The sequence below is a fragment of the Liolophura sinensis genome, chromosome 1, assembly GCF_032854445.1.
Source record: "Liolophura sinensis isolate JHLJ2023 chromosome 1, CUHK_Ljap_v2, whole genome shotgun sequence".
Lineage (NCBI taxonomy): Eukaryota > Metazoa > Mollusca > Polyplacophora > Chitonida > Chitonidae > Liolophura > Liolophura sinensis.
This window is the reverse complement of record NC_088295.1, coordinates 43,801,094-43,920,792: the sequence shown is the minus strand read 5'-3', so window position 1 is coordinate 43,920,792 and position 119,699 is coordinate 43,801,094. Positions and strand designations below refer to the sequence as shown.

The 119,699-nt window shown below is 37.4% G+C and overlaps 7 protein-coding genes across 17 annotated transcripts; 3 read left to right on the top strand and 4 right to left on the bottom strand.

Moving 5' to 3' along the window:
• Window positions 1-4,146: 4,146 nt before the first annotated feature.
• On the bottom strand, window positions 4,147-23,624 carry LOC135471269 (uncharacterized). Its single transcript, XM_064750435.1, has 14 exons — window positions 23,452-23,624; window positions 21,492-21,596; window positions 19,322-19,369; window positions 17,175-17,258; window positions 16,795-16,857; window positions 15,880-15,966; window positions 14,487-14,543; window positions 14,037-14,123; window positions 12,616-12,675; window positions 12,114-12,203; window positions 9,904-9,960; window positions 9,315-9,395; window positions 8,321-8,377; window positions 4,147-7,664 (listed from the first exon to the last, which is right to left on the bottom strand). The coding sequence occupies exons 1-14, from the start codon at window positions 23,516-23,518 to the stop codon at window positions 7,444-7,446; spliced, it is 1,164 nt and encodes a 387-aa protein (XP_064606505.1). The 5' UTR covers window positions 23,519-23,624; the 3' UTR covers window positions 4,147-7,443.
• Window positions 23,625-25,436: 1,812 nt separating this feature from the next.
• LOC135478061 (sodium-coupled monocarboxylate transporter 1-like) lies at window positions 25,437-39,962 on the top strand. 3 transcript variants are annotated; one of them, XM_064758328.1, is made up of 15 exons: window positions 25,437-25,856; window positions 28,615-28,683; window positions 28,960-29,011; window positions 29,620-29,687; window positions 30,396-30,476; window positions 30,774-30,847; window positions 31,325-31,465; window positions 33,046-33,175; window positions 33,648-33,736; window positions 34,690-34,802; window positions 35,697-35,767; window positions 36,809-36,895; window positions 38,307-38,518; window positions 39,197-39,297; window positions 39,719-39,962. In XM_064758328.1, exons 1-15 carry the CDS (start codon window positions 25,506-25,508, stop codon window positions 39,841-39,843), a joined length of 1,764 nt encoding a protein of 587 aa, XP_064614398.1. In that variant the 5' UTR covers window positions 25,437-25,505; the 3' UTR covers window positions 39,844-39,962. The 3 variants fall into 3 exon arrangements, with proteins under 3 accessions (XP_064614398.1, XP_064614404.1, XP_064614413.1); XM_064758343.1 differs by lacking the exon at window positions 25,437-25,856 and adding an exon at window positions 26,832-27,737; XM_064758334.1 differs by lacking the exon at window positions 28,615-28,683.
• Window positions 39,963-42,322: 2,360 nt separating this feature from the next.
• Window positions 42,323-46,847, bottom strand: LOC135462075 (GPI mannosyltransferase 4-like). The gene is made up of 3 exons (XM_064739426.1): window positions 46,768-46,847; window positions 44,777-45,002; window positions 42,323-44,082 (listed from the first exon to the last, which is right to left on the bottom strand). Exons 2-3 carry the CDS (start codon window positions 44,913-44,915, stop codon window positions 42,362-42,364), a joined length of 1,860 nt encoding a protein of 619 aa, XP_064595496.1. The 5' UTR covers window positions 44,916-45,002; window positions 46,768-46,847; the 3' UTR covers window positions 42,323-42,361.
• A 38-nt stretch (window positions 46,848-46,885) lies between these two features.
• Window positions 46,886-74,402, top strand: LOC135462074 (polyphosphoinositide phosphatase-like). 4 transcript variants are annotated; one of them, XR_010443430.1, is made up of 25 exons: window positions 46,886-47,234; window positions 48,188-48,286; window positions 48,781-48,904; window positions 49,374-49,530; window positions 50,340-50,390; window positions 51,169-51,476; window positions 52,278-52,412; window positions 53,075-53,175; window positions 53,766-53,928; window positions 55,027-55,124; window positions 55,872-56,005; window positions 56,855-56,971; window positions 57,796-57,931; window positions 58,239-58,297; window positions 59,049-59,215; window positions 59,695-59,836; window positions 61,775-61,833; window positions 62,350-62,494; window positions 63,198-63,278; window positions 67,527-67,580; window positions 68,837-69,023; window positions 69,692-69,768; window positions 70,581-70,643; window positions 72,080-72,803; window positions 72,884-74,402. XR_010443430.1 is itself a non-coding variant. In XM_064739422.1 (24 exons), exons 1-24 carry the CDS (start codon window positions 47,178-47,180, stop codon window positions 72,255-72,257), a joined length of 2,892 nt encoding a protein of 963 aa, XP_064595492.1. In that variant the 5' UTR covers window positions 46,886-47,177; the 3' UTR covers window positions 72,258-74,402. The 4 variants fall into 4 exon arrangements, 3 of the variants coding, with proteins under 3 accessions (XP_064595492.1, XP_064595494.1, XP_064595495.1); XM_064739422.1 differs by having other exon boundaries at window positions 72,080-74,402; XM_064739424.1 differs by lacking the exon at window positions 67,527-67,580 and having other exon boundaries at window positions 46,887-47,234; window positions 72,080-74,402.
• Window positions 74,403-74,608: 206 nt separating this feature from the next.
• Window positions 74,609-79,491, bottom strand: LOC135482417 (protein FAM228B-like). The gene is made up of 7 exons (XM_064762387.1): window positions 79,233-79,491; window positions 78,646-78,816; window positions 78,276-78,353; window positions 77,505-77,702; window positions 76,759-76,839; window positions 75,697-75,929; window positions 74,609-75,155 (listed from the first exon to the last, which is right to left on the bottom strand). Exons 1-7 carry the CDS (start codon window positions 79,323-79,325, stop codon window positions 74,942-74,944), a joined length of 1,068 nt encoding a protein of 355 aa, XP_064618457.1. The 5' UTR covers window positions 79,326-79,491; the 3' UTR covers window positions 74,609-74,941.
• Window positions 79,492-79,557: 66 nt separating this feature from the next.
• Window positions 79,558-86,382, top strand: LOC135481197 (profilin-4-like). Of its 6 annotated transcripts, none has more exons than XM_064761065.1 (6): window positions 79,569-79,636; window positions 81,105-81,186; window positions 82,220-82,348; window positions 82,976-83,110; window positions 83,778-83,883; window positions 85,698-86,382. In XM_064761065.1, exons 2-6 carry the CDS (start codon window positions 81,133-81,135, stop codon window positions 85,724-85,726), a joined length of 453 nt encoding a protein of 150 aa, XP_064617135.1. In that variant the 5' UTR covers window positions 79,569-79,636; window positions 81,105-81,132; the 3' UTR covers window positions 85,727-86,382. The 6 variants fall into 6 exon arrangements, with proteins under 6 accessions (XP_064617143.1, XP_064617135.1, XP_064617126.1 ...); XM_064761056.1 differs by having other exon boundaries at window positions 81,039-81,186; XM_064761051.1 differs by having other exon boundaries at window positions 79,572-79,826.
• A 1,434-nt stretch (window positions 86,383-87,816) lies between these two features.
• LOC135462025 (neurofilament heavy polypeptide-like) lies at window positions 87,817-113,446 on the bottom strand. Its single transcript, XM_064739359.1, has 4 exons — window positions 113,313-113,446; window positions 109,497-109,826; window positions 92,379-92,558; window positions 87,817-91,170 (listed from the first exon to the last, which is right to left on the bottom strand). The coding sequence occupies exons 1-4, from the start codon at window positions 113,349-113,351 to the stop codon at window positions 89,995-89,997; spliced, it is 1,725 nt and encodes a 574-aa protein (XP_064595429.1). The 5' UTR covers window positions 113,352-113,446; the 3' UTR covers window positions 87,817-89,994.
• Between the last annotated feature and the right edge of the window lie 6,253 nt (window positions 113,447-119,699).

Genomic DNA, 119,699 nt, shown 5'->3' with positions numbered 1-119,699 from the left:
TTGATGCAGTCAGACATATTCTAATGCCTCATACACGACTCACGAGGCCTCATGACCCTATAATTAATTTATGCGTACATGCGCATGAAGTATCTCGGCGACAGATGAAAACGGCGGGAAATTTGTCACACCTGAATGGAGTGTGCATGAAGATACTTTCCTCAACCGATGCTTAGGAAGAAAATGAAACCTAGAGATATTATAGGCGCATTATAAGAGAGTGACAGCACCTAAAACGTTGAAGTTATGTGGGCAAATTATGAAATAGTTCGTTACCTGAAAATTCATCAGTGCTTATTGAGCGCTTGAAGTGGAAACACAAGAAATATTATAACCTTTGTTTTCAATAAGGAGGTGAGGATATAAAATTAAATGGCCACAGCCAAATCAGCCTTTATCAAGGGGGGGGGGGGGGGATTAAAGTGCGAGGCTGGCATACAAAGGCCCACCACTGCACGAGCCAACCCTCCCCTCCCCATGCCAAATTTTTTAACGTTCTGCCGCTCCTGTACATCATTTAGACCCAAAACTCAAAACAGTTTCTGTGTGACAGTATTGGAAACTAGAGCATTTTCAGTTTATAGAAATAACTTGGACAAAATTTCTTGAAATTTATAATATGGAGGTGCTTTTGTTTTTTGTCTATGTGTATGATTTTGCTTAATTATAACTGCGATAATGCTGTTATGCCACATGTATATCAGGAAAAGGAAAAGTTTTTATTACTTTACTGATGAATATATACATGTCTGGTGTAGCCTTTTCTGTGAAATAGTTTTTCCTAAAAATGCATTATGTTTGACTTAATTTTCCTATGCCTGTAACATAATGATTATTTGATTGGTGTTTTATGCCATACTCAAGAACATTTCACTTATGTGACGGCAGCCAGCATTATGGTGAGAGCAAACGACGCAAAGCTCCAGAAACCATAACCTGTAACATTATAAGAGTTCACTTTAATGAATCACTAAATGGTAAACCATAATCGTTCATTTCTTATGTCATTATATTGGATACTATACTATTTACAACTGTTTATTTGAACAGAGCTTTATGCCGTACTCAAGAACACCAGTAGGCCTACTTCGCTTAAACAGTGGCGGTTAGCATGATGACATGGGGAAACCAGGCAGAGCTCAGAGGAAACTGATGATCATCTGAAGGTTGCTATCAGACCTTCCCATGTACGAGAGGAGCGAGTGCTTGAGTGCTTGGGGTTTAACGTTGTTCGCGACAATTTTTCAGTCATATGACGACGAAGGAATTCTTAGAGTGCATGTAATGTGCCTCCTTGTTGCAGGACGGATTTCCACCACTCTTTTATCTAGTGCTGCTTCACTGAGATGACTTAGGCAAGTAAGCCGCCCCCCCTGAGCCATTATACTGATACGGGTCAACCAGTCGTTGGACTATCCCCTTCATGCTGAACACCACTTCCTCTACCTAGGATTGATCCTGGATCTATTGTTACCGAAGTGGACCGTACGAGAGGAAGTCACCATGAGCTCCTAGGTCATTGTTTCGAGTTAACCACGTACTAGGCTACGGAGCCCCCTTCCTACCCGTGCATAACATTCAATGTGATTTTGAATCTCACTCCTGTAATTAGGTGACACTGCATTCTTTTTTTTCATTTTTTCTCCATAAAATACAACAAACCAAGATTTTTTTTTTCAAATAATATACCTTTACTTTGCATGAATAAATAGAGTATATACTGAAACAGTCCTAAAATGATTGCCAACAGACATCACAAGGTTTACAATAAAAAGAGCTTAAGGAAATAAGTTAAACATTTTTCCTCAATAACAAACCCCATTTTCTCAGGTAAAGCATCTAAATGGAAACCGATGATCATGCACTTGTACCACATAAAATGTCATTTGAGAAAGAAAAGACTCAGATCAAGTATGAAATTCCATCCTCAAGGAAATGGTGGCCATTAGCGTTCCACAGAACAGCCATAGACTAAATTAATTATAACTACTATGACTACGTTTGCATATTTAACGTGTTGCCATGGTAGTTGCAATTACCTTTGCATATGATCATTTTGTGGAACATGGACCAACTGACCAGATCTGTAACCAGTGTTCCTCAAGGTCACTTTATGTAATGAACTATTGGGTTCAAAATCCAGACTTGCATAAAATGTATAAAACCGTTACATCCTGTATTGTTTGAGGTTAGATGAACTTCAAGTTTTGTGAAAGGAAAAACTCAATCAGTTACAGTTTTTGTTATTTTGTTTCTTTACTTATTTTGCCAAGACATCCTATCTGATATTTGAAACCAGAAATTCTAGTTATTTTCTAGTTCAGGTAGTATCTGACCATAAACAAGGAACTACAAGAAAAATGTGTGGAGAATGGTAAAGTATTCAGAAGTGAAAGCCATAAAATACATAATACAAAAGATCTGGCACCTTAGCTAAAGACCTTCACAATTTGATTGTACAAATGCATATATGAAGAGACAGAGGTAACAAAAGAAAACAAAGTTTTAAGGATACTGTTAAATTGCCATTTCATTTGAAGTTAATACACTCAATCTTCTGTTGAAGATAAGTTCTAACACTACTAAGCTTCTGCTCTACTATTGAGTGTATAAATTAGACGCTCAATACTCATTTTAAATTCACTCCATGTACATGTAAGCGTAGCGTTAGTTTTACTCAAAAGTGTTATTTGAGCTACACTACAAATGTCGTAAGACTAACATAAATCGGTTTTCCATCAACTTTTAAATTCAGAAAACCTGTGGTGTAGTTTTCTTTACCCCGCTATGAATGGCACGCTACTTTAAGTGATTTACACCCAAGTTCATGCCCTCCTATCTTCGGTAAGTCTTCCACAACAAAATCAAACCACGTTGCTTCTGAAATGACCAGCAACATGAAACTCATCACTTTTATGTTGATTTCCTCCAGTCTTCAAAGAGCCATCCACAACAAAATCAGTCTAACCATAGAATTTAAACTTTTAACAATGGAATGGTAACGTATAAAAAAATATAGTGCAATTTTCTCACGTCAAGATTGTGTGAAACTTGTCCAGAGAGGTTTGCAAGACATTAAATGCTGATGTGTTGAGTTTTAAAGGTTGAGATATCACACTCCCTGAACAAGAACTGTTGCACACACATGTACATTTTCGACTACACTAAATGACCTTAAAGTTTCGCACGTGAGTTACTGTCGTGTACTTGTGCACAGTCTGAGTTGGCGGCAAGATGACAGAAGAGAATGATTATCCCCCTGTCCGTTTTGTTGTGCTGCACAGCACTTGGCAGCTCTGGCTGCTAATCCTCACCGCATGGGGTCAAGTCACTGACAGTGAGGTGTGCAGGTCATCGGACTCGTTGGCCTACATGTACATCTCTAAATATACCCATGAATGAAACTGAAGAAAGTATTAAGACAGGCGATGTGTATTACAAACTTTTAAATTCTAACACTGTTCCAAAGCATGACCAAACCAACAAGGAATGTACATGCAAAATGTACACTTTAGACGAACCCATTATTCGGGTTGGGCCTACATGGAAGTCACCTCACACTATCTGTTGTCTGGTGAACGGTTGTCTGGTGAACGTTTGCCTGCTGAGAGTCAGAGGCCTCATTATGGAACGAATTTGTGTACAAATGTATTTATATTTACGAAATATGGGTGGAAGTTGAGTCTTTCAAATTATGTCAGAATGAACAAGAAATGTTTAGCTGCAGTGGTATAAACGCACGAGTGTAGGTGTCACTTTGATCACAATTTCACGTCTTCATCTTGTCTGCTGGTAAGCCTAGTTTGAATATATTAATTCTACGAATGCTAAATTCTGCTACAGCTCTGTATACGGAAAGCCCTGCAGTTTAAAAACGGATACTTGACATGACACCCCATATGTGTGAGGTAGTCATGCTTAATCTCAACACTAAGAGTTTTCTCCCAAATTCCCATTTATCACAAAATAATGGTAACAAAACTTGACAATCATAATCAAACTGTTGTGAAGTGCATGTACTAAAATCTCTTATGATTAAAATTGAGGAAAACAAACTGTAGGTGGTAAGAGCAAAGACTAACTGCTCAGTGATGCGTGCCCTTGTTTATTACATTCTTGAACTGTCCATATAATCCCCTGACCCCCCCCCCCCCACTGATGCTCTCCTGCTGAACTCAGTCAGTAACAGCCACAACTAACACAATGAATCCTGGGATACACTTTCCCAGTCCCAGGGCGAAACTTTAGGTCATTTACCGTACTGAAACCAGGAATAAAGCGTACATTTACTGGTAATATAAAACTAAATATCACGGGAAGACCTTTCAAAGCACTTCTGATTAACATAGGAATGATAAGTAAAGTTAAAAGAAAAAAAAAAATAGCAATTTACAGTACCTAATATGAAAAAAACAAAACAAAACAAAAAACCCCACAATATACTCCCCAAAAGGTAATTGGACCGCTATAAACTGGCTGAACTACAAAATACTACATGTACTTTCTCAAAACATACTCACTGCATGTAACTATTAAATGCCATTGTCTCTGGCTTGGTAAAAAACAATGCTAACATGTTTGCTGTGGCTCAGCACTTGTACATCTTCATCATATAAACACAATTTAATCAACAAGCAGTCAACATTATAAAACAACGAGAAAGAACTCAACTTGGAAAACCCATAACCACTAAGATCCAGCCACCAATATCAATGCTAAACACTGTACAATTTTTTTTTTCCATCTTAAGATGGGTTTGATCTCCTTCTGGTGATAAAACATCACAGCACAAAAACAAGATGATGATCAACATACATATGTACAATACTGACTAATATACACGAGACTGAAAATAGGTACCCGTCATTTTTGAAAACATCCATCAGGAGAAAGTAGCAAGACCCATAGTGTGCATGTTATATAATCCAGTGGGACCAGGGTCAGTTCACCGAGGAGTCCAGTGTTATATAACATATAAATATGGTCTTGCTACTTTCTCCACTGGTGTGTTCTTAAACATTTCAGGCACCTAGTTTCAGCTTACATATGCAGATATATATATAATCTCTTTTCTTTCCATTGTTCTTGAAGGACCTTCCTGTGGCACGGCATTCATTTTTTTCTCTCCATTTACAAACAAAGAATACATATATATATATTATATGTACACATAACGGTCTTCAAATAATCAGAAAGAGCTTAAAAATGTGAAGACGCCACAACACTATTTCCATGGAAACTCACTTTCTGGGCACATATAATCACACATATAATGAAAGTAATGTTTTTACTTCTTGCTAAAAGTCCAAGCCCAAATAATTTTTTTTTCAACATTTATAAAGTCCTCCAATTCTTTAAGACTTCATGTCATGCTGTTTACCATACACTCAAAACAAAACAAAAAAAATTTTTTTTTTGTCAACAACAATTTGAACATATATTGGGATTATTCACACGTATTGAAAAAAAAAAAATGGAAGACAAATTCTCAGATGTACTAGAACAAAAAGGCGGTTAAAAAGTTTCCAAATGTTAAATGTGGAGATATGAGGTGGGCCCTGTTCCACAAAACGATCATAGGCTAAGCAGATTGTAACTACTATGGAAAAGTACATCCTCTATATTATGTACTCACGGTCTTTACAATCAAACAATACAAAGCGCATGATAATAATAGCTCCATAAATGTCATCTCCTAAAACCAAACCTGATTATTCCCTGCTTCAAAATTTTCATTCTGCCAAGCTCTAAAACACAGATTAAAACATTTTTTTGTTACACATGAAACTCGGAGTAATAGGTGTCATTGTTCAGTGAATTATTTATTTTATTGTTGTTTTACGCCATACTCAAGAATATTTCACTTATTCGATGGGGGCCATCGTTGAGTGAATTATCCTGTTTGAAACAGGAGACAATATCAACAAGTTGTGGAAAAAACTTGAGTATACCTAATATTTGATCAGTAAATGTTCCAACATTATCAAAGTGTTTATGCTGAAAAACAGCTTATTTTCTAATCTATTACAAAAGCCTGTATTCAAATTGCATTCCTTAAAATATCAGCAATCTTAACATGCAAAACATTGTTATTAAAATACACTCGCTAGCAAAAAAAATATACCACTTTGTAAGACTTTTTTTCTGGAGCGGCATAAAAGCAGGTGGTATTTAAGTTGAACTCTTGCAAAAATCATTCTCAATTGAAATGTCGCACAAAAATCTGTACGTATACTTCATACAGATGTTACAGACGGGTATTTCCTTTACCGCTCTTTACACATTAACGCCTTTTTCTCAGCAACAGCCATATCATGCACCCTACTGAACACTGATAGGAAAATGACAAACCGTACTAACACTACTGAGCTACCGCTGATCATGAGCGGCGTATCAGACATGTAAGGCAAAATCCCACTATTGGACAGACTCGTGCTCATGCGTCAGTCCGATCGTTTTGAATTAAATTCACGTTGAGAAGCGAGATGTTGCATTACATGAAATATACTTCTCGTAAGCTCTGTGAGCTGTACCCAACAGACTTGCGCAACCACAAATTCCACCTGATTAAAGGCATCGTTAAGGCCATGACAAAAATTTACATCACACCTGCTAAAAGTAAACTTCCAACAGTTTTGACACAATACAATTCATGTAAACGGGTAAAATTGTAGAAAACCATTTTACCGGCAGTTAACACGATAACACTATGACAAATCTTTGTCATAAAACTTACTACTTGGACAGATTGACAAATGGTTTCATTTGTTCTGAGGAAACTCCCCCCTTGCGTGCAGAATTTTGTATCACCTCAAGAGGTCTAGAGGCCTACTAAAGTTGTCCTTTAAGGATAAACTCAAACGTCTTTAAAGGATGGTGGAGAAAAAAACTTCGTAAAACGTCTGTGCTTGCCACTACATGTCTTGATGTAGGATGGCTTAGGCCAAATATGCTTGGGCTAAGAATGGCCTGTGCAGAATATAGCAAGATTTAGAAATAGTCAGCCAATGCAGCCTGGCCAGTACATGTGTACCAACTGCTGTAGTATTTAAATGACAAAGCTTTGACTTTTATGCAGACAAATGATTTAGGTATGTATGATCAACTGCATATATATTTAATGTCAATAGATAAAGGTATACTTAACTTTTATCCATACAACATTAATATCTACCACAAAATATAAAGACGTTTCTTGCAAAGGCATTTCAGAAACTGTAACAATTTCACACTTGTAGGCCTATACTGGGTAGTATTATACAAGACACACATCTGTTTGTGTTAATATTACTTGAAGACCCTTTAACAACTTAAATTAAAAGGTTTTTGGTCTCTGTTCTATGGATTACTAAGTGGTTATGATAGGCCAAGTTGAATACTGGTAACCTCTATTAGGATAGTATGATTAGCTGAATGCTAGATTTAGTTTCAGTTTAGGTCTGTCTACAAGGTGTGGTAATTCGCATCTTTTTTCGCTGAATAATACTTGTATCCAAAGACAGCAATACCGAAAATGCCAACAGTGAGAGCAATTCCTCCGATGAACGAAGCTGCATCAAAGTGCTGCCCTACTGGTGCTGCAGTGGGTGCTGCTGTTGTTGTTGTTGTTGCGGCTGTTGTTGTTGCGGCTGTTGTTGTTGTTGTTGGTGCTGGCGTCGTGGTAACTGTAGGAAGTTGAAAAATGATATTCAAACACAGGGTCTTCATAAAATCGAATACAGAGCTGCTTTGTTACGTTAGCCGCTTAATTCAATGATTCTTTTTCCATTACATATTATGATCACCTATGATCTCGTGAAATTTTTCATGAACTACCGGTGATAAAACTGCTGAACTCACAGTACACCTGGGTAAATAGTTGATGAGAACATCCATGAAATTAGTGTGGTTTATTTAATTAGTATGTTATTTTGATTCAGAGACTACTTAAGTACAACTGCCACCAAGCCATGCCTTAGGAGCAGGGCTGGAGGAACACATCATCTCAAGGGTCAAAGTGGATATCAGTGAACAAATAAACACAGGTCTTCATCAACAGTTTGATTGTTGATAAGTATGTTGTTTTGAATTAGCTAAGACACAGTAATTGTCATTTACTGCACCAGACTGATTGTCGTTCGCTGCACCACAATTATAGCAGTTCACTGCATGACAATTCAGTTTCTCAAAAACACAAGAACGGTCTAGATGTTGGCCATTAGCTGTCACACAAATGTTTACATGAAGAAATGCACACAATGTATCACAACTAATACAGAAATTATCACTGCATATACACTTTAACTTCAACAGATATACTGCTAAATTTGCATGTACTTACGACAAAGATTTTTTGCCCCTTCCTTAGTACACTCTGTCCCTGTTCTGTTATAGCAGTCTGGCAACATAATACATGACATATTGTTATATTCATTTAGTTATTTCACTGGCGTTTCATGCCATACTCAAGAATACTATATTTATACAACGGCAGCATTATGGTGTGATGAAACCCACTACCACCCACGGGTTGCCAACAGATCTTCCCATGTGCCACCACTGCGACTGAATTGGTGAGACGTTTCATTTTTCTTTGCTAGTATAAAGCAAGGGCAGCAAACCACTGTCAAACAGTTATTACCTTTTTCATAAAACAGCAGAGAAGTTATTGTTAGCTGTGACAACTAGCTCTATAAGTGGCTTGGTATGCCAGCTGACAGGTCAATCAGTGAGTTGGTCAAATTTTTTGACATTCTACCCCTTAACATGGCCCATTCATTTAACAAGAGGCCTAATTGCCAAACACGGGCTGCGAAACATCACAGTTACAGTTAATTTTCAGTACTGAGTGCATCTTGATCTCTGAGAAACTGCATCTTCATGGATTGGAAAACACACTGTTACCTTTACTTTAATAACAACTTACTTTGATATTTCACCAATTAACTGGACCTAAATAGAGAATATCTTTGACAAAAACAAATTCCAGTAGCTGTCACTGAAGGCCTTCTTCATGATCTATCTCTGAGCTAACAGCTATTTTGCAAAGCCAGCCATGTTTAGTCATCACAAGGGCCAGTCAAAGGCCAAGGCTTAAGAACAGGTACAGATATTGTAAAAATTAAGCTTTTTGACTGTATTTAATTTAAGTCACTTTAAAACCTCCAATCACACGCAACAAACTTTTTCTTTTCCAATTAACCATAGTTGGACAATAGCATGGATGAACAAGGAAACAGCTTGCAAACAAAAAATACGACCTTATTTTCTACCAGTACTTAGGAAATTATTGACAAGTGCACTGCCTGCATTAGGTCCATATATCACACACTTACTTTGTTCAGTTTCCCCACACCATCCACATATATCTGAATGCCTACAGCACTGGACTTCAGTCATATTTTCACATGTACTGACTAAAAAGAAGCAGAAGAAGAGACAAATTTACTAAATATCTTTCCATGTATATTTATTTCCAAGCTTTTCTGCTTATCAGCGATAGGCCTTACACTTTCACTTTCAACATTACTACAACAACAGCCAGATGGTGTCTGATGTTGTGGTAAACGTTTCCTATTTTTAAACTCCTGCGTCAAATTGTAGCAACATTTCCCCATATTTATACTTCAGCCTAATATTGTAGCAAATCTTTTCCATACCTCATTCCTGCCTCTAACTGTAACATTGATATGATACACACATGTGGCAGAGCCTTTGTTTGGATACGCGCAGTTGTAATGAAATGACAACACAAAGTATCAAGCATCTCAGTACCTATTGGAAAAATAAAAACCTTACAGTCCTAACTACATGTCAACATAAACAACAGTTGATTTCCTTCTTGACAACTATAAACATTCAAAAACAAAGCTTGTGTGAAATGTGACAGTTTTTTTTTAAAACTGTACTTCTCATTCTACTTACCACACGAGTTTACAATTCCTTCACCGGTACAATTTGTACTGGTCGCATTGAAACAACCTGAAACAAAAAAATAGCTTCATAGAACTTCAATCATACAACTTCAACAAACCTTTGCAAATTTTAACGTTAATCTGTAAGATAAAGTACTGGCTAACAAATACTGACAACACATACTAATATAAATGTATAACCTACTTTTTACATAAAAATGCGTCTCATGCTAGTTTAATTCTTTGCTTGAACAAAATCAACTTTAGAAAAGTAAATGTATATACTGAAGATGTTGTCTTTTCCACACAATGCGCAACCCTCTACAACACAGCAGGACAATGTTGTATTGAATTGAACCAACACAGTATGAGTAGGCAAAGCAAACTCCCTATCCCGTTGTTTGTCGCTCATAAGAGGCATGACATTCTTATATAAATAGAGCACACCCCAAAATTGAAGGGGAAATCACTCAATAAATCTCACCTTAAACTAGCCAAATGAATAAGCCGATAATTTTCTTCCACTGCTCAGTAAGGTAAATTACTATCCTACTCGTGTGTCAAAAAACCAGTAATAACATGATTGGACCATATTCGTTGACCTTTTTGACCAGCAGGCTTCAAGCCCCAGATGAGTGCCAGACCATGAGTTGGACCGATTATGGTGGGTCAATCAGACTACATGCAACAGATAACTAATCATCCTCACGTGTTATTAAAGACCGAGGTCTGAGAAGAAATTTAGTGTCTCAGTAACCTGCATGTGTGTTGTTGGTTAGCTTTACAAACTTTTACAGATGAACTTATATAATAACTTAAGTTGTGTAATTAAACAGATTCACATCCTGTAGCGAACAAATGATAATATGCAAAAGACAATGTGGCTCGGGAAATCACCTGAGCAAAAGGCCTACATTTTTGCCTTGCATGTGACTCTAACTGACCGCTCAAAGCCTACACCGCCCTTTCACTGGCGAGAGTGTATCCACGCACATCTCTGATCAGTTAACACGTGCCGACTTTCTATATTGTCTGTAGTCATATGGGTGAGAACCATCAGATTCTTGTACAGCCCGACCCTGTTTTGTTCACTTTCCGTCGAGCATTCCGGCCACGAGTTCTGCTCAGCTGGTCGAAAAGGTTAATAAACTACGGTAGCATGTTAAATGTATGCATCAAAATTTATGCATTTGTAATGTAACCTCCTTTGATGATGTCAGTACAAAATCTGAGATTAATTCCACCTTCACATCAAAAAATATTAATGCCCATTATCATAATTCAATAAAATTCCTTGCTAAGTTAACAGATATGCACTAAAACTGTTGAATTCACAATATCAGTTCGACAAAGGTTAGGCCAGTAGACTGTGGTATAACAGCACTATAAGAAAAAAGTTTAACCAGGCATATGAAAAAACAGAAATGCTACATCTCCTCCATCAACTATGTTGGGTAAGGAATAAAACATGATAGAGCATGCCTTATTAGGATCAATATGCTGCAAATACAGTTTAAACGTATCATAATGGTTAAAATCACAAGGGCAACACAAGGGATTTAGTTATGGGGGTGCTGGAAAAAGGGCACTATTCAGATGAGTTCAGAACCAAGTGGAAGTAACTACCTTTTGCCAAAAGAGGCTACTTAAACAAAACTTCATAAATCCTTGGTCAATTGCAAGATGCAAGACAATAGGGAAGAAAAGTTATGAAGCACTGATTTGCAATGATTTGTAAAAGTGGAGCCAGGTCTAAGCCAAGCGATTAGTACATGTAAAGCCACATTCACATTGTTCAATTTGTCATATGGACTCAATAAATTTGAGTAGTCAGACAAAAACACGAAAAAACTGATCTCATATTAAAGCCCTATCTCATTCTATACAAATTATATGAAATAATATTTGTGTTTAATACTGTTTTTTGTCCTGAATTCTACTGCCCTAATTCTTCAACCTTTTCAACAATCTCTGCAACCAATATTTTGAAACAACTATGGGGTGTAAAGAAATAGTTTACACAGTTTTATGGAACTTAAATTTTCAATGACAAAAAACAAATCATTTTCAGCATCATTTTCATAATAATTATATGCATAAATCCCTCCGGAAGAAATGGATTTAGTGGTTGAAAAAGTTGAAGATTTACAGTAATCAAATCTGATCAGTTGATACGACCAATCACTCTTTGTGAAAGTGGCTTTAAGATGCTGGTCCTACCGATAGTGTCACCACTGCCACACCAGCCGCAGCCCTTTTGTTCACAGCACACGGACGAGTTATCTGCCTTACACGTGTCAGTTGTGTTACCTGAAATGGAAGCAAGGTGGCAATGGGGAAACACTAATAAGGTTCAAGAGATTAAACAATAGGTTGGGGAAGGGGGAGGTGGGGGGGGGGGGCATTTGTTGGGGAGGGTGGAACTTTTGGTGTAGCTAGCAGGCCCTAATGTTGGGCACTGTTAGGCCTGTCCAACTGGTTTGGATGGCCAGAAATTTGGGATCCCAAATGATACAATTTTCACTATCCAGTTAATCATGACAATAAAGAAAACCAAAGGATATGACCATGTACGGTTACATTAAGCATATTTAATCAAAAATGCATAACAAATGTCAGCTTGAAAGAAAGTTATGGTTTTTTAACCGAAACAGTTCCCAACCAAAATGTCAGTCTCAATAGACATATTATATATTGATGCTATATTGACAGATACACTCACCAGCAGTACAATGGTTTGCATCCACAGCTTTGCAGGTCTCATCAAACAAAGTATGGCAATCTGAAAAAAATGTATACAAATTCATTAAAAACCAGCCAAATAAAAATAAATTATTATTCACAGGATGGCATACCTCACAGCATGGCATACCACACACCTCGCGCGCATGATACCTCATAGCAGGGCATACCTCACAGCAGGGCATATTTCACAGCAGGGTATACCACACACCTCGCGCGCATGATACCTCACAGCAGGGCATGCCTCACAGCATGGCATACCACACACCTTGCACGCATGATACCTCATAGCAGGACATACTTCACAGCATGGCATACCACACACCTTGCGCGCATGATACCTCACAGCAGGGCAAACCTTCAGGCTCGTAACCTGAACGTAGACAAAATTTTAATTATAACTGGCATTGTTACAAATGGCTGTTTCCATTCAATATAATTCAAACTTAATTTATTTTTGCTGCCGATACTTTTTTAAAACATAAAAGATTAACTTGATTGTTACTTCCACCAGTGTTTGAGCGACAGATTGTTCTCGTCTATGCAACTCACAATCAGCTGGCCCGAATGCATGGAGTGTCGCAGCTGGTAGGACCACCACTCGACTCGTAAAAAATTATAATCTGTGGACTGCAAAACCGCACCAAATTCATGGATGTCCAATTCATGTCAGACAAACCAGAGGAGAGCACGTTTGCGTCATCTACTGTGGCCAGTACGTGAGCAAACATCGGCCTTTATATCGTCCAGTAGCTACGCTTTTCCAGGATTTAATACAACTCCGGTATCTTTCAAAATATTTGTTACAAAGCTATTTTACTTACATGAATATGATATTCAGCGTGCTAATTAAATATAGATTTAGTCCTACAATAACTGAAGGAAAACACACAGTTTGTAGGCCTAATGCATGGATTCGGATTCGGCACAAAAAATATTGTGCCTAGAAAAGATTTAGTGTGAAAATAAAGGTGTTAGGGTTCTCCTTTAATCCAATCACATAGTTTAAACTCACTTTCTCACCCTGTCTAAAGCCAGTGAAGCTAAAATATAGCCAACAGACATTCTTCGTATTTGCAATTTCGTTCTACAAGACCAGACATTCTGCAGGGTCAAAGCGTCAGCAGCTTTGCATCACAATTCATATCTGAGGACGCCACACTCTTTTAAGACGTCACATTTTGCTGAAATTGCCACATGAAGTGTTTTTTATGGAAACAAACATGTATATTCCTAGTTTTTAAAATATTGTTGCATTGTCTTCCAGATTAAACTGCGTGCACATGGAGCGCACACCCAACATAATTGTCACAAGTACCATCATTTGCACAAAGCTGTTTCGGAAATTTTGCAGCCTGTTTATAATAAAACATACACATCCATATGTATTGTGTAACTTACTAAATTTGCCATCCTTGCTACACCATCCACAATCTAGGCCACAGCACTGATTAATGTTATCAGCTTTACTACAGGTGCTTTCAGTCGCTGTAACACAAGGCATGAAAAGATAGTTTCCAACCAAACACCATTTCCAGGAAATGTCCAACATTTCCAAGAAACAAATTTTCCCAATGTCTACCGACAACACTAGTCAACAATTTTACGTGTAAATTTACCAGTTTAACTTTTGCAAGAAATGTATCATAATATTTATGGCCAAAATTGATAAACATTATAGATCTCAAGATGATTTATCCTACAATCTAACAGTATCTGCACCACTTACAAGTGTACATCTAAAAGACCTGATGAATATATATTTAATCCAACTTTATATTAAGTTAACTTAATGATGAAATCTTAAGTTGTACATGTATGAAATTATGATTAACAAATATTTATACTTACGACACTGGTTTTCATCACCAGGGCTTGGACAAGAAGCATTTGTCGAAAAATGGCAACCTTAAACAAAAACAGATACAGCACGATAACTTACATATATTTTTTTATTTCATCGGTGTTTTAAGCCGTACTCAAGAATATTTCACTTATATGAGGCGGTAATAACTTACTTGTGTTAGAAACTAAATTAATCTACTGTAAATTTTCAACCTTTCAACCACTCCACTTTTCTTATCCATACAATTGTTATGAAAATGATGGTAAAGTTGATTTGTGTGTGTCCTTTAAGATGCAAGCTTCATATTAAGCAAATTAATTCCTTACACTCCACAGTTCTCTCAGAATGTTTCAAAATATTGGTTGCAGAGGTGGTTGAATATGTTGAAGAATTAGGGTAGCTCCTTAACTTGAGCGCATTTTGTGCTTCCAATGTCTGAGATAAAATCAAGAATGTCTTGATACACTTTGCCCCAAAAATACAATGCTTATTAACTGGTCAGCAATATAATACATTTTCAACATAAAATTAGTTAAAATAAATATATATTTTTATCCTTTCAGTTGAATAGTAAATATAAATCATGTTGGCATTTAAAGGAATCTCGCAAGTTCACATAGGGAGAGATGAGACAGGGTAGCTAACGTGGCTAAAAGGCTTGATTTTACAGCTGCTTGCCTATGGAGCCGTTTACGGTGCCGCTGGGCTGACAGACCCTGCTATCATAAAATCTCTCCTTTCAGCCACATAAGTGAGAGCAACCACCATGTCTCGTTGATGTCTTCATGAAATTGCAGGATTCCTTGGAATCTCTGCTTGTATGATTTATTTATTTATTTATTTGATTGGTGCTTTATGCCGTACTCAAGAATATTTCGCTTATATGGCGGCAGCCAGGATTATGGTGGGTGGAAACCAGGCACAGCCCGGGGAAAACCCAGAACCATCCGCTGGCAGACCTTCCCACGTACGCCTGGAGAGGAAGCCAGCATGAGCTGGACTTGAATTCACAGCGATCGCATTGGTGAGAGGCTCCTGGGTTATTTCGCTGTGCTAGCACGCTAACCGACTGAGCCACAGAGGCCCCTGCTTGTTTGAACTGAACCGTGCCATCAACCCTTCTTTTCACTCATTTTAGGTGTAATTCATCAGGTTCTCAGGTAGAACATCATGCTAGAACAATGAACCCCCAAGAGTTATAATATACAGTAAATGACATAAAATTTCCATGACTGCAGACTTTGTACATTTTGCCAAATCACATCCTACAGGAAAAATGCAAATTTCAGCAATTTAATACTTCATGACATTTATTTTCTTCCAAAAATGCACTTGTTTGGACAAAACTTGTAGGTCATTCTAGGTCATGTAGTGTGGAGCTGCATGGGTGTAACTTACTAAATTTGCCATCCTTGCCACACCATCCACAACCAAGGCCACAGCACTGAGTAACGTTATCAGCTTTACTACAGGTGCTTTCAGTCGCTGTAACACAAGGCATGAAAAGATAAATTCCAACAACACACAATTTCCTAAAAATACAACCCAAAAATTTTATATTTTCATGCACCTATATGTCTTACATCTACCAGAGCTTAATAGTAGTCTTCAATTTTATGAAACACCACACTAGCCAAAACCAATTATAATGAATAATCAAGGATAATGAGTGAGTGAGTGCTTGGGGTTTAACGCAGTACTTAACAATTTTGCAGTCATATGATGACGAAGGAGTCCTTAGAGTGCATGTAATGTGCCTCTGTTGCAGGATGGATTTCCACCACTGTTTTATCTAGTGCTGAATCACTGAGACGACTTGCTAAAGGCAAGTAATTAGCCCCACCTGAGCCATTATACTGACAAGGGTCAACCAGTCGTTGCACTATCCCCTTAATACTGAACGCCAAGCAAAGAAGCTACAACTTCCTCTTTTCAGGTCTTAGGTGTGGCACAACCCACGATTGACCCTGGATCTCAGCTATCGGAGCTGGTCAAGAATAATGAAGCATAGTTTCTGGTGATTTACATTAGGTACGACACTATATTATACGGCATTTCGTCAGCACCTTAACTAAGCCAATGTTTCTGTCTGACAAATCTCCACTGAATACAGTTTGAAAAAAAAAACATGACAAACTCAACTGACAGTGACTGACTTGATTTACCTGACTCGATTCACCATATCTGGACAAGTATAATGCATTTTAATCAATACTTGTAGTTTCAAAATGTTTCATCCACCTTTATCAAATATTTGACCGAGTTAAGAGAAATATAGCAAGATATTTATGAACAACACATGTTTATACTTACGACACTCATTTGCAACATCAAGAGGACAAGAGCCATTTGTCAAGGTGGAACAACTGGACACATCTACAGACACAACATACACATGTCAAAAAAAAAATACAGCTTCGATTTAGCTCAAAAAAATCTGATTAAACTTAAGAAGGTTTTGAAATATTAGACCAAATAATCAACTTACTAAACAAGAAACTGATTTAGTTTTATTTCATCATACACTTTCAAAATTACTTTTTCTTGACAAGCCTAGGCCATTTGTAGCCCTCATCTTCATTTTATCAAAAATTTCCTAAATATCTTGGAAGTGGTAATGACACTGTTGTATGTATCATGAAAAAGTCTTTGGACAAATGCTCAAATCCAAAATTCAAACAGGGGTTTTTTACTCGTTGTTGCATTGCCACACCATCCACAGGTGTCTGTGCCACAGCAATCCACCAGGTTCAGTCCATCACAGGTCACTGTGCTCTCTGTAAAATAGGTCATGGAAACAGAAAATAAACTCTTTCAACCTGTGACATGAGTTGCCCTGAGATAAAGCAGGTTCAAGTTAAAGGACAAGACCAATGAATTTTGAATTGGTTTCAGTTGTTTCTAGATCTTCTTTCATAAACATAAAACCCTCGCACATTTAAATCAGTTTTAATATAACGGATTAATAAACTAACTTAAAAATCGGAAGTGATGCACATGGGGCATGTAGGCAGTGCAACAACAACGTAATACTATGTCAGCATAAACTGTCTGGCGATGAGGCTGAGGTGTGCTGTAGCTATCTGCAAAATACATGTGTATCCCTCATATCAGAGGCTTTTTCACAACACTTAAGCGCATCACGTGGTGTATATATGTAGTTGATTACTGTTTATAAACCTGTATATTCAGGTCACATCCTGCTCACCACAGACGTGGTACACATGCACTTTGGCCTGTAACCTAGACCTGTATACATGTATGCCTTCTATATTTTGTTTGAGAAAATATTTCATCTAGATGGCCCACTGTTCCCATGTCTTGGTTTTGGTTGAAGGAAATAGGGATCAAGCCCATGAACTCACAAATACATGATATATGCATGGATCTGTTCTGATGGCACATTTATTTACTACCCTTACAAATTTCCCATTTGGTTGAGCTTACTGGTATAGTGTGTGGGCATATTTTATGTCTGCTGACAATATATTTGGTGTACACTATTACCTGATTATCTCAATAAAATAATATTTTTGTTGCTTTTATTCCTTATTATTTGGAAAATACAGATCCATAAAAGGCGGGGCTGAGAATGGATTCGGCATCCACTTTTGTACTTATAGCCATATTTAGGCCACTGTAACATATGATAAATAGGATGTAATGTTTACCTATCCAAGCCAAGTAGGTCTAGCACAGGCCTTTTTTATTTGCATGTATGTGCCAAATTTATAAGAATCCAGTGCAAGAACAAATTTAGAACACTCTTAAGAATAAGTTTGTCACCTCAGTTAATAAGATGACCAACAAATGCAGGGGGCGCTTGATACATGAAGGTTTAGCTGAGAAAAATTCAGGTCTCTACAACCCGATCAGGTCAGGTCTCCTAGAAGGCTACGGAATCAGACTCGCTGTGCTATAATTCTCTGTAAGGGTTGTAAACAGACAACAAGTTAAATGATGTTAATCCAAGTGTTTTCAACCTGAATGTCCAGTAGAACTCTGATGAGTCATGATCACTGGCTAAAAATATGCCAGTCAAAACACTACCAATACACAGCATACAGTATGGGCTACGTTAGCTGCGGTGTTTGTTGTGTCCAATGAAGATGCTATTTGTGTCATAGTGTAGGTCTATAAACAACGATCAATGAGCCCACGTACGGACTAAGTTGCTTTAATGTCTTTGATATGCTGGATGTATATACATTTTGCCATATAGATAGAGCACATCTCTGCTTCATAGCCAGACAGTGTATGCTGACAGTAGTATTGTGTCGTTGTTGCACTGCCTATGTGCACCACATGCTTCACTTCTGTTTTATAATTTATTCAAGTAATCTCTTATATTAAATCTGACTTAAATGTGACCTTGTCGTGTCTTCACGAAACAAGATCTAGAAGCAACTGAAACCAAGTCCAAAATCTTTTAAAGCAGACAGGACAGACAAAACTTTGTAAACATATTTGCAAAATCCTCCATCAATATATCTTCACGAACAATAACTAAGGATCTATAAACATTACTGACAGTTTTGGAAGAAAAAATATTTTACCTTATCTGCAACAAACAGCTGCTGTAAATATTTTTTTAAAAATCACATCAATGGCATGCTTTGTTGTTTTTTATTAACTTGGAGTGTGTTTCACGTCAAGCATGTCTATTTGTATGAAAAAAGAATGAAAAATCTTATTTTGGTCTAAAAACTGCCAAAAGTAATTATTGCTTGTAGCATCTTTGAATTTTGATAAAAGAAAAGGTCACGAGAAACAATCAATTACATATAACACTGGCTTTAATAACAAACTGCACACTGTGCAATTTGTCCCATGTACTCACTGCATGTGTTTTCATTTGTGCAATTCTTCTCTGTCAGATTATAACATCCTGAAAGAAGAGGTAACATGACTTCATATTAACAGGCCAACATGTAGGTTATATAACCACCTGCATCAACATGTCAGTGAAGGTTCTGGATACTATCTATTCTGTACAGTTACACACAATATTATATATATATATACATATATATACATTTACATATATACACAATATATATATATATATATTTTGACATGTAAGAAGAATTTGAATGCCTGACCCACATAGTCACAATGAACATACATATATATACTTCAAAGAGGAGCTCAAATCTATTGCATTAGCACTATTGCCTTCATATTAGACGTGATGCGTACATGTGGCTGTGGGAATAATAGTTACATGTATGTCTTAAGTTCAAAGCAGAAAAATAAATGTCAAAAATAGGAATATGGCCTGAAACTTAAATGTATGGTTGCCCATAAGGCCATGCCCATTATGTGTTTTTTTTCATAGGCATGTACATGTATGTATCAAAATGGCAACTGTTTTATTTTCATTTGAGTACAGCTGTAACAACATTTGAAATCAAATGTTGTCTATTTGCTTGTTTACTTGAGGCGTAACACTGATCTCAATATATACATGTAACTGAGCATAAATGTGATTGCCACTTTAACTCATAGGTAGTTATTACTGGGTCTTTGACAAGCAGAATTTCTACTTTACTTTCCATTTTATACAGAAACCATTCATCACAAAATGCAGTCAATTATAGGATATTTCACAATTCCACAAATAGAAAAAAAAAATAAAAACAGATTTGATAGCAATAGCTTGCCAGAGACACATGGCACATCTGTACAGGTGAACTCATAATTGCTAATGGCCATAAATCAAACCATGAGAGATGAATAAACCAACCGTGCTTTGCGTTCCCTCTTACAGGCAAGCTAACAAAACCATATAAGACGCTATCAAAATTTACCATCCTCAAATACATTAACCTCCTATTTACATGTTTGTTGTGGTATGCTCAAATAAATTCAAATTGCTCCTTCTTTTGTTCACCTACATCACATATTTGTGAAGGATTTTTTTTTTTACTTCTCTTAGTTGATTGGGGTTTAACACCACACCCAAGTACATGTATGTATTACTCATACAATAGCAGCTAAGTTTGGATGAGGAAGAAACACGAGTGATAAACGCCCGTGCCAATGTCAACTTACTTCCCTTTGACAGGTGCCCGACAATTACACTTCCTGACTGAAACCTTTAGTAAAACCACGAGGAGCTTCTGTCACGTTAGTTAAATAAGCACCCCACCAACCCTGTCACACACTTGTGCAATTTGAAACTCGTAATCACAGGTTATACATATAATAGAGGAGTTTTGAGGTGGAAATCTTTTATCAATAAAGGTAGAAAAAGTCTACCTGTATCATGTGACCTGTCAAAAATGTTCTGCAACTATTTTTCATCACATTTACTATAACATGGGCGTAAGTTTCACAAAACCAATTTTGAGCTGACAAACAACGGAGAAAATTGAGGCCGTAACATTTTTAAACTTGAAAAGTTCCTAAATAGGTGAAATAGGTGAAATAGGTGTAATTTGTGCCTCTGGAACAGGGTGATAACGGTAATCAGTAAATAATGTCAACAAAGGTAGCCTTACATTTTTCACATGATACAGTTGGACCATTTTCACCTTCAATGACAAAAGACTTCCAACTCAAAACTCCCCTAGTGGGTACATGACATGTGCCAGACTGGAAAATATAGTAAACGTCAAATATTTCGTAATAATATATTCTTTTTCTCCACTTATCAAGATCAATTTCCATTCTTGTATATACCAGCTGCACAGATTCCCAAAATTTTGTGATATAAAAATGTGATAAACCCCTTCACTCTGTTAACATTGCAATATCAGGAATTTAATGTACTGTAATTCTTCAACCTTTTTGCATGTTTGCAAGGTGTTTGCATTAATGTGTAGACAGAATATACTGTGAAGCTCTGAAATTGACCATTCCAATGTAGTTTTGTCTCCCAAACCAAATGAAAAATGTACAAAATTGCACTGAAAGTTGCTCTTTCATACACAAAAAGGTTGAGGAAGTAGCATATCTGTTAAAGGCCATTAATCAAACCATAACAAGTGAAGAAAAAGCAACCATACCATCAACTTGTACTCCCTCTACCTTGCACCAGCCACATTCCTGTGACATCGTTTCATTGCAGCAATCCTCCTGCTGTAGCTGATCACATGTTCCATTGTTTATATCTGTTAGATTGCAGAGAAGAGAACAATTTACTGGGTCTTTAATACATACGTACAATGCAAGATGTGCCGTGACATGAGCATTTCAGGTGATCAATAGGACTGCCAGAGTTGGTTTCCTTCACTAGTTTTGACATCAGCCCAAACTGATGATACAGAATCATCTTTAAAGTGTCGAGAGGGGGGCTGGGTAAGCTGCTTTGTATGTATTCGTTACACCTTGGAAGATAATATGATGAAAGATCTTTCAGGGTACAACTGACTAGATAAAGATCAAATAAACTTCCAAGCTACTTAAAAGTCATTAAATTATTTATGTGATGCAAATTTAATATGTCATGAAATATTTTATAAACATTTTGTGAACAGCCCCAATGCTCAACCTTCTAGATGAGTGGACTGACAGACAAAATCATGCCACCATTTTTATAATATGATTAAGAGGTATGGCAAGACAGTCCAAAATAATATGATAACAAGAGTACATAGATCAGAGGTCACCGAGGTGATGAAACTGGAGTGAACAAGGCTGCAAAAGAGAGACATCAGTACACACTTTACTCAAGAGGTACTCTGACTTTTGGAAGAGTCTCCTAGTGTGGAAATTGTGACAGGCACAAAGTATATGACATCTGTCTACAGAACTGATAGAGAGCTGGGCTACAGATCAGAGTTTGAGTGTCTCTCTTTCCAATCTGGGCCAGCCTTCAGTTAAACGGAACCATGGGGTCGTAGTGATAACATTAGGAAGCAACAGCATATCATAACTTTGCTACAGTGGGAGACATCCTGTTGTTGTTGCCCTCTTATCAGATGTTTTGCCTCATGAATTCAATACTATACCAGCAGTCATACTGTATAAGATAAGTGTGACAGCTGTGTTAGGAAGCATTAAACAGACTGAAAAGCTCAATGAAACTCAACTGGTTGTTTCAGTTCTTCAGATTTTACCAACAGGATGAGGGTGGGATCTCAGTTTTCACTATCCATTACTATTCAAGACCCTAGACACACGGGCATTTGTTGTGTTACTTTACTAGCTTTTACTCGCTTTAGTCATGCAAAAACAGGGCTGAAAATATACTACCACACGTGCGTAGTGCCCGCGTGTGTATTCTGGAATCTATGCATTAATCTGGAGGTACCATCATTATGCATATCTACAAATGGAATAACATCCCCTACATAATTAACAAATTCTTTTCCTTTACACAGTTTGCCAAGACTGTACTAAGTGTGGACAGGCAGTAAACTGCAAAGTAAACTACAGTTTTGTGAATAAAAGTGTAATCTGCACGCACAAGAAAGGGTATGTAATTTTTTAAAAAATGGAAAAAAAGAAATTATGCTGGTTATCATGTGATTCGAATAAAGGTCAGCATGTTTTTACAAAAATTTCCCTATCACTTTCACTTATAATTACAAGCATTATTTTCTACCCACATGCATCCATTCAGATTCATTTAATTTTTCACAAGATTAATTTCAAGACAACTGCTTTGCCTTTTAGGTATTTAACTGCCAGTTTACTTTTCCAACGTTTTCAGTGATTGCTCCGCTAATTATGGCTAAGCTAGACACTTAATTTGTTGAACTACAACGACGATAATGGCGCAATAATTAAACCGTACGTGTGAAACCTGCGGATGGTCGTAATAGTCTCCTCCCCCACCATAATGCTGGCCTTCATCGTAAAGGTAAAATATTTTCGTGTTTGGCTAAAACACCAGTCAAACAAAAAAAAATTAAATCATATATTATCACAATAATACATGTAACTATTATACAACAACAACATCATACATGCATCAGGAAATTTGATAACGTGACACGCACAGGCAGAACAAATTAATCTTACCCAGTGCAGCAGCACAGCATACTAATGTAAATGCCACACAAGAGAAAAGAAACGCCTTTGACGCCATTATAAGGAGACTGTGAGCGATATTCCAAACTGTCAATGTCACTTTCTGCGAAAAAACCTCTCACAGCAGTTGGCACACTTGTCTTCCTGCTTCTGACACGAGTCTGACTGACGTCACCGGCACGTCTGGCGCATGCGTATGGCCGTGAAGCAGAGGACAGGTAAACAAGCACGTGCCTTGCCGTAATCTCATCCAGCCAGCTGGCGCGGTACATCAATGTTCAGATTTCACAATGCGTTGACCACAAGGTTACATGTGACCACTTGTGTATATGTGAGATTATATATAAACAAAGAGAATCCGCTCCAGCTGTTGCAACACTATATATTACCAGAAGTTCACTAATGGACTTCTGATATTGCTTTCTGGGAGTGTAATTAGTACAATTACTGTGTCGCGCACGTACCGGTACAGTAATAGGCCTTGACCTAAATAATCCTAATCTGAACAAAAGCCAACCACGCTTTCAATTCACAGAGACAAATAACATAGAGCTAAATGGGCCAGATGCTGATTTTTGCAGATTTCTTAAGTTTGAAGAACCACAGGACATATTTGAAGGTTAGGCACAACCTGATTATTTTTGGAACTGAGATAAAATATCTGTCATTCCTTTTTTTTTTTTGATCGGGAAAATAAAGCCGGCAGAGCAAGCCGAAAATATTACGAAGGCTCACAAACAGTTAAACCTAGATCAGCTGTCTTTTCTAACATGCATTTGTAGCCCTGAACGTTAATTATGGATGACACCTGGTAAACGAATGTCTTGCTTAGACGCCTAGAGTAGTAACCACATATCATCAAAAAACGCATCTTCGGCTATCTTAAAGGCTAGAACTTGCGTGATGGAGATCCTATTTGACTGGAATAATATACAGTTTCGCTGCCTCTGGGATTAAGAGACATCTATCTTAATCCTAGACTGCCTCATGACTCCAAAATATATATGACGCGCCACACACGTGTCAGGCCTGCTTATCTTGCCTTCGTATGGTGATTTTTATTATACCAAAAAAACATTTAAACTCGCGCCTTTAATTTAAACTGAAAAAAACTGAAAAAAAAATTTCCTCGGTAACATGTTACACGTCTCTGATGTGTAACATCTATGTCTCTGCATCAATAAGACCTCAGGCTGAGTGAACAACGAGTTCATCTTGACAAATATCACATGATCTCAAATCTCAAATATCACAAAGAACCGGTTCTCGTAACATTTGGTGTGACCAGTGAGGAAATAGTCTATATGGTCTCGATATTTTCTATATGAACTTTGAGCACAGAGGGTTTCATGACATTCTCCGAGACCTCTAAACAACATTGCTGTTATATAATGTTTCATGTGACCTCTGAACAACGATGCTTTCCTGACATTGACTCTAACCTCTTGTCAGTAGCAATGTTCTTATGACAATTCATGTGACCGTATGTGGGAACGTCTTCCAGCAACCTGCGGATGGTCGTGGGCTTCCCCCTGGCTGTGGCCGTCGTATAAGTGAAATATTCTTGAGTACGGCGTAAAACACCAATCAAATAAAAAAAATAAATAAATCAATCAATCAATCAATTCATGTGAAGAATTAAGTATCAATATACCTTTTCTCTGAACAACGAAAATGTCGGTTCTCATGACATTTCCTGTGGCCTGCATGTGAACAAAGTCGGCCACAAACGATACCCAAGAAACTTATTTTTAAACGTAACATCCACCTGACCCCATTACAAGGTAGATATCTTTATCAAAAGGATAATACATTGTGTATGTGTACTCTGGGTAGGTCGGTCAGTTACCATGACCCAGTTTTGATAATCTGTGTATAGGATGTGTAATGCAAGTATGCCCACATACGGTCTGAATACACAAAAACGCAAAGCGAGTAGGGGTGAAACAAAGGTAGCAGTGACGACATGACACTTCCAAAACGACTACACATATAGCGTCGTTGGTAGCCAGATAATCCCGTTGGCTGAAGTTTCCAAGAAAGCGATGGCGACTGCTAGAGGCGCTCGAGAGTTTCAGGCGGCCGACTATGCGGTTATGTCTGCCATGTTAGCGGTCTCTGTTGGAATCGGAGTTTATTATTCTATTGCTGGCAAGGGCCAAAGGAGTTCGGATGATTTCTTGCTGGCTGGACGCAGCATGAGATTTTTGCCCATCGCCATCTCGGTCCTGGCCAGTTTTTTCTCAGCCTCCACGCTTCTTGGAACCCCTGCGGAAATTTACCAATATGGCACCCAATATTGGATTTCGGTTTTCGGTGCGATATTAGCCCCACTGACAGGGGCATTGCTCTTCGGACCGTTGTTTTTCAAGTTGAAAATAGTCAGTGTGTTTCAGGTAAGTGATTACAATTTCATGTCTTTAATAAACTCCATATATGTTACATGTCACTCTACCCTTGAAAGGTTTTTGGCGTTACTTACGGTTTTGCTCCAATCACGAACATGTGCTTTTCCAATCTGGCACATTTCATAATGCGCTTCACGCAAATTTTGTCGTAAGTTATAGCCAAGCGCTAAGTAAAGAAAGTTCTTTTGATGTCATTGACGCCCAGCATTACAAGATGCAGAAAGCCCAGGTATAGAATTCAGACATTTAAAATACATGTAATTGTAATAAAACGTAAGTATTTTTTGTTTACTGAGTTTTCAGTGGTGTTTTTGATGATGTTTTTTGCCTCGAACGCAGTTCCATGTAAATTCTCCAATTGAAACATGGAAAATGACAACACTGTATCAAAATCCACCGTTTAAGCGTCAACCAAGGCCTGCTGCTTTCACTTCGGCTTCTTATTCTTCAAGCGTTAATCATTTCCAAAAGTTTTTTCTGAAGGTCAATGTACCATTTAATTTGTTGGTTGTTTCATAATGCGGTTGTTAGGTACGTTGATTGTAACTATCACGTCAAGACATTTTGAAAGATAAATGGTGCAACGGTATTACAATGAACTTGGCTTACGTTAGATTTGTGGAACCAGGCCCCAGGATCACAAAGCGATCTTAGACTCATAAGTCAAAATTTTAAATAACTTTAAAATTGTTATTTCCAATGTAACAAGATCAAAATATTGCTTGACGACGTATTTTGGGTATGTTATTGCACCACAAAAAATAACGGAATGGAACATACCGAATTTAATGATCAAAATTTTGACCGAAGTCTGAGATCGCTTCGTGATCCTAGGCCCGTGTGTTGTATATATCAGAATGCTATCGACGCACTCTATATAAAAAAAGACGCAGCAGTCCATGCACTGAAGCTTTATTTTATTAATTGATTAACACCGGAAGGCTCTACTCCAAACTTATTTTTAATGGCTCCAAACAATTCATAATAATAGTTATTTTTGTAACTCCAGGAAAACACCACATTATTTATTTCCAATTATGACCTTAATGCAATGATCAGACTTTAATATTTGTATGTTGTCCTATTATAATCAAGACTCCAGACTGATTATCTTAATGGCTTCAGACTTCCAGACTTTTGCTTTATTGGCAACACAAACATTACTATATTCATGATTCTACGTAAGACCCAGTCATGCAAGAATTTTTATTTTCATGGATCCAAACAAGACACCAGATTTATTAATTAAATGGCTACGAACAAGATTCCAAGCCTGCTATTTTATGACCTAGACAATAATCAAACTTTACTAATTACAGAATTCTAAGAAAGTCTCCAGACTTACTATTCCATTGCTCCAGGCAAAACACTGTAGCTTTATTATGTTTATGACCTAGACATTATTCCAGCTTTACTATATTGTTATGCTTTTAAGCAAGACTCCACACTTATCATTTTAATGGTTCCATGCAGGTATACTTCAAGACTTCTTACTTTGATGGCTCCAGGCAAGACTCCACACTTCCCAGACTTAGTTTTAAGGCTCTAGACTATACCCCAACCTCGTTAGTTTTCATGTCCTAAGCGAAACTATACAGCGTTATTATTTTTATGACACCGTATTATTTTTGTGCCTGTCGCATTGATTTCTTGAAGTTGTATGTAATTTACACCTGTGGTGTAGTTAAAAGAGAGGCACCTGGGATTTAGTTAAGAACAAATTCATACTCACGAAATAGAACATAAAATACCCAAGATGAAGTCTTCTGGTAAACCGCATTTTTTTGTCGCTATAGGCCCAGTTTCAAATGAATGGAAAAAACATGTAAATTTGATATAACAGCACGACATTCGTTTTGGCATATAGTGGTAAGTAACTCTTTGAAGTGGGTGAAATGTTTGCACAATTTCAATAATCACAAAGAGCTTTATTTACAAGCTGTGGGGAAGACTATCTACAAAAGATTTCAAGACAGGTGTGCTGGGAAAGCATATATGATCTGTATATAGTATGTGACTTGTCGGTTCAGAGGTCTAGAGTGAGCGGTGTACTTAGGTTTTGACCCTCTTAGTGCTGTGAATATATAAGTAAACACTATTATATAAGGCTGCTCTTTCTTAGATGGCGTATATTACGGCAAAGAAACACTTTAAAATTGACCCGAAAGTTAGGTAGAGGCCAATTCAGAAATTTGTGAACTGAACTCGAATGGTATGGGTACTGTGCAGTCTGTATAGTTGGTCTCCCCCATAGTAATGATGGAGAAAACCTTCGACCTTCACAATAGGTACCTGACAAATCTTCTGATTAAATGCTCTGCTAAAAATAGAGAGAGAGCTGGATTCGAGAGAGCTGGGCTTGATGGTCGCAGCATGCCATTGCTCCAACTGTGTGAGCCACAAATTTCTTGGAGCTTGAATGCATGATTATGTATCATTTCACATTTACAATTTAAATGCAGAAACAATTATGCAGTAAATGACAATGTTGTGTATTCAAATCCAGTTGTCGTTGGTTCCATTACAACTGTAATTTATGTTGATCATCAGTCTTTATATGACTTACATATATGTAAGACGAAGGGCAGTGATTTCCACCAACTGTTGCCTGTTTTTTTTATAACTGACCGCCAAATAGGCCTATATAGTATATGTCAACAACATATTTTTAATATGACGTAAATTCACAATAACCCAAATAAATAGGTTAAAAACAATAATGTATCTTTGGCTGCTTTCTTTTTAGTACCTGGAGATGCGGTTTTCATCAAAAGCAGTACGGTTGTTTGGAGCAGTTCTGTTCGTTATCAGAGCTGTGAGTATTTTCATTCAAATGTCATTGTGTGTATATCTTACCAAAGATCAAAAGTGTGAACATTAAATTGCATTATAGGCCTATTTGAAAAATATTTCTGTTTTTATGTGTAATGGTCTAAGATGACTGATATACCAAGTTTAAAATATTTTTTTTTGCAAGTAAAAGTATATATTGACGCATCGTGTTGCCAGATAGCATATAATAAATTCTTTACAAAGTGTTGTATGAACTATATAATCTGTATATATAGATTCCTTGCATTGGCTTCAACAGGTTCTTGGAATGGGAATTGTCCTCTACGGACCGTGCACAGCTTTAAGTGCAGGTGATATGCTTGCTTTTAATGACATTTGTATTATATATTTATTTATTTATTTGATTGGTGTTTTACGCCGTACTCAAGAATATTTCACTTATACGACGGCGGCCAGCATTATGGTGGGTGGAAACCGGGCACAGCCCGGGGGAAACCCACGACCATCCGCAGGTTGCTGGCAGACCTTCCCACATACGGTCGGAGAGGAAGCCAGCATGAGCTGGACTTGAACTCACAGCGACCGCATTGGTGAGAGGCTCCTAGGTCATTTGTATTATATAAAATATATATATATAAATATATAAATATATAAATATATAAATATATAAATATATATATATATATATATATATATATATATATATATATATTCATTTAGATGAATGGGTGCAAAATATAATATAAATGTATATCGTGGCCGTGTTATAACTATGTCGCATTAAATTTCCATATCTTGAAGTAAAAACTAATTTGGTCAATGTGTAAGCCGTATGTTAAAGTGTAATGCATATCTGAGTAAACACTTTTCCTACCTTTCGGGTAGGCTTTATTGCATGCTTTCCATGAGTGTTTTGACCGTCTCTCTACATATACGCCTTAAACTGTTTTCATTCCAGCTACACCGGTACCCACGTGGAGTTCAATTATTGTTGTCGGCGTTGTCTGTACCCTATACACATTCCTGGTAAGACAAGCCTGGAAATAAACAGCAAGACAAGGGCAGTACTCTGCACCAAATAGTATTGGTATTATAGCATTCTGCACCAATTGGTATTGGTATTATACATGTAGTATTCTGCTCCAAATAGTATTGTTATTATAGTATTCTGCACCAAATAGTATTGGTATTATAGTATTCTGTACCAAATCGCATTGGTATTATAGTATTCTGCACCACATAGTATTCTGCACCAAATAGTATTGGTATTATAGTATTCTGTACCAAATAGTATTGGTATTATAGTATTCTGCACCACATAGTATTCTGCACCAAATAGTATTGGTATTATAGTATTCTGTACCACATAGTATTGGTATTATAGTATTCTGCACCACATAGTATTGGTATTATAGTATTCTGCACCAAATAGTATTCTGCACCAAATAGTATTGGTATTATAGTATTCTGCACCAAATAGTATTCTGCACCAAATAGTATTCTGCAGGTATGAAACAGGTATGAAGTGACAGATATGATTAATCTGGCTTGAACCCAAGTCGCCATTGCATGGGCATGAAGTGGTACACCTTAACCCAATATAGATATATCCACCGACCATCCACCATTAAAGACACACTGTTTTCCTCAACAACTGAGCCTTTTATACATTATGGAAGCTTTATATATATTTATATTTATGCCTTTCGACTGTTGTTTTTTTTTCTTTCTCAGGGAGGTCTGAAGGCTGTAATCTGGACAGATGTATTCCAGACTTTAGTCATGGTGGCAGGCATGTTAGCAGTCCTGATACAGGTATAGTTTGTTAACTGAAGAGGTGTACATTAAAGTTCAACCTTTCTTGCCCTTTTTAGGCATAACTGTATTAAACATTGTTTGACTTCCGTTTAACCATTCGTGTATTAATAGAGTATCTTTTTCGTACCTCAGAATATATTCTCTGTTACAAGTATGATATTAGTAATTGCCCGGTTTCCTCCTGGCCACCGTCGTGTAAGGGAAACGTTTTTGAGTACGGCGTAAAACGCAAATCAAAAAAAAATTAAAGAAATACAATTTTAAGTGGCTTACACTTGCATGTGTCTTCTACAGGCTATCATAGAAGTCGGAGGTATGGGTAGAATGTGGCACTTAGCTGAAGAAAAGGGAAGAATTGAATTTTTCAAGTAAGAACGCAGTTAAGAAAGAATTCAGGATCTACCTGCTGTGTGATCTAAATTATACACAAGTTCTTGCATGTTTCTTGAATGTGTTGTACAGAATTTCCGTCTTTTGCGGCATGTATACACATAAGTTTTAAAATGTAAATAATCCATCAAAACGTCTGCATACGCTGCTATTCATTACACATACGTAATTCTCAGGTATCAAATATAGGCTGCAACATTGTAATACGGTATACCAGTTTTGCGACAAAACATCACCACTTAAGAAAAAGTATAGAAATGGCTACTCATGAACTGCAAATTGTGTCGACGTGAAAGGTTTCGCAGTGGTTATAACATCTTAACATTCGTATGCAGTGGTTGTTGAATTTCATTATCATTTGTCTCGACAATTCCGCTGAGATTGACATTTGTACACCTAAATCGCCGTAACCTGTAATATCGTGTAACTTTTGCTTGTCTTTGACATGTTCGCAGTTTTGATCCCGATCCACGGGTGCGGCACACCTTCTGGACCCTCGTCGTGGGGATCTATTTTGTCTGGTTACCTCCATACACAGTGGACCAGCAGATGGTTCAGCGTTTCTCCTCGGCCAGGTCATTGCGGGACGCCAAAATGTTAGTTTTTGTAATCAAGACCCAATTAGCACTTCAAGAGGGAATGTATATTTTAGAGTAATTTCGATGCACAGGTGCATGGTTGGTATGAAAATAATGGATATTGTCTAAACTATGGGCAGGTATGAGTTTTATTGCTGATTGTTTGAAATTCATGGCGGGAGGGTGTAATGTGTGAGGATATGGTGAGGCTCGGAGTGAAGTACCCCTGACATTCCTGCATGGGCACCCATCACAGCTGCTAACATAGGAAGGTCCAGATCTTGAGGGTCAACCTGTTTCAACATTTTTATAATGAAGTTTGTTCATTGACCATCGAACGTTTGGGGCTGTTACATCGCTAGGCGTTCATTTTCTGTTTCTTCCCAACTAATATCTGTAGACTGCGTGCAGACATAATTGATGCAATGTTTCATCTTCATCTGGGGTTTCATTCTACGAGTTTTTTGTGAGCATCAGAGTTGTACATGTAGAATTTATTGGTAGCAGTTATACAAATATTGTATAATCAAAAGACAGTAGATACCAGAGAGTTGTATGATCTACTGGTGGCGGATACCAGAGAGTTGTATAATCTACTGGTGGCGGATACCAGAGAGTTATATAATCAAGTGGTGGTGGATACCAAAGAGTTGTATAAAATGGTGGTGGATACCAGAAAGTTATATAATCAAGTGGTGGTGGATACCAGAGAGTTATATAATATAGTGGTGGTGATACCAGAGAGTTATATAATCTAGTGGTGGTGGATACCAGAGAGTTATATAATCTACTAGTAGGTGATACCAGATAGTTAACAGCTACACGAGACTATCGACGAATACCAAAGTGGTGTTTAACTAACTGGAATAGTACATACCAAGTAGAGGTGTTCAACTTTTTTATTGCGCATATCTCATAGTACCATAACCTGTCGGTGACACATTCCTGAGAGTTGCTTATCACTTCTTGGGGGATACAAGAAAGTAGTTCACTGTATTGACAGCATGGCATATACATTTAGGTGTTTAACCTGTTGGTATAGCGGAGCATTTACCATGCAAAGAGACATTTAACGTCTTGGTGAGCGATGTCATAGAGATCATTAATCTTTTGGTGACAAATACATGAGTGATGTTTAACCACTTGGTGAGTGATTGCAGGGAGATATGTTTGATCTCTTCGTGAGCGATATCAAAGAGATGTTTAACCTCTTGGTGAAAGATACCAGGGACATGTTTAATCTTTTGGTGAGAAATACCAAGGACATGGTTAACGTCTTGGTGACCAGTACAAGGGGACATGTTTAAACTCTTGGTGAGCGATAGCATCTGCATCTTTAACTTCTTCCTGACAAATACCATGCAGAGAGATGCTTAACGTGTCGATGGTGTATCAAAGAACTAAACCGTTTAATAACAGGAAAAATACCTGGAAAATTCATGATACATGATTTACGGGGCGGGGGGTGGGGGGGGGGGGGGTAGTGTGATTCAGGCGTTAAGTTACACAGATTTTGAATTCGGTAGTATTTAGATACTGCATGTATTCCTATAAAGAAGTGCATCCTCTCACAGCCGATTAGCGTTGTCCTGTTTCAGGGCCTTGCTGTTTAACATTCCTGGGATGTTTATCCTTATCACGCTATGTTCTCTTGTGGGAGTGGCTCTGTTTGCTACATACGCCGACTGTGATCCACTAAGTGCGGATGTCATCTCAAATCCAAACCAGGTAATAGAATGATACTAGTATACAGTGCAATAATTCGGTCGTTGAACTGACAAATGTGTCCAACGGCATTGAAATGCAACAATGCATCTGACAATCATTATATAGAGGGAACATTGCACTTAATACTTAAACATTACAGAATAAAACCGTAAATGTAGTCGATGTAATTGTTGCAAATACAATCATACAATGGCGATGAAAAAGAGGCGTCGAAAGTCCGCGAGACGAGGAACAGAGTTTAAACTTTACACTACGGTAAAGAGGTCAAAAGAATATGTATAAGTACAGATGCAGGCCTTTTCGATGTTAATGCCATCAACTGATGTGACTTTTAGCATTATGCATATACTCAGAACCGTGTGTCGTAAAGTTATGTGCCAAGAAATGTCGTGTTAAACAAGAAAAAGAAATTAAAATATAAAAAACATCCTATTAAAGCGTACGTTTACTCACTGGCTCACTTTATTTTCAGTTATTGCCTTTGTTTGTCGTCCAGATGCTATCGTTCGCTCCCGGATTACCGGGATTACTGTTCGCTTCTCTCTTCAGCGGGGCTCTCAGGTAGGCTGTCTCAAAAACTTGGACACTATACTGGAATGTACATGCTGACACTTGAATATACTAAAAAACACAACAAGCAATTTTGAATGACATTTGAATTAAATCTATAGGATAGAGTAACTTAAAATTCTCCTATCATCAGATAATGTCTACTTAGAATAATGTACACAGATAAACAAGGCAGATTGGATATGAAATCACCATTTTATAGGCATTTTACTCTCACAATAGGCAATGGTAACCAAAATCCATTTGAGCGCTTCCCCCACAGAATAGCATGGATTTATTTATTTATTTTATTTGATTGGTCTTTTACACCGTACTCAAGGATGTTTCACTTGTAGGACGGCGGTCAGCATTATGGTGGGAGGAAACCCGGCACAGCCCGGGGGAAACCCACGGCCATTCGCAAGTTGCTAACATGGGTTCAGAATTGTGGTTTGATAGTGAACTTATGGATCAAACTTGTCGTAATACTGATTTGTTAAGAATAGTAGCCTATATACTAACAAGAATAAGTAAGGTGTTTGCTTTCAAAGAAAATCCTAGTAAGTTTTAGTACATGTAATTTGCTTAGCTCAACATCATTTAATGATCTTCACGTGGCGTGATTCAGTGGAAATGGAAAGACGCGAAAATAACTAGGAAGCGTATGTAAATTAATAAATAACAATGATATGTATGGATGGATGGATGGGTGGATGGATGGATGGATGGGTTTCCCATCTATGTCTGTTATAACAAAGTACCCTTTTGCCTCACAGTGGCCTCTGTTGTCCATGCTGAATTGTCCAGTGTTCTCATACAATGGATACGTTGCAAGTTGGCCCACAAAACAGCGCCTGAAAGGCATGTAGGAATTAGCAAAATGCTACACAGCTTATACTTTAGGCGTTCCCATTAGATGACTTTCCATTTACTATGTTTTAGACACGTCTGTTCTTCCGTTACAGTTCCATTTCTTCAATGTTGAATTCTCTCGCGGCTGTTACATGGGAAGATTTCCTCAAGTTGAAATTTGGACATTTGCCAGATGAGAAAGTTACTTGGGTGACTCGTGGCTTGGGTAAGTGGTAAAATGTATTTATGTGTGGGTGGTATATGTGCTTACAGGTCTTTGGTTGTGAAAGAGTGTAAAACCCTAACTGACGTAAATTGACCTGGTTTCACTCACTATGCTTTGATTATTACATTGATTACATGTCATGTGGACGCTCAAAATAACGGACATTCAAATTAAGATCTCAGAGGCTTGCTCAATGAATAGAATTGCTCTAAATTGGGTGAGAGATGGGGTCAGCTAAATAAAAAACCAGGACTCATAATTTAAAGACGGGTTTGTACTAATATTGGTTTGTAAGGGAATCGGGTGTTCGTCACATCGGGATTCATCACTATATCTCATCTATATATATATATATATATATATATATATATATATATATATATATATATATATATATATATATATATATATATATATATATATATATATATATATATATATATATATATATATATATATATATATATATATATATATATATATATATATATATATATATATATATATATATATATATATATATTTCATCATTCTGTCAATATATGACGGTACTGGGAGCACACTGCTGCTAAAATAACCAGTTTTGGACCTGTCATCTTTGGCAAATACACACTGTCCAGCATTCACACATCGGACCCTACAACCAAAATATTGATGAAAGAATGACCCCGATTTTCAGATCATTAAGGAAACGAAAACTGTCATGATTCTTGTGATGGCATGATAAAGTTATACGCTCGAAGTATCCATACACGGCAATTCAATCTCTGTATAAGTATTTTATTCATACATTTTAAATATCTGAGATTGCCTTTACACCATGCTGTGTGACTTGTGTGACTATATTATTCAGATAATGTTGTATAATGTAATATGACATATCAACATTTACAGTTGTGCTGTATGGTGTGATTGGTGTTGGCGTGGCCTTTCTGGTGGAGCAGCTGGGTGGAACTGTTCTGCAGGTATTGAACATTATATGTGTGGAGACACCAGTAAGAAAAAACAGTCTGACAGAAACTCTACTGATAAATACTTAACTCATTTAAGGTTCGGTTGACGAAATATCTTTACTGTTGGTTGTTGGCAGATCTACTGTTTTGATTATCTTAATCGGACAAGATTGCAGGCCATTATGTAAGCTACTTTCCAGAGGAATAATTAATGGAGATTTAAGTAATTTTCAGATTTATATACATTTGCCTTAAAAAGCAAGAAGCGAAACGAAAGAATACTACTTCAGTTTGTTAAAGGAGAGGAAAACATAAAAATGATGCCAAAATCAGATGAAAGAGCCTCAAAACTTATTTGCAAATATGATCTTTAATATTTTTTTTTATGTTTTATTTTTGAAGAGAAAAAGGTATTTGAAAATATTTTTGTTTGGTGGGTATTTGGGACCAACTTTTGGTATTTATTGTTGTTGCTTAATAATGTTCTAAATAAGAATGTGATGCTTGTCTAATAAATTTATTTAAATGTGAAGTTGTTGTTTATATCGAAACACATGCATTTAATCTAAATTATGACGATATTTATGAACATACTGAAAATATAAATATGATCTAAATTGAGGTTAAATACATTTGTTAGCTGAAAAGAACAAATTCTAGTGCAAAAAATCTTTATTAAACCTGTGTTACATCCTCATTTATGACATTATAAAACGAAGACTATAAATACCAACAGGCGTTCACAAATACCCACCATACAATAATTATTTTAAAGTGTCTTGTTCTACTTAAGGAAAAATCGGAAAAAATATTGAAGACCACATTTAGGGATAACTTTTCGCACTCTTTCATCTGAACTTTATGTCATTTTTATTTTTCTCTACCTTTAAAGTACTTTATTCATCCTGGCATCCTCGTAAGCTATTATGTGTAAATTTATTACATGTTGAGGGAATCATTGGCCATCGACGGTGCGGCCGGTGCACTTTTGGGGCGGATATTGGTCGTAGAAAACATGACGTGCACGTAAACTGTATATGTTACTTTTTTAAGGCATCGCTGACCATTAACGGGGCCGCTGGTGCTCCTTTAGTGGGGATATTTATCCTGGGAGCGTTTTTTCCTTGCATCAACTGGATTGTAAGTAGACATGATTTCAACTCAAACCATGGTGCCTTGGGGTCAGAATTAGAATTAGAATTGGTGTTTATAGAATACACGCTGCAAGTATATTTCACCCGTTACAAGTGTCCATTTGCCAACCATATCACACTGTCGTTGCTGCTCTGGTTTTACTCTCCATGCTGCAGTCTTTTGTAATCATTCCATACTACGAATAATCATGTTAAAATGTGATGTATTTCTGTCCAGCAAGCTCGATAAAGAAAGTGAAATTCACTTAGCCTATATATTTCTAACAACGGGTTACCTTTCCTGCGCAACGGTGACTTGGATCTATGCCTTGAAACGGTCATTCGCGTACCACCTGTCAACTAAACTGGACGTTCTATGCATGCCATAAATCACATAACGACATTTAACGCATATCCAGAGAACTAAGAAATTATATGAAGTTCGAAGTTAGGAGGAAGTCATGCAAAGAGAGTCCAAGCGGAAATGACCTGTGCTGTCTTGCAATGCATCTGCAACACTTTATACCAGTTTGCTCAGTTGAAAACATCACCGCACAGGCAGAAATGAACAGTGAACTACAGAGCTTATATAGGCATACAGACCCGAATTATACTCTAGCCAGAAACTGCCTCGTTAGGTCTATATAATATGACAGCGTGCAATTGATTCAGTTGTTTACATTTGGTGAATGGTTATCGATTTGCTGTATTCAGCCGTCTCCAGCTTGGTACACGTACATACCTCTGAGATGGGTTGGGTGATTGGTTAACGATTTGCTGTATTCTGCCGTCTCCAGCTTGGTAAACGTATATACTTCCCAGATACGTTGGTTGATTGCTGAACGATTTGCTAGTTTCAGTCGTCTTCAGCAAGGTACATGTACATACCTCTGGAATCGGTTGGGTGATAGGTTAACGATTTGCTGTCTCCAGCTTGGTACAGCTGAGATCGGTTGGCCATGTTTCTAGATTCCACGATAACCCTGTGTTCTGAAACCTATGTTGGGGAGAAGAAACAAATCGCAGGTATATACCTGATTGGCGATAAACGCACTGTCGTTTTCTCTCAGTCTATATTTCCATCTATAACCTACACTTAATCTACCCGGTATTACTTGGACAAGAATGAAACGTTGAGATATATAGATTTTAGTGCTCTTTAATTTTAGCCTGCGCACACCAAGGATTAAATGGATACGGGACATAATGTCTTTAAGGCTTTTGCGTTGTCAGTATAAACATGTGTAGGACGTATATGTATGTAAGAAAGAATTAAATTGTATGTTTATGTGAATAATGTGGAACACTGGTGAGAATATAAAATTCAGTAAAATATGTAAAATGTGAAGTTCAGTATTCATGCATGGGGAACTATATATAGTAGGTCTATGATAATTTATTTTGATTTATTTTGACAGGGTGCTATCATTGGTGGTGTTTTGGGGTTCTCATTTTCAATGTGGCTTATTATCGGGAAATATTTAACAAAACCCGTGGATTTTAAACTCCCCACATCCGTGGAGGGATGCTACTTCAACGTGTCCAACTCGAACACTTCAGTTTCTGTGTGGGCAAATTCCTCACAGCATCTGCAGGGTACATCATTAAAATCTGACATACATCATGATATGTGAGTTTTTTCTTCACAGTTTTTGCCTATCATCCCAAAAATCGGTCTATCTACTGTAGATGAACAATGTCGCTTGATACAAATCTGAATTTATCTGAAATTCATTTGGAAAATTGTGTACAATTTATTCTACATGTTTGTAAAATCACTCAGGATTGAAGTTACATTTGAAGACTTTGTTCATTAAATTCCAATACACTTTTCATCTACATCATTAAGTGTCCCGTTGGACATCAACTGAATCCCGGAAACATAAACCATAGCTTTAAACAAAAAAGGAAAATTTTTTTTTTCTGAATTTACATTAATTGTATTTTTACTCATGTATTATATTCTTCAGACTGGAATGTACATGTTGGATAGTGCCTTAGTGAAAGTATAGTATCATAGTTATATATAGTGCATTCTTCAAAGTACTATAATTTTAATGCCTTGTTAAACTTAGTGACTCTATACGGTGTATAGTGCCGCCTCGAGAGTAGAACTACAACTTCATGTTGGCTATAAGAGCGAAAATACAGAAGGTTAAGTTTGAATTGCTTAACACATTCGACAATTTTCAGTGTATTGTCTTAATTTTAATGTAGAATGTATGATGTCGTAATCTGTATGTATGCCTTGTTGGTACAACTTAATACTGCAGAGATATCTATTAGCCTTTGTCACATTCTTTGACAGAATTGGACTGGAGCAGCTTTACAGCATTTCCTATCTGTGGTTCAGCGCCATCGGTATTCTCTCCACCATTCTCGTTGGTTTCCTTGTCAGTGTTATTACAGGTAAATATATCTGCATATGAATATCAGCCTTGATTCCACGGCTCTCATTGCATGTGGTGCCGTGCTGGTCATATAATTACACCTCTCTTAACTGAGGCCACTTTCGCTGTCATGCGTTCATATTTCTTTAACCAACTTATCGTGCAAGTTTGTACGTGACGGGTGATAAAATACGTAAGTGACTTATCAAAGACCGCCGGTTTATCTCTGACACTCCAGTTAAACTTTAAAAAAGTAAACAAATAAATCGTACATCAGACCGAACAAATTTTAAAATCAACAAAATGTTATATTTTTCGCTGATATTTCTGTTTTGTTGTAATCAAGGAATAATATTATAAAATTGCATCTTTATTCTGAAAACATGTTTCATTTCATCTGATCAGCAGTTTACACACACACACATATATCTTTGTTACAGGTTTATCAAAGAGAGAAGACATTGATGACAATTTACTATTAAGTTTTCCGAGAAACTCAGGGTGCTATTGTTGTAAAAGAAAGATGAAGGCGTATCACTGCCAAACGAAAGACCACAAGACATAAAGATGAAACCAGAGTTCTTAAATATATGTTGGATATTTTGAAATTTATATTAAGTACAATGGAAGGCCCACTTATTACATCAGTTATAAGAATAATAAAAATAAGTAAATAAAAAAAAACTCAAACAATCTTTCTATTCTGTTCTCAATTACTTATCAATGAAATGTCTAAGGCGGTAGGATAGATTTATCTTCACTAGAATACTATTCCAGACTCGGATTTTTTAAATGTAAAAGAACTTGGAAAACACTTCCACAAATCTGCCTTGGTTTAAAATAATCTTAACTATTATATAGTGTGATCTGCAAGTCAACAGTTTAAACTCCACTACAATGTATGCAAGACAATCTCTGTTAAGAAAGGGAAGGATGTTCAACGCGACATCAGACTAAAACAAATACGCAGAAGTATGGTATGTACACACTGACGGATATGAAGCACGACCCTGAAGTCTCGTGTGACTGATTATTTGCTTTATTGATTGATTAACTCGTTTTTCCATTATTATATGGCTGCAGCCAAGTTTGTGGGTGGAGGAAACCGTAGTGCCCGGGGTACTGCTGAGGTTTTGGTAATTGAGTCACACATGAAGCACAGAATTGCCTTCATGCCTACATGTGCCTTCTTGGTCTCATTCCCTGCTGAGGTTTTGGTAATTGAGTCACACATGAAGCACAGCTTTGCCTTCATGCCTACATGTGGCTTCTTGGTCTCATTCCCTGAATTATTTTTCCTGCTGCCGTCGTTTGAAGATATGTCTGGACACAACCTGAGCCCATAAAGCACAGCGATAGTTTGTTTTAAAGCAACTCATCTCTTCAGCTTTTCAAGAATTTTGCCGCTGTGTTGATTTATTTATTTATTTGATGGGTGTTTTACGCCGTAATCAAGAATATTTCACTTATACGACGGCGGCCAGCATTATTGTGGAAAGAAACCCGTATCATTCCGTCAAGTTATCTTCCACCATAGGGTAGCATTCCTTGGAATATTTCCTAGTGATTGTAATTTGAAGATGGAATTTGGACTTTTACGGAAAATGCAGCTTGTCATAAGAATTCTTCTTGCGGCTTTCAACATGTCACATATGTCATATGGTAATCATCTCAAGGTACTCCGTGGCTCAGTTGGTTAGCGCGCTAGGGCAGCGTAATGTCCCAAGAACCTCTCACCAGTGTGGTCGCTGTTAGTTCATGTCCAGCTCATGCTGGCTTCCTCTCTGGGTGTACGTGGGAAGGTAGCATTCCCCAGGCTCTGCCCGGTTTCCTTCCACCATAATGCTGGCTGCCGTCTTATAAGTGAAATATTCTTGAGTACGACGTAAGACACCAATCAAATAAATAAATCAATCAATCAAGATGTTCATGTGATTTCTGACTTGCAGTAGCATACCAAATACCAGTTAATCATGTCATCAAACAAAAATACTTGTGGAAAGTTAATCTTTATTTACAGAACCCATTGGGTCAATAAAACATTAAGTAACAATGAGTCAAAGAAACTACATGCATTCATTTATATTCAAAAATACAACATTTATTTTTGTTCTATATTAAACAGGAAAGTGCATAAAAGCAACAATAACAACAAACATACATAACAGTTTTCAATGATTAAGCTCCAATTATGATTCACAACATCAGTGGATGAACTACTCAAGGTATTTGCACATTTAAAACAGCATGTACATTAAATTCTACATGCCTCTGTACCAGTAACACTTTTTTCTTGCTTAAATAGTGAATTACTACACTTACATGTAGTTTGAATATTTTTTATTTTACTGGTCTTTAACGCTGTACTCAAGAATATTTCATTTAACTGTGGCCAGCATTGCAATGGGAGGAAACCAAGGGGTAACCTACAACTACCCGCAGGTTGCAGAACATCTATCTTTAGTGTTCAGACTGAAATTGTGAGCCTTGTTAATTTGATAAGTGTTACACCATAATCATGAATGTTCCACCTACACAATGAATTAGGCTTGTAGGTTTGTTGCAGGAGGAAATGTATCAGTGTCTACATAGTAGAAACCAGACAACATACTGATGTCGAGATACCGGTGAACCAGCTGAAAATTGTTTATCTGACTGTCAACTGATCAAGCTCTTTGGGTAAGAAACAAGATAAGGATCAAATGGAAATATGTTCCAATTTCTATTTCAGCATGGGCTTCAACAACAAAATGCATATTCATATAACACAGTTCAAAACTTTACTGCTAAAGGTCAAAGAACACACGTTTTGCTGCTATCAAGTATTTCAGATTGCATACAGATGGAGTATTTATCTGTGCCCAATAGATGAGTAGAATGTTTTAGTAGGTACATGTATAACTGTCCATACCAGTCCACAGCTCATTTGTCATTTGCACCTCTGATGAACAATCTTACACTGGAACACAGAGCAAAATATCTTCTCTGAGATTATTAACATATGGTAAGCCAACCTTAATACAAAACGGAGGCTTGTACCTATAACTCTGGTATGCTGTTCAAGGAATGTGTATTAAAAATGCTTACTGAACCTTAAGCAGAATGAGAGAGAACATGTTTCTTAGCCTGTAAAGCAATACAAACTTGTCTCCCGGTGGCAAGCAATGTGACACATTGGTCCAACCTGCATGGGTAATTAATCTGAACAAATCTGGTGGATCTTCTAGTGTGAGATGTGGGGTGAAAGATTGAACCCATTTCATGTCGAATTTATGACAGTTGCTGAATACCCATGTAAATGGGGCAATAACATATATGTCAAGGTGATCTGTTTGTTGAGCTTGCTCCTTCAAGTTTGAAATAAGTTCTTCTAACACAAAGTCCTCACCACCTTTGAGATCATGAATGCGTACAGTGGCACTTGTTTTACTCCTTCCTCTGTCGTTGAATGGCATCTTCCTGTATTTCAGGAGCAGGTGCTCTGGAGGCATGTATGTGTGAAAGTAGATCATATGACTCACTGCAGTGGGTGGCATAACCTTCTGACCACCCAACAGTGATGCACCAGTTGAAAGAGTTGACTCATTAGATTGCAGGTGCATTAAACTTGGCACAACACCTCCTTGGTGGAAAAATCCGAAAAGAACAACACCGGCAGCATTGAAAATTATCCACACAAATGTAAAAAGATGGAACAAGCCAGACTTTGGTTTGTACATGTGGGCTGCTAACAACACCATTGGTGTCAGAAGCGGGATGATGAAACGTGGCTCCTGGTGAGGAAACACAGACAGTAAAAGACTTGGCAAATAAAATATCCAAACTAAGGGCCAGAGTTTCTTCTGTCTCCAGTCTAGGCAGTATCTTGCTTCGCAACAGCATGCTTTAATAAGTGCACAAACTCCTAAAATACTCAATGGTCCAAACAGAATGAGAGCATTTGCAGTGAGATGTAAGTACCATGGGTGAGCTCCATGGGATGCAAGATTGTCTTTATTTGTGTTGTATATTATAAAATTCCATGGGGTAAAAACAAAATGGTCACTAGCTGCTTGACATAAACAAGTCACAACATTCTCTGATTTCTCCAGGCAAAACTTGATGTCCACATGCAAATCTACTAAATCTGTTCTAAAGTACACTGTGTCCAGACAGACCAATAAGGATGACATGAGGCTAAATCCAGTTGCTAAATACAAAAGTCTAGCCAATAATGTGAACAAAGAATAACTATTCTGCATCCAAAGTACCACAGGTACCAATGCGAAAATAACAAATGTTGGCCGGTTAAAAATTCCACAAGCTAGTAAAACACCCATAAAGATACTGCACATAACAGTTTGGTACCAGATGTTTCCAAATGTTTCATCAATATTTTCATCATCTGCTGATGTTTTCTGGTCTATGGTCTCTTTTGGAGAACTTTTCACATCAGACAATGCAAAAAGTAGCAGAATGTTAAAGAGGAAACTTTCTGTTGTATTTGAAAGTGTTCTTGTATAAAACACAAGCGTGACAAAGGAACTGGCATAGAGCAGTAGACTTGTTTTGGGGCAAACAGAAAATTTTTGGCTCAAATTCCACACACAAAAATCACCCATAAAGCTCAATAAGACCAGAAACAATCTTGGAGTAATCAGAACAGAATATGATGTCATGACAGAAATGCTGCTCAACAACTGGTCCAAAATCTTTAACAGGTATAGAGGGAACCCAGCAGTGGCTTGAATGATTGATCCACTTCTGATTGGGACATTGGAATTGAATTCCCAAGTTCTCTTTCCCTCGACATCAAGAATGTCACCTGAAAAAAAAAGAGAAGTAATAATAGGATGAAATGCTTTGCACAAATTCAAGCTCATCCTAATTCTAATAAATTCACTAACCTGACTGTAATTACTGCGTAACACCACAATGTACTCAAGAAATTTTTATGTACAAAATGGAAACAGTTTTTAAGGATGTTGGAAACCACAGTGCCCAGATATTTAAAACCATCGACAGATATTTAAAACCATCGCAAATTTCCAACATGTGATCAATGTGAACTTGTATTCGTCCCAGCTATGAAGTACAGATATGTTAGCCATAATGGTGGAAGGCAAGTGGGCTTAATGAATCTAAGACTGCATAAACTACCCTTTGAAAGCCGTCAATCGTCACCAATGTCCCAAAAGTAATGAAAGCAGGGGATGATTCAGTTAAATACAAGTTTTGTTCTTTCCTATATTATACATGTATAAAAAAGGAAGATTTAGCATGTCGAAAAGTACTCATCATAAGCATTCTGCACAAAGCAAATACACATGACTACACATCACTGTTAGCTTGTGGAGATTTATTTATTTATTTGACTGGTGTTTTATGCTGCATTCAAGAATATTTCACTTATACCACACTGCCAGCATTATGGTGAGAGGAAACCCACGATCATCAACAGGCTGCTGGCAAACCTTCCCACCTACGTAATTAGTGGGGAGGGGTTACAAATAATTTACCTGCAGCTACTTCAACAGACTGGAAGAATTCATCCGGATGAATGTATCCTGTTTGAGGCCAGCAAACCAGGATGATACGCAGTAACCATAGGGAGAGAATAAGTGTTTGTTTCAATACACAGGTACCCTTGGCTGTCATGGTGATTGGATAAAGACCATCAAGGCCTTTCGTTGACCTTTTTGTAGATTCACAGGGTCAGATGGTAGAAGAACATTAGTTCATTTTCTGGAACAAAAACAATCAGATATCACAACTGTCAAAAGGCAAACGTCATTGTATGACCTCAATAAATAATTAAATGAAATGTTACGACAAGTACATTTAACACTGAAATACTGGCTGTGTCATTAGAAAAGCACGTGGAAACTATATAGTTATATACTTTCTCCATAAAGGTTAATGACATCATCAAATCTCCTCTCCTGGATCAACTAATGTTGTTCAGAAATTTAATTCTCAGACGAGACAAGTATGCGAGCCACATACCACACATTATATTTTGTTCAATTGTGCATTATGTTGGGTAACTTAAGAAAAACTTCTGGACATCTCCACATTCACATTTTTACGTCATATCTCAAATTAGTTACACACACACAAAAAAAGAAAAAACATGAGATCTTTGCTCCCGGTAGTAATGTAAACCACATTAGTTACTACACTGTTGGTAGAGTATATTTACCTGCATCCCATATCCCAAAAGCAATTTTATCTCACTATCCCTGGCTGTAAAGAAACCAAAAAATGCCTGAAACACATTTTACCTGACACCTTAAGCTTATAAACTCATGGCATGAGGAATAATTAGTAGAAGAAATTATTTAGAAAATGTATGATAGAGTGATTGGTATGGGCTAATGTGTTGGACTTTTCACATTATACCTGAGACAAAATATCTGTTGTGTTAGTCCCAGATTATACCTAAAAATATCAACTGCAAAGGTTACTGATCAGAAAATGAAAGTTGTCAGGCTGAATACATTTGGATAATTGTGTTATATTCTTGTATTATTATGTAGATGAGTATGAATTTTTATACAGTATGTTTTGATAGAAAAAAACTAAATAAATCTGGACAATCATTTTGTTCTGACGTCATGGTCTGTTTCCCTAAAATGTAAAGTACGACTTCAGAGTGGCCATCGTTCATTCACCTGATTGTACATGACTTAACAAAAACTACTACACTTTTAAAGCATGAATGACAGGTATCACTAACCAATGATATTACAGCCTTCTAAAAACAAAGAAAGATAAGGAAGTACATTTTTCGTACAATACACATCACATTACATAATCGTAAATATTTTCTATTAAATAAAAAAGAACTTAAATAAAATAACAGGAGAATCCATCTGACAAAGGAATTTTACTAAAATTTTAAGTGTTGCAGTTCACCTTTAACTGGGACGAATATACCAGAAATAGTTTGTCCCAGCCCTTAATTAAGTTGCATGTAATAATTATAAAATTAATACCTAGAAGCACTAACATCTCACAACCTTAAATACAGATTTAGGTTTAAGCAGAAATAAATGGCATGCACAATGGTAATTATTAATCTTTGCTAGCTAGGTTAACATGCTAGATTCATTTGGGACTAATATTAGTCACAGGTTTTGTGAACCACAGGGTGATTCTGATGAGAGATGACTGTTCAGTCAGTGTGGAACCACTTACCACGTTGTGAATGCAAACTGATTAAACTTCTCGGTATCGTAGGTCTGAAGTGATTTAAAATTGTTTTTCCTTTCATTTATAAACAATTTTACATTGGTGCATACCACAGAGTTAAAATAGTTATGTGCAAAATGACACAAGCTGCTCTTAAAACATGGGCACTAAAAGGTACCAATTGTCAGTCGGATGGTCTCCTCAACGTCTCCGTCAACAAAACAAGCCGTCCCAATCGCATACTAGGAGTGGGATACAGTGCTGAGTATTAATATCAACTGTGGATAAAGTCAACGTTTAGATTTTCTTGGGATACCTTTGTTTTGGCTGATAATATGCGTTTCGTCTGCTTCTTCGAAGAAATCTCCTGTCACTACCGAACGCGTTCCATCCTTCCCTCACTAGGGAGTTATCTCCCGTTTCAATCACTCTTTCGTGTCACATTCACACTCGAAGAAGTCCAAAGACACCTGTCAAATACTATGAAAGTATTCTTACATTTGCAAGGGTTTGGTTACTGTATTTTTCTTTTGGAAGACAATGCTTAGTGGTATGTAAGTCCAGCAGTCGGAGGTTAAGATGATAAGATTTAATGGATCATGAGAACAAGGAGATGATCGAACAGTTCCTGTACGCCCACATTACATCTGATTTTCTGACCGAAACGGACGATTTAACTGATTTCTAATTCTGTGTCACAATGTAAAACACTTGTAAACTCACAAGATGGAAGTCCCTCTTATATCTTCAACGCAGAAGATTGTGTTGTATGAAACGAAAGCGGTAAGTAAATTGGCTAGAGCAACTTGTTGGCAAGTCTGTGTACGACAACAACAACATGCACCATCAGTACCAATGGCAAGCAGAATTTATATAGCATAACTCTTAAGCAAGATTTAACCACAGGTGGCTACTTGAACTCCTCTCTTCATATTGGGCTGGGGGAGTATTGTAGCCACATGGCCAACCAATAGTAAACCATACACTGATTCACTCCATGTCCAGTAAATCTTTTCTAAACAATGGCTGCAGTCCAAATGTGGTGTCACCATTAAGTCTTACCTCTCAGCTCGCCTGCACATGCAACATCTCAGGTAAAGTCCATTCGGTAATGGTACACCAGCCCCGTATTCACAACACGGCAAACTATTTCTAAACAAGGCGGCAATGATGCTCGGCTTGTCGGGTTCACCGTACATGCACCATCTAGGAACAATAACTTTTTCAAGACCCATAACCGTGGTGAAGGCAACATGGCTGCTGCTTTTGCGATGACTATGAGGTGAGTTTTGGTCTCGTGTGCCTTTACCAAGTAGAATATACATGTGCGTGTGCGGGTGAGCTGAGAGGTAAGAGCCAACATTAACACTAGTTTTGGACTGTAGCGATTGTCCAGAAAGGACTTATCGGACATGGTGTGAATCGGTGTATGGTTTACCATTGGTTCAAGCAAGATTAAATTGCTAAATCTTAAAAGTCTGTTTTTGCGCAGTGCTGAAAGGTTTTTAGTCAATTTTGTTCTCCCTGGCCCGGTAAAGATATAGGGCCAGAGACAGAGACTCTAGAAACCTGCTCCACATCTCTGCAAAGATTAGGCTGTCTTTTTGCGAAAATATTTTTACTATGCACCTCTTTCTTTTATAGTTATTGAAAGTTTCTCATATGTCTTATATGCCTGTCTTAAAGTAATTGTGTACTGAATATATATATTTTCCTTTCTTGTGTTATTTTACTAGAGGTTTTATCTAGTGGGCTCCAACAACAATGAGACCAAGTTCAGAGTGTTAAAGATTGATAGAACCGAGCCTAGAGAATTGGCAATTCATGATGACAAGGTTTGTTATTTTTCTTGGTTTTATTTTTTAAGCGATTAACTTATTAATCTAAATGTGTTTTTTTTATTTATGCTGAAATGTCTGTCACAGATATCATCCTTGGATTCATCTTTTAACTCCTTGATGATTATTGATTGTTCAACTTTTTGCAAAAATAGATCTCTTTTCAATATAAACGACCGCTTCGGTGGTTAGAGTGTCTGTTTGTTTCACTTGTAACATATGACAGTTTTGTGTAATTCCAAATAGCAAGTCATTATACTTTGATATTGGTTAGTCCCTACATTAAAAAAATGTAGTCCTTACAAAAAAACTATATTTTTAGCCATCAAAGACCAGTCAGCATGATTTTTGTTTATAATTTTAACTCCTTTGCTGGATTAAAGAGACTGTCAAAAAAACAATCCAGAAATGTTTCAGTCAGTTCCAGTATTTCAGTTTATATTCTATAGTATTCCTATCTTTTTCTGTTTTTTTTTTTTTTTGCTATCCAGGTGGAATATACGCAGGGTGAGATTAAAAATCTCTTGACGATGATCTATCATGGCAACAAAACACGCATGTCCCAGCGCAGTAACAATGGCATGAGTCGGTCTGTGTCAGCCTATGGAATTGTGGGTAAGATAGGTTTGAATGGTTTTGTCAGCATTTGTTTTATTCGTTGTATAAACTTTGGAATTATGGACTGGTGATTTGTTTAATGCCTCATGGTGAAGAAGACATTTAAAAAACTAATTTAGCGAGACTGTTCAAATGTGGTACACACTTTCTTACCATTTTTAATATTTTTACGTTTTTGGGAGATTTTTCAAATTTTGGACAGAATTTTCCTCAGCTATGAATGTTACACTGTAAGCAATTTTGAGGGAAATGTACCCAGTTTACATATATGTGGGTGTGTTTCTTGATATTGCCACACTACAAATTGTTTATGCCAGGATCTGCATCTAGCTCATAACATTTAGTTCATCTAGTTCTGAACATCTAGCTCAGGAGCTGCAACGAAATGTTCATAACATGTTAAGTTTATTTTCATTGACATTGGCATATAATACCATTGGCCTTTTTTCTAAAATTTCCTTCTTAGGTTTTGTCCGCTTTTTGGAAGGTTATTATATCATTCTCATCACGAAAAGGAGGAAAATTGCTCTGATTGGATCCCACACTGTATACAAAGTGGAAGACACGAGTATGATCTACATCCCTAATGAGACAGTACGAGTTATCCATCCAGACGAAAGCAGGTAACTGTAACACTGATATATCCAATCCTTACACAATATTTTCAGTTGTCCTGTATGGAACTGTTCCCATGAAAAGGAAATAAGACTCAAGCTGCATAGTCTGTTGTTCACACCGGCCTGTGTGATGTTGATTTGTGGACCAACTGGTAACATAGTAATGTCCCCCTTTACTGTATTACAAGAGGGCAAGGGTCAACTTTTGATTGACACCTGATATATGGGCTATTTGTTGTAAAAATAATGAAAGTACATGTAAGGAAACATGCACAGCAAATGATGGCCTCAATAATGCTTCTGTCTTTGAGAAGCTGATGCTTTCAAAGTTGGTTTGTTATGTGAATTGAACATATATATTTTTGTGCCTGCCAAATACTCTTGCTTCCTCGCCTCTTTGGCAGTGATATCTTGGTTCATTGAGTTTTCATGCAGGCTAGAACCAGAAGTTAAGGATGATTGCAGGGTTGCCACTGTCATGAATAATCCTGAATAATCCTGAATAAATGTCCCAGTCAGGAGTTAGACGTGGTCCTGAGCAGTATTGAAAAGTCCTGAATTTTTTTTTTAAAACATCTGTAGTAACGCCCTGATTGGTTAATGCAGCTTGAGGCCATATTTTCTGAGTAAAAACTACATGTTGCTGTTAAGGGATATTTCAGAAGTACAAGCAGTGGTTGACCTATTTTCTGAAAAGCAAAGATATTGATTATATTTCATGTTGAACTTTCCTTTCATGCACATTGTCACTTCACATATGTTTGGGTACTATGATTCTAGATGATGTTTGTCATTTTGATTCTATTTTGTTACAGATATGAGAAGCTCTTTCAGAATGTTGACTTGTCAAGCAATTTCTACTTCAGGTAATTTAATTTAACTATACTGAACAAAAATATAAATGCAACACCCAATATTTTGATAAAATAAACTTTGTATCAAATTCCTTTCAATACCGTTTTTCATGGAGACATAAAATAGACTCTGAGCAATACATTGCCATAATTGATGGAAGCAGACAATTCATAGTGACACTTAGGCAGGTTAGGAAACAGGGGTGAGGTCAGTGGAGGAAATATTTGGGTTGGTTTGGAAATACAATGATTATTAGGGAATTTGTTTTTTTTTTTTTTCATTCTGGCTAATAAATTTAAGATGTACTGAATCCTTTTTACATGGCAATAGTTGGCTTTGCTGCCTCTGTTAATCTACTTGTAGTATGTAATATCTAATGTAAGATATGTGTTGCTGCTTAAACAGATTTTAACTGTTTACATATATGTGGCTCAGTCGGTTAGCGGGCTAGCGCAGCGTAATGACCCAGGAGCCTCTCACCAATGCGGTCGCTGTGAGTTCAAGTCCAGCTCATGCTGGCTTCCTCTCCGGCCGTAAGTGGGAAGGTCTGTCAGCAACCTGCGGATGGTCGTGGGTTTCCCCCGGGCTCTGCCCGGTTTCCACCCACCATAATGCTGGCCGCCGTCGTATAAGTGAAATATTCTTGAGTACGGCGTAAAACACCAATCAAATAAATAAATAAATATATGTGGAATTCATGATGGCTAGCACACAGGTCACTGTAATACCTGAGGCCGCCTTTATTACATAACATAAAGGTTATTTGTGTTTCTTTATCCATTTGTACAGTTACAGCTATGACCTGACACACACCTTACAGTACAACATGATGCCCAGTCAAATCTCCATAGTTCCTGAGTCTGCAGAAAAGAAAGACAACACCCGACTATATTTCTTTGATGATTCCACTGATGGTGAGCTTTTCGAAAACCGACAAGCAGGAATGCCAGCTAAAATCGAGGCAGAGTCAAGTGGACCAATCGAGGACCCTGGACAGACATTCCAAGACTTTATATCTTTGGAGAACGCAGATGACTCCTACCTTCCTTTCCAAAATGTCATGGCGAATCAGCCACTAGATGAAAGTATAGAACAGGGTAAGTTTTCAGGGTACTAAGGAGCTACCAATGATGTGGTATACTTTTACCTGCTGTGTCTGACCTAACGTTAAGACCATGACTAAGTTTATACTCATTGGGCCTGATTCTTCTTGTTAGAAAGATGATTTTTAAAGGTTTTCTTGGAAGCCAGGACCTCCGTGCTAGAAAAATAATCTTTCAGTACCAAAAGTAATATTTTATTGACTTTATTTGCCTCTAAAATGCATTTTTTGGGGGGCAGATTTTCAGGGCAAAATACAGTATTTATTTTTGGCTTACTTGGCTTTGGATTAAGCTTCAAATAAGTTTGTCAGGTACAAATACTTGCACTGAAATGACCTTAACTTTAATCCATGGCTATGTTGTTCATGTCGCTTGATGCTGATGAGAGTTCTGTTGATCTTAGAAAGGTGTTTCGAATGTAGGAAGATGTCCAACTGGAAAAATTTAAATTTCAGACCAGAGGTGTTTAAGTGTCTCTGATATGGTTTTATTGAGCTGAAATTTTAGCTCATTTCCAATGCTTAAAAAACTTTCTTAAACACAATACAAACTTTTGCCCAACAAAATTGAAATGCTTTGTTGCTGTGGCGTTCTTTTTCCTTTGCTATAAATTTTTACATAGTCACATGATTCGTAAATTTACCAAGTGGGACATTCTTTGTCTGTGTGGTGGGTGAATATTTAAAGGTTCTGTAAAAACATGTCTTGAGAAAGACTGCCAGCCTGCTGAGAACATAAACAAAGCTGGGTGTATCTGGGTGTAGTACCATGTATGCTTGAAATGTTGTGTTTCAGATACGCCTGTGTATGGTGTGAAGAATGAGCCTTATGTCAAGTTCACCTGGAACATGCATCTGCTGGACAAGTTCTCAGACGTCGTCCATTCTGATTGGGTGTTACATCTCATCCATGGCTTCATTGGCCAATCATGTATCCTTTTCTAGGACAGGAGAATGTCTTTTACCTACATGCAAATGACAAATATAGCATTTTGGTTGCTGTTTCTTGTTCTGGAGAGCAAGTTTGTGAACCAGGATATACTATACATATATTTGAAAAGTTGAATGTTTTGATGTGGAGAAGTGGAATAAGAAAAAACAAGGAAACCTTCTCAAATTTCTACATTTTTTTATTCCGAATTGCAGTTTCAAACTTTCATTCTAATCAGGGACACTCTTTTCATGTACCCACACAGACCTGTTTTTCATACATATCAACCCCATCAACTCCAATGTAGGCAGCTATTCTTGATGATGATGTAATGTTTACCAATCTGGTAGGACTAATATTTAAGTTGTCCGAAAAAAACCTTGTTCCTTTGAAGGTATAAAGCTGCTGATTATTCATGTCAATGCATTTGCATAGGCCTCCATTGATTTATTTATTTATTTATTTGATTGGTGTTTTACGCCGTACTCAAGAATATCTCACTTATACGACGGCGGCCAACATTATGTTGGGAGGAAGCCGGGCAGAGCCTGGGGGAAACCCACAACCACCCACAGGTTGCTGGCAGACCTTCCCACTTATGGGCCTCCATTGACATCTTCTTTCTACTTCTCAACAAAGAAATTGTTTTCCTATACGTGAAGGTGTGTCTATCTTTGGCAAACCAATCTATGTGACACTGATTGCCAGAAGGTCAAACAAGTTTGCCGGTACTCGTTTTCTAAAGAGGGGAGCCAATTGTGAGGTAAGAACCTTCAGGGGATAAAGGTCTCTTTTGGGGCAGTGTAATCACCATTGTAGTTAATAGTCATTGTGGCATTATTCTTGATATTTGAAGAAGGACACAGTGAACAAGGCCTGGCTCATGCTGGCTCTTACATATCATAATTTTGATGGGCTAATTGTATTTTTTTATTTATTTGATTGGTGTTTTACGCCATACTCAAGAATATTTCACTTATACGACGACGTCCAGCATTATGGTAGGAGGAAACCGGGCAGAGCCCGGGGAAACCCATGACCATCCGCAGGTTGCGGCAGACCTTGATGGGCTAATTTGAGAGAAACATGTACACTTATTATTGTAACAGATTGCCACAAAATAAAAAAAGAAAAAAAAAACACGTCTGTCAGAATTTAGTCCATATTATTATTTGTATAAAATGTATTTGTCTCAGTGTGATTGGTGAAGATTGGGAAAGATTTTCTTAATGCCATATATTTAGGAAATGAAGTGCTTCAGGTCTAAATGTTTCAAATTTCACAGTGCAGAGGATCAGAACAGTGCATGTTTTGGTAAATAAAATTAACCTGTGATGTTTCGTCTTATTGCAGGGTGCTGTAGCCAATGAGGTTGAGACAGAGCAAATTGTGCTGGATGCCTCAGAGACCTTTCTGTCGACAGGTCGTGTGACATCTTTTGTTCAGCTCCGAGGCTCCATACCACTCTTCTGGTCGCAGGATATCTCCAGCATGATGCCAAAACCTCCAATAATGTGTAAGCAATATCAGGTTTCTGTAATAATGGTGTTTTGGAACAGCCAGAATAAATTGATTGTTCTGGTTAAAAGTGTTCTATATAATATCATCTGGGTTTCAGCCAGGTTTATTCTAATGTAATTTTGGCTGCTGTCATGCAAGTGAAATATTCTTGAGTGGTGCGTAAAACACTAATAAAATAAATAAATATTTTGTTATTATTGGATTTCCTCCGCTCATAAACCTCATAAAAATTCTTGAACACATCATTAAACGCTACGATGAATGACCTAAAGTTTCACCCAGGGACTCGGAAAACGTATTCCAGGGTTCATTTTGTTGGTTGTGGTTGTTACCGACTGAGCACCACGGGAGAGCGTCAGGGGTGGTCAGGGGATTATACTAACAGTTCAGGAATGTAATAAACCACCTCACGCTTCACTCAGCAGTTAGTGTACTAAACCCTGCTCACCAGATAACAGTGTGATGTGACTTCCATGTAAGCCTAACCGGAATGATCGGTTCATCTGCAGCGTACATTGTGCATGGACATTCCTTGTTTGGCCTGGTCATGTTTTCAAACAGTGTTTGAAATTTAAAGGTTTGTAAAAGACATTGCCCTTCTTTATAACACTTCCTTCGATTTCATTCATGGGTATATTTAGAGATGTACATGCAGGTCTATGAGTTAGGAGACCTGCACACCTCACTGTCAGTGACTTGACCCCATGTGGGGAGGATTAGCAGCCAGAGCTGCCAAGCGCCCTACAGGGTAATGAAACGGGTTGGGGGCTAATCGCTCTCTTCTGTCATCTTGTCGCCAACTCAGATTGTGCGAAAGTAAACGTCAATAACTCACGTGCGAAACTTTAGGTCATTTACCGTAGTAAACCAACCAACCACAAAGCTGTTGAAGCTATTGGCTACCACTAAACTATAATCTGAGTATAGGAGATTCAGATTCTAGTCTGCGAGAAAGTTTCCTGCAAGCTTAAATAGGGCCCGTTAGTATTTGAGAATTTAGGTTTGGGTTAAACAGTGGCTCATGTTAGGTCATTAGAAACATAACAGGATTACTTGAGAATTTATTATGCAATTTGTTGTTGAATTATTTCAGTGGATCAGGCTGACCCATTTGCCTATGTGGCAGGGCTACATTTTAATGACTGCACAAGGAGATATGGAGCTCCTATTATTGTCCTCAACCTAGTCAAGGTATAGTTGAAAGTTCCTGTGTTATTTAACTTGTGATATGTATTAATTATAGATTTCAGTACTTTAGACATCCTTGATCTGTATCTAAATGTATATTTCATAACTCCCATTTATATGCATTATACAGTGTTTCACAAAGAGATGTTCATCTGAGATAAAATGCCAGTATATCTTAACACAGTGTATGTTGAGACTGTCAGTAAAGGGATTCCTCAACCAGTTCACATATGAAACAGCAACATTGAGTGTAATTTATGCACATTTTTTATCTGATTTTGAAGACAAAACTGCATTCTATGGCTGCAGAAAATGTATAATTTTATCAGTCAACACAGAATAATGCCTTCAGAATATGCTTGAATAAACACCTTGCAACCATGTGAAAAGGTTGAAGAATTACAATATAAAGATAACTTGAGGGGCCACCATGGCTGAGAGGGATAGCACCCCAGCACTGCACAATGACACAGGACTCCGACCAATGCAGTTGCTGTGAGTCTAGGATGGTCATGGGTTTCCCCCATGCTTTGCCCAGTTTCCTCCCACCATAATGCTGGCTTCTGTCAGCTTATAAATGAAATATTCTTGAATATGTGGTAAAACACCAACCAAATGAATAAATAAATAAATAAAGATAACTTGAGAACTGAATGAACGTTGTGGGGTGAACCCTACTTATAGGTTGCCATGATTGAAATACATTCACTGTTATTAAGCTCTGATGTCAGTTGATTGTTGTTGTTGTAGACCCGTGAGAAGAAGCGCCATGAGAGTATACTGAGTGGAGAGTACCGTGAAGCCATAGAATACCTGAACCAGTTCCTGCCTCCTGAACACAACATACAGTATATAGGATTTGACATGGCCAGGATTAACAAGAGGTCTGACAGTAAACAGTTCTCTGCACACTATACAGCAGTATATCTTCTCAGAGATTCCGGCCTGTTAATGGGTCTTGAATTGCATTTCTTGTTCTGCCCCCTACTAAAGGTCTCTTTAGTAGACTTAAGACAGAGTATTTATAGTTCCTGACAGAGTATTTATAGTTCCTTGACTATTTATTTATTTGATTGGTGTTTTACGCAGCGCTCAAGAATGGTTCACTTATACGACGGCGGCCAGCGTTATGGTGGGAGGAAACCAGGCACAGTCCGGGGGAAACCCAAGACCAAAACCCACGGTTTTCCTGAGCTAAGATTTTAACTTTGATGCTAATTTTCAGTTTTGTGATGGTACTCAAAAACTAATCTTAGTATTAAAATAAAAATCCTTAAAGTGGGTCACAATTATAGCACAGTAAATTGTTCTGAATTTAAGATTAAGTCTGACTTACATGTAAGTCTGAGACACCTACCAGGTCCTAGGGCCTGTTAAGTTAATTGCTTCTTAATGCATTATTAATACACTGTTCAAAATGTTGATGTTAAGCCATTTTTCTTTTAGATATTGACATTCTTCACTCTTGTTGAACCCAGTTTGAATGTAATGTGGTTTAACTAAATAGTATTAAATTAAATACAGTACACCATTGCAGCTTTAAGGGGAATTGTTGAATTTAGATGTTCAGGATATTTCAGAGTTAGTGGGACTTCATAAACTAATATTATGGTGCACCTGTTGATTTCATTTGGAGAGTAATTATGTTTTCTTAGTGTTTCAGTTTCACTTACCCTGTCCACATTGAAACAAGAACAGTAATATAACAACACTGAACTATTACTTATGTACAGGAAGGACTCTAATGTTCTGGTACGGCTGGGAAAGATTGCAAAGTACTCCCTGAAGCGGACAGGGTTTTATTTCCATGGGGTAAATCATACAGACACAGAGATGTGGAACGATGAACAGTAAGTGTTTCTATTATTTTTGCCCAGATTTTCTCTCCTCTAGACCAGATATTTTCCATATCAATGGCTTTGTTTGTCTTTCAGTTACTAGGAGAAAGGAGATGTGGGTTCATTTCCACACTTGTACAGGGAATATCTAGATTTCCAAGCTCTCATTGTTTGTGGGGGCCTCGGGTGACAGTAAAAGGTTGACGCTTATGTGGCTGTTGGCATAGTATAATGTACGTAGAAGACGACTTGCCAAACAGTTTGGTGCTTTATGCCAGGCACTCCAGTTCCTCTGCCCATAAACCTTTCAACGAGTTTAAAATTCTTAAGCTTAATATTAAAACTTGAAATGGGACCCTCCACTGTTTATGAGGTAGAGTAAGACTGAAAAGATTGTCATGACCTCCAGGTCACAAGAGTCCAGTATTTCTCACAAATGTTTTACCAATACAGTGGTGGATTTGTTACATATTAGTAACAGCTTTATATATGCACACTGAATTGGCAGAAGATGAGTGGTCTCAATGACACACAATTTTCATAGATTGATTATAGTCACAAAGGCCCCACAGACGGTGAGAGCTGGAATGATCCTCAAATTCCCTCTGCAAGGCCAGGATTGAAACCACAATTGTGGCTTAGCTTTGGGTTTGTCCAGCAAGATTGTATATCAGATTTGACGTTGGCACTATTAAAGGAGTGGCCAAGAGATCTAAAACATTTATTTTCACCATAATGGGTATGCTTGCATGTATTGATATTAGTTTAAATATGTTGTATTTGCAACAGTAGTTGTAAACATAATATTAGTATATTTTGCTTTTCTTGTCTCACAGCCTGGCAGGTATTCAGGGCTTCAAAACCTCGTATGGGTTAAGGCAGACAGGTGTGGTGAGGACGAACTGTGTGGACTGTCTGGACAGAACCAACACGGCTCAGTTTGCTGTGGGCAAGTGTGCCCTGGGCTATCAAGTGAGTTTTATAATATACAGGTACAGTATTTGGCCTCATTGGTTGAGGTGTACTGATGATCATAGCTAAGTCTATTATTATGGTACTACATGTCTTTTGTTACTTAATTAAATGCGAAAAGATGGTCTACATGTAACAATCTTATAATACATATGAATATATAGGTGGTGTTTAAAAGTGAAACATTTACTGAAAAGTGTAACAGTATGGGGTACATCGAAAATGAAATGAAAATAGGTCTTACATATACACAGTTCAATAGATGGTGTTCCAGGTTACAGATAATACATTTCTGATCGTGTTTCAGTTGTATGCCCTGGGGGTGGTATCAGAGCCAATGCTGGAGTTTGATACAGACTGTGTCAGGTGAGTCTGGGTGAATACTCAGGGCCTTTGTCATTTTCCAACCTCAGTGACTCATAAGGCTGAAGTGTTGCATGATTCTTCCACCCATAAACCTTACCAACATTGTATAAGCGAAAAATTCTTGAGAAACAAATAAACCGAAATAAATTCAGTTGCTTTCTGGCAGCTGTAGGAATATAACATTTTCACAGCATGTGCCAGATTTGAACATTTATAGACCACAATATGTCACGATTGTACCAAAACATTTAATACATATAGTGTGATCATACTACTTGTGTATGTTAGGCTTGAAAATGGAAGGTCGATAAAGTGTCTTTGTATCAAGTTTGTCAGGTTTATGTTAGAGCTGTCTCAATCAGTAAACATTACATATGTTGATCAGATTTTTTCTTTCATGGAAATCCCCTCAACAAGATATACATGTATACTGACAGCATCAGTCAATCTCTTTATCTCGTCATCATCTCAGTACTCTGCATATAAAAACACTACAATTATATTATAAATTGTAGATGAACCCACACTCACTAGTGTTCGTAGGTGCCTTGATGACAATAATCGGTATTATTCAAAGAATAATTTCTTGAAAGGCCACTTGTCTTGTTCCAGTGTTTACCTCAGTCTGTAATCCTTGAGTATAGTGTTAAACAACACCCAATCCATCAATTGGATTATATGGCAGATAACTCAATGGTTCATTTATCTAATGCTGTCTTAGGTTTTCTGTCTAACGTGTATGTGTGGACAGGTTGTTAGAAGAGCTGTATGAGGACCAGGGGGACACACTTGCCCTCCAGTATGGCGGCTCTCACCTGGTGCACAGGATCAAAGGCTACAGGAAGATAGCTCCGTGGACCTCCCACTCCCTGGACATCATGAGGACTTTGTCACGCTACTACAGCAATGCTTTCTCAGGTGAGTTTGTTGTCAGATAAACAGATGGAATTTCTAGCTTAGCATTCTGTCAAACGACACTTATTTTTAAATATTTTTTCGCCTGCCAACACTGAAAAATCAAAATATGAAATTTAAAAAAATGTAAATCTATTTTTTAAATTTTTTTGACTTTTTACTATTTCTCAACTTTTAAGGTATGTAACTATGTCTTCAACAGGAAACTTTGCCAAGATAGTTTACATTTTCAGCAAATTAGATGATTTTTTATACCCTCCTTTGGTAGTGAAAAAAAATTTATTCTTTTTACTTCTGTCTACTTAGAAACCTTTAAAAGTGGAAATGACTTGTATTCTGTAAGATTCTATTCAATGTTGGATCCACTTGCTGTTACATGGTTTGATAGTGTATTTTGTCTTGCAGGATGAACATTTTCTTCACATATTTTATTTTGTATTATGTCAAATTTTTGACTGATGAATGTCTTATTCCAAATACAGATGCTGATAAACAGCATGCGATCAATTTGTTTCTGGGTGTCTTCAAGCCTCAGGATGGCAAGTTGAATCTGTGGGAGATGTCAACGGATTACTATCTACATAACAGGCAGGCCACCAACGGGAAAGCTTGGATGAGGAAAAGGTATAGACTGACTCAGTATTTGTTGCAATTGCCCCAAAAGTGTTTAATAGAAACACTGACATATTAGGTGACTTAGAAAGGAGTCATTGTTTAACAGGGCTGCCGCTGGCACTCGCCATTGTCGCCAAACAAAAATATGGATTAGCGACGATATCAGGGAAGCGGCGAAGTTTCTGGCAACAAAATTATTTACTCGAGAATATATACTGGCTATTGAAGAGGTGGAAATTGCGACAGTGTGAAGACTCGCAATGCACATGGCCATGTGTTGTTCTTCTCTTTTCTAATGGAAATAATGGGTTGGTAAGCATGCGTTTATTTTGTTTTGTATTAATTTTTGAAGCAAGCATCACATCCATTTTTTAAAATTATTTCAGAAAAAGAAATGGTAGCAGAGCTTCCACTGGTGCTTGCCATTGTCGCAAATTAGAACAATTTTTGGAAATGTGGTAAAATTCGAAAATATGCAAATGTTTTTGGTGATGAATTTATTTACAAAGAAAATGTACAAACGTTATACACAAAATACCTGGTGCAAATCTCCTAGTACATTTCAGGCATGAGAGTTTTCTGTGGTTTTATGTGTATTTTCGCTATTTTTCTGATGAAAACAATTTATTTACTTTTATTTCAAACGGCTTCATTTCAGTGAAACAACAATAACACAGTCACAGCGATTTTAATTGACAGAAATCCACAAAGAGGGTTCCGCATTCTTGGAAGTTGACTTACATTAGATTGCGCTTGGAAATCATTTTTGTTATCTAATGAACAAGAATCATAGCATTTTTGAGGATGCCTTTCATAGCCAAATCTAAAGAAAAAAAAAACGAAATAACTATTAAGGGAGATAAATATAGATAGTGTTAGACATGTCAATGAAGTTACCACACTTAAAAAATTTAACCCTTCCACCCTTGAACTAAATTTATGAATTTATTTTGTAACAAATTTTTCTGATAGAGGAAATTGCATTTTACTAGAACGCTACACAGATTAATTGAAAAAAGGTTTTTTTTTTTCAAAAAACAAAAACACTCTGCCATTATTTTGAGGGCAGCTGTTCTAAATGTTGCATGGGTTAAAATCCAGATATATCTGCAGGAGACCAAACTGATTCTAGCAGCTACACCAAGGCACATAAAAACGAATTACAAGTAGAGATCACCAAGAGTCACAGATACTGCTCCCATTCAGTCAGTTGAAGATCACAAAGATTAAGTCAAGACTGCTAAGAAAATATGGCTAAAGAGAAATTGTATTGGGTACAAAATCTGCTGAGTGGCTAAAGTAACTGGCTGAAAAAAATACCGACTCAGAGGAAGCCCTGGTTTTATGTTGGAGCAGTAATATTTTCCCTGGCCTCAAAATATCTAAAAAGAAATAAATCAGTCTTATAATGTTGTATCAGCTTTAGCATGCTAACATTCTACTTCTACTCCATACATTAAGTTAAGTATGGCAGTGGGAAAAACAAACTGTTTCTCTATCCAGTCTGAGAACCTGTTTTTAACTGCAATGAAAAACTCTGGGGAAACTCTCATAGTTAGGACAATGGTCGTCTTCCTTTTGATCAGGGGGTTCATTTTTAAATGTGCCGTAGGGGCCTCTGTGGCTCAGTTGGTTAGCGCATTTTCAAGTCTAGCTTATGCTGGCTTCCTCTCCGGTCATACATGGGAAGGTCTTCCAGCAACCTACGGACAGTTACGGGTTTCCTCTGGGCTCTTCCCGGTTTCCATCCGTCATAATGCTGGCCGCCGTCGTCTAAGTGAAATATTCTTGAGTACGGCGTAAAACACCAATCAAATAAATAAATGTGCAGCATCACAGCTTGTGACTGCATGTCAATCATTTTTTCTTGAAATAAAAAAATCCTGTTTACCTGATGCACATGGGTTATAGTTATTTCACCAGACACTGTTTTTTGCACTTGAACAGCTATTCACAGTGGTGGGATTCTCCAATTCCCAAGGTTTTGCCCCTACCTTATGATGAAGGTAAGAATGTTCTGTACTGCAGATCAGGGGCCACTGTCACAAAACTTTGTAAATCAATTTTTGCGTAACTTTTCTCATAAATGACGCCGCCATATGGCACAATAACCTAGACAATGTCTTTTACAAAAAAAGGCTAGGAGAAATATGACTTCCAAAGTTTTGTGAAATTGGCCCATGAATCTGTGCTCACACAAAGAAATATTTGTAGCTCCTCCTTGTAAATTCTCTCAGATTATATGTAGATGTTATAATACATACATCTGTGTATAAACTTGAATAAGAATACATAGTTGTTTCAGGGAAGAATTTTTGGCCTCTCTCAGTTACATACATGTATATAGGTCAGGCATGTTTGGAAAGAAACATTCTGAACTCTACCTCTGCCATCCACCAAAAATCATTATGCATCCACCAAATAAGTAAAAAGCTCTTAATTGTGATATTTAACAATAATCAAAGAAATAAATAAGTGAATAAAGCATTTCATTGCTCTTATCTGTTTGTCACATAACACAGAGGCTAAGGGCTCAGAGGGTAAGCAGATGGTAATAAAGACTCACAAGAACGACGAGAAAGTGAGTGGTTACTGGGACTACTACAAGCCTTATGAGCTTACCTCCATGGATGAACTCTTCAGCTTCACCATACCCAGCTCTGTCAAGTAAGTCAACACCTGTCCCCGGACACAAGGCTTTGTACCTTAGCTCTGTCAAGTAAAGGTTTTGTATGTGCAGAACAACACTGCACTCACACATACACCCATCCTCTGTACACACAGTTTTGTCCACGGAACTGCCTTGAAATTACTACACAGGTTTGCCTGAATATTTACATACATATTGTCCATGATCTAAACTTGTGCATGTGTAATTTTCATGCTGTTCAAAACAGTATTAACCACATTGTAGTTTTGTCCACACAACTCCAGTGAACATACTCGCATACTAAAATTTTGTGTACATCTTTCCTATGACCTAAACACCTTCTTTCTTAATTTTCAGAGCAATCTATTTAACATTTACTAAGTTGCCCCTTCATATACTTAGCATAATATGATTTCAATATCTTACGCCGTTGCTTTATTGTTGTGCGGCCGTAAGTGGGAAGGTCTGCCAGCAACCTGCGGATGGTCGTGGGTCTCCCCCGGGCTATGCGCGGTTTCCACCCACCATAATGCTGGCCTCCATCGTATAAGTGAAATATTCTTGAGTACGGTGTGAAACACCAATCAAATAAATAAATAAATTTTATTGTTGTGTGCAAAGCTAATTTGTGGTCATACAGGGACTTTCCTGTTGAAAGTAGAAGCATGGACAGAAATTCAGATAGTGCTTATGTACCTATTCTCCTCTTCTACCTTTTAGAAACTTCATGCCTAAGACAGCACAAAATTTCAGTCCATTTTCTCGTCGAATTCGACCAGATCGAAGACATGATGAAACTGGGTAAGTTGAAAAAACTCCCTGTTACATCTACAAAGCCATGTGAAGCTCAAAGGAAATTCACAATGCCTATGATGATTTTGAATTATATTTGTAAATAAATGTGTTTGATATTCTCTATCAACAGAATTCGAGCAAAATTGTGATTAAGGCCTCTCTTCAGCAGATTTGAAGTAACCTTTGCTAACAATTTCCACTTTACCATGTGTTTGAGTCATTGCAACAGCTCCTCTGTTTTCCTAATTGTTATAAACATTTCACATTTGAAAATTTGCTCATATGTAAATTTGGCAATGGTAAGGGGTATGAATCATTTTGTTTTTGAGGGTTTTTAATGTTAAATGTAAAAACATTTGCAGAAGTTAAAATATTGTAGGCAGAAGTCATGCATTTTATGTGTATTATTTACTTCAAACATAATGTCAAGAATACTCAAATGGATCTCCAGATCAACATGGACAATGCGCTGTGTTATGTGCCTTGTATTGTTATGACACTTTACGCTTTGTCCATCTCCATTTGACGAACTCAAAATAAACAGGCTTGGCTGTCCCATCTTACATTGTATTTCTTTCCACTCATTGTGATATCTCATCCTTATTTCCTTTAAAAGTATGATTTTGAAGTTTGTTTAAATATTTTTAAGAAAGACATAAGTAAGGGGCAGAACATAAAAGCACACAAGAAAAAGCATGTTCAGACCACTTCTGCACACTGGTTTGTCATCCTGTTTAAAGGTATGAGAGCTCATCACAAATGTCATTGTTAAAATATAACAACTGAACGTACCATGTTCAGTTGTGGCAAATACTGATTATGTGTTTAGCAGAAACATGTATTCATTTCCCATGCTACAACCCTGTTTTATGCACTCCGTATTGTTTTCAGCACAAGATTTCATCTGATTGCCAATAAACCTACCAGCTATCGGTAATTACAGTGTTAAACACTGGGTACAAGCCTAACAAATGAAAAGGCCAACTGTTTGGTGGACACATTTATTGAGCGACTTTTTGTAGAAAATAAAAATATAAGAAGATTGCGACCTTGTGAATACTTCATGAGGATGAAGAAATACCCTAAATGATCTCAAATTTCATCAACAAAAGTTCATTATTAGAGGCTTATAAATGTCCCGTAATTCTGTGAAGTACTTAATTTTTGTGTGGAACTAATTTTCTTGGAATTGACCGCGAAAAGTAATTCCAGCGAAAAAAATTCTGATACTGTTACTGGAATCATATACTACAGGTACTCGTAGTAGTATTGATAAAGTGAAATCTTTCTTATTGCAACTTCTGTCAGTAAAGCAGGCCAAGTAAATTTTAACAGCAGGGAGGGAAAATTAGGCTTTATAAAAAAACATTTGTGATAGGGCTTGGTGGGTATAAAACAAAGTTGGAGTTCATTCTTCTTTAGTTTGACCAATCTTTGGTATGCCTGTGAAGTGTAAGAAAAGTGGATATCAGCACATGCTGGCTTCCAATGAATATTGCTTTGATACACGCCATCCCATTGGCTGTGTCTCTCCTGTGGACCAATGACTGAGCTTTTAACAAATTGTGACTGTGTACACAATTGCCGTTTAAAAGCTGCTTCAATGTTAGTGGTTTCTAATTGGCTACAGAGGACAATTAAAACCGAAAACAATCTCAAACTAATTGTGTTGCTTCATAAAGAATGAATAACTGGCGCCGATAATATTGAATTCATCTGTTTTGCCTTGAACTGCTCGAAAGGTGACAGGTCACTTTGTCAGTTACTCATCAAAGGGGCGAAAAGATGTGACACTTCTTTTAATATACTCCTCACAGTAGGTGTGAAAGTAATCTTCTTACATAGTGATAATCTGCCCCCTTTTGTTTTCATTTCTGATCCAGATTATGAGGATTAGCAAAGCCGCATGAAACAAAGGAGAATTAAAGCCACCCTTGATAATACCTGTTTAATGTGCTTGAGTTATTTTGGCTATATGATAACAACTGAAGGAAAATTCAGCAGTTTAAAGATTTTTTTCAGCATTCGTTTGCTTAAATATGTGAAAATCATTTCCCGCGAAGATATTTTAGAGTAAATCCATGAAAACAATTCCAGCGAATAATATGTACTTTACAGTATTATTTTTGGTGCTGAAACTTCCTATTGGAATATCAGCTGGTGTCCCTAGCAAACCTCAGAACACCTTTCTAAAATCAATGGAACTCTCAGAATCTGGAAATAAGGACAATTTAGTCATGGATGAAATTTATGGTCATTTAGGGTAAGATGGTTTTATTGATTGTTTTGGACACACAGTGCTGGATACTCTACAAATGGAACTGTTTAACTTCAAGGTAAAACATACCTGTATAATTACATGATATCTAAGTAAGCACCCTAATAATAAACATAAACAATAATTACAGTATTTGCATGCAAAGAACTTTCAGTTGTCTATCTGGATATTACATTTACTTCACAGTTTTCATTTTAGTTGTTTCAGTGTACATTTTAGGATGTAAAAACTGTTGTTGAAATACTCCTTTCCTGTGACTGAAGTGGTGACAAGGTGTGGCTGAACTGTTGCTGTATTTGGAAATATAATTGTACATGTAATTAAAATGACTAAATTCACAAGCCATTTACATGTAGCTGTTTGGCTGTGGCAGAGGCTTGGGCTCTCAGCCATTATCATTCACCTAGTAAAAAGTGATGGCCGTTATGTATATGTAGACAACGAAAAATTTTGGGTCAGAACATTGAACAACAATCAGACAAATAAACCTAAGTGTGAATGGTGTAAATCTCCAAGAAGATGGCAAAAGATTCAGTACATGACAAGGAACCAACAGTTCAAAGTATTAACATATTGTGATATGAAGGATTGTATTTGCACCTTAATGGATGTGTGCACCAAACTAGGTTTGGCAATATATAGGTCTACACACTGTAATAGATATGTCTGGTGACTGACTGCATGGCACTCACATCACTGTATTTGGACGGCATCTATCCTGCTGAGTGACACTCACATTACTGTATTTGGACGACATCCATTCTGCTGAGTGACACTCACATTACTGTATTTGGACGACATCCATTCTGTTGAGTGACACTCACATTACTTTATGTGGACGGCATCCATCCTTCTGAGTGACACTCACATTACTTTATGTGGACGGCATCCATCCTTCTGAGTGACACTCACATTACTTTATGTGGACGGCATCCATCCTGCTGAGTGACACTCACATTACTTTATGTGGACGGCATCCATCCTGCTGAGTGACACTCAGAATACAGTATTTAGAACCCATCCAGCCTGCTAATCCCTCATCCTTCCACTAAACTTGGTGTGCTTTGAGTCTGTGCTTTGTTTGATGCAAATTTTAACCTGATTTGTATGTTTTGCATGTCTGGCCTGGGAATTAATACCTTTTTGGATTCTCTTGTGGTTTTTTTTTGTTATGAAAGGATATACAATTTGCAGTGTACAATCAGAAATTTGCATATTTTATTGTTGATTGATTAAATAATTTTGTTAATACATGACATAGCCTTAATTTGCGTAATGCCCATTCCTTGACCACAATCAGTCATCTTAATTTCTGTATCCCCACAAGTTGTATGGAGAAGCCAAACTTTCAAATGACATTTTGTCAGGAGAGTACACTTAGTAATTATGATATACATGTCATACATGCAGAACATATAACCTTTGTTGAAAAAGGGATTTGTATATATTAAAGCAGATTATCATATGCCTATACTGTGGTGAGGATTCCACTTTTCACTTTCACTTTCACCTTAGTAACATCTTGCTGATCTGTCTCGCTTTGTTTATGGGATTAGACAGGACTATTTACTTATTTATTTAGCATTAACAGCTATGTCTTCAGAGAATAATTAATGATTCATAAAATGATAAAATCTGTTATATTGCAAGAATTTATTATCAATTTATTGCAGGATGTGTTCAGACATAAACATCAAGTACTTAAAATCAAAAAAATGTTCTGTAATTCAGTATAGTGGTATATGTAGTATTTAGTTTTCTAAATTTTGCAAATCTAACATATTTCTGTTAAGTTTTTGTAATGAAAGTTTATTTTGTTTGGACATGAATCAGTTGTAAAAATGTTTGTTTTCACATGTTCTTGTACAAATGTGGTTTGAAGGTATCATTTAATTTTTTGCTGGTGTCATTTCTGTTGTTTTTCTGCATGATTAGTTTGTAATTACGTTCCTCTTTTTCTGTTATTGTGTTTTTAGATTTGCTTCTTTCAACTCCCATCTTGGAAGCACAATACTGAGTATCTATAATAGGTTTGTGGCTTATTTTGTGGTTCTGATTTTGTCCACCAATTTGCAAACCCACCCCTACTCACTGTTTCTCAGTTGTTTCATCATTCTGGCTTATTCTTGCATTAATCAGCACCCACAGACCACAGTCAGTTTTATTGAATCTCGAGTGGTTGACCACAAAGTTTTCATCTAGGTTTAATATTTCATGGTCCCCTTCCCATTAAGGCTGTAATATTTCCCTTTTTGGCTTCAGCCACTGTCACAGAACATGATGTTCACCAAAATGAGGATGAGAAAATACCCTAAATGATCTCAGTTGGAATTATTTATGCCTTTGGCTTATGTCACAAAATTTCATGTTCACAGAATCTTGGCCTTCTGGATCATTTGTGGTTACTGCCCCTGTCATATGATAAAGATTGTACTGATGGTACTGATGGTCAGGAACATTTGTAATTTCATACAATTTTATGATTTTACAGTCATAAATGTTTATCAAAAATTGTGTTAGTTTTGACCTTAATCAAAGAAGCTAGGGAAGGTGAGTAATAACTTGGTTATAGATTTGCAATTGCATGAATGTGGGAGGTCATGTAGGAGTGTTGATCCAAAAATTGCGAGTTTTAACTTTAATCAAATGAAGGTGAGTAGTAACTTGGTTAGAGATTTGTAATTGCATGATTGTGGGAGGTCATGTAGGAGTGTTGAAGTTACGCGGAACCTGATATCATGTATTAATACGTTGGCAGGGTTCTTTTCTTCAGTAGGCTGGGTAAGAGGTTAGGTGAGATGGTTGAAGCTTGTTTCATTTGCAGATGATAACACCCCCACCTAATAACACAATGTATGACTGCTTCGTAAAACATTCTCCTGGTGTTTTGTGAGAATAAAGGCACTGTATGAAAGCATTGTATTTCCTAAAGGCTGAGAACAAACCTGACTCTCCATCTAATGTGGACTTTTTTGCCTGAAGGGTATCATTGTCATCTTTGTCACCACCCTCAACTTTGTCATCACCCTCATCTTTGTAATTACCCTCGTCTTTGTCACCACCCTCATCTTTTTCATCACCCTCTTCCATCTGTGCATCGTCAGAGTTAACCAGACATCAGTGAAAAGAAAAACACAAGAGCAAGGAATGAATTGCATGCAGGAAATGCATAATGATCTGAAAGTAGATCTCTGTGTGTGGTACTGAAGTGCTGTTTGAGAGCTGTCCTTGGACATTCAGGTGTGTTCTTTTCAGTTATGGATTCCTTCTCTCTCTGTTGTTACAGTACTACAGGCATGGAAGCGAACCCAAATGTCAGTGGCAAGGAGTCGACAGCTTCCAACACGTCCACGGGGTCAGAGGGTAGCAGCTCTAGCTCTTCGGACAGCTCTGATGTGGACGCGGACATAGACTTGTCCGATTCCACTGAGACATCTTTCTCGGATCACGACTCGCACTTTGTCTCTCTCAAGGTATGATTGTAAAATGGGATAATTCTTTAATAGAGTCATTGGGAATCAAGTTATTTATTTTTTATACACCGTTCATCATTGATGGCTTGTATTATAGTGAGACATTGTCTGTCTGCCTATCCAGTTGTCTGTCTCTCTCTTAAGATTTTCGGCATTAACATGATATCTACAAGTCTACTTCACTTAGAGCTTTAGAGCAGGAGGGCAAAAGTAACTCATCATTTCTGTATTTGATAATTTCAAGGAGAAAGAAAGTGATAACACCAGCCGTGTTCTTAAATCTGATTTTTAATTACTGAATGAATTTAGCTAAAGTCGGGCCGCTCCACCAGTGAGGGGCAATAGTTTAACTGATGACCTCATCAGAAATAAATTGTTGTTACGAATTAGGTCTTCATATTTGGTTTTCATAATTGTCAGTATGTCTGTGAAAAGAATATTAACTCACCACGTTATGAGTAACTGTATTAAAACGATTCATCATGTGACAAGTTTACAGCTGTCTTCTGCTCACTGAAACAATCAGTTGCCTGCTGTTTTCACTTGTATTTCATTCCAGCCCAAGGATGTTGTCATCTCTTCACATCTGCAAATAGGTCTGTTCATTTTCCAAATGGACATGTGTTGTGTATGTTCCAGTTCAAAAGAATTCAAGTGTTGTTTTTCAGGATCTTCCCTGCAGCAAAGAAGTTTATGACTTTGAAATCTCTAATCCATCGAGGCGAGTTGAAAGCTGTTTTAGGAGGTATGGTTATAATCACAATAGTTTTAGACCCCTTTGCTATTACAATGGGAGCATCTTCATTTCTGTCTGTCTGTCTGTGGGTGTGTCCAGGTGTTCATTTGAGTGTGTGTGACATAATCTTGTGAGCAGGACATCTCAAAAACTAATTAAGTCTGTTCAAATTTGGTGTACTTCTTCTTGCTACTATTGTCATATGATCTGGTAAATTTTTGTACCCTACCAAGCAGTTGAAACAATCTGTGCTACATTTCTGCTGCTATTCATCCAGTTTGGGTAAAATTGTGGACGTTTTTTGTTTTCTGGACTTCTTTTTAAAAGGGTTCCTCTTACTGAATTGAAACTTGGTACATGGCTTCATCATACAAAGTTACACATCAAGTTCCAGTTTCAGACGTCTACATCTAATTTCAACAAAACAGTTTTCCAGACTTTTAATCAAAATTAAAATCATCGTTTTGAATTGAAACTTTTTTATTACGTCAAATTGGCAATGTTTGACCTGCTTAACAACATTTTTGTATTTCTTCTTTAAATTACAAATGGTACATGTATGTGTGTACATATATATATATATATATATATATATATATATATATATATATATATATATATATATATATACATATATATACATATATTATATATATTATATATATTGTACATGTAAAATTATGTATCCACAAAGCTAATTATTAAAAAAGTATTGAAATTGTCAGCATTACAGAAAATTGAGATACATATACATGTAATAAAGTTGCTCAGAAATAAAACTGCTTTCACTTTGTAAGCAGTTGCATGTTATATTCATACAGGTATGTTGAATTTGAAGAGGCATCAAAGAGAGAACCTGAACCAAGTAAAAGAGGGATTGAGCTGTAAGTGAATCTGCATGGCATAGACTAAAGGACTGTATTAACCCATAAAATATCAACTTTGTGTTTTGAAGTTGTCTATCCTTAACAGTAAATGTAGAAATCTCCCCCTGACAGTGCACTGTCAGACTTTTATCTCCTAGGGATGAAAATGAGATCAAAAGGATGTCAGTGTGATATCTTGACATTTATGACTTTAGTTTACCTGTTTGATTTGAGCCAGATGTGGGAATAAAGTGGAAATACTGTTACAACATATGGTAGCTTATGTGATTTGACATTTAACTGACTACATGTGTGTACAGTATGATGGTTTAAAATGAGAACAGGGCCTCCGTAGCTCATTTGGTTAGCGCGCTAGTGCGGCGTAATGACCCAGGAGCCTCTCACCAATGCAGTCGCTGTAAAGTCCAGCTCATGCTGGCTTTCTCTCTTGCCATATATGGGAAGGACTGCCAGCAACCTGTGGATGGTCATGGGTTTTCCCCCGGGCTCTGCTCGGTTTCCTCCCACCATAATGCTGGTCGTCGCCATATAAACAAAATATTCTTGAGTACGGCGTAAAACAAGAATCAAATAAAGAAATAAAATGAGAATATGATGAGACTTGAGCACATCAAAATATCATCTAATCTGTAAACATGAAAATGTATACCTCACACCTTGAGAATATATTGTACAGATATGTATATGTGCCTGAACTGAATTATTTCCTCAACCTGCAAATTGTCATGGGTTTCATCGGGGCTCTGCCTGGTTTCCTCCCACCATAATGCTGGCCCTTGTCATATAAGTGAAATATTCTCAGTATGGTGTAAAACACCATTCAGATAAATAAACGAATCATTTTCTCCACTGATAAATATAATACAGTACAGCTAGAGCTGCAGTGTAAGTGAAATATTCTTTAACATTGCATAAACCTCAAACAGATCAATAAATATTAAAAAATGTCCATTGAGGATATATTATTTTTTTTCGTCGCCATATAAACAAAATATTCTTGAGTACGGCGTAAAACAAGAATCAAATAAAGAAATAAAATGAGAATATGATGAGACTTGAGCACATCAAAATATCATCTAATCTGTAAACATGAAAATGTATACCTCACACCTTGAGAATATATTGTACAGATATGTATATGTGCCTGAACTGAATTATTTCCTCAACCTGCAAATTGTCATGGGTTTCATCGGGGCTCTGCCTGGTTTCCTCCCACCATAATGCTGGCCCTTGTCATATAAGTGAAATATTCTCAGTATGGTGTAAAACACCATTCAGATAAATAAACGAATCATTTTCTCCACTGATAAATATAATACAGTACAGCTAGAGCTGCAGTGTAAGTGAAATATTCTTTAACATTGCATAAACCTCAAACAGATCAATAAATATTAAAAAATGTCCATTGAGGATATATTATTTTTTTTCACCAGGTACCCTATCAGCGCTTTCAAGCTGGACAGCTCGTACTGTGTTGAGCCTCCACCAGTGAGCCGGCAGTCCAAGGACATCTACAACGCATACATCTTACGGGGGAAATATGGACCCGGCCCACCCACGGACCAAGATATGAAGATGTACAGACAGTATGTCAGCAGCAAGTACAAGTGAATATAGGGTAATCACAGACTGTACACCTCCCACAGACTAGGATGTGATGATGTACAGACAGTATGTCAGCAGCAAGTACATTTGAATATAGTGTAATTAGACTGTACACCTTCCACAGACCAGGATATGATGTACATGCAGTATGTCTGCAGCAAGTACATGTGAATATAGGGTAATCACAGAGTATATACCTCCCACAGACCAGGATATGATGTTGTACAGGCAGTATGTCTGCAGCAAGTACATGTGAATATAGTGTAATTAGACTGTACACCTTCCACAGGCCAGGATATGATGCACAGACAGTATGTCAGCAGCAAGTACTTTTGAATATAGGGTAATCACAGACTGTACACCTGCCACAGGCCAGGATATGATGTTGTACAACCAGCATGTACAAGTGAATATAGGGTAATCACAGACTGTACACCTCCCACACCCCAGGATATGATGTTGTATAGGCAGCATGTCTGCAGCATGTACATGTGAATATAGGGTAATCACAGACTGTACACCTCCCACAGACCAGGATATGATGTTGTACAGGCAGTATGTCTGCATCAAGTACATGTGAATATAGTGTAATTAGACTGTACACCTTCCACAGACCAGGATATGATGTACAGGCAGTATGTCTGCAGCAAGTACATGTGAATATAGGGTAATCACAGACTGTACACCTCCCACAGACCAGGATATGATGTTGTACAGGCAGTATGTCTGCAGCAAGTACATGTGAATATAGTGTAATTAGACTGTACACCTTCCACAGACCAGGATATGATGTACAGGCAGTATGTCTGCAGCAAGTACATGTGAATATAGGGTAATCACAGACTGTACACCTCCCACAGACCAGGATATGATGTACAGGCAGTTTGTCTGCAGCAAGTACATGTGAATATAGTGTAATTAGACTGTACACCTTCCACAGACCAGGATATGATGTACAGGCAGTATGTCTGCAGCAAGTACATGTGAATATAGGGTAATCACAGACTGTACACCTCCCACAGACCAGGATATGATGTTGTACAGACAGCGTGTAAGCATCAAGTAGATGTACATGTGAAAAAAGGGTAGAATCACTACAGAGCTTGATATGAAAATGAATTGGCATCGCGAATGAAAATAGAGTGGAATCATGGAGATAGGAGTTTGTGCTAAATATGGTGAGATTTTGGCCAGTTCCCATGCTATGGTGGGAGTGATGCTTGGTCAACATCATAATATTATAATGTTTTGAAGACTTCTTGATTTTTGTAAGTATGTGTACAGTTAGACTGAAATGCAGAAGTTTGGCCTGTATCATAGTGTAATTTATATGATAATTTGAGAATGTACATACAAAGAAGGGCAGGAATGAACAAAAGACTGCACAGCTGGGACCTGAATTATTGTACTGTATTTTGGAAAAGTTCCCAATTGTATTCAAAAGAGAAATTGTTAAAATTTATATAGGAAGCTATGCGAAGGTAAGCTCTGGCCAAGGAAAGTGACAAATGACCATTCCTGAGCAGAAGTCACATTCGTCCAGTCATGACATTTTATTCATTACTCTCCTTGTTTTTGTTTGAATACAATATTCGGAAATATTCCTGTTTTGGACATATCAAAGCATGTGCTTTGTTGTGATGTGCAATAATTCCATAGTAAATGTCCAATACATTGAGTTTGAAAAAAAAATTATTATGGTGTGAGAAACAGACTGTATGGCCTGAATGTGTGGCCTAAATTGGGGTACTTATACAGAGTTTCCAACATGAACAACTTTCTCCCAAGTTTTGCCCAGGAGAATTGCTCATTGCATCCTGAGACAAGGTTGTTATAGACCTCAGTTGATAATGTTTTGCAATCAGTTTGATGACCGGAACTTCCATTTCGTTTGGGGTTTGACACAGGTCTCGAACATTTCATTTATACAACAGACTCCAGGGTTATGGCTGGGGGAAGGTAAACATAACCCAATACCTACTTTGCTTCACTGAGATCTGCCCTCAACTTCAATGGAGGGCAGATCTTTGTTGTTTTTTGTAAGCTGAATAAACAGATATTTTGTAACTCTGTAAAGGTGTACTCTTCTGTTATGAAGATTGTGACAGAATAAAAAGGATTTGTACAGATAGCTGATTATATTGTTCTGTTGAGATATGTTGGTCTCAGAAAAAACTTCTTATTATACATGTATGTATTTACATATAATGTAGCTTGAACTAAAAGTTGTTGATTGGAAAATAGTTCTTTGAAGCCAGAATAAGGCATGATGCAGATTATGCAACAACACTAAAATGAATACTTCTGTAAACATAAACTTTATTCAACTTTTATGCAAAGTACATGTAGATCTCACAGGGGTAATATTTCTCCATAAATACTGTTACATAATATAAGCATATATATGATATAAAAACACTGTCACATGTAACAAAATATACTACACAAAGCAAAATATTAAAAAGAAAATGTATATAAACTGACTTCATATTCTGTACAAAAATACCCAATATGACAAGAAAACCATCTTAGTAAATTTATGAGTCATGCAAATCTTTCATTTATTTTTCAGCAGATCACACGTAGCTACATGTATTACATACGTTTTCCCACAATCAATACACAGTAAACTGTGAGAATGAGCTATGATACAAGAGCACAAATCGTAACTACAAACAAAACCCAGAGAGTTACATATCTGAAGTGCTGGTTGCAACATCCACTAAGTGTGACTGGGAGTGGGTAGGATGTACATGTGGTGGGGGCTTCCCAAAGATGGACGACTCTGGAAATGTACGCCGTCTTTGAACTTGCATTTCTTCATCAACCACAGCAGAATCAAAGGGTGCTTTAGCCCAGGTTCCAAAATCCATCTGATGCCTTGTACTGCCAACCATCCGTCTCCTGAAGACAATAAGTAAGAAGTGAACTGGGTTAACATCAGTGGGAAGCACAGTAGGAAATAATCAATCATACCGTTTTTTGTCTTAAGGATGAATTAGGTTCTAGTTGTGAAGAGAAAGGCTTTCCTGTAAGATCTGCAGTATGGTTCTACATGTTCTTATTTAACACAAATACATGCATGACACGCCAAATGCAAAAGAATGTAACTTTCCATCAACTCTAAAATGGCCTCTGAAAATGGAAAGACAGGTTTTTATTTGAAACACACATGCTGCCACTGGAAATTGGATATTCTTGTTAAAATATCTGCTAAATTTTCCTTTATAAGGGGAACAGAAACACTACTTAATTGACTCTTAACTGAATAGAAATATATTTTCTGCATGTTTCTGAAGGAAACTCCTGGTTCTGTATAAACAAAAAATCACATGTTAACCCGAAATTAAACACAATAGATAATTTTCCTAAAACTGCAAAAATGGTTTCTATAGCTACAATGGACATGCAATGAACAGTAAGGCTGTTATGAAAGATGTCTGACCTGCTGGCTTGTCGACATGTACTCTCGATATTGTGAAGTGGCATAGAGAGCCAGGTGCTGCACTCTGTGCCGTGACGCCCCAGGGGCACTAAGGGTAACAGCGGCTGCTTGATCTGTTCAATGTCTCTGTCTGTGTAGTGGTTGCCTGTCAGACATCGTAACATCATGCGATCTTCATCGTTACGTTGACTCCCTTGTGACAGTAACGGGTCTCTCAGTTTGGCTGTAGCTATCTGTGTGCAGACCAAATAAGTAAAATGTTAGGAGCTGGGAATAATGAAAATCTCGGACACTCATCCTGCCTAGATTTTTACCCTTCTCACTTGGTGATCTGTAGTGTCAACTTATCATTTGTCAATAGTCAAATGAAGACTGCTACAGAATGTAACAAAGGAGTAGTAATAAACCTTAGCGTAGATCGACCTTGCATCTTGAGCAACCAGATTTTTGGTGACTGGTAGCATGTGGAAACAACTGGGAACTGGTAGCATGTGGAAACAACTGGGAACTGGTAGCATGTGGAAACAACCGGCAACTGGTAGCATGTGGAAACAACTGGCAACTGGTAGCATGTGGAAACAACTGGCAACTGGTAGCATGTGGAAACAACTGGCAACTGGTAGCATGTGGAAACAACTGGCAACTGGTAGCATGTGGAAACAACTGGCAACTGGTAGCATGTGGAAACAACTGGCAACTGGTAGCATGTGGAAACAATTGGCAACTGGTAGCATGTGGAAACAACTGAGAGCATCCCATCATAGGCTGTTTTTTTTAAATTGCAGGTCAACCTACCCCTGGCTTGAGTCAAACCATTGTATAGAATGTCGTTGCTGAAAATCAACCTAAAGCTTCATGAGATTTACCATTAATCACATGAAATTTCACTACAAATGATGACCTAATTCACATTAGGTTGATGGAGGAGGGAGGTGATTAATTAGTGGAAAATTCATTTGAAATTATACATGTAGGTGATTTACTGTAACTTTGAAATGTTACTTTTGGTGACTTTTAATGATGACCAAATGATGACACAAAACAAATGTAGTTAAGGTATACCTTAAGTGGTGCAGGCCTCTGGCCAGTCAATGCCATGGCGTAATATTCCCCTGGATCAATGGTATCCAAAAACACATGACCCTGTTATGAGAAAATTGTGTTCCATCTGTATTTTTTCAAGGCAACAAGTTAATCCAACTTGATATCCATTATGAACTGAAATATGGCATTAATCTAACAGTCAGTCATTCAAGACATTCACAAGAGAAAACAGAAGACATAATACCCAGCTTATAACATTCTCCCAAACAATTCTGGCAAAAGGTGGAAAGAAATGGATTTAAGCAGCAGTAAAAACACCTTAAAAAAACCTTACATGTTCACTGAATTAGATGCAGTGAGCCAAATTTTTTTACTAAGGTGGGCTTTATGGCCATATTGACAATATATGTCGCCAGTGACATCACATGATGACATGGATTTGAATTTATTCTGAACATCAATATGGCCCATAAAGCACCCTTGACAATCCAAACAATGGGGAGACTTTTCCCACCAGAATCGATCTGGACCTTAGCTGTTTGGCCTGTTGTTTATTCCTGCCTTTGCAATGACCTTTTGTGGACAAACTATTTATCATGGACCAGAATTTTCATTGACTCCTCATTGACTAGATGTTATTGAATGAAAAAGTCAAATCAAAAACAGCAAGTATTTTCAGAGTGAATAGTCAATGGTCCTTCCACTGAAGCATTAATTCTTTAATTTATTTTGTGTACCAGTTCATTTTTCTATAACGAAGTTACCTTTCTATTTGAGAATTCCAAATATTGTTTGTGCATCTCTCGCTTTCTCCTATCAACATCTGGCCAGTGTCTACTTGACATTTCATCATTAATCTTCTTCCTGAGAGGCTCATAAACTTCATCTGACCACCGCTTGTGTAACAATTCCTTCCTGCGCAACTCCAGAATTGATCTATTACCCAAATATTCAGTGGCATCCTGCAAATTATACAAGTAGAGCAAATGTTATAGTTTAAATCCAGAGTTGCCAATGTGATCACTGTGGCTTCCTGTCCAGTCATACATGGAAAGGTCTGTCAGCAACCTGCATACAGTCGTGGATTTCAGTCTGGTTTCCTCCCACCATAGTGCAGGCTGACGTCATATAAATGAGATGTTCTTGCGCATGGCCTAAAACACCAATCAAATGAATAAATTCAAACTACAAATTAGCTGAACAACTCACCTTCTAGGAAACTTCCAAACTCAATGTAATATATACTAGAAGTTGTTTGAAATTATAAGTCAAGAAGTTTGTCAATTACCTAGGAAGGTAGGTGGTTTACTTTGGCCACTGCGTTTCTTCCAGAACCTGACTGCCGTCACATAAGTGAAACACTCTTAAGCATAGCGTTAAACAACAATCAATTAGTCAATCAATCATATGAAATTAAGTATGGTACACAAGAAAGTGAATGTGTGAATACCTGCATACAATGCCTTGCCCTTCCTTGCAGGTATTATAAAAGAATGTCCACTAAATAGTATCATGTTGTTTGTTGCTGAAATTACCTGCACAAATGTTTTCTCTCCTTGCAGCAGCGTCGCTAAGAGTTTTCGTGTTGATCGTGTCTCCCGATCTGATCTATCCTGCAATATGTATACAAGTACACCTGAAGTAAAGGCCTACCACCGCATGTGTAATGACTTACATCAAAACATTAATAAAACAAGCTTTTTTCTTACGTACTTTACAAGTACCCTTCCATTTTATCTGGACTGGAACTAATTTTGACAGAAGACAGACTGGACTTTATAGGACAGACATTAAATGCCCACAGGATGACCATCAAAGATAATATCATTTATTAAAAATTTAGATGAAAACATAAATTCAAAAAAAAATTGAAATTTCATTTAAGCCACAGTAGTAATCATGTACCTGTAATTCTTTGACACTCTTTGCATTGAGCCAGTCTGTGAGCTTTTCAGACTTCTCTGTCGTTAAGGTTGATCTTGACTGTGAGCCATCACGTCTGCTCGCTGATGATGATGATGTGTAACCAGCAGATCGGGACTTTAACTGGGAAGCAGATGAGGCTGGCGTTTGAAGCTGAAAGTTAAAAATTACAACTTACTATATACGCAGAATATATATTTATAGTGCTACTTTGGTTTATGTGATGGTTTCCACATCCTCAATCCATACACCTATCCAGTCCCACAGAAGTTAAAAATTCTCCAGTGGGTCTATCGTGCTGTTTAGTTCTATGGGGCTATGTTCACATACATTTATACTCACACATACTTCCATAGAGCTACATAGGCCTACACGAATAGCTAGAAGCTCCTGTTACTTTAATACGAGAAGGCAAGTCTATCTTCACTGAAGTGAAGCACGGTAATCAAGTGCAGGATGTCGTTCTTCATTCTGCATGTATCCGCACTTGCACCTGACAAAAATCGTGAAATTGATTACCATGGGTGTTAGATTCCGAGTATACTTATAAAAGAGTAAGCGACACTTACGGGCGATGTCCAGTCACTAAGCTGGGAGATGACATCTCTGTTATAGACGTGCACTGTGCCGCCTGGCTGCTGAACACAAAGTAGAGATGACATCCGTGCTGGTTAGTGAGAATAAAGGTATTTTCTAGTATCAAAATAGTATATTACTGCACAATCATCCCGCCTTTTGACTGTCGCTTCCTCTTGCAGCGGTCTCTATGGCCCATTGTTGTTAACGCCGATCACATAGTTTAAAACATGCATGAAATATGAGGGTATTTTCGACCGTCAATAGCAGGCTAGTGTTGTCGTGCATCCATGGAAACGCGAAAGACTTCCTGTAAAGGGAGGTAATATCAAGATATCGCCACATTGTGGTAATGAATGTGGTTCAACGAGAAAGGCTCATTTTTAATTAATACATGGTAAAGAATTTGTGTTCATTTGTATGAATGTTATAAAATAAGATGTCTATGTATCTCAAACATTTTAAAGTATGTTTGTGACTGTTAAGTTTGTATTTCCACGTGAATCCTACCGAGCTACCGCCCCCTCCCCTTCTTACACTGGTACTGTATCGCAGACTGAATGCTCCTGTCACCACGACGGCTGAAAGTACGTGAAAATGAATCCACAAATTCATTTGGATATATTCATTTTGCAAAGTTGAATTATATTTGCTTGATTGATGTCTCCTGACTATATTAAATATGAAAGATTATTAAACTTAAAGATCATTTATATGTACCAAAGGAAAGAGGTATGTTCTGCTAACTTTTATTATCTTAACTCCACGAAGAGGTTATTCTGTAGATTTATGTGGTCAGTAAATAATTTTATTTTCAATTACAAAGGTCAAGCTGAAACTAGAATAAAATGTATTTGTATACTGTTTTTCTTCAGTTCTCACTTGCACGACAAATTTATACCTCCATGGGTTAACTAATACCAGTACCTGTGCTTATGAGAAAAGTATGATTGTACAGATCTTTATTCGAATAGCAGGGCCTAAACTCTTTATTGTGGCATGTATAAATCAAAAAAAAAGCTTCAAAGTTACAGGTGCAAACACAGTAATGATTGATGTTGCATACCATGCCATTATTCTGTCTCATTTAATTATGTCAGTGTTAATGACCTTAAGATTTGTTTAGTAATAAGTTGTGGATAGTGGCCTAAGTAGCCATTCAATAAAGATTTAGCTGATAAAGGCACAGCTACTGCTTATAATACCTTGCTGTTCTTTTGACAACAGAGGAATTAATATAACAGCACTGAAAGTTGTCTAGATGATATGTAGGGTGAACAATCTCTATAAATTAACACTAGGTCTATACAGCTTAATCTATAGCACTGTTTTGAAATAATATATTTTCAAGTCAGACCACACGCCCTCCCCCCGCCCCACTATGTGTAAGCCCTGTGTTCAGCGTTTAATACAGATTCATGGCTACATTTAAGTTTAGCTGGTACAGGTACGCTTAATATTATTAATACATAGGCCTAGCTATAGAGCTCAAGAGGGACTAACAAGGTCAAATTGTAACATTGCTTAAGTACTATGTAGTTACCAGGTAAAAATAGACTTAAGTAACTATGCTGAGTTAGGTTGTATAGGCCTACTTAAATAAGCTTGTAAAGATATTTATGACTTCAGGCTTGCTGGAAAAGATTATGGAACATTGTTATATTCTATGAGGCAAAATATAAATCCAGTCCTGTAAATTCAGACATACAGTGCATTACAAAGCATGTGGGTCTACATATACCTGTATAGAGTCATACACTAGAAAGTAGAACTGCTAACCCTAGTTCTTATTCCATCAGCTCCAAGAAACTTCTCCTAAAGAACTGATCTTGACAAAGAACTCTGCCAACTGCCATCTCTTGTAGACTAGTTGCTTTTTCTACTGTCCTCGTCATGGCTGACTTAAGTCTAGAGCGAGACCAACACTATAAAGTGCAAGGACCACCTGTAAGTTATTTTAATTGAAAGGCAGTTTGAAAGCCTGTGTTCTGCTTGCTTTTAAAATATAGACGTTGCTGAGTTCATTGTGTTGGGGCCTGTAGTTACCACATACTTTTCCTAAATTATGTGCATCAACAAAATGGCTGAATTATTTGGGGCAGCATTGATTGGCTTAATAATTAACTAAGTTTTGGTTTCCAGTTATCAGCTAAACACTCTGTGGCTTCAGTTTTGGATCTGAGTTTATTATTTGAAGGCTATTCTGCTGCAAGCATTAGTGTATATTGAAATTTAATGTTTAGCACAGACTAGTTCAGCAATGTGCCTATAATTTTCACAATAGCAAGTAGATCAAGCTTTAATATAAATCCATTTCATTCAAATTATTTTCATTAAATTAACAGAAATTTCTAAATTTTATTATTTCATTCATGTTAACGTTCTGTATGTCATTGGTTTTATAGAATTTTAGAAAAAAAGTGTTGTAACACAATATACAGATTTTATTGTTTGACTTTCACATTTGACTTTTCAAAGTTTGAAGGTATGAGGAGCAGTTTATTTTAGGCCTTTATGTTTGTCTGTCTGTTGTCATTTCAGTGCTTTAGTCATTGCTGTGTTGCTGTTTTTTTCACACATACCTATATCACCAGTATCTTAGTGTTGATTGGTTTGATGTGCTGAAAGGTGTTGCCTGCAGACATACTCTTTGTTGATTTCCAGATTGTTGTTAACTTATCGCCTTGTCAACTTTAGCTGAATTTTATAAGGTTATTTTCTCAAAACCTTTTTTCAGAAATGCTATATGACATGCCATAATGCCAAAAAACAGTATAGTTTCCAAGGAAAGCTGCACAAAAGTATTTACCAACTGCTGTGAAATGTAGATGTAAATATTTACATTTTTCTTATGACCATAAAATTAATTTTACTTTTTGGACGGAACACTGTTAATTTGTTGAATTCACATAGGTTCTGTATATATACAGATTCGTTACACACCTGTGGTGTTGAACATTTCTCTCTGGCATTCCTTCAGGACATAGTAAAGATGAATCAGCTACAGAACCTGATCCATGACGCCCTCATTTCCACAGGGCATGTCCAACACTGTGCTCTGGTCAGGAGGAAGGACTGCTCTATACAAGCCACTTCTGTGGGATTCAGTGTGAGTATGGCTCCAAGTCAAGCATCTGGTCAGGCAATTTTCCTGAGTATGGCCCAAAATATCAAGTTATTTATTTGATTAGTGCTTAACACCATACTCAAGACATTTTCACTTATGTGATGGAAGCCAATGTTATGGAGAAAACAGAAGTGTTGAAGAAACAAATGTGCCTTGGATACACCATGCTCAGATCATTGGCAAGGTGCTGATAAACCTTAATCCCATGTGACGTATAAATATATATACACCATATTGGTGAAAGGTGGTTTTCAATGATCGTCAAATTGCCCAAACACGACCTCACACGAAATCAAATGCTTATCGTCACCAAAACCCATAAATGGTGAGAGTAGGGGATCAGTTAAAAAAAATTAATATAATACATATAACGGTGCAGTTTGTGGATGTTCATGATTGTAGCTTGTACACAAGGCTTGAAAGTGAATGTGTCATTCATCCAGAGTGACCAAAGACATCAAAAAGAATGAAATGACATTCTTTCATCACTTTGGAACAAATGTAAGCAGATATCTTGTATTCTCTGGCAAGACATAAACACCCTATTGCTGTCATCAGGTTTCCACCAAGTAAATAACCATAAATATTGTGTGCTTGTATTACTTTCAGCTGAATGCTGAACAGTTGCACATGCTACTGGATGCATTCAGAACACCACCACAGACAAGAGAAGAAGGCATTTTCTTTGAGGATAAATTATACAAGTGTGTCAGAGCTGACAAGAGTTCAATATATGCTAAACAAGTAAGTAGGACAAGAGCGTATTACAAAATTTGCCAAGATCAGGGTTTATTAGAACATGCTGTGAAGCAGAGGCTGTAAACAGTGGATTTTGACTGGGTATAAGTAGTTACACAGGCAGATTTCATTTAACGTGGCCAGTAATGTGGTGGGTCAGCTTGACCCAGCTGCGATGTCAGTTTTGGCCCAGCAACTGTGCGATGCATTTCAACTGCAAATCTGGTCATGTTTAAAGATTTTACTCAAATTACAGCTTCACATAAACCGATAGTGAGACCAGTCTGCACTGGATATAACCACTGTTACCTCAACCTTGTTTTGCATTTCTTTCATTCATTCTCTATTAACCATACTTATTGGTTTTGGCAAACGTATATGATGCTTACATTTCTTAATTAAAAATATGTGCGCCAATTTTAAAGATTTTTTTTCACCCAGGTACATATATATGGATATATATGTCTGGATTGTAAAGAGAGATTATTGTATGAACCATTGGCTGTATTATAATATTTGGGAGTTGGGAGTTCTAACATGGAACTGTATAATTTGTTCTGTACAAATTTTAACCATTTTCAGTCCGCAGCATGTGCAATATTTTGTTGGAAATTAATAATAGTCGTTGAAGTACATCCAAAATTAAAATGTGTGTTTTTTTCCTCCTTTACAGCAGTCAAAAGGGTTGGTCTTGGTGAAGACAAATACATTACTGGTGGTTGCGACATACTCTGAGAATATGTACCCCAGCGTGTGTGTGGAGGCGGTGGAAAAGTTAGGTGAGACATAATGTGTAAAGTGGTCCCTTATGTGTGAAGTGGTCCATTATGTGTAAAGTGATCCCTTCTGTGTGAAGTGGTCCATTATTTGTAAAGTGACCCCTTATGTGTGAAGTGGTCCATAATGTGTAAAGTGGTTCCTTAAGTGTAAAGTTGTCCCTTATGTGTAAAGTGGTTTATTATGTGTAAAGTGGTCCCATATATCTAAAGTGGTCGCTTATGTGTAGTGTGGTACCTTGTGTGTATAGTTGTCCCTTATGTGTAGAGTCGTACCTTTTGTGTATAGTAGTCCCTTATGTGTAGAGTGGTCCCTTATCAAAGGTGGTTCCTTACATGTAGAGTGGTACCTTGTGTGTGGAGTGGTCCCTTATATGTATAGTGGTCCCTTATGTGTATAGTGGTCCCTTGTGTGTGTAGTTGTCCCTTGTGTGCGTAGTTGTCCCTTGTGTGTGTAGTTGTCCTTTATGTGTGTAGTGGTCCCTTATGTGTGTAGCGGTCCCTTGTGTGTGTGGTAGTCCCTTATGTGTATAGTGCTCCCTTTTATGAGTAGTGGCCCCTTATGTGTAGAGTTTTCCCTTGTGTGTGTAGTGGTCCCTTATGTGTGTAGTGGTCCCTTGTGTTGTAATGGTCTCTTATGTGTTTAGTGGTCTCTTATGTGTATAGTGGTCCCTTATGTGTATAGTGGTCTTTTGTGTGTGTTGTGGTCCCTTGTGTGTGTGGTAGTCCCTTATGTGTGTAGTGGTCCCTTATGTGTGTAGTGGTCCCTTATGTGTGTAGTGGTCCCTTACGTGTATAGTGGCCCCTTATGTGTATAGTGGTTCCTTATGTGTAGAGTCGTACCTTTTGTGTATAGTGGTCCCTTATGTGTAGAGTGGTCCCTTATCAAAGGTGGTTCCTTACATGTAGAGTGGTACCTTGTGTGTGTAGTGGTCCCTTATGTGTATAGTGGTCCCTTGTGTGTGTAGTTGTCCTTGTGTGTGTAGTTGTCCCTTATGTGTGTAGTGGTCCCTTATGTGTGTAGCGGTCCCTTGTGTGTGTGGTAGTCCCTTATGTGTAGAGTGGTCCATTGTGTGTGTAGTGGTCCCTTATGTGTGTAGTGGTCCCTTGCGTTGTAATGGTCTCTTATGTGTTTAGTGGTCTCTTATGTGTATAGTGGTCCCTTATGTGTATAGTGGTCTTTTGTGTGTGTTGTGGTCCCTTGTGTGTGTGGTAGTCCCTTATGTGTATAGTGGTCCCTTGTGTGTGTAGTGGTCCCTTATGTGTGTAGTGGTCCCTTATGTGTGTGTAGTGGTCCCTTATGTGTGTAGTGGTCCCTTACGTGTATAGTGGCCCCTTATGTGTATAGTGGTCCCTTGTGTTTATTGTGGCCCCTTGTGTGTGTGTAGTGGTCCTTTATATGTAAAGTAAGGTCAATACTTTGAGCAATTTGATTGGCTGTTGATAAATGGTCTTTTCAAAAGTTTCCTTTTCAATTTTATGTTAAATTTTAACAAGCTCAAAAACTCGTTTGGGATATTTTCTAGAGGGGAAATGATTACATGTATCAGTCATTATTTTTTACTAGTTTAAATTGTATATATAATGATTCTTGTTAATGTTATATTAACGTATATTGAATCAGAAAGGCAGTATGTATAAAGCTGCAGTGTCTCTTTGTACATGATACAGACACTAAACAGTGTACAAGATAGTGTAAAACAGTGTTCCTTTCTGACCTTATGGCCTCACAGTTATCATGCGTCTGATCTTGTTTAACACCCGGAGTAGAGGGTGTTCAAACTCTTACAAACATTTCCCCTGCGTCTTCCTTTCAGCGGATTATTTCAGAGAGAAGGGAAAGTGAAAGAGCTTATCTGGGGGGAACAGCATACTTATGATCCAGTCCCTGGTTCTGACTGAATCCACCTGTGATACAGACTGAATGAGATGGCAGCAGCAAAGAGTTGTGTGCAAATATATCAGGACCTGAGCACACACCTGTTCCATAACCGTTTATTTGTGCATAAACTAAGTGTTGTTGGATGGAAAATGTGCAGCTGTGTTGTCTGGTTTAGGATGATGAATCTCAAAGATTTCACTTCTTCAGACTACACTATAATGTATATACATTAAAGTTATTTTAATCTGTGCAAACAGAACAATACCCTGAAAGTTTATTTGCATGTACACCATATAAAAGTAGGAAATTACAATATTTGTTCTATAATTGTTTCCCTCTTTTTATCAATCTGATCACAGTTAAACAGGTTACATTCAGATGCAAGTTTGCCATGCAGCTATTTCAGTTGGTATTAATGAATGTAATCTCGATTTACTGGGTTTTTCTACTTCACCTGATACTGGACAGATGTATAAAATGACACTCTGTGAAAAAGGTCAAGGAGGTCAGCTTGAGAAACTGACTGCATGTAAATCAGAGGTGCAAGTTCAGACAGGTTAAAATAGATGTGCATGTTCAGGGAAACAGCTTCATGCACTTTAATATAATAAATGCTGTTCTTTTTCAACTGTAAATGGGGCTATTTATAGGCCAGAAAATTTCTGATTTGACATGCATATACCAAAATAATAGGACGTGAATATTACAGCCTATGTAAAGATTTCTTCCCTGTGTGACAGACAATTAATGTACTGATTTATCCAAGTGGATGTTAATTTATTTATTATTAAATACATGTACATGCAAAATCTGTGTCACATTGTTCAAGTATTTTCAGTGTTGATGACTAAAGTAGTTAAAACTTCTCCTGAACACATATATAAAGGCGCAATTTTGTGGAGTCTTAAAATATTAATAATTGTGACCTTTGTATTTTTAGCAAGGCAAAGTGGTTTCTAAGGCTCAACATAATTTGTAAGGCTCAACATAATTTCTTCTAACTAGAAAGATGCCGCTGTAGACTAGTAGGCACCTGCTAATGAGCTAAGCCGAAATCCTTCACGTCCTCTGTTTTAATGAACAGAAGCTTTTGATTTCTTACTAAACCTATCATACCTCATTGGAACACTAAGCTGGGTGGTGCCTCACTGGAAAACCAAGATGAGTGCTGCCTTAGTGGAACACCACACTGGGTGTTGCCTCACAGAAACATCACACTAGGTGCTGCCTCACAGAAATGCCACACTGGGTTCTGCCTCATTAGAACACCACTCTGGATGCTGCCTCATTGGAACACCACACTGGATGCTGCTTCATTGGAGCACCAAGCTGGGTGCTGCCTCATTGGTACACCTCCCTGGATGCTGCCTTATTGAAATACCACAATGGGTGCTGTTTCATTGAAACATCTCACTGGGTGCTGCTTCCTTGGAACACCACACTGGATGCTGCCTCAATGGAACACCACACTGGGTGCTGCCTCACTGGAACACCACACTGGGTGCTGCCTCACTGGAACACCACACTGGGTGCTGCCTCATTGGGACACCACACTTGGTGCTGTTCATTGGAACACCAAGCTGGGTGCTGCGTCACTGAAATGCCCAGCTGGGTGCTGCCTCATTGGAACACGACACTGGGTGCTGCCTCATTGAAACACCACACTGGGTGCTGTCTCACAGGAACACTTGGTAACATGGAATACCATGTTAAATGTTGCCTCACTGGAATGCCATGCCAAGTGCTGCTCCATAGCACTGCATGGCAGAGGATATGATCTGCATTACGCACCTTTGCTATATCCAACCACTGTGGTGTATATAAAACCTGCATTGAAAACTCATTCCATGCACATTCCAAGGCAAAAATGCTGACAACCTCTTTGAAATTAGCAATTCAGCTATCTCACCAGACACATTTACATCCGAGTCAGTTGAGCTCACTTTAGCTGAATTCCAGTGGTAGAAAGTACGTTGACTAGATCTGTTCAAGTCCATTCCCTAATTCACAAACTTCTAATTTGTAAGTTTCTTTAATAACAAATCTTTGTGTCCAGTTGTGTTTAACAAAGAAACTCAGTACAATGTTATTTCCTTCCCCACTTTATATCAGAATATCACAAGAGCTACAGTGTACACACATCTATATACAGCATATATGATCACAACCAGAACAGCTCACTAGTCTCACAATTTACTGTTTACAAAAACTACAAAATTTAATAGCTCAACCACTGAGCATGACAGATCAAGGCTGTTTAGGTACAGGTAGTGTCCTAAAATCATTTTTATTTTTCATACACACGAGGTCCCATCGAAATGCTGTGTAGATCATTTGAATCATAATTACAGAATTTATCTTTTGAATAAGTAATATGATTGACAGATACATTTCTTTTGTTACATTTAATTCAAACCCAACTTAGAAAAATCAACAAAACTCAGATGTTCAGCCCATCAAGTTCAATTTATCCAACATCTTGTCTTCAGTTTTTTCCCTATATCAAGATGCATACAATTCAATGTAACACACTACAAAATAAAAGATGTATTTCTTAACTACAGACCCTATTTAAGAAGCACATACATGCACCAAACCATCCATTGTATGACTGTTGCAATATGTACATATCACTAATGTTGCTTTCCATACCTGGGTATTTTATTTATAAACGTGAACTTCTCTCCATTTGATGGGAATCAATTTTTGACTATGTTGCTTGTAATTCATTAACTTAGTAACTGGATTAAAAACTGAAATGAAAGGAAATGTGATTGATTACTGACAAAATCTGACAATATTAAATTATACAAGGCAATTAGCGAAATAAAAATCGAAAGAAATGTGCATGTAATTCTATCAGGTGTTACACTCAAAAGAGAGTACACCATACTATTCTCTGTTAGCTGAACAGTTTTTTAGACTTTGTTTACAAGCACTTGAGAAAAATTGACAAAAATGACAACAACAATATAATAATATTTTTACATTTGTCTGCTTACACACAACAACCTAGCCATGTATTCATGATGATAAAAGCCCTAATCAAACACTGATACAATGCTTATTCACTAAGCACAGAAATCATAACCAAAACCCTTATCAATTTTAGACAAAATTTGATCTAATATTCGTCTAACCAACCCATTTTGGTCTCATGATCCATTTCACAAGCTATTAATAATTAACGATTAGTAATATCTCGTATATATAGATACTAAATATATCTAGCACTCAAGATTTATGGTAATGTCCAGTCCACATATTAATGTATTCTTTTATTCTGTTTTCTTTCCTTTAATGCTCAGAAATATCCACTCAACTGTGGGCTATATAAAAGGCTAGCACTATTCCGCTTCTAAAAACATTTTTGTTTAATAGGGGTAGAATTAACTAGTAAACAAAACTGCTTCTCACTGCAATGAATCTATAATGAAAATAGACGTACACATGGTGAAACCAACCATTTTAGTGATGCAATTTGTATCACTGGTAAATGTAAAGAGCTCAGCAGTATTTCTGTACATTGAGTGACTAATGCACTATTAAGCAGTTAGCTTATTTAGAGTACAACAATATCACACTGGAGCTTATGCACTAACAATTGTACATGTCTTAAATTATATCTCACAAGCTGCCAACCCTGCAAATCTAAGGGCTGTCTTCTAATTTGTTAAATATATAAATTGAGACGCAAAGTCTTGTGAAAAGACACATTCATAACACAACAGATAAAAAGGGTCAGGTTCAACAATTCAAAACTTTCCTGTTTATTACACAACTGTCTCCTGCCAATCAATGTATGAAGGACAGTAAACTACCTTTAATGTTATGGTATTTTTCACCATCTAATTTCCCTGCTCAGCGCTGTACAAAGTTACAGTAGCTGGTGAAAGGTTTCATGAAATTATTGGTGATTTACTACCATTAAAATATACTGTTTTTAATGACCGTTACAAAAAAACCTTCAACACTACCTGAAAGTTTTACAAGAAGCATGTTCTTTGTTTTGTTTGAAAATACCATAATTGTTCGCTGGGCTGAAGCATCAATGGACAACACCTCAGGACTTTGGGTAGCCAACCGTCATTTGAAGGTAGTTAATATCAAATCAAAGTCTGCATATGATAATCCAAGCATGTAGTATATTAAGGGGTTTACTGTATGCAGAATATAGGGGAGACTGAATTGTGGAAGATTTTCATTACAAAGAAGCAGCCACTTTTATCCGACTACTTATGTCCATTTGTGACATTATTTTCATCTGTTCCATTAACTTTCACTTCCACTGCCTCAGCATCTTCATTTTTATCCGAAATTGTGAATTCTACTGACTTAGTATTCGCTGATGGCTGGGGAATCGTAGTATCTACGTTTTCATATGTGAGCGAATCATTGTGTTCTGGGGATGTTGTTTTGGGCTCAGTCTCATTGGCAGGTGTCTTGTCATCATCGGGTGTTTTGTCATAGTCGGGTGTGGGTGTGGGCGTGGGCGTGGGTACGGCATCATAGTCTGGGGTTGGTGTCGAGCTTGGCTCTGGTGTGCTGGGCCTGTCGTAGTCGGGTGCTGGCACTTCATCCTCATCTTCAGCAGATGTTTTACCTTCACTGGCCCCCATTGCAGGATCATAGTCTGGCTCAGGTGTTCCACTGCCCTCCACTGAGGACTCCCTATCTGCTATGATGTATTCATTCTCCTCGTCAACTGGTGGTGGTGGAAGATCAGGCAGGTTGTGTTCCTCAGGGTTCTCGTAGGTGGGTTCCGTATTCTCATAGGTGGGTTCTGGGCTGGGCGGGGTGTACAGAGGTTCAGTAGCAGGCCCTGCCTCCGCGGGACTGCCAGATCTTGCAGGGCTGGCTGCCTGAATGGGTTCTGGGCTGGCAGACCTCAGTGGCTCCGGGCTGGGGACACGATCTGGAGTCCCGTTGGTAGCTGAATCTGTGACCGGGGCTTCAGGGGGTGGAGGCAAATCTGGGTCATCATAGATGGCCTCTTCAGGTGTCTCATCCTGGAAGCTGTTGTTGGCTGCATTGCTGCCTGCTGTGTGGTCGTCAGTTGCATCGTTGTACACATGATCACCATCATGCTCCTCTACATGGCGTGATGCCGCCATGTTGGCAGCAGTGTAATCCTCGTACACTCCCCCGTCTTCACCCCCATCCCCTCCTCTTGGTGGCTGGTTCTCCAAAGTCTCCAGAATGGATTCTGGTATGTCGAAGGAGTACGTGGACTTCTGAAGGCTTGGAACACCTTTCCTGGGTTTGAAAACTTTGGTCTTCATCTCATAATGCTTAATGATGTCCTGATCAGTTGGGCAGGTTTTTTGGAAAGCATCTGTCCTGTAAGCCTCATACAGATATCGCCAGACATAAAAGAGCTCTTGTGGAATTTCAAAGTCACTGTATTCCTGAAACATGCAGACGTTCACAAATTTTTCAATAAAACTGCCTGGATGTGCTACAATATTAAACAGTTTACCTTGGATTGGTAGTCAACTATGACCACAGAAACCTGTCGGCTGCATTGCTTGTGGACAAATGATTCATAAAAACATAAAATAGTGAAATTTATTAGGTATAAGGCATGTTTACTTGTGGTGTTAGATTAAGACATTGCTGAGACCTATTTTGAAAGGCCTGCATACACTGGTCTGGTGCTTCCAGGTCACTGTTGAACCCATCGTGCAAGAAATTGGATTTTCCCTTTGGTCTTGCCTTAAATATCTGAAGTTTTGGTCAAAAAACTTCAGTACAGATATAGGCTATAATATCTCAAATCAAGTCTTTAGACATCTCACAAAAGGTTTTCTGTGTTCAAACCCAGCACGTGTTGGCTGAACTATGTATTTTCTGTCAGGTATGTGGTAAGCTTGAGTGGCAAAAATTACCCCCACCATTAAAATACAATAGCATTGAAATTTGCTTGGGTACCACTGTACAGCAAAGGCCATTCAAATAAATAAATTCATTGTGGCTGTCATGGCTATCTAAGATTCTGTTCTTTATTTAAGCAACATTGTAGCTAGTGGATATCAACCCATGTACACCAAGTACAGTCTGTCTGACTAGAATTATAATGATTAGTTTAATTGGTTGCTGTAAATTCTCAACCTTTTCAACCTGTAAAGCACTTTCATCAGTAGAATTTATGCCAACAATTATTTAAAAAAAATTGTTTGTGTTGATTAAGATGCAAGTTTCATAAATCTGTGCAGATTAACCTAAACCTAATAGTTCTCTCAGAATATTTAAAAATATTGGTTGAAAAGGTTGAAGAATTATGGTACTCAAGAATATTGAATTTAATCTAAAATTTCACACAACAAAAACAACAACAATAACAACAAAAAACAACATTATCTTTACAGGCAAATGAAGGCTACTATTATTAGTATTTATTAAGTATGACTTTTCTTGTTGAAACCTGTAAATTCCTGTAGAATATCAAACCTCAAAACACTTTTCTAGCATGACTAGAAGTACATGTCCCAATGAAGCAAAAGGAGTAACTTAGTCATGTATGGAATTTGGGTCAAATACAGCATTATGATTTGAAGGTAGGAACAATGGTAATTAAGTCAATAGACTATGTATTTAAGTTCCTGTCAGCACTCACCCTGGCTGCCACCTTGATGTGGTGTAGGCGTGGCATGAGGTAACAGTCCCCGTACGTTATGCTGTCCTTGATCACATAGATCTGGTCCTCGCCCTCTAAGAAGCCGTTCAGCTTCTCCAGGTGATGAATCAGCCTCTGGCGAGCTTGTTCTGTACCACTCACCAGGTACAAGTTGAACGTCTGCAAACATGTCAAGTCAAGCATTAATTACAAGAGCTGCTCAAGTACATCATCTGGCACCGATTCTACAAAGCCATTTCTGACTGTCAAAAATTTGAAATACGATTTCAGACTCAATTTTTAGGACCTAGTAATTAAATGTTTGACCATCTCGTAAATGTTGTAAGATGAATGTGTCAAAATTCCAACTACCTGTTACAAAAGCTAAGCACTGTGAAGAGGTTTTAAATTTTGGCTTAAGTCTGGAATAGCTTTGTAGAATTAATTCAGAGCATTGACCTGTAAGGTGAAGGATTGAAGGATACGTTACAGATTTGGACAATACGCTAGGCTTAAAATATGTGGTTTTGTTAAAATAGGACGATATTTGTGTTATCAATCCTGGTGTTTTGTAGAACTGAAGATCAAGATTGTTCCGGACCCACTAGTTCATCCAGTTCACATATTCTAGAACATTTATTGGTGAGGTTTTCACACAGATGCGGAGTCAAATTCCACAAAGCCATTTCTGGCTGGATTCAAAAATACAAACGCTCATCACAATGCTTTATGGTTGGTACTGGAAGTTGAATTTATGACAAATTTGTTTTAATCAACGTTCACAAGTGTGATTGCATGAGGAGTTTAACGAGTCAGTTAAAAACAGGACTATTTTTCATGCATTTGTAGCATTCAACAAATCACAGTCTCAACGCACCTTATGAAATAAACTTACACCTGTTGAAGGTGATACGTCAGTATATAAATTGCACCTCGGGATAACATTTGTGAGGTGGTCAAAATGTTAATTTCTTGGATCTAAAAATAAACTATAAAGTTGTATTTCAGATTCTGACTTAACTCACATATCGCTCTATGGAATTTGCCCTCTCTGCCATCATAAATACTTTCAAACTGTGCATCACAGCAGTAATATTTGCTGAATATCTTAAGTCAATAAATTTTCTTTATGGTTGTTTCACACCATACTCTTGAAAAATTCTTTTACACAATGGTGGTTAATTTGATGGGTGGAGGAAACTGGAGATCCATGTAAACCACCGTCCTTTGGAATGCTTCTGACACACTATGGCCTAGGTCAGGATTGAATGCCAAACTCATGTGCCTGCAAGATTATAGGAGTTCAGAGATGTTCTTCATGTACAGGTTTCTAATTACAGATTTCAGACTTGAATAAAATAACTACCAAGAACTTTCTACTTTTTCAAAGACAATTGTAAATGATTTGATCTGACAATACAAATTAAAAGGACTAAATTGATGCTTGTAGAAGAATCCTAAACAAAATCAGACACAGTCTCTGTAAAAGGATGTAGCCATAATTCATACTTGCTTTGCAGATTAAAATGTCACATTCATCTGCACACATACATTAATTTTGCTTTCCTGAACTTCAGGGCTGTTACGAAGCACTTACCCCAAATGATCATAATGACTTAACTTGCCCATCGTCCGATTCTGAGAGTTCTATTGATTTCAGAAAGCCGTTTTGAAGTTTGTTTGGAACATGGGATCATATTCTACTAGAAAATTGTAACAGCACCAAAAATAATATTTTGTGACATTCACTTGCCTCTAAAAATGCTCTTTTGTGGGTGAAATTTTAGGCCATTTAGGGGATTTCATTCAATTTTCACACTATGCAAAATCCACAGTACAGGTTTTGGCATATCACATGAATGTTCACCTTGTCTGGGCAGGTAATTTTGTAATCAGTAAATATTCATACCCCAAAATGAACCATGTATTTTAGTCTTCAGAATCTTACGAGTCATGTTTTCAAATTGCATCTAAAGATGCAATTGCTTGGTCATGTTTTTTGAGGATTTAAGGTACTAGGGTTAAAATCTCATCTTGATAATGTAACCCCTAACGAGAAATGGAAAACTGGACAAACATTCCCTTCCCTTGGTATGAAGACTGCATCCTGTCGCCTTCTAAGGTCTTATTTACATTAATCCAGCATTAGGAGACAGGAGAAACTAGACAAAAACTAGGAAACCCCTTGAAGCCAGCCCCGATTCAACGTGATTTTTTTACTTGAAGGATTAGTTAAAAGTAACTTTAAAACGTTTACCTGGAAAATACATATAGTGCCAAAATTTTTTCTTTCAAGTTTTTTTATTTTCATTTTTGGGGCATATTTTATCTCAAAATTACCCATCTATTTTATGCATGTTTTTATAATCAGATATTTTCAGAAATGGCAGGAACTGTAAAGCTTAGCAGTACCAGTTCAATGCCAATCAAGCTATCCCCTCTGTCTTTTCACACTCTTCCTCCAGTGAGTTGTGTCAACTGCTGGGGCCTTTGGAAGACTACTTTAAACCAATTTTAACCCCTTTGAGAATTTTTTTTGTTGTAGTTATAGATGTTCGAGTAAATCCTAAAGTGCATATTAGTAAAATATAATATAGCCTAGTTGTTCAAAACTTGTTTAAGACTTAACACCAGATGTAACTTTGAGCCAAGTTTTTTGCCAACGCAAACGTTCAAAAACTGAATTTCAATGTTAACCAACTGAACAATTCAAGGATCATTTTGCGTAAATAGCTTGTCTTCAGTAAAATATACACCATTACCACTCCTTTCACAAATACGACAACAGATCAAATTAATTTTCTGCACTTTTACGTACATAAATGTAGTTGGAAGATGACAAAGTGTACACGCACAATGTACTAACATGCCCTGCAGGAAGAAATAACCCATTAGAAGAATACAGTAGAAACAACAGTTGTTTTAAAGTAAAACCTAGTTTAATTTCCACTATATGAATGCAGTACATGATATTCATTACAATATTCGCTTTGCCAGAATAACACAACTACCACATGCTATAGTATCAGACTAATCTCAATACCGGAATGCCAACACATTTAGCTTGTTTCTAAACCGAGATTTGATTGATGTGTCGTCGTTAATATCATGAGTACATGTGTACTGTTCAGCAGGAGCAATCTGACTATGAAAGCTGCATAAAGCGCAGAATAAGGTAACATACACCTTGTGTAATCAACTACTTCACATTTTAGATATGTCTTGAATGAGACTAAATGAAACCTATAATGATTTAAAAAAAAAAAAAAATTTGTCTAAAACACTTTTGGTGCTAAGTGGAAGTTTTGCTTTGATTTAGTGTTTTGTTTGGGAGTACCAAACGATCTTCCACGAAGACTAGTAAATGATATTACACCTTCACTTCCTGCATACAAAAATCAGTAATAAATAGTTCAGCAGAAGTCGTTGCTTTGTTTAACTATAAACAGCACATATATAAAGTATTGAAGAGAAACCAGCATTTACCAGAGCTGTTGCAGAGATGCTTTCACAAAGGCTCCAAGGAAAGCTTATTATAGAGTATTATCATTATTAGTAGAGATGAAAAGTGCAATGACTTAAATAGGAATGTACATAGCAATGTAAAGACGTAAGCATTTATGTGACCAAGTAAGAGCAATACATATTTTGGCAAAACAATTTTACATACACATTTATGTAATAAGCTCATTAATAAGAGTGAGCACTCTCTGAAGAAAAGCTATTTGATTCAAAAAGTTTTGCTCGTGTTTCGTTTGTTTTTTTCAACAAGAGACATTTCAATATTAATTCCATCCTTAAAATAATTGCATTAGTACAATAAACACAGATTTTTATAGCGATAAATCTGGCTCACCCAAACCTTTCACATTAAAGGACGAATATTTTTGAGCTGGCATCTATGAAATAGCTCTAGATGCAATGGACCCTTGTGCTTGAAATGGCAGCAATCATTGGAAGGGCAGAAATATCAGATTTTGCTTCAAACAGTGCAGTTCAAAATATAGGAAGTGAATGTCTGCAATCTGCATTAAAAAAAATGACACAATAAAGCTGCAGCAAGGCACACATAGGGTGAAAAATAACAACAACCTAAATAAGTTATTTATTATTATTGTTATCACTAGAAGTTTATATCAACCAGGCATATTGTTTAACAACAGGAGGCATGCATAACACCATTAGGTTCAATTCTGAAAGTGACAGGTTATAAAATGGGGAGACTCAAGCTTTATTACATCCATCTGAAGTAGAAAACCATGACTGCTCTGGATAAAGATAATTAATACAAATAAAAAAGTTATGCTGCTTGTAAAAAAAAAAAAAGAAACAAAAAAAGTTAAAACATAACATTGATTGTTTATAATATTGCCGAGTGACAAATAATACAGGACACAGCAGCACTCTCAACATGGACAGATTCCAGCTGGTTTTGATATAGATGTATCCCATACACAATAACCAAAAACATACTGAGAAACAAAAAAGCCTTAAAACCTATGCTTATCCTGTCAATGATGGCAAGAGGATACCTGTTCAGCCAATGAAAAATGGGGCCCATGATATGGAATCTGACACTACTCAAAGTGGACCCCAATGATATAAAAAAAAACTTCCCTTCCCACCCAAAACTCTCCACTCTCAGCACGGCCCTCTTAGACTCAGGGCAGTTGATATTCAAAATCAAAGTCACAGCTAGAATGATGGCATTACGTGCACTGGCTAGGAGACTTTAATCATCTCCATGTAATGTGCCATTGCCCTCTGGTGCCATCTCGTCTGAGGCATTCGGAGAAAGTGATCCGTCTTGTCCTCCATTAATCTTGGCTAAAACTGAGGAAGGGATATCATACGAGTGGCTGAACTTCTGCAGACTCGGGGCTCCTTTCATTGGCTTCACTCCTGCCTTCTTCTCATAATGCTTCACGATGTCTTGATCCGTCGGACACGTCTCTAAGAATGCCGGCGTTTGGTACGCTTCGTACAAGTAACGCCACACATAGAAGAACTTCTCTGGAATTTCGTACCCCTTGTATTCCTATGAAAGAGATGAGCAAAGAATTTTACACTGACTGCAATAGATTAATGTGAACGCTGAAGTTGCATACCACACATGCCACTGACTGATTAATTAATTGTTTGATCGATTGTTGTTTAATGCCATTCGCAAGAATTTTTCACTTATACGATGACAGGTTTGCACACAGAGGTAATCAGAGTGATTGTTGTAAATCACCGGTATTTCTGTGACATTTAGACTTCTTTGCCGCATTAGACAAAGCCTACTCTCAAAAGCAATGACGACCACTTGTTGTCATAAAAGCCATAACAGCAAGTTCAGGTGAATCTACAAATTGATACTGCCAGGGATTGAACACGTGCAACCGAGACAGATGAATGCATTATTGATGGTTAAAATTTCAAACTCTTACATGAGAATGCAATGAATGAAAGGTCTTAATGTAATTTTTGTTGGGCATTAATGCCACAACCAACAGACCACCATAAAAAGATTGAGGAGGGTTTCCTCTGTCCATGTATAACAGTGGTCAGTTTTCTAGATGATAGAAACTAGGTAGTAACATTGAGTATGTGCATGTATTGCATAGAATAGGTGTCCCTTTCCAGTCTACTGGCAAGTTGAGCAGGTCCAATCTTTCCATGATTTAGTTAGACATGAACAGAACATCTTCTTAACCTTGCTCTGTAAGTTGTCATAGTGAACTTCAATTCATTTAAGCTTTAAGAAAAAGGTGTCCATAGAACAGGTGATATGGTCAGAAATCTGTAAGAGGCTCTCCTAACAGCTTTTTGATGTCATATTTCAGCAAGGTGTCAATATTTCAGTTCTTGCTACCTCATTTTGAAAGTTTCAAATGACACTAATTTTCAACTTCACCCATCCACTACAAAAGGTTGATTGGTTCCCATCAAACTCTATGCTGGAAAAGTTCATGCCTTAGACTTTCCTGATCCAACAGTGGCCTCAAATTTGTTGAAAATAAACAGAAGAACGTGAACAGATACATCACTAATCCTGGTGGTGAGATGTATAAAAAATTTTCGAACAGCACATTGCTTGTCAGACCAAGGATAAAACACAGGCCTTTGCCAAGTTACTGACGAAGTTGTGGTACACGCTGGAATGCCATATTGATGCAGTGAATGTAAGAGTGCAAAAATGGCCCTGAGAGCACCACTGAAAATTTACAGTCACGTGGGCTACACAGAACAATAAGAGCGAATAAATCTGAAAATCCTCTGTCCAAGTCCAGGATGCAATCTACATCTTGTATGTCTCATTCTCCACTGAGCCAAATTCTGCCCCTAACGCTGATTAAACTTCCTCAAAATTATTTCCCTGGAGATATTCCAAAGGTCACCAAAAAGCCACTAGTGTCTGGCCTGTCTAGACTGCCAAAAAGGCCACTGGTGTCTAACCTACCAAATTCGCCAGTAATGTTTAGTGTACCCAAAAAGGCCATTAGTGTCTATCCTGCCAAAAAGCCAGTTGTGTCTAGCCTACTAAGAAAAGGCCACTAGTGTCTAGTCTGCTGGAAGAGACCACAAGTGTCTAGTCTGGCAACCGAATTCACTAGTGTCTAGCCTGGCAACCGAATTCACTAGTGTCTAGCCTGGCAACAGATGTCGCTAGTGTCTAGCCTGGCAAGATAAACCACTAGTGAGCAGCATTTTTGTCTAGCCTGCCAATCTGATTTTATTTGACACGTGTCTAATTTTTCATTAACATGTAGATGATGGCAGTCAGTTTTATGTGTGGACGAAATTGGAGTGCCCTGCATAAATCACAGACCTTTGACACTTTTCCACATGTGATGCACAGATATGTACACCATACTGGTGGGAGACAAGTGGTCTTTCAACGAATGTTAGTTGCACACTGTCACCAAGGTTTTAAGGAAAGTGAGAGTAGGGAAATGTACTAATTCCCTGTCTATGGATGGGGTTGAACCCACACTTCTTGTCCCCTTGCAATGAAAAGATATGCGCCTTTATTCACTTGGCCTTCAGCCATTCTAACTAAAAGTGCTAAAATAACACATACTCCTCGACACTGTTACAAACACAAGTTTAACTGTTATTTAACTGTTATATGTGATACTGCGCATTTTGTGAGATTTAAACAATAGGGATACAAACTGTAGTCAGAATAAAAAATCACTAATGGACAAGAAAAGGCCTAGGAGTAATCAAGTCAACCACTTCAGTAAATGCACATTCCAGTTGTCTATTGTTTCTGCATAAACATTACAGCTAACCCATAACATAAACACAGGGTACACATGACAATCTTCTTGTTAAAACACTGTCTTGTTCATAAAAGCTTTTAAAAATTATAGCCTTCAAAAACTGTTCTGAATCGATCAGTTTTGTTTATCTGCACGCTTTCAAAAGTATTCATTTCAACAAAGAATTAGTAAGTTAGTCTTTGCATTGGAACACCTGCCGCAAGAGTGATCATTGTCACACCACTGTTTTATCATCTGCAGCAACAAATACAAGCCCAAATTCATGTTTTCTGTTTACTCCTCCTCAAATTCTCAACAACTGATAAAACCTGCCTGAATTCTAGTTTAGTGCAAGGTTAACATTGTCAAATCTTTTATGGTTTCACTGTCTAGACCGGAAGTCTCTCAGTGATTTTAATGAAAGTATTCCTTGTTCATTTCTGGCCATTCTGCCAGTTCTATGGTGTATAATTTTAATTTTCATTCCAGTACTTACTGGTACCCAAATATGACAGCTGTATTTGTTCCTATTATGCATTGCTGAATTGCTACTCCTCATTTAATATAACAAATTTGTCACATAAAATCAACGTAAAACTTTGGCCAGACTTAATCTTCAGGATTGTTTTGAACTACCTAAATTAGTAAAAATGCAAAGGACTTACCCTGGCTCCTACTTTGATATGCTGTAGCCTGGGCATTAAGTAACAGTCTCCATAAGTTAGGTACTCCTTGATGACATAACGTTCATCTTCTGATTCCAAGAAGGCATTCAACTTCTCCAATTTCTGAGTCAACTTTTCACCGTTGTCATTTGGGTTCTGCAGGTACAGGTTGAAAAACTGAAATTGAGAACAAAACAGAATGCATATTAGGCAGATGTTTAAAGCCCATAAAATTTTTAAAGTACAAACCAACCATCTTCAGGTCTCACAACCTCAAAAATGTCAGTGAGTATATAGAGCAAATTTTATAGTCATAAATTCTTCCAAACTGTCAATATGCTGTCATCTCAACAATAAAATGCCTGCAAACTGTTGGGATATATCAAAATGAATAAATAAAAGTGAAAAGTACAGGAAATTATATCACTTGTAAACATACTTAAACAAACGGCATTAATGGCTATTCTTGTACGAAATCATGCAATTAATCCACTGTTTTTCTTTAACTTGTGCCGAGTTTTTGTTTGTAAAAGGCAATGACAAATGTTACTCTAGCATATTACTCTATTCAGTATGAATGAAAAACTTGCTCAATAAATCTTCAACACAACTGATTCAGATTTCCTGCATTCTTTTTCTTCTAATCATTTCCAGATCCTTTATCACCCACATGGTTATTAAACGTCATGTTTCCATGGAAACATGCTACAGTCACCCATTTGTCCATATAAGGGCATTTGGGCAGTGCACATGAGTGACAACTATGAGATCACTCCAGTTTTTTGGCTAAACCCCTTTTTTCTTCTGCCAGTCTGGCCTGTGTGGTGGATACAGTCCACAAGCTAAAACAAGTGTAATCAAAACCAGCTGTGAAAGCTGCTATAGATGAGAAATGAATGCCAACTAAACTTATCCATACTTCTCCATCACAAATCAGTTGTGTTGAATTTCATACCATGAAACACTTAAGGTTTCTCAGTGCATTAACATTCAAGTACATGTAATAAATTCTCTAATAAAACACTGTATTTGACCTAAAATTTTCATCAATAAATAAGTTATACATTTTACCAAATTCTGGGCGTTTTATTGCTCTTAGAAAGATATAGTGAAGTTTTGTTTGGAATGTAGGATGTTATCCTACTGGAAAAATGCCAAAAGTAATATTTTTAGCACCAAAGCAATATTTTATGACCTTCATTTGTCATTAAAAAGGACGTTTTTGGAGACAAATTTTTTAGGGCAAGTACAGTATTTATCGTAGACTACTGGTCTTGGTCAACTCTGAGGAAAACCTGAAGTACTCAGTATAGTTGTAACTCAGAGAAAAGTACTGTTTTGTTAGGGTAGCCTGTGAGTCTGATAAGGGAAATTACCAGCAATCCACAGGCCACCCAATCCCAACAGAGAAAGCTACATGTAGTTACAGTGCTAGTTGATGGATGTTGCTAGTATCTTAGACGTGGGTTATGAATTATCATAACTACATGACAAAACAGAGTTATTGACAGATTTCAAAGTTATCCACATGTATGGTTAATATATTAAACAAAAAAATTAAATGGACATTCTTTTAAACACGGAGGATTTTCCACATCCAAGAATACCACAAATAACATCATTATTCCATTATTATCAAAGAAATAATCAACAGATGTTATCAACTGAGTGCATTGGGGAGTATAGCAATGTGTGGTTTGTTACGATTTAACAAATATGCATGTGTCCAAATATGGTGGCAAGAAAAAAATATTAAACTGCATTAGGAGATAAATTTGAGTGGTTTACTTAGGCATAAAGAGGAAAGTGAAAAAAAGTCCCATTGCTCGACCAAATGAGCTATCCAGTAAGAGAGCTGTTCCCATATGAGTGGACTGCTCAGTTGGTGGAGCCACAAGGTTAGACAACAAAGTTGTGAATCTAAGTCTTACTCAAACCATGTTTGTCACCAGTCTTAATGTAGAAAATTATATCATTTTTTGACATCTAGCATATCACTTACATGAAACTTCGCCTTTATGCAAATGTACATATAACAAATCCTAGAATAATTAGAACAGTATAGTATAACTTGAGATTAAAGCAGAAGAAAAATTACAATATATTGGTAAAGTCGGGGCAATTAAGAGTGATCACAGAAATCATCCAATAACTTGCCCTTAGTCCATGTATTATGTAAGTGGTCATATTTGCTGAGGATTTTGGTAATTAACTGGTACTTAGCTGTGACATGATTTGCAAAAGGTTTCTTGTCAGTTAAATGACCTCAGATGGTGAAAGCCATCTGAATTGGAAGTCACAAAAGTGGATTGATATTCCTGATAATAGGGAAACATTTACAAGAATACTACCAGAAATTCAGGACAAAACTGAATTCAGAATATTAATGAATAGATAACAGACTATAACATTATAATTTTCTCATAACTATTCCAGCAAGCTCAGGAGAAAAGTGTGATCCAACAGTATGTATTTCAGTATCAGTCCAAGTGGGTCACAAAATTTTTTCTCAGCTGCCATAAGCCGTCATTCCATATAATACCAGTGTTGAATGGAAAGTCACATCTCAACAGATGCACATATAAGGTTTATAGTTCACTAGCTTGTAATACTAGACAATCTGTAGTGCAAACACTGTCATATTTTATTTGCTGTTTAAGCCAGTTTCAGCAGTGTAACCGAGTGTTTACAAGCCATTGGGTAACACTGGTCATGTGATTCATGTATTATTCCTCTTTATGTGTACCTCTAAGGCCTGAGCAATCTTAAGCAGGCTGTAGAGGTCCAAGTAATGTATATCGTAGTAATTCTATCTGTGCATACTTTACAATGGGTGCACCCTGCTAAAACTAACAGGCTGACCTAACACTCTATAGACTCCACTGTCTGGCACAGTCCACAGATCATTATGGTCTAGGCCCATTAAGACATGTGATTAAGGTAATAGTGCAGTCCACAAGACACCTACTGTACATGTAGATAAAGCATACAATTCACATTAGCATTCTTCACGCCTTATAAAGCTATTTCTGGGCCAGCACTGACCTATAACCTCTACCTATTTTATGTGCATATTCAAAGATTGAGCGTAAATGCAATGTGTTTACTTTTTCTTTTACTTTTGCTATAGATAAAAAGATGACCTTAGATTCACAAAACAAATATGTGAATTGATGACAGAAAAAAATATGTTGTTTTAAAAGGTCTCTCACTGCTTTTTAACTGAGAAACAGTGAGAACGTCAAGACTTCAAGTTACACTATTATGAAGACATTACACTTACAATTTTACTATAAATTCACTTGGCATCTCTGTTCAGAACACCAAAGTAAACACCTGTTTCAAAGAAGGCATGCACAATTAACAATACTTTCAACGTTAATTAGTATGAAATCCATTTCATTTTCAGCTACATGCACAGGCCATTATGTAATCTGCAAATACAGCCCATTACAGCCTTATCATTATCAACACTTCAGCATTCATATAATCAGATGTTACGTAACTGATATATACGTAAAGATATATATGTGCTTATGCATGATGCACCAGCCTATTCTCATGATATACTTAATAGGGTCCATCATTCATCAGAAGGCTTGTTCATATCTGTACACATGTATGATATATGTAGTCTCTGTTCTGTCCTGCTAAGTGAACCGTACAAGCACACTTCAGTTCATTAACTGTGGCGCACTGTTCTTGCAGCTAAATATCTAGCACAAATTATTGCATACGTGTGTAAAGCATACTGAGAAATGTCCTCAACCCACAGCATCACTATACATGTCATCAGACAGAAATGTGCTTGTAGTCTCTAGATTTAAAACTACATCACCACGCATACACGTAGGCATGGGATGCCCGAAGCTCGGGGCTAAATGTAAATGGAATCTCGCTCATATATGCATCCTAAGGAGACATAGGTGTATGACTTGGCGAATATCATTCCTTCTCCACAGTGGCTCTAACATTCAGCAGAGCATGACACAAGGTCAGCGAATAATCAACACACACAGAGCCCTAATGTATACAAACAGGCTTCTAATCTGTTTTAAAACCCATCTGTTTTCTGGATAGACTAATATAGATTTGTAATCATGTCTTAAAGCTACTGATATTAATAACAAAACATTGCTATTAGTGACAGTGTTGTATACTGAACCTGAGGCTTACATCAAGTATGGGACTCCAGTTACTAACAGTTTGCTAAATATCTTTGCCAGGATACAATTTAGCGTACTACTCACATCCCGCGGGCAATATGTCCACTCCCTCTCCATCCAAGCCAGATATTACTTTGGCATTATTTGTTCAAGGATTCAGGCTATCATAATTTTCCCTATTTCACTGAAGATCTCTCTATTTATTAGTAAACAAATTAGGAGAGATTTGAGCATTGCAGATATAGTAGACAGAAGAATTTCAGATACTCCAGTCAAAGGAATAAGTAAGATTTCAGATACTGTTGATACAGGAATAACTAAGTACAATCCTTCCAAATTGAGGTCTATTATCACAATCACACACCTAGATGTACCACACTCTTGAGACAAAATCTAGGTGTTCTTGCAAGACACAAATCAAAAGTCTGGGGAGAATGAATTTTGGTGTGCTTAATCAAATTTTTGTCTTTTGCAAAAGGTGTCATAATCACACAGCTGCTCAAAAGCAAAGAGAATGGCCTATAAACAGATTGTAATTTATGACTTAATTGAAGGACAGAAGAGAAATTTAAACAGATGTAGGGACATAGTGCCCAATTGGCTTGTGTAACATTGTGAAGCATCCATGGAATACATGTATTGTCACCTGTCTGGGGATTTTCTTTCATCCTTCCACTGGAGTATACCACCAAAAGAACAGAATTACTGAATTACCGAAGCCCTATGTTATGCCCAGTATACTTAGCTAATTGTAATAGTCTGTCTACAAAAGCCACTCAATTAAGTAAGTCTTCTCAGATCGCGCTGTCCCTTAGAAGCTCATGAATATGTATGAAGACCTGAACCAGTTTGGTGAATAATTCTATGCCAGTGATTTGCAAGCATAGTCAGTGTTACCAAGTATGTGGGTAATGATTGGCAAGATAGCCACAATGACAAGGGTGTACACCACTTAGATCTGCATAAAGATACAACTCCCACTATTACTTCTCTGCGTACACAATTCTCACCTGTGCTGTCAGCTACCTAAGCCACTACAGTGATCTGACACTACCAGGTATATATCCACGTCAGTTAGCCTCACGCTAAACCGTTACATTCCTTTTACACATTCCTTCACATCTAAACATCTTATACCCAGCTCCCACACCCCTTTAACTGAGTGATAAACATGTAGTATGTTGTTTACACACTGTAAAGTTGTGTGCTCCCAGTATAAAGTCATATATTCTTTATCTTCCCTAAGTGATAACTAATATGGGTGGGGCTGTGCAAATCCGCAAGACCAGGCGGAGCCTATTACCTGAAGTGCATCAACTATACTTATCGGCAATATCTCACCTGCTAACCACCCTGCTATATGAACTAGGAGTTCATGTGAAGCTATATGTGATTTACTGTAAATCACACTTTAATTTATGCCATTTTTCATCAACTTAGTACAGCAGAGTGAAAAACTTCATGAAATTACAAGTGATTCACTGCACTATATTTCTTCATCAGAAGGTGCTTCTACTCCCACACTATTGAAGTCAGGTGCAGTCAAATGAGATCATAAACAGACTCTGAATTCCCAAGCATGCAAATCCATGAAAACTTCATTGTACTGGGAAATCACAGTAATATTTTAATCAGTGGTGATAACACATGCGATCAAGTTTTACCACGAGGCCCTGAGTTAATGTGCAGCATACTGAGCATTTGACCAAGACAGTTTCAAAACTGACATCCCATATGTGTGGCTACAATCATGGCTGCCAAGCAAAATGAGAACACAATGTTTGCAAATTATGATTTCAAGTAAAAGCTCTATTAAGCTCTGCTTTCAACTTTCTTACTACACACTAGTAGCAACTGTTACTGAAACTATCACTGTTAACAGACGCCTGCTGAATATATGTAAGTAATACCATACCACCATGAGTACAAGATTTTTTTTTTTTTTTTGATTGGTGTTTTACGCCGTACTGAAGAATATTTCACTTATACGACGGCGGCCAGCATTATGGTGGGTGGAAACCGGGAAGAGCCTGGGGAAACCCACGACCATCCGCAGGTTGCTGACAGACCTTCTCACGTACGGCCGGTGTGGAAGCCAGCATGAGCTGGACTTGAACTCACAGCGACCGCATTGGTGAGAGACTCCTGGGTCATTACGCTGCGCTAGCGCTTTAACCGCCTGAGCCACGGAGGCCCCCCATGAGTACAAGAAGATGATCATCAGATGCATGGGCTTTTTATCGCATTTTAGCTCTAATATTAAGACACAATCATTATCTATAATCTGACGTGAGAGCTATGTCATATCTATTGTATTTATTTACTTATTTCATTGGTGTTTTACGACATACTCAAGAATATTTCACTTACATGTATACAACGGCGGCCAGCGTTATGGTGGGAGGAAACCAGGCAGAGCCCAGGGAAAACCCACTATCATCCACATGTTGCTCGCAGATCTATTGTAACCTACAGTGCTACAAACCATAGCAAATATACGGCATTTCTTCAAAGTTTACACAAATTGGCCACAAGGTGAAAGCATTTTCAGCTGACAGTACGAGTTGAATTTAAATTCACTTTTTAAAATAGCTACATGTGTGTGTAGGCTGAGAAATAACAAAACATCTACATTAGATTAGAGCAAATACATGTACAGATTTATTTATTTGATTTGTGTCTTACTCAAGTATATTTTACTTATACGATGTCTGCCAGCATTATGGTGGGAGGAAATTGGCCAGGGAATGGGGGAAACTCACAACCATCTGCAGGTTGCTGACAGACCTCCCCACATACCATTGGAAAGGAAGCCAGCATGAGCTGTATGATTTCATAGTATGTTTCCCCTTAAAACCGTATAACATTCCACATATTCTGACACACACTGAAATCAATAAACGATGCAATACAATGGTGAATGTGTCAATTCTACACTAATATACTGCTACATGCTCTAAGATTCTACAGTAAGACAGGGATTCCTGAATCAGCTGTACTTAAGGACGGTTTTCTAACGTACAAGACGTGGAAAAAACATGTACATGTAACATCATGCAGCACTAAACTATGTCAACTAAGGGTGTTCAGGAGAGACAATACACCATATCATTCACCAGACATGTAAACTTACAGACACACACACACTAAAAATACTTCCCAAACACCCAAACAGATAACATTCTCTAGACATGCAAAACCCATAACATTCCGTAGACATGCAAAACCAGTAACACTCAACAGACATGCAGACTGAAAACATTCCCAGACATGCAAAACTGGCAACATCCCCCAAACAGATAACCATACCCAGAAACCCAGAGGAAGAGAAAGACAAGGACAGATAAGATAATTTTTTCATATCAAGCTCTTAAAAATCTGTACAAGCTTTCTAAAAGCTACAAAGAAAAGCTGAAGACGCAACAAGGAGAGTGCAGATAAGAAGCCTGCCATTCCCATGCAAGATATGGCCAAAGTTGACAGTTCCCGTCTCGGAAATTATATCAGACATCATGATGTACTGATTAGCGTGATTCGGTTAGCCGTTAAAATTGGAAATGACGCACAGGAAAGCTCAAGTAAAGTCACACAGCACAGCGGGGGTTATATTTGTTTGCGCACTGCACATAGATGGAGCCTGGCTGACACGCGCACAACAGGCCAACGTGGCAGAGTTAAAGGTTAGAGTTCTCACCTGGAGTCGCATGTTTCGTCTCTACGATGGTGAGTTTGCCATGTCGCAATCCGAACCTCATCACTATCAAATGGGCCCAGTACCATGGCATAAATCAGCCCTTTAATTGTTTATGGTAGCAGGATGAGGGTAGGTTGACAGGAAATGCATTCAGCAGCCACACAAAAAAAAATAAAACTCAGTGGGATGGATGATGGTCAGTGTTCATCGCTTACAACCAAAACGCGGTGTTAGTCAAATGACCATCCAGGGTGACATCCAGGTAGAGCATTAAATATTGCATCCGCCTCATGTAATAAGGTGTCGCTCGTGTTGCCGCACATATTTTTTAGCACAGTTGGAGAGGTCCATGAGCATTTTTTCTTCATATTTTTGACTTTTAAAATTAGAATTGTTTACACCTGTGCAACTTTCACTGTGCCACTGTGGGTGCCTCTGTGGCCATTGCAAAGGAAAAACAGACATTTGCTGAATCCACCTGTATTTATCTTATTTAAGAAATCATAAAATATAAAAGAGCATACTGAAACTCATGCTGTGCAACTATCAACCAAGGGGAATAACCAGGGCATGCAGAAATAATAAAAGTTTGAAAAGATGAACAGGCCAAGTAACAGAAAAAATACATAAATATGTGTGAAGATCAAATGCAGTTTTTCACCATATATATATGCTGTGTTTGTAACTAGCAGACAACAACTGGTTACAAGGTAAAATAAAAGCCACATTATACATATATATATAAATATAACAACACACATCCGATAGACCAAGGTTTAATATATGAGCTTTGTTCTAAAGGGGTGATGCATGAAATAACACGATTACAAAAGAATGCTGCATTTAATGTACCTATGGTGATCCCCTAGAATTAACTACTTTTCACCTTGACTTTTCTGGTGATATAACATGTATTATACATGTATTTCAGGATTTGATGACCTCTGACCTTGTCTCAGTAGGACAACACAAAGGTCAATTAGGGTAATCAACAATTTTGCCTGTATGCATATTATTTTTTACACGAACCAGAGAGCAATGTCATGAAATTTGATGCAATAACTTTCATAATGGCGAGTCCATTTCTTGTAGGTGTATACTAATACATCTCATTAACCCTGTTGGTATTTAAACTGTGCTCTGTTATGATTAAAATGTGCTTATGGTATGGAATTACTACTGGTGTCTATATATGTATACATATGAAATTATTACTCATTAGTCTAGGGTATGAGGGAGAGTTGGAAAACCACACAATAAATATACTGACATTACATGGGAATAAGGCTTAAACACACATGGCAAAAATAACTTGGGGTGGGGATAGGAATAAAATCACTGACCTTGTACAAATCATCAAAATGTTTCTGTACTGCACCATCTCTCTTCAAGTCTGGGCACCCGAATGACTCGAAAAATTCCTCCAGTCTCTCATGATCGTCAGCCAACTTATCACCAATGTCCTGTCCCCTCTTGTCAAGGCCTCGTATTCCTTTGACCACTGGGAAGATTTTACTTTGTGATAAATCTTTGAATTCCTTGGGAGGACTTTCTGCATCCACGATGGTGACATGGAAGCTGAGGATACCTTGCTCTGTTAAGATGCAGGCAGCCATAAACCATTGCTGACATAATGGACACGAGCCCTTCTGTTCTCTATCAATGGTAGAGGACTGCAGGGGAAAAGAAACAAAAACAGAGAATTATATAACATGAGCTTCAAATATGATGAGTCTAATTTCTAACTGTGAACAAAAAAATTTAATACTAAAACAGGAGGCACAGTGTCTATTCTTTTTCTCTTTTTTTCTGGTTATGACAACACTGCTATTGCAAATACACTTTTTTCTTAACAGCAGATACATGATGAGCAAAGCTACATGTTTAGAGATGAATTTCAAGCCATCAACCACACTTATGATGAATTTATGAAATTTATGTGTTCAAATCAATCTGAAAAATTTACTTCATTATCTACTATTATACAGGTCTCGTAACTTTGTGACATTTGAGCTATTTCCGGTATCAGCACCGAAAGATGAGTCTGACAAGATTACTTTGTAATGCCACACTAGATGGGACATTTCCAGAAAAGGGAAATTTATTTTATTTTATATTTTGAACATTTTGCTTTGCACAAGATGTTGAGTAAGTGCAAAATATAGCAGAAAAATAACGAGTCAAGAGAAGATAATGACCCTGATTGATACCTAGCAAAACAATACATTTACCTTGCAGCAAAATACAATTCACAAAATATAATATTTTTCTGAATGATGGACAAAAAACACTGTAGTCTGGTGATTCAAAGTGGTGGGGCAAACAATACATGCACTGTAGGAACAATGCACATGTATGTAATTCCTGTATCACAATTTGAGATACTGCATACTGGTACATGCTGCAAAACTACGATGTCAAGGACATCCGGAATGACTATCTCTCTTCCACTGCCGAACTTACAGTACTGTGGCTTTCATAGTAACTTCCTTATGTAAATTTATGTGTATATATAACGAGAAATGTTTAGAGTGTTAACTGCTGAAAATTTGATAACTGTGATTGAAACAGACCTTCATGTATGAAAACTTCAATTTTCATAAACAGTATTTACACATGCTGAAACGTTCTGCTATTTATCATAATAGGAGAGTGGGGGAAAGAGGGATGGGGTCAGAGCCACAGTCGTAAGAATGCAGAGTTGTACATAGGCACTAAGCCACAATATATTTTACAACAGAGCAAGACTTTCATAATCGTTTTGAGTAGAAAGCTATCTTGGAAAAGTAGCCAGCTACACATGTACGGTGTATCATATTGCTGAACAGATTACCTTTTTGGGTATTCCTTATACATGTAGGTCCACCTGTACCTCCTCACACTTATAAGGTGTTATGATCAAATCTTTTACTTATATTAACAATGCCAAAAATGTGATTTCTGGCATTACATATCCCCAGCTGCCCTCGACAAAAATGTACTACACAGTGATTTTCAAATGTTCCCAGAAGAAAATATTGAGAACATATTGGTGGAATCCTTTTCTGTGAAGGCATTATTAAAAACAGATGTGAAAAATAAACACATGATATGCATGTACATATATTTGTATGGGACTTGCCAATCCCACAACTCAAAGTGCTGGATAACACACTTCATTTTCATAGATTAAGGCACGTACAGCTAGATTCCAAAATAAACCTACACTAACATGTGCATAAATGTTCATGTACAAGTCATGGTAGTCTTTTAGTCCTAGTAACAGTGATTTAATTCACCTATATCATTCAGAGTTTGACTTTCATATGTGTACATCATGACCACAAGAAATTGGTTACACTATGGACAGTTTTCTCTGCATATCCCAACACTTTTAATTTTCAAGTTCCCGTTTTAGTTAGCAGCAGCCATGACTTGAGCTTCGCTTAATGTCCAGAGCAACATAAGGCAAGTACAGTAAGAAATATGTCACCATAGAGATATTGTGTATGTAATGTACTTGACATGTTGTATGACAGCTTGGTAACACATGTTAATACATGGTAAGTCATTATTTACTTACATACTGCTATAGAAGTACTACTACGAGATTAATGGCACAACCTTATAATGCCATAATAGGCAATGTTCTTTACATAGGTTAAGCTCTGCTTATGAAATTGAATTTTACATAGCAGTTATGCACGACCTTTCAAACAGTTTAATTTTTCAGACTATTTTGTCTGAACATTACATCAAAAACACTCTTTTGGAATGACAGAGGTAATAAATGCCAGCAAAGATAAAATTAAGATATTTTGTGAACAAAACAAAATGCAACACATATATGTTTCTGATTTTTTTACAGGTAATTCAATCATCAGAATAAACCCATCTGATAAAGATATTTCAATTCAGAAAAAAAGAAATCAACAAAATGAATGAATTTATTCCAATCAACGTCAGAGTTAAATTACCCAGATTTATCCCTCTGGTGATTTCTGTAGATGGAGGAAATTAGGATAGCTTTGTAGCCTACGGCCCTGCATTTTTAACCTGGGAAGAGGTTTTATACTGGGAGAGCAGTGCTGAGTGGCAGCAGAGACTGGTCCAGCTTATTCACAATGAGTTTAAGAGATTAGAGCGCACCTAGCACTCCTCCTAGCATGTATCATTTTTCCCTATGGTAGCCTTATCCATCCTACATTATCAAGTCTACTTTCAGGACACACTGATATGTAGATCAGGTTCATCGCTTATAGGCAAGAGAAAAATCCAACACAGATGATTTCAAAATGGGATAATGTGATTCTCAGTCCTGACAGTGATATTCAACTATATTCATTTAACTAAGAACAACAAAGGCACAGCCACAACACAATACAAAAGGCAAATTCTACAATTTACTTATCTTTCTACCAGCTTTGTGGTTGATTGCACTATTAGTTCTATAATACACTATGTTATAAATTGTAAGTAGCCACAGACAGGAACAATCTATAATACCCAATTTGAACTTGAAATTAGTCAAAGTCAAAGCCAAAGCCACACATTAAGTCACACCACTAGACTTTGGAGCATCCACAAAGGATTGTACTTTCCCTCCAATACCCCTAACCCCCCCGCCCCCTTCATTTGTCCCTACTATGGCCCCTCCTTCAGTTGAGTCAGAGACTTTAATGAAGACCATTTTTTTTGTTATTTCACACAAACGTAGTAGGTTAAGGCGTAGGTTTTCAAAATATTTGTAACCGTTTCATTTTTTTAACCACTGGAAGACCTTTGCCATTTAAATCATAGCATTAAAATATTATCGGCCACCTGACAAACATGAACTTTATTTACAGAAAAGTTTTCGGGACATCAAAAGATTACAATTTAATCGCCGACTTTCAACACATTACAGCTCTTCTGTTGATCTATCCACTGAATCCACAGCGCTATAGATGTGGCAAATGATCCAGAAAAGTCTCAATGATCTAACTTCGCACATAACCCAGAATCTGAGCTCTGGTCCCATTCCCAGCATGACCTAAATTTTGCAGAGGACACATTTTAGCGACAATTTACAACCTCCGACTCGGCTACACCCTAACGTCGTCCGACCATCTAGCAAACTGGCAAATACCCTCTGCAAATGACAGCTGTCCCTTCCAACAATTTACTGTTGAGCTTCTTACCTTGATGAAGAGCTGAATCTCTGGCTTCTCGTCACTCATGATGAACTAAAATCTCTAGTTTTCAAGTCTTTTTTTACTTCGACTTTAGAAGTGGTCGTCTCTTTGAATGACGCAGAGGCCTCGCCCTTTGTACGAGCACATGCGCTTTAACCACCGGAAACACTAGACTCTCTCGCAGATCTGTGCCTGTTGTGGTTGGTTTGCGCGGGACCGAACACCTGGCAGTAGTATGCGTCATCAACATATGGATAATGTTGCACTACGTACAACACGAAATGAGCTATGCTGACGGAACGACACAGACTTCGTGTAACGTACCAAAAGTATTACAAAACAATCAATTTTCTCTTTTTTGTTTGTCAAATTTAACGGTTTCTCGAGGAAAGAGCCCGGTTTAATCAGTCAACATTGTGTAAGAAAATAAACTATAGCCCTTATTGTTCATGTTATTCAGGTGATGACAACACAGCGTTCATAGTAATTCTAGACGAATGACGTTTGATTAATTACAGTTAAAATCTTTGGATTCTCTTAAACCTAATTCTGCATTAGACACGATGCAGGGGCGTGCAATTTGCTTCTATTTAAGCGTTTACATGTACTGTTACAGTAAAACACAAACTGATGTAAATTGACAAGAGGTCGTAATTTCACTGGTAACGTGTGACGATTAGCCAATTACCACATTTCGTCGCTGCTGTTATTTTACTTTCTGTGCTGTAAGTCTTTTATTATATTATATTATATATATATATATATATATATATATATATATATATATATATATATATAAGCTGTCGCTTATTTAATAGGCTATATTTATCTCCACGTAGCTATAGGCCTAATGAGGTAATCCAGTAGTATACGTCAAAGGAATTGGGGCATTTATTCCGTGTAAATGGTTGAAATGAAAAATGAAAGAAAAAAACAGTCAAATATTGTATACCTAAAGGAAACAATACTAACTGCGTGTCACGTTCTAAACATCTGAAAGTGCAAGTCCATAATGGCCTAGATGATCGAGTTACAAGGACTTTGACATGCACAAACCTACACTTGGGTGTAAAGCACATTGAAGCATGCAGATATTAGCACATACATGTATGGGGAATTAGAAGAGTAAAAAACACACTCAGTGTGTATGCTATTGCTGAATGTTTCTCTGATATGCGACTGTGTGGAACAAGAATGAACAAGAATCTGAAGTTTTTGGCCTTTTTAATCCTGGAAGAAAATGAGTGACCTTTTGGTCTGTAATATTCCTTCCTAGCCTGCAAGAAGTTCTGAACATATATTTCTCCACCATTTGGGCCCATACATGCGTGTTCGTGCTGCCTTGAATATACAGGTAGACATGCTAGACACTTGGAAAAGTCGACGAAGTGAATGAAAATATTTGCAAAGAACGATAAAGAGTTCACAGTAGTTTGTTTAAGTCACACATGTCTATACTCGCCCGCGGAAATGAGAGCAAACACTTCACCGAGGCAAGGGTGCATGGAAACAAATGTATGAGAGTGAAATGTATCTCTTATGTGCTCTCACATGCACATACATGTATAAAAGGAAGGCATGCACATAGGTCTACACGTATATATAGGTTATTACGGGTTGTCAACCATTGTTTGAAATAAGTACGTATAGCCTTTATTGTGGTGGCTATAGAACAAAACAACAAAACGACTTTGATAGCTTTCTAGTTGCACCATGGCTGTGTTTGAATGAGTACTCTTTTGGAATACTAAACAACACAGGTGGTTTTGTAAGCTTTCCCGAGTAACCCAAGCAAAATACACATACATATGTATAGTGGCCAATACCCTGACTGTACAGTGACTTCTGTTGTCACATATATGTTTCTATTTCACATACTCTCAATCTGTAGGAAATCTGTGCCGTTTCGCGCACACGTTTTTGTGCTGCTTTCTAGCTGTGACAAGATGTGTATCACAGGTACACATTATAGGTACTTACAGATAATGTATGCAAGGTACACATTAATGCCCCTGCATATGTGTTACAATTAATGTGAGACTGTGGTACACATCTTGTGTATTTTTTTTAGAGAGTACTGTGTGTATGCTTGTTACGTCTCGGAGATGTAAATGGATCGAGTTCGACTGTCGCAGATGAATTTGTACTCGTTTATATCATTGCTCTCTATACCAATAATATGGACTAGTATATGGTTTACATCATGTGCAGGACATTAATTATTAATTGCCTATATCTCAGCATGCATGTGTAAGTGATACATCGTGATATGTGTGAATTAAGGCAGTCTATACATGTATTTTATTGGATATTTTGTATATGTTTCAACCGCTTTTAAAGTTGGTTACTCACGCTTAACACAAATTAAACAAAACCAGCGACATTTGGAAGACCAAATAATCCACTAAGATATAAAATCGAAATATCGCATACATGTATATGGCCTATTAAGTTGGAGCAACACACAGTGCATGTATGGTTCACTGGCAATTCCAGTATCAACTGCATGGGGTGGTTAAATGTTATAAAGGAATCACATAGGCCTACCAAGCCGTTTCCAAGACTGTTTAGCCGTTATCAATGATTCTTTAAACCTTGGAAGTATACAAAGTGATTCAAGAATGATGGCATCTTCACAGTATCAAGGATTATATTCTACATGTATTACACTTCGTAACAAGCGTTCCCAAAGATAACCTCTGCAGGTAAGAATAAACAACTGAAGCTATAGTATAAATGGTATTCAGAAGGAATCTTTACCGACAAGCAAACATATAGCTATATATTAAGGAGAATTTAACTCATTATCACATAATGACAGACGTATATAGACAGTGCGTATACACGGGAAGTTGCCTGGAGACAGAACAAAGTAGCAGGAAATAAACATCTAATTATAAATTCGTCGAGAATAATAGATTGCTCTATAAGCCACTTGGATTTGTGGTGTTTTTGTTCATTTATGTTAGCTGTCGTTTTTAGAATATAGTCTGTTTTAGTGTAGACCTTGGAAATGAATTTTATAACATTAATCAATATCAATATTTGGATCCGTTTTTGTAATGAATGTAAAAATGATTTGTGGTCGTACTCCTTTCCGTGTATATGCATGACTGAAAGCTTTACCGAAATCGACAGTTCAGAATGACGTTACAGATCAGTTTTCGTGAATTAGTCACTGTCCATTTACCTAACAGAGCATATATTTATTTGTTATTTATTTGCTGTTTTACGCCGTACTCAAGAATGTTGCACTCATACGAGGGCGGCCAGCATGGCGGTGTGAGGAATCAGAGCATACAGGTCTATGTTTAGCATAGGTCGGCCATTTTATCAAATAAATTACTTAGTAGTATATATATAGCAACATATGGTAACCAAATGGCGTCATGTGAGATGCTGACAAATACCCACACACTAACAATGCCTGAGAATATAGACATAATTGGGGTCATGTACCCTTTCAGATGTTGCAGACATATTAACCCCATGACGTTGCACATGGTGCCTAACCTTGGCGTGTAGGCGCAAACGTTGCATCAATGGTGCCCAGTCTTGTTGTATTTTATACACACGCAAACGTTGCATGATGGCCTATACGCCCAAACGTTGTACGATGCTTAGCCATGTCCTTTATTCCCTAACGCTTTGCCTGACATTAATTGCATCTCACTCTCATGATACGAACATGATGTCCGTAATGTAACCCTAACAACCGGCCAAAATATTGTTGTTTCTTTATAGTGACAATATTCGCTCATCTCACAATCTATGTAACCCAAACATGGAAATCGTACGCAGCAAAGATATAGTCGGCTATAGTCTTATTTCTTTTGGAGAGTCGCCTACATTCAGTTGTCTGTAAAATTAGTCATATACGTTACCAAAATTGTCTTTAGCCAGTGTCACGTAACAAGCCAAGCTCTACACATTGATACGTTGGACATCCAAGTTGTTGCAAAGAAAATGCAATTAGAATACTTTTTCTTATTCATAATGTTAAAGTCCATAGGCTTAGTTTCCACACCAAGAACGCATTGCCTCGGGTGACGTAATAATTATTCAACAAGAAATTGCATGCTGGGCAATGTGAGTGGAGAGTAATTTGTTTTACAATAGCTGCACCAACAAGTGGTTTGAACAAACTCCATGCAATAACACAGCCTACACTACTATCTCTGCAGATAACTCGCATCGCTAACTCGCTTCGCTACCTCGCCCTGTATTAGGAAGGCCGACGTAGCGAGGAAGCGAAATGTCCTCTTCAGCTTCCATAGTCATGTGAGTAATATTCAGCTGAACGTCTATACCATCACGAGTATGCCAGTATAGACATCATGTGAAACACTGCCTCCATCATTACTCAGAAGCAGTAGTTTTCCAGCTAAATTTCCAGGGAGATGAAATACACGTTAAACACTACACCATTTACCTGTTGACACCATATTTAAATGAATTGTCATCATTAAAACCTTACTACCACTCAGGATATATACCCTGTACTTCAATAATGATTTATTAGTCAGGGTCTTGTCATACGCGGGTGGCGGCCTACTAAACAACCTTTTGACACAGGACAGATTGTTTGATCCCAGAGACAATAGGTCACGGCAGCGTCCGGCATATGGGTCAGCATTATCATATGCAAACATATCCTTTATTAAAATTCAGGACTATCTACTCGCTTCGGTGTTCTTTATGGGTCATGTATACATCTCCAGTCTATATATGGTACTGAATAAACTCGATTTCGTGGTACATATATCTAAACATATGAAGGCTGGCCCATTTCTACAATCCGTTAGTTTTCAGTTTGGAAAATTGATGAATTTGTAATGTACTGATCATGAGTGAACATGCGAAACATGATGCCCCCGATATATTTATACAGTATAAATATATAACACACTGGTTCTGGCAAGAATCTGATAGATATATCTGGCAGTACGATACTGGGAATTCGACCTATATTTAGGGACTATGTAACCTCCCACGCTGCCCTAATTGGCTTTCACACGTCTTACAACTCCTTATTGGCAATACATTTCTACTGCAAGTTAACAAGAAACATTCCATATTCATGGATTTGTACCTATTTCACTTTAGCGCCATAAATACTTAACAATTTTTAGTGGTTGTTTTTTGTTTTCACGGTAGAAAAAGCAGGGTTACCAATTACGAATGAAGAATATATACAATGCACTGTTTGGGTCCGAATGTTAATGGTTTTGCATCGATTTTTGCAGTTATATGTTGAATTCTACGCTCCCAGTGACCAAGACCATGTATCTTTCACTATTATTTTGTATTCCATCTGTTTGGAATCATAAATCTTTCAAAAGAATCTGCGTGCTATTTATGTGTTTGTTGCCTCCACCAAAGAGCTATTTTTGTTTCTCGCTCGTAAGTTTGTGAGTTACGGTGATCGATTTCGACAAATTATTCACGAATTTTTACACTACCTTTGAAAGCTTGGGGCAGAAAAAGGCCACGAGAGAAAATTCTAGGTAAATAATGGAAAAATAAGAAGGATATGGCTTTACAGGTGGAAAGGTTACATATGCATGTATGTCAAGAAGAGAGTTGGACTTCGTATACCGCAGACAAATGCTTGGGCCATGAACTGATAGTATTAACACGAAAATTCCCCGCCATGCACGGAGAAACATATTACACATTTAAAACTGGAGACTCTAACACCGTCTGAAAACAAATAAAGACAACGCTTTTACGATGGAGGAACTTCAGAATTCCTCCTGTCCTACATGTGAACAACCTTTACTCCACCTCGTCAGATGAATAAACTTGCTTTTCGTGAGATATAATATTTGCAAAACAGAAATGAATTGCCATTATCGAAAACAGTAATGGATGAAATCATTCGGTTATTTGGATGAACAATGTGTTCATTTCTGTTCTTACACAAAACTATTCCTCTCTTCCATTATTTTACTCTGTGATCTAGACGAGGCCTTATCTATTCGTAGCCTACATATCCCGCTTATAGTCGTCTATATTATATTAGTTAGATATTTGATACATTTCAGGCAGTTTTATATAAGTCAAAATTTATTTATTTCACTGATCGCAAACGACACACACGACCGCTTCGGTGGCATACTGGTTCGAGTGTTCGTCCGGAAGTTGGGGGACCCGGGGTCATACCAAAGACTTTACATATTGTACTTCTTGCTGCCTCACATGACTGGTTGGCCAAGTGTCAGTTTTAATGAGACTGGGTGGGTGTCATGTCTGGTGTCTTCGGAATGATACTTCAGTGGCGGCATGGACTCGCCCTGCCACAAGAAAACACGGTATATGTACACACAACTAATGACTTCCCGTCGACATATGACTGAGAAGTGGTTAGGTACGACATAAAACCCAAGCATT

Excerpts from the sequence above, each read along its gene's own strand:
- LOC135471269 (XM_064750435.1), bottom strand. The coding sequence starts at position 23,518 with ATGGCGTCAAAGGCGTTTCTTTTCTCTTGTGTGGCATTTACATTAGTA. Across the intron at positions 14,124-14,486 it reads TGGTGATGAAAACCAGTGTC|CGACTGAAAGCACCTGTAGT; the intron begins GTAAGTATAAAT and ends CTTGTGTTACAG. Across the intron at positions 9,961-12,113 it reads TGGCAGTGGTGACACTATCG|GTTGTTTCAATGCGACCAGT; the intron begins GTAGGACCAGCA and ends TTTTTGTTTCAG.
- LOC135478061 (XM_064758328.1), top strand. The coding sequence starts at position 25,506 with ATGGCGACTGCTAGAGGCGCTCGAGAGTTTCAGGCGGCCGACTATGCG. Across the intron at positions 29,688-30,395 it reads GTACCCTATACACATTCCTG|GGAGGTCTGAAGGCTGTAAT; the intron begins GTAAGACAAGCC and ends TTTCTTTCTCAG. Across the intron at positions 35,768-36,808 it reads TGGGTGGAACTGTTCTGCAG|GCATCGCTGACCATTAACGG; the intron begins GTATTGAACATT and ends TACTTTTTTAAG.
- LOC135462075 (XM_064739426.1), bottom strand. The coding sequence starts at position 44,915 with ATGACAGCCAAGGGTACCTGTGTATTGAAACAAACACTTATTCTCTCC. Across the intron at positions 44,083-44,776 it reads GTCTGTTGAAGTAGCTGCAG|GTGACATTCTTGATGTCGAG; the intron begins GTAAATTATTTG and ends TTTTTTTTTCAG.
- LOC135462074 (XM_064739422.1), top strand. The coding sequence starts at position 47,178 with ATGGAAGTCCCTCTTATATCTTCAACGCAGAAGATTGTGTTGTATGAA. Across the intron at positions 53,929-55,026 it reads GCCAAAACCTCCAATAATGT|TGGATCAGGCTGACCCATTT; the intron begins GTAAGCAATATC and ends GAATTATTTCAG. Across the intron at positions 58,298-59,048 it reads TTTGATACAGACTGTGTCAG|GTTGTTAGAAGAGCTGTATG; the intron begins GTGAGTCTGGGT and ends ATGTGTGGACAG.
- LOC135482417 (XM_064762387.1), bottom strand. The coding sequence starts at position 79,325 with ATGTCATCTCTACTTTGTGTTCAGCAGCCAGGCGGCACAGTGCACGTC. Across the intron at positions 77,703-78,275 it reads GAGAGAAAACATTTGTGCAG|GATGCCACTGAATATTTGGG; the intron begins GTAATTTCAGCA and ends TATAATTTGCAG. Across the intron at positions 76,840-77,504 it reads TGGAATTCTCAAATAGAAAG|GGTCATGTGTTTTTGGATAC; the intron begins GTAACTTCGTTA and ends TTCTCATAACAG.
- LOC135481197 (XM_064761049.1), top strand. The coding sequence starts at position 82,091 with ATGACCATAAAATTAATTTTACTTTTTGGACGGAACACTGTTAATTTG. Across the intron at positions 82,349-82,975 it reads CCACTTCTGTGGGATTCAGT|CTGAATGCTGAACAGTTGCA; the intron begins GTGAGTATGGCT and ends TATTACTTTCAG. Across the intron at positions 83,884-85,697 it reads GGAGGCGGTGGAAAAGTTAG|CGGATTATTTCAGAGAGAAG; the intron begins GTGAGACATAAT and ends TCTTCCTTTCAG.
- LOC135462025 (XM_064739359.1), bottom strand. The coding sequence starts at position 113,351 with ATGAGTGACGAGAAGCCAGAGATTCAGCTCTTCATCAAG. Across the intron at positions 92,559-109,496 it reads ATTTTGATGATTTGTACAAG|ACGTTCAACTTGTACCTGGT; the intron begins GTCAGTGATTTT and ends ACATGTTTGCAG. Across the intron at positions 91,171-92,378 it reads ACATCAAGGTGGCAGCCAGG|GAATACAGTGACTTTGAAAT; the intron begins GTGAGTGCTGAC and ends TGCATGTTTCAG.